A 105,114-nucleotide genomic window follows, 5' to 3' on the forward strand; every position below is an offset into this window, starting at 1 on the left:
GTACGGGAACATGGGTTTAGTGCACGTAAGGGAACAACACGGCTTGACGTGGAAGGGAATGTGAAGACACAAGAATTTTGTTGTTCCAAAGAAGGGTTTCGAGTATCAAAAGTCAATACTGTTGATCGTCAACGTGCTCATACGCCAGTCACAAGAACAGGATGTAAGGCTAGAGTCGTAGTTACAGCAACAAATACAAACGATCAGTGGGTTATAAGTAAGTCTGATCAGAAACATAATCATGCATTGTGCACATCTGCTATGACACCATTTATGCGTTCTAATAGAGTTGTAAGTAAGGCTGATATCGATGAGGCAACAACATTGAAAGAGGTCGGTGTTGGCACGTCACAAGTAATGAACTATTTAACGCAGCAGGCAGGGGGCTATCATAATGTTGGATTTACACATAAAGACCTCTACAATGCACTTCAAAGAGGTAAAACAAAAGAAATCGTCGATGGGGATGTGAATGCGCTTATTGCCTACTTTGATTATAAGAAACATGATGATCCCGGGTTTTTTATGACATACTCGGTAGACGAATCGGGGGCATTGTATAATCTTATTTGGTCGGATTCTACATCGAGATCGGATTACACATGCTTCGGTGATGTAATTGCGTTCGACACAACGTACAAAGATAATTTGTATGGTCGACCAATTATGCCTATTGTTGGTGTCAATCATCACCATAACACAATTGTGTTTGCCACTGCCATAATCGCTGACGAAACGTCTCAATCTTTCGAGTGGGTGCTACAGAATTTTTTAGAAGCCATGATGAATAAATCACCTATTTCTGTTGTAACCGATGGGGATAGGGCAATGCAGAGGGCTATCAAATCTGTTATCCCTTATGCTAAGCACAGATTATGTTCTTGGCATCTTTCTCGCAATGCACAAGCTAACATTGGTGACCCAAAGTTTACAGCAGCATTCTCAAAATGCATGGCTTCCTGGTGGACAACCAAGGAATTTGATATTCAATGGCGTTCGATTGTTTCAGAATTCAACGTCCAAAAGCATCCATGGGTGATTGAGAAGGGAAATACACGACACTTATGGGCACAAGCATATCTAACCGGTCATTTCTTTGCCAATATTCGCTCAACACAAAGGTGCGAGTCTATGAATGCTTCACTAGCTATTGCACTTAAACACAATAAGACATATTTAGATGTTGTTCGTGCAATTGAAGATGGAATTAGTAGAATGCGTATGAACGAGTTGAAAGCGGATTACTTAAGTTCCCATACGAAGCCCTTCCAGATCACAAAACTGGTCGACCTTGAAAGCCATGCCGCTGTGATTTTTACCCGCGAATCTTTTCGTGTGTTCCAAGATGAACTTATACGGGAGACATTGTACCGGATTGAGGCAGAGATTAAGTCCTTATCAGATGAATGTCAACATTATATTTTGTCAAAGTACGCAGAAAAAAATAGGAAATTTGAAATTAGTTTTGATTCTCGTACGAAAACTCTAATTTGCTCCTGCATAAAATTCGAGACCGTTGGACTTCCGTGTCGCCATCAACTTCACATTTTGAAGCAATTGGACTACACATATTTGCCCGGGACTTTGATTCAAAGTAGGTGGACTAATGATGCGAAGGCTTCTGCACCCAGCTATGTTGATTTGAATGTGTCTCCAGAAGTGATGCAAATGGCAAGGTTCGCTGCTCTACGTTCAACGTCAAGTAGGTTATGCTACATTGCATCAAAGACAGACGAGTCTTTCAAAACCGCAAGAGATGAGATGAAAAAACTAATAGAAGAATTAGAAAACTCGTTTGGTTTGAATCATTCAGTCAACCAGAGCATTGTAGTAAACAATGTTCGTGACCCTCAACGAAAACAACGCAAGCGAAAAGAAGTGCCGAAGAACAAGGTCGAGAAGAAAATTAGGCGATGTGGGTACTGCAACGGTGAGGGGCATAACAAACTAACATGTCCTCAAGTCAAGCTTAGTTTGAGTACAAGCACACAGCCTACATCAACTGATTTTTTCGAAGACGGAATAGAATGACAACGATCTCCATATAATATATCGTAAGTATCAACATGACTCCTATTATATGTACATATAAATATTTTGAATGAAGGAAGAAAAACCGCGTTACTTCAAATTACCGACACTTTTTTAAATGGTATCGACACATTTTTCTTCCAATCTGGACATAAAGTATCGACACAATATTATAAAGTGTCGATATAGGTTGTAGACCTATTCGCTCATAAAACCGGTATATTTATACCGGTTATATTACAAAATTATCTATTACATTATAAATCTGGGTTCCGATGTGTAAATATCGATACTTTTTTAAATCGTATCGACACATTTTTCTTCCAATATGGACATAAAGTACCGACACAATATTAAAAAGTGTCGATATAGGTTGTAGGCCTATTCGCGCATAAAACCGGTATATTTATACCGGTTATATTACAAAATTATCTATTACATTATAATTATGGGTTCCGATGTGTAAACTGTCGACACTTTTTTTAAATCGTATCGACACATTTTTCTTCCAATATGGACATAAAGTACCGACACAATATTAAAAAGTGTCGATATAGGTTGTAGACCTATTCGCGCATAAAACCGGTATATTTATACCGGTTATATTGCAAATTTACCTATTTTATTATAATATGTTGAAAGTGTCCATACTTTTTATAAAAAGGATCGATACTTTTTTTTAAAGATATGTAATTTATGTTTCAATATTTTTTAAGTATGTTTCATGTTTTCCACCTACAATATTAATTTAATAATTTCTTTTGCACAAAAATTAGTTGATTGTTTTGATATTTTATAAAATAATATTAAGAATTTTTAATTTAATAATAATATATACCGTAACGTAAAAAATAAATCATTAGACGCCTATAATTACTAAATTAATATCTTAAAACTCACTCAAAACATAACCTTAAATTAATGTTAAACTTATGGACACTTTTATAAAAAGGATAGATACTTACCGATAACCAAAGTTTACCGGTTACCAAATTTTTTAATAGTTTTTCATATTTTCTACCTAAAACATTATTAGTTGTCAACATAATAGGTACCGCTAAACCGAATTTATTAAATACATTTTAATGTATCCGGTAATGCTGTATATTAGTCGTATATTAACCCGCCTTTCCTGAGACTATCCCAGGTAAATTTGACGGTGGTCAATGAGCAAAAACATTAGAGAAACACATTGGGCAATGAATTTCTGTGTTTTTCTGTGAAATTGAGTTTCATTCCTACGAATAATCGCTTTGGCTTTCGATTTGGTGTTGGCCTTTCAGTCAAAACGGAAAGGACGCCAAAGCGCGACGACTCCCTTCGCCCAGCTTTCCTCGAAAAAAACCTAAACGGCCCCACATTTCTTTTTATAAAACAAAAATTATTGAGAAACTAAGTCAATCGGAGATAATTGAAAAAAAAAGAGATTTCGTTTTTTAGGTTTGTTTTTTTGTGTGTTTTGATTGTTGGGTTTTTGAGAGATGTCGTCGGAGATCGAGGTTGTTGAAGAGGCTCAACCTTTGAAGCAATCCGATGGCGTTGTAACTAATGGAAATGGATATTATGGGGGAGGGAACAACAATGGTGTTGTTGGTGGTTGCGTTGATGATGAGAGCCTGAGGAACGATGTCTACACGGCTGCTGCTTATGGGGATTTGGAGAAGCTCCAAAGGTTGGTTGAGTACGAGGGTCTTTCCCTTTCCGAGCCCGATGGCCTTGGTTACTACGCCCTGCAATGGGCTGCTTTGAATAATAGAACTGCCGTTGCACAGTACATCATCGAGGTTTTTTTCTAATCGTTTTCTTTTCCCTTCCTTTTTGTGGATATTTTGACGGATTTTTGGAATTGGCTTTATTACCAAAATTAGCAGTTTTCTTTTTGAAAATTTCAGAACTGGCTTTATTTGGTATATGGTTTTATGGGATTCATTATCTTTAAAAGGTTTACTTAATTGGGTTTTAACGGGATTTTGGGAATACATGGTTTGAGTTTTGGAAATGATTCTTGAAAGAGCTTGAATTTTAAGATTTAGTTGTGTCCTGTTGGTACTGAACTTTCACTGGATGAAATTCGGTTGAAGTGACTAGTAATTGGATTGTATTTATTTGCTAGCATGGTGGAGATATACATGCCGCAGATCACAATGGGCAGACGGCCTTGCACTGGAGTGCGGTCCGAGGTGCAATACAAGTTGCTGATATTTTACTCCAAGAGGGTGCTCGGGTGCATGCTGCTGACATCTATGGCTATCAGGTGAAATTATATGATTACCATCAATATGGATTTCCGGTTAAATGTTTAAACAAGCAACCTCTTTTTGACTTTCTTCTCCGCCTGGTGTTGGTTTTATATAGTTATATCTGCATAAGCATCATTCATTTATGAGCATTAGAAAATCAGTTATATATGGTTTCCATTATATCATATTGATATTTTGAGGCTTAAAGAAGTTATATTCTTGCTATGTAATTTAGTTTAGATTATGTTTGCTGCAGATGATATCCCTTCCAATCCTCTCCTACTTGGTTAGGGCCTCAAAGACAATTGAAGTCATATGCTTTCATTTTTATCCTGCCCTGTTAACCTATTAACTACCCCTTCCCTAACTTTTCTCCTAGTATCTTCTCAACCAGATGCAATTTTATGCAGTTGTTCTTCACTGTTGTTGCAGATACAATTCTTTTTCCCTTTGTTTGGATTTTTTCTGTCTTGAAGTCTAGAACACAAGTGTGAGTTTCTACTTATTAATTTGATGCTCAAACGTATGCTTACACTTAGTGTTTCTACAAGTTCATTGCAGGATAATAATTGATTACATGCACTTTTATGATGAGGGTAAGAAGCAAAACAACAATAATCAAAAGAAATAAGGCTGGACAAACGAGTACAGAAGATGGAACTCAAGAAAAACTTAGGGTTAAAGGAAACCTCTAGTTTTCTTTTAATTCAAAGAAAATAATAATGATAAATTTTGGCTGTAATATTTTTACAGCTTATTTATACTAGGTTACAAAGCTAATTTAATCCTAGGTCCTAGCCCTAGATCCAAAACATTAGGGAGAATTATAATCTTAATCATCCAAAATATCTTTAATATTTAATAAATCTGAAATAAATAAATAAATATTATAATAATATAAGCTCCTGCATCATTCACTTCGGCTTGGAAAACTTGACTCTGATGAGAAAACTTTCACAACTTCAACTTAAATTTCGGGATCAACTCACTGTGGCCCTTCTTGTGCAATTGAATTACTTTCAATAGCTGGTTTGCTCAACTATTTCACCAAAAATCTCCTATATTGATTACCCTTTCTTGATATCACTTCTTTAACATCCAATACATCTTCAATAACCTCAGTCTTATCTTTAGGAAGTTGTTGCATTTGATCTAAAAGTTCAGAAACATACCGATCGAAACCCTTAAAATTATACAAGATTGAAACATTAAAAATTAGGTCGATATGCAAATCTTTTATGCAACTCAATCACAAGCACTAGAGCTTATTTTCTTCAACACCTTACACCTCCCAAACTTCTCGCAAGTGAGATAAGTGTTCCTCATTGCTTTATTGTAAACCAATATGTCGTTAAAATAAAGAATAAAAGAATTCAAAAACAGCTTAAGTACCTCATTCATGACCTGCATAAAAGTGTTTGGCCCATTTGAAAAGCCAAATGACTTAACTAACCACTCATAAAGACCATCAAGAGTCTTGAATGTTGTCCTCAATTCATCCCAACCTCTCAACCTGATTTTGTGGTATTCAACTTGATTTAGTTCTAGGTTTTATGGTGGTTGTTGTAGTGTGTGTTTTATGTTTTGGTTGGGTTATGTATTCTGGTGGGTATTATTTGTATTGTACTGGTTTTGTTATAAGTATTTCATTAATAAATTTTTGAGGCACTCTTTTCCTCCTTCCAATGTCCGTCAAGCTACAGATGTAGCTTGAAGGTTATGAAGGGGTTTTTTAACGAGGCCTCCCATATTTTTATCAAAAAATTTTCAAGTGAATCTTTGAAAATACCTTAGAACCAGCCAATTGATCAAGCATATTATTCAGTCGTGGGATGGGAAACCTATATTTGATGGTGATTTGTTAATCGTACAACTATCTACACTCATCCTCCAACAACCATCCTTCTTTGGAGTAACACTAGACATGCACACGATATTGAACTTTCATGAGCCAAACCCTTGACCAACAATTCTTCTACTTGCCTTAGCATTTCAGTACATTGAACTGGTGGCATCCGATAAGTTAGCAAATTTTGTAAAGAGGCACTCGATACCAAATCAATACTTCTCATAGGTGGCAAGCCTTAGGACATATCACCTCTAACTAACTCAACGCATACTGAATTTACGATAGTTGTTTAGATCTTTCAATCTTGTCACTATTCATAATTTTACTCATCAAAGCAAGCACTAGATTTGATTCTTCACATTCAAGCTTAAATTGTTTAGTCCATAAAAATCCACAAAGTTTGCTACTTTTAGAAGTATTAGCTACTCCCTTCCACATCTTTTAAGTTAACATACTTCGAAGGATGAGGATGTCTTTATGTACGTAGTTTTAGCTTCTCTATCGCCTCTTTTGAAATAACATTTTCCATGTTATCACAATGCACTTTAGTAAGGAAAATGCTACATTGCCTCCAATCCTCTTGCTCACCTTTAGTTGATGTTGTCAACACTCTACTACGATAATATTCTCTTGTTCTTCCATCTAGGTCAAAGTCACCCTTTGTTAGGGACATGAACAAGAACTATGATTTTTTTAATCACAAGTAAAATAACAAATTCGAGAGGTTCTACCAGCCTCATGATTTTTTTTAAGGTTGTTTTTTTCGTTTTAGCACCTCGAACAACTTTAACCCCTCTTTGTGCTACAATTCTTCCTAACACATGCCTTCTTGCCCCATATCGTCAAACATGCTTTTTAGCCATTAAACCATGTTGTCATGCATCCTTTAGGTTGAATAATTAAACACGCCATCTTTTTTTTTTATAGGAATAGTAGGCCTCAATAAAACCCCCTTCTTGATTAACGGAACTTAAAAATAGTTCCTTAATCCGCGAAAGGAGGAAAAGAGTGCCCTAGGATTTCATTAACCTCAAATAATAACAAAGTAATACAAACTAATCTCCCTCAAGAGATACAAAACTAGAAAGAAACAGCCCTTAACAGAACATAATTCAATCAATACCAGCCTTAGCTAGGACATCCGCCTCTATATTGGCTGTCCTACTAACCCCACTAATAAAACCTTCAAAAACACTAAGCTTTTGAATAATGTCTTTAACAATTTGAACATAAACGACAGGACAAGAAACAACATCCTTAACCCAACCAATTGCCACCTTACTATCACTCTCAATAATCAATCTATCTTTAAACCTATGGCGAATAGATTCATAAAAATCTAAACCCTTTAGGATAGCCTTTAATTCCATTAAAGTTGGGGGCCCTGGACCAGCAAGCTCTTTGAAGGAGCCAAGAATCGTACCAGACATGTCTTTCAGAATACCATCTAAACCACTCCTCTTCAAATCACTCGAAGTAGCCGCATCCACATTAAGTTTAATAAAACCCTTTGGAGGAGGGGACCAAGAAAACATGGTTGAAATCCGATTAGAATGGGACGAGTAGGAATCCATTAGGGAAGGGTCAGCAATAAGATCATCCTTGGAAATAGTAATCCGAGTTTCCTTAGCTAGAAACCATGAAGCAAGCCTGCACCTTGCTAGAAAGAAAATTTATGCTCGATCAAGCTTCCCTCCTTCGAACACTATAAAATTCCTAGTCTTCCAAATTGTCCATAAAACAGCTCCAGGGGTAAATGACCAGATAAGAGAGTTGGTCTTCAAGTCAATCCATGCCAATAGGAATCTTTTAGCATCTGCATGAAAAACAGACTGAAAATTCCAATAGCCCAAGAATTTCATCCAAATTGGCCAAACAACCGAACATGAAAAAAATAAATGCGATGGAGACTCTTCTTCTAGATTACAAAAGGAACACAAAGTATCATTTATGCCATGAACACCTCTCTTAACCAGAGCTGCCTTCACTGTCAACTTCTTTAAGATAACTTGCCAATGAAAAGTCTCTACTCTTGGAGGCAACAGATCCCTCCAAACAATAGACTTCCAAAATTTAGCTTCCTCCGAATTGGGAGAACCCGAATAAGATAGATTGACACATGATTTAACAGTGAAAACCCCTTCTCCAGTCCCCTTCCAAAACAGTCCATCAACAGCATCAGCCGAAATAGAAAAATCAGAGATAACACCATCAAATTTGCCCATTGCTCAAATTTCCAGTCCTTCAACTCCCTTCTCAACTGAACGTTCCAAAACCAGCCCCCTGAATTGAACTCCCCAAACTGAAATAATCTTCCTGTTTTGTTCACTGCAATAGAGAATAGTCTAGGGAACAATATCATCAAAGGATGATCCATTGCCCAATTGTCTTGCCAAAACTGAATGTTCCTCCCATTGCCAATTTTATAGCTATATTTGCATCTGATACTACAACCCAACGAATCAGCTTTATAATGATTACTCACCATAGCTTTCCATATCCAAGAAAATTTAGGAGAAACTTTACTGTTGAACTGCATCAAGGAAAGGTCCAATTTATATTTGATGCAAAGCATTTCCCTCCAAACCTCCTTCCTCTCAATAGCAAACCTCCAAGCCCACTTTTCCAAAAGTGCCCTATTCACCACATTTAAATTAGGAACCCCCAAGCCTCCTTCAATTTTTGGTTTACAAACGTCGGTCCAACTTACCCAATGGATCTTCTTTTTCCCATCTCCACCACCCCTTAAAAAATTTGACATAATAGAATTTAGAGTCTTGTAAACTGAAGTTGAAACCTTGAACATTGACAAAAAGTATATAGGGAGTGAGCTTAGGACTGATTTAATTAGAACTAGCCTGCCTGCCAGTGACAGACCGGAGCCTTTCCAGCCCGCTAACCTCTTATTGAAGTTTTGAACCACTGGATCCCACAGAATGTTGGAGTTCCTGTGTGGACCTAGAGGGAGTCCCAAATATTTTGAGGGAAAAGAACCCACTGAACATCCAATCATAGCTGCCCAATCCTTAATTTCCTCTTCCTTTAAGTTCACCCCACATAATTTACACTTCTTCAAGTTCAGCTGAAGACCAGAAATAATCTCAAACACTCGAAGCACCCTCTTTACATTCAAGATCTGTTTTTTCGACGCACCACAGAACATAATAAGGTCGTTAGCAAATTGCAGATGAGTTAAATTAAAATTCCTCTCCCCTTTTCTAATGACCAAACCCGAAAAAAGCCCTCCTGAAACAACCTTAAGTATTAATAAATTCAAGAGTTCCCCAACTATATTGAACAACAATGGAGACAAGGAACAGCCCTGCCGAAGACCCTTCTCCATTGGAATTTCCTCGGTAGGAACCACGTTCACCAAAACTGAAACAGTTGCTGATGTGATACATTTTGAAATCCAACCTATTCATCTAGAACCAAAGCCCATCTCCTTCATTATTCTGAACAAAATAGGCCAGTCAAGAGTATCATATGCCTTCTTGAAATCAGCCTTAAAAACACAACCTTTTAAACCATTCTTCCTCCAAAAGTCAATCCCTTCATTGGCTATAAGAGAACAGTCCAGGATTTGCCGACCGGGGATAAAAGCGAATTGACTTGGACTGATCAAATCTAAAAAGCAGCTCCTAAGTCTTCTTGACAGACATTTAGAGAGTATCTTATACAATCCACCAACTAAGCTTATAGGTCTAAAATCGTCCAGACCACCAATGTTAGAAATATTTGGAATAAGAGTGATGAATGTGTGATTTACTCCATGTTCCCAATCCTTCCCTAAGTAAAAATTATGAAAGAATTTCATAATATCTAGCTTAAGGACCTGCCAAAACCTCTTGAAAAATCCCAGATTAAAGCCATCAGGACCCGGAGCTTTGTTACTACCACAAGACTTCACAACATCCCAAACTTCCTCCTCAGAAAACTCTTGCTCTAAGAACTGATTCTGCTCCAAAGAAATTCTGGGAAAATCCAGTTTCAAATCATCAATTTCTAACGTAGTTCGTTCATTATAAATCTTAAAAAAATACTCTTTAACCATGGCCTTAATTGCAGTTGGATCTTCAACTGTTACCCCTCTGAAATTTAGAGCAAGCAGAGCATTCCTTTTGTTCCTAACTGTAGCACAGGTATGGAAGTATTTAGTATTACGATCCCCATCTTCAATCCATTTAGATCTCGAGTATTGAAACCAAATCTGCTCCTGAATCTTGTGAAGCTTCCACAATTCTGCTCTATAATTTTTCAACTCTGTTAATACCTCACTGTCGACAACACTTTGCTTCTGTTGAATATCATCCTCTATCAACGAAATTTTCTTCTCTAACTCAGAAATCAAGGCTCCTGGATACTTATCTCTGTTTCCAGACCACTTCTTAATTGCATGTTTGGTGTTCCTCATCAGACTAAAAACGCCTGCATTCTTCTGGCTATTCTTACCACTCTGAATAGAAGAAACAACCAGATCCTCAAAACCCTCCTCATCCATCAAATAATTGAATAATCTAAACGGTTTTCTACCCCAGTCCACTCCTTTATTCTCCAAAACTATAGCATTATGATATGACAAAGGTCTTGGTAGAAAAGACTGCAAAATGCCCGGAAGCAACTCTAGAAAGTGACAATCAACCAAAAAAACGATCCAATCTTACAAAAGTGAGATTCTCTTGGTTATTACACCAAGTGAACCTACCCCCATTCATAGGGAGATCAATTAAGGCCGTATGAAGAATGAACTCATTAAAGATCTCCATTGAACTCCTACTTTGACCCCTGCCCATTTTCTCATCTTCTTGTAAATAGACATTGAAATCCCCTCCCACACAAACGGGATAATTCTGTCCACTAAGAAAACTGCTTAATTCTTAAAAAAAACCAGATTTCTCCTCCTCCACTACTGGACCGTAAACATTGATGAAACCACACCTGGAATTATTATTCCGAAATTTACCAAAAGTAGCTATAAATCTCCTGCTAATAAACTGACTCTCCAACTCAAAAACATTGTCATCCCAACAGCACAACAGGCCCTCCGCTGATCCAACTGAAGGAAATTCCAAAACTCCTTTTAGCTTATTAATTCCACTTCTCCTAAAAAAAGACCTTCCAAATTTCTCAGTCTTAGTTTCTTGTAGCCAAAGAAAAGTAGGATTAAAGCTAGTGACTAAATTCTGAACAACCCTCTTTTTTTCGTTTTCCCCCAAGCCCTTAACATTCCATGAACATATTACTAACTTTGTCATCTTCATAAAAGGAAATAGGTACAAACACAACCCTTAATCAACCAAACCTTTATTAACCCCATTCACTCCTTTCTCTAAAGCTATGATTTTTTCCAAAAAGGCTTCTCTCCCTTCCTTAAAGACACACCCAAAAGCTTGCTAACCTCCCAAGTTTCTACTGCTTCTTTCAATAGAATCGAAAAAGCTGAGGAGGATGCTGTATCAATGCTCACCTGGTCAAGGGCTTCTCGATACAGGATCCTTTTAGTTCTTCTCTTCCTTCTAATCAACAAACCAGATTTGGACCTTAAGCATTTGCCTTCTGAAAAGTAACCTTCAATCTCCCTCTCTACGCTCCCACCCCCAGATCCATTATCAAGGCGAGGAATAAGACTCCCATCATCAATGTGCCCTGCTGATAAACAAAGCTGATTTTTAGTACTGGAATCCACATCCAGCTTCCTCTGCTTAACTATGGTACCACTTGTTTCAGACGAGATGTTCAACAAATCCCCATACCAGTATCTTCTTTCCCTCGACCTGCTGTATACCCTTTTGCAACTGCTCAAACTTCTAGTTTCCAGCACATTACTATCTGTTGTGAACTTTCTTCTAGAGCGATGTAACTGCCTCCCCCTTGAGTAGAATCCTAAATTAGTTGAAACCAATTCAACCGGCCTTAAGTTTTCTTCTTTGGGCTCTATTTCTGCACTAACTGGCTTCTCTACAATTGGGCTCGTCTCCAATACATTAAACACTTCCCTGTTTTTTCCTGGTAAATGAAGGTTTTCAACCAATTCCCCAAACTTATTAATTGTAAATGCTGGCCCAGAAATGAAACCCGAAAAGTCTTTTGACCCAGACTGCCCAGAGTCTTCAGAATGGGCCTGAGATCCATCAGCCGAATAATTTTGAATTCTAATCCCCAAACCTGCATACTCACCAACTTTAAAATTCCCAACAGACATTTAATATCTTTCCTATCTAAGGAAAGTCTTGCTAGCTGTCTGTCCTCACTAGCTCCTCCAGAAACACGAAACACTCCCTGGTCAATCCAATTGTCCACTGACAGACGATTTTTCCCTGCTGCACAAGTCTCACCTTCCCCATGATCTGACAACAATCTGTCTTCATCCTTCTCAGACATACTCTCTTCAAAAAATGTCTCACCGGAATCCTCCACCGAAAAATTACTGAAAAACGAATTTGAATACTCACTAGCTGATCCAATCTTGATACTTACTTTGAATGATCTTCCATACGATCCAAGAGTAATCACCTCTGGAACATCAAAGGGACTTGCCACCTTCAATAAAATTCTTGCCATTGTGAGGTCTTCTCTTTTCCTTGTACTATCATGAATATCTACCACACTGCCCCATCTACCAGCCAACTTCTCGAAGAAAGATTCATTCTAGCATAACAAAGGAACCCCTTTTAATTCTGCCATGCAGAAGGCCATTGGGACCCTGGTTTCATTCAGTAAAGGTTCCACTCGCTCAAACCACTGTTTTAAAACCTCTTCCTTGTTGCTCCATAACTCCAATATCTCCTAATGAGATTTAAGAACTATCACACAAGAATTCCAGACATAGCCCCATCTAGCAATTTGAACATCATAGCCTTCTTTTAATAAAGCATTCCGAATGAACTCAACTTGAAAAGAGTATTTGATAATCCCTGTTAATGACCTCTTCACCCAGTTGGCATTTTCTGATGGAATATGCATCTCAAATATATTTTTCGTGACATTCCTCCTCTGGATATCCTCAGACAATAGATCATTGTTCCCCCTTCTATTCCCATTTGACAACAGAACATCCCTATAAGTTTTGTCGTCCCTTCTGCTTCTATTAATATTTTCTCTTTCTCTTGATTTTGAAGATTCTGCATTAATCTGACCAGCAACCTTGTTTGAAGAAGAAAGCACCACCCCTGACCTTGAACGTTCATCCTTAAATCTGGCAGGACTAACTGAAATCTTCCTTCCATCAATCACAACCCCATTAAACTCATCAACAGCCCTCTTCAGATCTTCCTCCCTCTTAAAATGAACAAAAGCAAAGGTGGAAAATCTGTATTTTGGATTTCTAATTTGGTTGGGAATAAAAACTCTTATAACATGACCATGGACTAAGAATAAATCCCTAAGCGTACGACGGGAAACCCTCCTACTTAGATTGTCGATAAACGCCGACCAACACTCATCAGGAACCGACTTTCCTTTCAAATTCTCTCTCTCTACGTTTCTCTCTCTCTCACTCATCATGGCACTTTGCATTTGATAAGTTTATTAAACACGTCATCTCATCCCTGATAGAATGATTTTGCCTAAATGGTTGTTAAATCATTACTCATTTCATTCAACCCAACTCAAATAGAAAGGTTGTTATATCTAGAGGTGTACTCTTTCACCTACAATCCTTTTTGCCTGAATGAGTGGAACTTCTTATATAACTCCACTGCATAATCAACGGGTAGGAATTGTTTATGCAATTTTGCCTTCATGTGTTTCCATATGGTAATTTTTGGCTTATCTTGGTGTGCATGTTCTTCATCTCTTGTCTACCATTGAAATGCAATGTCTTTCAATTTTGGTTTCACAAACAACACTTTCCTAGCCTTTACCATAGGTTTCCACTCAAAATAATTGTTCAAACTAGCTTTCCAATCCGAATAATCTTTTTCATGCATCTTATTGTGAAGTAACGATTAATTTGTCTCTTGTGCCAACCGCTACTCCAGTTCACCTCTTGTTGCTTGATTTATGGGTTCAACATCATGAAAGGTTACGGGTTCAACATCAAGAAAGGGGTTTACTTCATCTCATATATCAGATTCCTCTGTTTGACTACCTTTCGATATTTCAAACTGATTGTGGACACCTTACGGAATCTCCATTCGAGCTTTCACTAGATCTATTGCGGCCTATCATGAATTGCATGCGATAATTCCTCTGTGGCGCTTCGAATTGCAGCCAAATCCGTCTTTTGACCTTGATTTCCTCTAGGGCGGCCTCTACCGTGTCAAATCATGGCTTCAAGGCGAATCTTACTTTAAACCCTAGGTCTAATGAGGCTCTGATTACCCATATTGATGTAGGTAAGAAGAAAAATATCAATAATGAAAAGAAATAAGGTTGAACATACGAGTAGGAAAGATGTAACTAAAAAAATAGGGTTTTAAATGAAACCTTTAGTTTTGTTTTAATTCAAAGAAATAATAATGATAAGTTGTGGTCATAATATTTGTACAGCTTATTTATACTAGAGTTACAAACATAATTTAATCTTAGACTTAGAAATAAAATATAAAGGAAACTTATAATCCTAGCAATCCAAAATATCTCTAATATTTAGTAAAACTAAAATAAATGAATACTATAATATTGTAAGCTTCTGCATCAGTTTACGCTTTTACTTAAACCCCCAGATGGATGCATAAATATTTTTTTTAATTTGATGCAGGTAACACATGTTGCTACCCAATATGGTCAGACTACCTTTCTTTATCATATTGTTTGTAAATGGAATGCTGACCCTGATGTTCCTGATTATAGTGGGAGAAGTCCTTTGCACTGGTATGTAAGAATTTCATTTACCTTACTGTTATTCACTTGAATGGTCCAATATAAGTCTGCATTTTGTATTTTCTTATTTGTGAGGTTATAGCATTAGCTTCACATTTTTACCTTCAATTATCTGCCACTTCAAATTATTTTAGAACCAAATGATAATTTATTTATTTTTAGTAAAAAAATTGTCTGTTGCACATTCTGGTACCACTACTTTTGGAAGGAAACCCCATATTTCTGATAGTTTATTCGCATTCTTTTTAGTGAAAATGTTTTAAGATTTGTGTTAGTTTTTTTTCTGTGAAATCTCTTGTTGAGACCCTTACATTCAACTAGTTTGCTTAAATATTGTAATTATTTTATTCATTTGTTTCATAAAAATTGCTTGATTGTAAAATGAAGTTTATAAGAATCAGACCTGTTATGTTTATTCTAAATTCCTTGCAATGTGGATAATACTAGGGCCGCTTACAAAGGTTTTGCTGATTGCATACGTCTTCTTTTATTTCTCGACGCTGATAGAAGGCGTCAAGACAAAGAGGGTAATTTTCTTTTCTTAGATTTAAAGCGTCATTTCTAGGGAGTTTCATCTGGTTCATCTAGTATATACAATATTTACTGTGAAATGTTTAATTGCATGCATAATTTTGCTTGTCTAACCATGTTTCATCTTTTACATCAGGATGCACTCCTCTCCATTGGGCGGCTATTAAGGGTAATCTAGAAGCTTGCACAGTCTTAGTACAGGCTGGCAAGATGGAGGACTTGATGGTCACTGATAATTCTGGACTTACACCTGCACAACTTGCTTCTGAAAAAAACCACAGACAAGTTGCTTTTTTCCTTGTAGGTTCAATGGCATTTAACTTGGTTAATGATTATTCTTTGGTGAACAATTTTTTATATATATTTATTTGTTTTTGTTTTCATTATTATACAGTTCAAGCTCTTTATTTTAGAGATAACCGATGAATGCCTTAGGCTAAATAAAAAATGTTTTTTGCTTCCTATTCTGTCCTGCTTTAAGATTGTTAACTACTGATAAGAATACAAATAAAAAGCACGTGGATTCAAACATTAAATAAAAGGTTAAAAATGTATTTTTAATTTATTGGAAACATATTGAAATGGTTAAACCCTGATGTATTTGCAAATCAAATTACTTTTCCCTATGCTTATGCTGCATTCAAGTCTATGAACAAGGTTTTTTTTTTAAAAATAACTGGTATTTTTGTTGTTGGATAGACCAACCTTTTATCTTTTATAAATTCAGTAATGTCTCAAAATTTGTGAATTTACTATGAGAAATATTTAGGATAACAGTATAATTGATTTTTACTTGTCTAGTTAGTTTCTGCTTAGTAGCCGGAAATTTTTCATAAGTGTCATATTTGTCTCCTAGCTTTTATTCTATTTTAATGGTTAAGATGGTGTAATATTCTAATTACAACATCAGCTGAGTTATCTCCCCTGCTATTTATGCACCTGTTTCTGCAGGGTAATGCTAGAAGGCTGCTTGAAAAGAGATGTGATAGGAACAGCCGTCTTGGACGTCTTTCAAAATTAAGCCTTGCACCGGTTCTTTGGTTCATGATCTTGGTAATGCTGGTGACTTATACTCTATCTGTCATAACGGGTGTGTCTCTTGATCTCTTCCTGAAAGTTAATTGTGTGATACCCTCGAGAATTACCATACCTGTCTCTTTATTATCAATTTATTTGCATATTCTTTGCTGCAGCGTCAAATCTGCCAAGGCTGACAGCTGGTTTTGGCCTTCTAGCATGGATGGGTGTTTTCCTATCATCTGCTGGTTTTGTTTTGTTTTATAGGTGTAGCAGGTATACATTTCGACATGGATTTATTATTATTGTTGTTATTATTATTCAGAAAGTCGGTTAGGTCTGTGCCTCTGAATACGTCTGTATGGCCAAGCCAAGCTGTCTATTTATCAAGTTTGTTAGTCCCATTTTCCCCTTTTGGGAAAATTCAAGAGTATAGTAGCTATTAACAATTTTTTTTTTGGAATCATAATGAACGGATTTTCTTTAACATTTGATTAGTTTCCTTTTCTGTTTGCAGAAACAATTTTAAGGACGGAAATATGGCTTTGATACCTTTAATGTTTGTTTTTTCTTGCGATAGTTTCAACTATCTAGCAAATAGATCATTGATGTTTTCTCATGTTCATTTATGTTAGAAGGTGGGGAATCTTCTCTTGAAGGAGTTGGAAAGGGGTGATTTACAGTGGTAGTGAGTTATTGTAGTCTTCAGGAGAGAGCATACTGAAATGTACTCAAATATTTACAATGACAGTGTCTATGAATCTTTAACTTAATACAAGATACATTATTAAAATTGAAGTATATTTTGTCATTGTTTTTTTGTTTTCCAGTTCAAAACGGGTAGTTCTCTGTATGAGAATCAGGCTGATGTATATCATCCCTAGTTGTGCTCTTGGCAGGATCTATACTTCTGTTGCATGTATTTGCTAGTAATAAGATCTGTTGAAGAGTGTACTTATCTATATCCTTTTCAAATTTCTGTGCAGCAAGGATCCAGGTTATATCAAGATGAATGCTCTTGATCCTCAAAATATGAAAGACAACGTGCGTTGTTTTTCCTTATAAAGCCTAACTGATTTTTGTTTGATTTGTCTTAGTTTTCCTGAAGTACTATTGCCGTTGATCCCTTATTTTTCCCCCCTTCAAATTGCTATATTGTATCTTTCTTTTAAATGATTGGTGTAGTTGCTCACCATATAGCATATGTATCATGTATGTTCTGCCAGGAACTCTTATTGAAGATTGAAATAAATAATCCTATTTTGCTAGCTGGAAATTGGTCTCAGCTTTGTGCAACATGCAAGGTGCTCACCCAATCTAGCTGATATTGCATATATGTTATTTTACAATTTGTTTATTCTAATTGTTTTTCCAATTTGTTTTATAACATCAGATCGTCAGGCCTCTTCGTGCAAAACACTGCTCCACTTGTGATCGCTGTGTTGAACAATTTGACCATCATTGCCCTTGGGTATCAAATTGTATTGGCAAGGTGCTTTGTTACTGACGGGTTAAATGTTTTTTCTTTTCTTTTTATATAACTATTTAAATGTTTCATTTGTTACATTACATGTTTATAATCATGTACTCTGATTATACAATCAAATTAAGGGATTTGAATGCTTTTATACATGACTTTGCTTTTTGAAAATATAGACAAATTTGGGTGATGTGTCATTGCTTGTTGGTTACAGTTATGTTTATAGGTCAATTTCCTGTGGAAAGAAAATAATATAGAATTATTTGATGAGTAGGTTTGGTAATCTGTTGATGAACTAAATGCGGATCTTTCCTTGCAGAGAAACAAATGGGATTTTTTTCTTTTCCTTGTTTTAGAAGTTTCAGCAATGTTGATTACTGGTGGAGTGGCTATTACAAGTATGTGGTTTAATCTGTTCTAAGTTCAAACTATATTCCAATGTTAGCAAACCTTTGCACCCTGAATGTCCTGCAAATGTGTTTCGTAATGTACAGGAATCGTAACAGATCCTCTGGCTCCTCCTCAATTTTTTCCATGGGTTAACCATGCTTGTACTCATCACATCGGTGCTATATCATTTTTGATGGTGGAATTTTTCCTTTTCTTTGGTGTGGCAGCTTTAACTGTTGTACAAGCTTCTCAGGTATGACTTTAGATTTTGTGATCTGAAGTTGTATTTGTTTTTTTCGGGTCACTTTTTTATAGTTGTGACCCAAGCCATAACAGAAAATTTTGTGTGCTTCACCAATGCACTTACCCTCTTGGCTACTTTGATGAACTGCTGAGTTTTTGCGGATAAATTTGTCGCCCTAAAACAGATTAGGGCTGGTGATTTCATAAGTGCAAGTTCCAGCTACATCATCATATATCTTAGTCTCTGTTGTAGGAGTTTATTAGTGATAACTTGCATTGTAACACTTGAGGTATTGTTTAAATTGATTTACTTTCTCCATGTTAACCATATGAATTTAACCACCACCACTTATTATTACTGAATGATAGTTACAATCAAGGAACCATTAGCCAATGATAAATCTCAACCATCTGCAGTTAAGGTCTAGCCTTCATGTGATATTTTTCTTGACAACTTTTTTTGGGACTTGATCCGGACTTCTGTCTTTACCCCGGATTTGCACAGTTGTTAATGGTGCTTATGGTAGCACCTGGAAGGGTGCTTATGGTTAATGTTTGCACATATAACCCATGCATGGAACATGAATGATTTCAGAAACTTGAAGTACCAGTTTTTGGTCGGATACTCATTTCTTTCTTTTCTTGCTACAGATAGCTCGCAATATAACAACAAATGAAATGGCGAATGTAATGCGTTATAGCTACCTCAGGGGTGCTACTGGTCGGTTTAGAAACCCGTATGATCACGGATGCCGTAAGAACTGCTCAGATTTCCTGATCAATGGCTACAGTGAAGATGTGCAGATTAGTGAGGAACCAGCACAATCTGAAGGTATTGGGATGGTACAGATGGGGAGGGATTTGAGCTTGGAAAATGGTGATACACAAATTCCGGCGAATGGAAACGACCATATTGCTATTAATGTGAACTCTAGTGATGCCAATGCACATCATCACGGACACAGCCACAGCCACAACCACAACCACATTAAGGGCCACGACAATGTTCATTCTTCTCAGTGCAACCATAGTAAGCCTAGCAGCAGTCCAAAAAATGAGAGTATGCCATTGGGGTTGGGAATTGGACTTGGACTTGGACTTGGACTTGGACGTAGCCGTTCATTGGCATCATGATATTCATATATTGCCCCGTACAAGTAACACTGACATGCATTGTATTATTAGTATACGTCCTTAAGAGCTCAGCATTTTTTTTATCGAGTGGCTGTTCCTTTAATTATTTGCTTATTAATTAATTTATTTTTGTCTGATTTCCATCGTTTTTAGTAAGTTTCATGCTGGAAAGAAGGAATCTGTAATCAATTGGGGGATTAAATAAATTCAAGGTTTTCCAAATGGCAGGCAATTGGTAGAAATAGAGATCGCATTCTCATCAATGAAAAAGAAAATCTCAATTTTCATCTTATTAAGTCGTTAAAATATAGATGGTCATTTATTTATTATTCTCTCCATTCTACTAAATGTATCTTTTCAAAGTCAAAAGTTTTAAATTTTGATCATGATTATTTTAAATAATTAAATTTTATAAAATATATATTTAAAAACTATTTGATTTAAGATTTTTTAAAAAATATATATTTTTTAATAATAAATTTTAAAAAATAACGAGTCATTGTTAAAAAAATTGGATAAAAGAAGTTAACAATAGATAAATTTAATAAGACAAAGAGAGTACTTAATTAAGCTTTTGCTGAATGACCTGAAACGTAAGTAACTTATACCAAAGAAAAGGCTAAAGAAATTTTTTTCAATATATTATAGGTGAAGTTTGAAATTTTCGTTGGATTTATATTGAACATGTTTCTTGGTGCAAAAGCTATCAGTATCCTTTATTAATGATCGAGATAGTGTTTTTTTATCTGAACCATAATGTTTGCAAATAGAGTAAATTGGATTGAATGAGTGAGAGGATTGTCCCAATAATAGTATTCTACAAAATTCGATTTGAATTTTAGTCGATCAATAGATTAATTGTCCCTTGTTCCCATAGGTTGGAAGCAGCTTCCGTAAGAAATCTCTGAATTATGAAATGCCCCCCATGAGACTCAATCCTACGACTTTAAGGTTAAGTACCTTGTGCTCTACCAACTGAGCTGGATGGCAAATGTTAGCTATTAATTCAAAAGAAAGTAAACAAAGTCATAAAATGTTGGTATCATGACATCAAATCATTAAAATTATTTTAAATTAAATTAATAATTAAATTTCTGTTTTAAATCAAAAATTATTATAAAATAATATTTTATAGTACAAAATAGATGAAAAAGGGTGTGATGATATGTTTCTTTAATTAAAATTCAATTCTAAATAAGATTAAAGTCCTTCAAATTTTGAAACATATACAAAAAAAATAGTGGTGAACAGTATGTATATCATTAGTGATATATATCAGTACATATTATTTATGATAGTCATAGACTTATATCTGAAGATTATATTTTTAATGATAATTTTATATTTTATAAATTAAATATACTCTTAAATAATAATTGTTTTAGGTATGCATAGTAATAGACACCCATCCAAATTTAACAAGTAAAATAAGACGGAAGACAATAATGGTGGGTACGTATATGATATGAGTTGAAATTCTAAAATAGAAATTGTTAATATATGGTAAAAAATAATATACACTGATTATAATTAAAAATTTTGTTAAAAGCGTAATATTTTAAGTTAGACTGAATAATTTTTTAAGTTAAATAGATTATAACAAAAAATCTACATTTTCGTAACATTTTCAATTATATATCTTAAATTCGAATAATATAATCTTTGGATGGTGAAAAAAATATTATAAATTTTATAATTTTTGAATTAAATACTAGAATTATCTTTAAACTGAGCCGTCATACAACGGAATTATATGAGTAGCTTGCAATAAAGAAAACAATAATTTTGTTTTGTGCCGCCCACCGAGCCAAAAACGGTCCAGCCAAATGATAAAAGCAGAAGACAAAGTGGACCCACAATTCTGTAATCTTATACATCACCACATGTCCCAATCGATCGAAGGATTGGCCACGTGTCAACCATCAGACGGCTTCAAAATCTCCACACTCCCACCTCACTTCTACTTGTTTCGTCCCCTGTTTTCTTGCTCTTTCAGTTTCACATAGGATGGCAAAAAAAAAAATAACCTCGTCGGAAAAAATTGAATTAAACAGATTGGGTTTGGGATGATAAACGAGGACGAAAACGGAGAAAATCGAATTTTTTGAAACGGGACAGATACGAGTTTAGTAATCTCCATCTCAATTATTTAAATATTCAGTTTGATATCCGATCCGATAAATATTAAAAATAATTATATATATATATAATATTAATAAATTTAATTTAAATTAAAAAAAAATATAAAGGAGATTAGGATTTAAGAGAATTCATCTTGACCAACTCGTCACTTTCATTACGGTTGCTCTCAAGTCTTGTTTCGCCGATCTTCACCTCCCCTGTTACGCTGTTGGTGACTTCACTTCGCCGGCCGATCTTCCTTTCCCTCGCCACTTCGCCGACCGATCTTCCCCTTCCCTAGTAAACGGTTATTTAAATAACCGTTTATGCTAAACGGGATATCCATTTCCTCATAATTTTCTCTAATTACCCGATGAGATCCCGTTTAAATTTTCGTGATTTTTTAAGTAAGATGATTACAGGTTTATTAAACGAAGACGGAGACGGAAACCAATCCCCGACTCGAAACCGTCTCGCACTTCTTCCTCTTCATTTCCACAAGTGATTTCCCCTTTTCCATCCCTGACTCTCTTCATTTGTTTATTGTATCTCTGTTTTTTAAGGTATTTCTCCTTCTACTAATCTCTCTGTTCAAATATGATCTTTATTTTATATAGGACGAACATAATTTTATGTAGGGACATACTTTTAAAAGTGAAAATATATTATCAATAAAAAAATTTAATTATATGAAAATTTGAAATTTTATGAGACAATTGTTTCTATTAGCCTCGCTCGGTCCATCGATGTTCGATGCTGTGATTTTAATTTCTTAGAATCTACCCCCGATCTTTGTTTGATTCCTTAGGAAAAAAGTGATAATCTAAGTTATTTTATTTTCTAAAAACACCGTGATTCAGTTATCCTTAACGATTTTTGTTTCTTGAGGAATCCTTTTTTTATTTATTAACGTATTACGCTGATCAACTTAATTTTTACATGCCGTTGTTGTTGATGATAGAGTGGACATGTAAATGTAGTGTAAAATGTAAAATCACTTTGTGATGATCGTTTCAATATATATATGAGGGGGAGAGGGAGGGGGAGCGAGTGGGGAGAGAGAGAAAGAGAGAGAGTTATTTTTTTATGGTTTAATGAGAGAAGTTTATGCGTTATCCTTTACATGAGGTTTTGAATGTTTCTTATTGGGGTTTTCAAGTTATGAATGTTGGCTGTTTTTGGCATGCAAGTTATGAATGTTGCTTTCATGTGCTATTGTTTGATTTTGATGAATCTATGATGGTTTGTGTTTTTACCTAACGGAATTTTTAGAAGCCAATGGAAGTTTTGGCATTCACGCTGCTTGGGACGAGTACTGCTATCCTTTAATTTATATATAATAAATGCTACGTTACCCTAGTGAGAGAATGATAGTTGATGACTTTTAGTTAACGTTTTGGTTTTGCATTTTAGTTCAGTTTTAAAAGCCGACTCTGTAATGCTGTTGTTTTTTGTCCAGATGTGTTGGAAGGTTAAGCAGTATTTAGACTTCAGAGTTCGGATCATGTTTGATGGTTCTAAAATGGGGAGTAAATTGGTTTTTCTTCTTCTTTCATGACAATTATTGATAATTTATTAGACTATTAGTCTAATGGGGGGAGTGTGTTCAAGGAAGAGAGACCAACAGGTCGTTGAAGATGGAATGAGAAGAGGAGTGTCTGGAAGGTATGGTAAAAGTGGTAGTTCAAAGTGGCTTCTAACCTCTTTTTTGCGACCCAAGGCAGTACATCAGCCTGGAGTGGTCATTTGTCCATCCCTCATGGAATTATGCATTGATAAAATATGCAAAGTATGTCTATCACATTTATATTTGGCATGAGAATTCTGGTTTTTTCTTTCTCCTCTCTCTTAAATTGTATACTTTTTCTATCACAGGACATCAACCAATTTAGTTCTTTTACAATGCTGCCAAAGGATATAAGTCAACAAATTTTCGACAAGTTGGTTTTATCCCATCTCCTTACTGATGTTATACTTCAAAAGTTTCGTGATTGTGCTCTAGAGGTAAATTTTCCCTGGCTGGTTTAAAAATGGACCACCTTTAAATTTTTTTATAAGAATTTCAGGTCTCGTTAAAAAAACCCCTTCTTGATTTATGGAGCTAGTAGGGCAGCTTCTTAATCAGCGGAAAGAAAAAAAGAGTGCCTTAGGATTTTATTGAACATAAGAAATTACATAAGATACAACCTGGTAAATACCCCTAACAGAAACAGATAAACAGGAAACAACTCTAAACCACCCATAAACAGCAACACTAGTTCAGCCAATACCTTCTTTAGCTAAGACATCAGCCTCTAAAATGGCTGTCCTATTAACCCATCAAACAACACCACCTAATGCAATAAAAACCAACATTTACAACCAAAAACTAAAATAAACGCCTCTGAATACAGCTATCGAGCAATTAAGATCCAATTGAAGGAACAAGTTATAATGAAATAAACGCCTCTGAATACAGCTATCGACCACCTTTAAATTCATTTTTTCCTTTAATTACTGTCTTCCTAGAGAATGGTATTTACCTGGTTTTCAACTTGTGTTGGCAGGATGTTTGGTTGGGTGAATATCCTGGAGTACAGGATTGTTGGATGGATGTCATCTCTTCGCAAGGGACATCATTACTTTCTGTTGATCTTTCTGGTTCTGATGTGACAGATACCGGCTTGGGTCTCCTAAAAGAGTGCTTGAGTCTCCAAGCCTTAACTTTTAACAATTGTGAAAATATTTCAGAAATTGGACTGAAGCATATTAGTGGTAATTTTCTATTTCTTTCTTTATATTGATGTTACCATAGGGCAGTTCCTGGCATTTTGTTATATTATACCTTGACATAGTACTTATAAGGAATTACAAATCTTCTGTAAGTAAATGTCAACTGTTTTTCTCTTTTCATTTAGTCTGTAGTGTTTCTATAAAAAAAATAGTCTTTAGTGGATCAGTTATACTGAAAAGTTGGGGGTACTTTCTTTTTTCAAGCTTTTGTTTTTGGTATTCCGTGCTGGTTCTTATTTAATAAATTCATATTTCTTGGGAAAAAAAGGAAAAGGCCTTAAGTAAAAAGATGGCATGTTTCGAAACCGTCAACTTTAAGAATGAAGTATCTATTAAATGTCTTAACATTAGAAGAACTTCTATAGAACTGTCAAGTGACCCTTGTTACAGATATGTTATTTCTATATAAGCTATATTATGACTGTCATAATCAAATTTTATATAGTGGTGCTTTCTGTGATTAGGATATCAATTATTTATTTCTTTGGATTGGTTTCTTATTTGACATTATTTCTGTGCCGGTCTTATGCATTATGTCCCTTGACTTTTTAGGTCTAACGAATTTGACATCCTTGAGCTTTAAAAAGAGTGCGGCAATTGCGGCTGAAGGGATGTGTGCTTTTTCCAACTTAATTAACTTGGAAAAGCTGGACCTGGAGAGGTGCACAGGGATTCATGGTGGATTTGTACATATTAAAGGTCTGTTTTGAATGAATCCTTATGAGACCTTAGAAAGCTTGGGTTCTATGGAACTGTAGAACTTTCACCTTCAAAAGGAACACTTTCATGTATATTTTAATTGATATTTTTACATTACGGAGAACAACCTGAGAAAATCGAAATACACCCATATGATTTATATTATATACTGGGAAGAATGAGGGATGGGCTGGCAGATAAACTAAACCAGTATCCAATCTCATGTTGCATTAAAATATGACCATTATGTACTATATGATGGAGAGTCAACTAGTTATATGAATTACAGAAGTTTTAGTTTGAGTTCCCATGTCAGCCAGTTATTGCAACATCTTTTCCAGAAATTATTTTCTCTGAAGCTGTCATTTTTATCCTTTTTTCAGGTTTACCTAAACTTGAGTCTCTTAATATCAGATGTTGTAAATGTATTACTGATTTGGACTTGGAGGCTATTTCGGGTAATTTTGGATACTTTTTCAAGCTAACTAAGAGTGGTACAATTTTCTTTTCACAACTGTGGGTCATGCTGACCTGAATGCTCATCATTGCATGCTGTTGGTTGTGTCGCTGTGTTCGCAATTATTATTTGTTAATTCTGTTTATAATCGTGTAAGATTTAGTATGTATGATTGGCAACTCCCCAACTTGCAGAAGAGCATTAGATTCTAGATTTTTTTTTTGGTTATGGCTTTATGTTTTCTTTTATTTCAGGGCTTAATAATCTGAAGGAGCTGCAGATATCAAATAGTAACATCACTAATTCTGGGCTGTCTTATTTGAGAGGTATTTACCTACCTTTCTTTTGCATGTGGACACACACTGTCCTCCATTGTGCTATATAAAAGGATAGGACTTCTCTTTGTTTATATTCATTGTTCTTGGTTTCAGTTCCTAATACATTGAATGTAACATGATTAATACATCTTACCTTTTAGGTCATAGTCTTCAGGGTCTCCTAGTGATGGCATCTTAATCTTCTTTCCCGTACTAATAATCTATTATCATTATAAGACCAGATGACCTAAAGAATTAAACATATTATGTTATGTACTAACATTACTTTCCATGGCAGGTTTGAACAAACTTAATATGTTGAATCTGGAGGGATGTAACGTTACTGCTGCATGCTTGGATTCCATCTCAGGTATGTTCTCATTACTTACCTCCACTGATAATATACAGTACATTTTGTAGCTGTTATACATTGAACATGGATGTGCCTTCAGATATAGTGACATGTATTTCATGGGGGAAACCAGTAGGTGGACGTAATGTCTTAGAGTTGTGAGATAGGTGGATAAGGATAAACTCTCTATCATTATGCATAGAAGATCAAACTTCATCATATCACAACAAACAATGAGTTGTTAACAAGTCCATGGAGTTTGAGCAATTACCGAATTTCCTGGAATTATAATAATTTCATGTGACATGCAATCATCTCCTAAGCTTCTTCCCTGTGAAGGGATTGGGATTGTAATGTTATTCAACTAGATACCAGAGAACATATCATGTTCGGTTAATACTAAAAATTATTTATTCTATGTGCAGCTCTTATTGCTTTGGCATACTCAAATCTTGGAAGATGTGGCCTAACAGATGATGGATGCGACAAGTTTTCTGGTGATTTGTGTTTGAATTCTTTTAATCCTTTGATTCTTGAACCATTGTGTAGAACTACTACATTGCTAAGTATAGTTGGAATGTTTACAGTATTTACTTCCATTTGCAGGACTTAAGAATTTGAAGGTATTGAACCTGGCGTTTAACAATATAACAGATGCATGCTTAGTGCACCTAAAAGGTTCTCTCTCTATCTCTTTCCCACTTGCCACTCTGTTGGGGTCCTTTTGTTCAACTTGTATTGTCAGCGGACCATTTGCATTCTTTCTCTTTTTTGCCTTGAGCAACCATTAGAGGTTGTGTGAGTTAATGAAATTTTCTAGGTTGTCCCATTGAAATGCACTGTGACTTTCCATAAAATATGGCGATTGAGACTTTTCTATTGTTAAAGTTGGTTGCTGTTGATCACCCAGCCCATTTTGGTAAAACTATATTATGAAACTGTAATGATGGTGTTTGAAAATTGTATCTTATGCTTTTGATTTTGAAAATCACTATGCCATTGACTTGAGATCCCTAGATAATAGTTAATAATAGTGGACCTTCATTTAAAGATAGTTCTTTGAAAGCTTCGTTGTTAAAGTTAAAAAAATCTGAAAATAAGTTCTAACTGATTTCTGGTTCATATTATGTATGTGGTTTTGGTGACTTTGAAGCGGTATTAAGTTTGTTGATCTGGTATATATTTTCTGTCCAGGATTAACAAATTTGGAGAGCCTGAATTTAGATTCATGTAAAGTTGGGGATGAAGGTCTTGCTCATTTGACAGGTTTACATATCATGTTTCATTTCACACTAGTTGAACCATTGGAGGATCTCCCTTTGCTTTGAAGATTTTCAAGATCGAGTTTTATATTTTGATTTTATTTTCAGGCGTGTCATTCCTCAAACGTCTAGAGTTGTCCGACACTGAAGTTGGAAGCAATGGGCTACGGCACCTCTCTGGTTAACAATCTCTCTCTTATCATCTTGCACCTCTGTGACATTACTGGTTCTGAATTCTTGATATTAGCCACTAATATCATTTGAGTTCAGTGATACATATTTAAACATATCTTCCCATTAGGTGTGCTCTGATAAGTAACATTGTTTGCAAGTTCCTTTAAGATGCTTTCTTAATTGTCCTGTCCTTTTTACTGAGTTAACTAGTTCCTAATGTCATGTATTGCATGTGATTTTACGTGTACCTTTTTAAAATTCATTAAATAATGTATTTTATTTCATGTAATTAATGGAAAGTAATATTATTCTGATTGTTGAACGTAATTGCAATATATTTAACTATTTTAATAATTAAAATATGACAACAATAAAATACATCAAAGCGTAACTAAATTTTGAATGAAAATAACTGTGAAATTCGTTTTTTTTTATCAAATTTTCTGGTTACTAATTGAATGAAAATGCCTAAATGTTGAATGCTAAACATCTATTTTATATGGTCAATTTTATATTATTAGAATATCTGTAAAAGTATAACTCCAAATTGAATAATTTAAATTATAGTGAAAGTGTAATCTAAATATGGATACAAAGTGTAACTTCTGCTTTAATATTCAAAATTTAATAATAAAAGTAAAAATTCTAAAGTCAATGTTATAATAAATAATAAAGGGTATTATTTTTTCAGTTGAAAAGTTTATCCAACAATGCATTTTCACGTGTGTGTTCTTTAACACACTTGAAATGGTTATTTTATCTGGATTTCTTTGAGGTGTATTGCTCTAGTACTATTGCCTTCTGCATATAATTTGAAGCATAAATGAAAATTTTTACCTACTTTCATTTCTTTAATCCATGCATTTGTTAATTTGTTTCTGGAAGTGCATTTGTGGCTTACCCGGTGACACTGAAAGCAGGTTGAATTTATATCAGTGGATAGAATTCTTTACAGATTTTGGGGCAATCATATCTTTGTAGTGTTTGCTTTGCGATGATACTAAAAATGACCTATTTTCTGAAATATTCAGTGCATTAGAATGTGAAATACATGACGCTGACTTGATTCTGCCTTTATTAGGTTTGACTCATCTGGAGACCTTGAATCTGTCATTCACTTTAGTGACTGATAGTGGTCTAAAGAAGTTGTCTGGATTGACGTCTCTTAAGTCACTTAATTTGGATGCTCGCCAAATTACAGATGCTGGGCTTTCAGCTTTGACAAGTTAGTATTTTCACTTTTCTTTTGTACTATTCTTATTAACTTTTTGTGTCTAAGTTCGTGGCATCCTTGTGTGCTCCTATTTATGACTTTTGGAACTGGATTTTGTATCTTTTGTTGAAGCAGAAGTCTTTTTGCTGGTTTTTATGTTGTAAATGGATGTTGAGTTTTTCTCCCCCTTGATTTTTATGTTTACTAGGATGTCTACCCCCTGTTTCTTACCTTGTACTATTACAAGATAGCCATGTTTGGAGTCATGAACTTTGCTGAGCTTTCACCAATGATCGTATCCATATATGTGAAAACATCTCCTCTTTAGATAAATAGATTTTAATAAATAATAGAAGTTCAAAGGTTTTTAAACAGATCCTTTGTTATAACTTGGAAAGAATAACCAGTGACTTAAAATTCCCATGGTTTCAATTTTTCTTTTTAGTTTAAAGATGGCATATTTCTTACACCATTTCATCTATGGCTCTGGTGTATAGTTGTGCTATTATATGGAAACCAATTCAGTAGTGTTATTCACCAGTTAGGATGTTGTATCTTTCTGTGATTCATTAAGAATGTCATACCAATTATTGCTGCACAAAGATGTCTTATTGAGTTGATATATTTTTCCAAAGCCAAGTCAAAGTGGCTCCAAATTGCTGATCTCAATCTCTTCATATTGCTCTCTTCCCATCGTGGAATGATTTAAGGATGCATATAAATCCTCACTTTTCATTTTTACTTTGCCGATGCAGGTTTGACTGGACTGGTGCATCTAGATCTCTTTGGGGCTAGAATTTCAGACGGTGGAACAAATTATTTACGATGTATGCCACAAGTATAGCCATGGCTTAAGTTGTATATACCAATGGAAAGTTGCATGATCATTGTTGCCGTTAACCTATTGTTTCCTAGATGTTCTTATTTTGCTTACTTGGAAAACTTGATTGTTCTGTTTTGCTCATTGGCTCATGAGGATTAAATATAATTTGGATATACATATATAATCGAGAGAGTTTACTGGTAACTAAGAAATATAAGTTCTGTTAGTTAATGTATTGAGGTGTCAGGTGTATATCTCCAATGGTATAGAGTTCTTATGATCTCTCAATTTCATTGTAGACTTTTCTAACAGTTCTAATGTGTTCAAATATTCTTACACCTGCCATTTACATGCTAAAACAGGCTTCAAGAACCTCCAATCGTTTAAAATATGCGGAGAGGGTTTAACTGATTCTGGTGTTAAAAATATCAAAGATCTCCGCTCCTTAACGCTACTGAACCTTTCACAAAACGGCAACCTGACAAACAAATCCTTGGAGTTGATTTCAGGTATTTTTTGCTTCTTCTTCTCTGGATTTTGTGGCGTTGTTTGGTGTTGTTCTTCTTCACCACGTTTCTAGAACAAACATATGGAAACCGATACGAGATGTGTGTATACAAAGGGAGTTGTGTCTCTATTATCTGATTATCTCATCTGCCAATAGTCCCACACTCACTCGGCATTCTGGAAGAGGATCAGTAATTTGTAGCATTTTCATTGCAGTCTAGCGCTTTACGACAAGCTGGCTTGTAAATAACTAAATATGCCTAAAGTATATAGGATGAATGGCAGGTCTGAAAATTGATTAGTTGAGAGCTGATACTGCTATTAGTGGCTACTCGAATATGAAAATATTCTAGTCGTTTGCTGTGTTCCCTGATGAAATCACTGAGCTCTTCTAATGATGGATCTTGCGTTTTGTTTTGAATGCAGAATTGGCTGCATTGGTGTCGTTAAATGTTTCGAACTCCAACATAACTAATGACGGTTTGCCTTATTTAAAGCCTCTGAAGAATTTACGATCACTATCTTTGGAGTCGTGCCAGGTAACAGCCGCTGAAATCAAGAAGCTTCAGTCAACTGCCCTCCCCAGCCTCGTCACCTTTCGACCGGAATAAAAGTCTGGGGAGGAAAACTGCAACGTATGCTGTAATTGTAGATAGCTGCGCTCGGATGGGGTTAGCTTTTCTCAACTACTAAGTAAGCGTGTGTTGAGACATGAAAAGCTGCTTTTGTAATACAAGAAAAACTAGAATCATCATCAACCTAATGCACAACTGTCTTCTAAAAGTTCTTAATAAAACTGCCAAGTTTGTAAACTCAAAAGAAACTTGGCGATTCAATCTGGCAAACATATTATAAATTACTGCAATTCAATAATGAATCCAGCATGTATTTTATACTTCTTTGAGGTTGGGGGAAACTGATGAAGGTCAGAGCAGAAACCAGCAGAAAAAAAACATGAGATTCCTGCTGCTGCTGCCTGCTTCAAGTCATACCCAAACATGTATTGATAACCAATTTCTTGAAGAAGAAGAAAAAGGGAATCACACAACTTTCAGGTTGATGTTTGATGTAGAAGACAATAGCAGAAAAAAAAACCCTGCACAAGGGATGATCCTATGTTATTCATGGAAATAATTGAATACAATTTTCTGAGAATTTGGTAAGTGAGGTGAATAAACATGCAATTGATAAAATACGTTTCATTTTGAGGCATAAATGATAACACTACAAATAAGATTTTTGTTTTAAAATGAAATGTAAAGGGTGAAAATGTTTAAAAAATGAATAAAGATTAAAGTGAGTATTTAGTTCATCTTTAAGAGTTTTTCACTTTAAAATAAAACATAGGGTCAAAATACTTGAAAAAGAAAAGAAATTAAAATGAATATCTAATTAAAGGCAGTTTTTGACATTATACTTTTAGAAAATATATTTAAAGTGAAAATTCCAAGTGCATGATTTGTATTGCCGCAGATTTTGTCATTCTTGTTTTTAAGAAAGAATCAACTTACCAAACTATAATGCAGTACTGCAAATCTCAGTTCAAATAATACGAAGTTAGATATGTCTTTTGACCAACTGGTATCCTGGAAAATGCCACTCAAAAACAACATGCAACTTATGCATGCTCCAATGCATGATAAATTTTCGAAACTCGACGTCTAAGTAATGGTTCTAGTCATTCTTCCACTTTTTAGCTTCATACATCTCATTCCATGCCCGTATTATCTCGTCATTCTTAAACCCTAAGCCTGCAATTGACAAAAGATATGATCTTAAGGTTTATGCAGATGTTAGCTGATGATACAAAGTAATGAATTTCTAACTATATTTGTAACATCCGCAATACCGGGTTAGTGACCAAATTGTAAAGTTTCAGAATTTAGTGACTAAAGTATAAGAATGAAATAATTCAATGATTATTTGAATATATTATGAAGGTTATTTAGTAATTATTAAAGGAAATTAAGGGTTAAATGGTCATTTGACCAGAAAGATTTTTATATTTCTTTTTAAGGTAATATAAACGTGGGAAATTGAGAAACATCCAGAGTTCTCTTCTCCTTTCTTCTTCTTCATACGTGGGAGAGCAAGGCAAAGGTGAGAGTTTTATTAGTTGATTATTATTTGAATTTTAAGTTTGGTTTTGATTCTTTGGGTATTAAATAAGCTTAAGGAAAGCTTATATGTGATTTAAACAATAAGATAAAGGAATTATGAAGGAATATGCAATATGAGTTTTAAGATGAAATTTTGATATGATATGGTTGTTGAAGTTTTATGGATGAATTTGACTTGTCATCAATCTAATTAAGAAGTATGAAGTGTTAGAATTGGAATTAGAACACATCGAAAATTTGGTATGATTCTTGAATCTCATATGGAAGATAGGATTTTGAGGTTTAAGATGAAATAAATGAATATAGATTGGTTTAAGTATGTGTACTAGAGTTAAGAATGAAAAGGGGATGATATATGAAGTGTTTGAGAGGAAATGAAGTAATTTTCGGGTTGAAAATATGATTTCTGGGCAAGGGGAATCGGTACCCATTCAAGGGGAACCGATACCCCTTCAAACGAATAACATTTCCAGAAGGTCATTAGGGAATCGATACCCCCATAGTAGGGAACCGATTCCCCCTAAAGGAAATTGTGAATATTGGTTTAATTAGTTCGTTTAAGTTGCTAGTATCCAATTACAAGGTGTAGGTATCTAATGATTGCCTCAAAATGTATAATTATGTAGATTCAAGGCCTAAACGAGTTCCGGAATCATTGACAAGTAAGATCGATCAAGGGAAAGATAGGAGATTGGAATTGACTAGTGAGGCTAAGGTGAGTGCATATTCAATAGTATATGATGTGCGATGGGAATAAGACTTGCGATGAGTCTATTTCTTGAAGTGTTACACATGAATGCATGATTAAAGGCATGAGTTGAATATGCATGTATGTATGCTTGATTATATGGATTGATCTGTTCTTTTATGGGTTAGGTGATAAAGTATAAGTGATTACATAAGAAAGGTTATAATTATATGTGATTATCTGTATTACATTGATTGTATGTATGCATGACTAAAGATAATGACATGTTTTGTATATGCTATATGATGTATGTAAGACTTTAATATGTAATAATGGAAGAACATGAGATAAGTTATACGATAGAGTCATAAGAAATGAAATGAACATGAGAGAATAAGATAATCAAGTATAAGTTATATGATAGGGTATAAGTGATTATACGAGAAATGTTAGGAGACTCTAAGAGAATAGTATGAATTCGAAGGCATAAATAAGGATACATAAGTAATATAGGGAAGATTGATAGATTAAAGGAAACTATGGTATATGTATTATAGTGAAGAGCTACAAAGTTTTATTAAAGAGTATTTGGGAAGTCATGAGAAATGGAACTAAATAAATAGATGGTTTATGTGAGTGGAAAAGGAAAATGATATAAAATGAATGGAAATTATTTATAAGATAGCATGAGACTAATTGAACATGTAATATAAACTTTATAAAGGAGTAATTGGGTAAAATCATTATATGATACAATTATAGAGTATTACTATACAAATTATATTAAAATATGATATATGAGAATATGAGTAAGTTTATAGGATATTGATATGACATATAAGAATATTTAAATGTATGCTGATATGAAAAAGGGAATACAAAGAAATGGAGCATAAGGTAGATAATATGATATCAGTTATTATATATCTATATGATATATGTCATCAGGTAATATGAAAGGACTCTGAAAATTGATATAAGCTACGTGAAAGTGTTCTAGGTGTTTCTATATGTTATATGAAGTATATGATCTTATGTGAACAAGATATGATAAGTATGTTTACATGAATAAATGTGATTGGGTGAGAAATGATAGAAATTATATGATAACATGATATATGTGACATGTGAATTATATGGAAATGATCTACGTGTAAGTGAACTATGTGACTATGTGATAATATGAAAAGAAGCTATGTGATACGTGATATGTGAAAGTGAATTACAAGTTTATGTTAATATTTGAAATGAAATAAATGATAACGCCCATGTTATGTGTCATGAGAGCTAGGGGTATAGTTGGCATGCCAAGAGTCGAGGGTCTACGCGATCCTTCGGGACATATGTATATTCTTTGGAACATGTGTGAAGTCTTGAAAGACACATACTTGATCCCTAGTATATGTATATGATTCTTAAGGAATAATATGTGGTCCTTATGGACATTATTATATGGCACTACGGTGCAATTCTACGCGGTCCTTCGGGATATATATATATTCTGTGGAACATGTGTGAAGTCTTGAAAGACACATACTTGATCCCTAGTATATGTATATGATTCTTAAGGAATAATATGTGGTCCTTATGGACATTGTTATATGGCACTACGGTGTAATTCTACGCGGCACTTCGGTGCAATTATACGAGCTGTGGTGACAGCATTAGTGCACAACCTCTATAGACTCACATATCGATAGTTCTCACATATGTACATGGGCTAATCCAGAGATATGAATAAATATATGTTAGTGGTATGATAGATGTTATAGAAATGATATGATGTTGTGTGTATATAGTGTTTGATTGAAAAGGTTAACCATAAAAGTATGTGATTACATGATAAACTGTTAATGATGAATTATGTGTATGTATGTATTTACTGTAATTAATCTGATATGATTTTATATGATACGAATAATGCATGGAATTGGTATAACATGATAGAACAGAACATGCATGTATTGATATATGTTATAAAGTGCATTATAAATTGTTATGCCTCACTAAGTCTTCGACTTAGCGTGTGATTGTTTCACACGTAGGTTTCGAGAAGAGTAAAGAGTAATGCGGAGCAAGACATGTCAGTTTTCCTTACCAAATGTCAGATCAGAAAATATATGTACGGTTTATAGAGTGTAGTTGGCATGTAGTCTAAAGATATAAATGATATGAACTCTGATATATTTTGTAAACGTTTTGAATAATTTAAATGTTATCAAAGTTTTTAAATTACTCACTATTTTATACGAATAAATGTTTGAAAAGTCAATGTGACACTTCGGACTCGTATCCGGGTCGGATACGGGTTGGGGTGTTACAATATTACCTTCCGGTGCGATGTTATTCGAATAATGGTTCTTTACCATAACAGTTATATCTATTGGAGAAACTCCAGCACGCTCAAATTTCTCAATTGCAAGCTCCAAACATTCATGCCAGACAGGGAGCCCTAGTTTGAATTCCATGATTGAACGTTCATAAAGTATGGTACGCCATAACAGGTTTATCTGAGCACTCAAGTTGATTGCTTGCTCTGCAGCTTCATCTGTTGATATATCTTGGAATAAACCATCCGATCCCGTTTTCTTCAACTGATTTTGTTCTTTCTTCGAATCAGAAAGCTCACGCAGGCGCTGCCTTTCTAGCTCCTCGCACATCTGCATACCTCTCTCCATATTTTCCTCGGCATTGTTATAGAGGTGCAAGACCTTCTCAGAAGGCCATGTTTCCGGATCAACATTGTTTGCGATCGCGTAATGCCAATAAAGTTTTGCCTGCTCAAACTGTTGTTGCCCAAGAGCTAGATGAGCTTCATAGAAATCTGGTTTGAGTCTCAGTGCTTCCTCATATCTCTTACCAGCTTTGCTGTATTCTAAATGTGCATAATCATAGGTAGTTTTGATCTGCTCGAGTATGGATTCTCTCGAACCATCTTCGGTGACGTAGACCCTCTTCGTAGCTCGGGACAAGTGAACATTTCCCCAGTTGCACAATGCTAATGCCGTCATCTCTTGGGATTTGTCAGCTGCCATGTCAAAAAGGTCCTGGACCTTCACTTGTAACTGTGTCCAGTGCCGTATCTGGGCCTGGGCAGGGGCACCTGCCCAGAGCCCAGAATTGTTATAATGTATTATAGGGCCTCAAATATTTGAAATATTTGTTATTATGGTTTTACTTTTTTTAATATTTATTATTTTGGGCTTATTTTTTAATATTTATTATTAGGACCTATTTTCATAATTTATTTTTATAATATTTGTATAAGTGTTTAATTTTTTTCTAATATTTTTTCTAACATTTGTTATTAAAGATCTAATTTTTTTCAATACTTATTATCAGGAGTCTAATTTTTCAATATTTATTATTATGGACACACTTTTAAAATTCAATTTTTTTCTAATATTTATTTGTTGTTATGAATTTAATATTTTAATATTTTTATTGGAGGTTCAATATTTTTAATATTTGTTATTATGAAAATACTGTTAAATTTTACTTTTTTTAATATTTTTTTTTATTAGGGAGTCGTTTTTTTTCCCAATACTTACTATTATAAAGCTACCCTTAAAAATTATTTTTAACACTTATTATTATGAATAATTACTTAAATAACGATATGTAACCGCAACAATAATTGTTATGCAGACATCGTCCAAAACTGTAATATAAACAATCGTTATGTACATAATAATATATGTTATTAAAAATCCATAACTACAATACTTGCAGCGATTACAATATTATTTGTTATGTTCACAATAATGATAAACATAACACGATCGAAGACACAAATACAAATTATAATTTAAACATCTTATTAAGGCCTAACTTTTTAGTTCGTCCAGGACCACCAAAATCTAAAAAACAGACTGTGCCATGGCCTCAGAATATTGCTTTATTCCAAGTTCATGAAGATTCAAGTATGCATCTAAATCAAACCCAAGAAATCAAACCCAACATAGTTCTTGAATAGTTTAGCAAACTCAATTATCCAGTCATCGATGCAACACGAGTCTTTTCCATTTTCCATAACCTTTCTAGCCAGGGTTTCAAATCGTGTTCGCGGTTGCGTTTTCGGTTATTTCGGATTTACCGTGATTGCGGCCGTCGCGAGTAACTCGGAAGGCGGCGAAACCGCTATATCACTGTCGAAATTGCGGTCGCGGACCGTTTTTTAAAACCATGTTTCTAGCATCACCATTTTTAGCACCCTCACCTCGTTTAATCTCAACATTGTGAACTCCGTTGCGGTTAAATCTCTCGAAGAATGGATCCTGCTTGGAATCGACTTGTACAACATACAGCCTCACAGAACCCCGTGATTCTGCTGCTAGTTCAGCCAATCTCAACTCTTCATCACTGGTGATTGTGACTAAATCACCTTCTTCATCTCTGTATTTGACAAGAACAGCCCTCGAGCTAGGAAATTGATCGTGAATTACTTCCCTTAGTTGCACAAGGCTGCAATTAAGTGGCAACTGAGCCCATCTTATATCTTCACCCAAAATCAACTTCACACTCTTCTTTGGTACTTCCATTTTACTGCTGATTTTCTCCTCAACAACTTTTTTATCCTCGGCCTTCTTTTCCTCTACATTTTCATCAACCTTCTTCTCCTCAATTCGATCCACAACCTTGTCATCTTGAGCTTCACTGATCTTCTTGGTTTTCTCTTTGACAACTTTCGAAGTTTGTGATGCACTTGGTGGTTCAACACATTTATCCTCAGCCTTCTTTTCCTCTACATTTTCATCAACCTTCTTCACCTCGATTCGATCCACAACCTTGTCATCTTGAGCTTCACTGATCTTCTTCTCTTTGACAACTTTCGAAGTTCGTGATGCACTTGGTCGTTCAACATATTTATCCTCGGCCTTCTTATCTTCTACGTTTTCGTCAACCTTCACCTCAATTTGGTCCACAACCTTGTTATCTAGAGCTTCACTGATCTTCTTGTTATTGTTCTTCTTGGTTTTCTCTTTGACAACTTTTGAAGTCTGCAAAGCACTTGGCGGTTCAACGCATTCTTCAATCTCGCTGATCTTCTTCTTCATTTTGTCTTTGACAACTTTCGTAACTTTGGAAGCCATTATGAGGCTCGACGGATTCAAGATGTAACTCAACCGGTACACCTTGTTTCTCAAGTGAACTTCTTACCCTTTCTGAAATCTCTAATGCCATGGTATTACTATGCTCCATGTTAAGAACTGCATTAACATCTCTGAAAGCTAAATCCAGCTTATTCAGAGACTCGTAACACCTCGATCGCTTTACGACTGCTTTACTATACTTCGGTGTTACCTCTAGGGCCAAATTACACTCATGGATTGCCTTGGGGTACTCACTCAACCCCATCTGCATATAACATGCAGCAATATTGGTCCTAAGACGGCGTACATCTATGTGATTCTTAGGAAGTAAATTGAGGGCCTTCTCATATATCATCATTGCTCCTTCAAGGTCCCTTTTCAGAAACAGTCTGTTCCCCTCTTCCTTCAGTTCTTGACACATGGCAATGAAAACCGCCGTGTCGGAATCATACGATTTCGAACGATTGTTTTCGACTTTGTTTTGCTTCTTGTTCATTCAACCATGCTTCCCCATTGCAAACCCAGCAAAAAAGAAAATAACTTGACTCGATCTAGAAACCAACACAAACTAATCAAATGAAACAAGAAGAAGAAATCACTACCCCTGATGTTGAAATAACTTGATATACAAGTTCAACCCCAGAAGCAACCTCCCACCAAGGATGAAATTAATTCCCAAAAGACCTTAAAATACTAACTTTTGACAACTTTCACTATGAAGAAAGATTCAAAAACCAGTTCAGATACACCAGATATGAAACAAAAAGATCTTAGCCTCTTAGGCACCTAAAACCATTAAAACCCAGATTACCAAAATGGAAAATACAAAAGAGAAAATACTAAGAACTCCCAGTTCAGAGAGAAACAAAACAATCCTCAAGTTCTCAACATCAGCTAAAAAGGGAAGACCTCTCATGCACAACCAAAACTAAAGGAGGAAACTTGAAGGCAGGAGACTTATCTGGGGAAATGAATTCGAGGTGTAGGAATTTTCCTGGAAAATTCAAAAAGATAATTTTTTTAACGAGAAAATGGAATATGTGTGTGTTGCAGGGAGAGTAGGGAAGAAAAGAAAACAGATGAAATTTGTTCTTATTAGATTTTTGTTTTGTGTGTGTGTTTTTTAGAACTTCAGCTCGACTTTAATCCCATTTTCCAAGGAATTCCTTCCATGTTTCTTGTCTTTGATAAAATGGCAAAGGAAGAGATTTGTTTTGACTACTACCACCTTCATTCCTCATTACAACACCTTTCTCAGCTTCCTTAAGTTCTGCTCCTCATAATTATAAATTCTAATTTTAATTATACTCATTTAATATAAACAAATTTAAGTTATAAAATTAACGAGTATAAAATATTAACGAGTATAAAATTATCTTCGGATATGCATACCTTTGTCTAACTCATCATGTGTTAGTTCAAAATCCAAAATGTATTTTATAACGGAAAGTTGAAAGATTGATCAAAACAACTCAAAAGATATTCACGTCAAAGCGATATGAAAATATTTGAAAGATTTATGTTATATTTTCGTAAGTTATCTTCGAAAACTATCGATTCTCAAATTTTTAGAATTTTTAAATAAATAATTTTACTTACCAAAGTTTCTTATAATTTCATACTATCCGGATGCAAGCTCTCAAATCAACTATAGTATATGAAAAAATTCATTTCTAACCAGTCATATCAATCTATTAGGTCAAAATCTAAAATTTGATCACCTAATCAGAAATATATATAACTTATCAATCTACAAGTAATGGTAGTTCTTATATCAAATATCATTATACTCAGTCATTATAAATTTCATTGGCCAAGAAGAAGGGATTTTTTTTCTTATTCTTCGCCTACATTAACGACCTTCCCACCATCATTCTCACAAAACATTATCGACCATCGATTGATCCTCGACTAATCGTAATTCTTTATTTAAATTAGAAGCGATGAACTGTGAAGGTCGAACAAATTAATTTATTTCTATTAACAAATTACAACAAAGATTCTTAAAATAATAAAATTTTAATTGAATCTTTAAAGTTTGTAAACGGTAAGACGTGTGTTATTGGAAACTCAGTTCCTTTTTCCTCTTGGTTTTGTCGGAAAAGTTGGAAGAAAGATTCCCACACAAACGTGACATTCACTTTTTACTTTCTTAAATCCCAATGCCACTTTCTTTCCCAACCGTTCTAATTTATGATATTTTACTCGATACATTAATATATTCTCTCTTGATTGGATTAAATAGTTATAAAATGTGTGTACGTAATCGATAATTAAAAAAGATTACGAACAAATAATACATTATAATCACCTAGACTATTAAAAAAAGTTATTGTTATAATATTTAAGCATATATGATATATTACACGAACTAAACAATCTCAATGATTAATGAATTGTTGTTATCGCTTGAGGTATTGAGTTCGAGTACATGTTTGCAGGGGTGCATAAGCATTCATTGTCAAATGATTGTTAGTATTTCGAATAAATATTATCATATATTCACCCTAAATGATTGAAAATCTTTCGATTAAATAATTAGATTAGACCGTTGAATTAATTGTCAGTAATAAATTTTGATACCATAATTTAAATAATCTACTTATTTTTTAAAAAAATTTAAAAGTCTAAATAAAAGCTTTTAGAAATTTTGATAGATTTAATATTTTTCAAAAGAAATTAGAGGTCTAACTAAATTTTTAATACTTGAAAATTTAATAATATTTTTTAAAAATTTATGAAGAGAATTGATTAAAAATATTATTTTTAAAAAATAATAATTTTTTTTAAAAATAAATATTTTTAAACTCTTTTTTTAAAAACTAAATAATTCCGAAATCAGGGCCTTTATGGTCCGCCCCTGTAAGTGATAGTGGACAAAGGAACACGAAGCCCATCTCAGTCACATCATACCTTATCGTGACGTGGCGTGATTCCATTGCTCAATCTGCGTAGACTTGAGTCATCTTCATCTGCTGTGGCTACATCTTCTCCTTTGCAGGCACAAAACAATTCTTCAGAAAGAACCAAATATGATATTGTTTCTTAGTTTTGTAGCAGTTATATATATACTGCGCAGAAATGTCTTAGCCGATCAGATTTTCCCGTTTCAAGTGGGTAAGCCCATACTTCATATATATTCTTTCCTTTTTTTTTATGTAATTAATCTAATTATGTTTTTTTAGTTACGGGTTTTCTTTGATTCTCTTTGATTATTGCTTTCATGTGTGAAACATAGAAGTGTTGAGCTCATGAGACCTTATGATGGAACTTAAAATATCTATTACCAATGGTTTTGTTCTTTTTAGATTTATGAATATTTCCTGGATTATAAGATATGTTACTTGTTTATTGTTAATTACTGCTTGAGTGGTGAAATTAGCACCAAAGACGGAAGGAGCTTCATTAGTTTCAGGGGACGCAATATTTTATGCTAGGCGTGGCGAAAATAGATTGTCGATAGAAAATTCAAGAAAATACATAAATTATACGAGAATTTGAAATTTTGGGGACCGTCCCGCCAGCCTTCTCGATATATTCCTAATTAGTTCTATATCCGTCGGCCGTCAATGATAAGAAATGGAGTCTTTGTGGTTTTGGTATTTGATTCAATCAAGTGTTGTAATCAAATGGGGGCAACTATTTTTTGCAAATGTTTTTTAATAGAGTTACGAATAAGCAGGGGAGGAGTCAAAATATCAGCTCGAGTGGGGCAAAGTATAATTTTATACAAATCAAAGGTTAAATTGGATGTGAGCAGAGTTATGCTAAGAGCTGATTATTTTATAAAATTGGATATTATGGATCATAGCTGACATGCATGGTGAACTGCAGATAATTGGCTTATGTTCTTGTGGCTTTGTATATGTGGCTCAATGAAAGGCTATTGGAAATATAGAAGGGTGAACTTGAAAACCAAGTAAACCAGAGACTGAAAAAAAAAACCGGAAGAGAAAAAACCAGAATGCTTGGTCTTCACTTACCCCAAGCGTCATTAAAAAGAGCTATTAATTGGATGTCCCTTGTTCTCATATGTAATGGGGTAAGGAGAGGTAAGATAGTAGGCTGCCCCCAACATTAGGTTGAGAGCAGCTTCCGTATGAGACCTCCAAATTATGAAATGCCCTCTATGAGACTCGATCCCACGACCTCAAGGATAAAAACCTTGTGCTCTACCAACTGAGCTGGATGGTCATTTAAAAAAAAAAAAAGAGCTATTAATTGTTGCAACCAAATCAGTCTTTGTATGTGATGTTATCATACACAGGTTTTCCATATTACTATATTGCAACTGATTGTCTAGTACATTTTTCTTTAAAAAAAAAAGGGTTTGCATTATTGGTTCTCCTTCTTTGTGACGCTTTTCTAACTCTTTACTGATAAACAGACGACACACTTGGCGCGCCCGTGAACCAAAATACAATATTGAAATCCATTCTGAAGGCTCTCCCTACCATCCCGTAAGTAAGAGTAGAATTTAAACACTTTTTGCTTTTCAATCCTGGGTTTGATGAAATTTTAATGAAAAACCAGTTGGTAATAGATGCGAAACACAATTTTTAACAGATGTTGGATAACATTAGACTTTTTTTTTTCACCACTGCAAATTTCCTTCAGCGAGTAAAATTTATAAATGGTAAAAATGTTTTACATGTACACCTTAGTGTGAGCAGGAGTTCAAATAAACTAGTATACTTTTTATCTAGCAAAACACTTCAGCATAATGATTCATTTTATACGTTTGAATGCTTAAGAAAATTTGTATAGAAACTGGAGAGGTTGTGTTCGAACTACGAGAGGATTGGAACTTGGTACTGTTTCTAAGAAAGATGGTTATAATGGTATAAGAACAAGGAAAATCTTGTGGTGTCTTAATCTTGTCATAATTCTCCATGTGCATATAGCTTTAGTAGGCTGCTTTTCCTTTGATTTGAATTGTGAAACTATCAATTTCCATCTGGACTTGCCATTTTTGATGATCCAATATTACAATGCCTGGAACATTTTGCAGGATGATGATGATCAGGAGTCCGTTGCTATGCCGAATAAAGATGGAAAGGATTTTTTATGTTTCTTGCCTAAGGTGGAGAAAGTGAAGACCCTAAAGTCTGTTAATCAGCAGAACACTAGTAGCATGATTGTGGAGTCCGAAAAACGGGTTAAACTAAAGACGCCTGATGAACTGCTGGAAGTATACTGAAAGATCGATGCTTTATCAGAGTGAGAACATTGTTCCTACACACACTGTTTGTTTGGTGTCCCCTATATTGAATTGATAATTTAGCTATGTTTTGTGCAGCAAGAAGGTTGGTGGTCTTATGAATTTTGCTGTCAAAAGCAATTGCAACAAGTACATGTGGAAGATGATAAGGTAGATTTTTTTATTGAATTTAAGGTCCTCATATTTACGTTAGACTTGTGCTTTTTCACTAGAGTGAGAGTTCTTTCAGTGATGTATCCTTCAGTGATGTGGAATATCATTACTTGCTGAAATGAATTGCACAAAATATAACAAACATGCTCAATCAGCAGAACCTGTTATGGATACTCAACCTGTTATATACATTTTCTATGATTTTGGAATTATAGGTGGTTCAGGAATTTGTCTTGGGTGTATATGATGAAGAGGCCAGTGCTTCTTTCAACCAGAATCTCTCCGACGTCTCCACATTAAAAGATCCTCGTTCGAACGATGTGTCACAAAGGTGAGACTTTGCATGGTTTAAATTTAGGTTGCACCTAAACTTTGTCATCTTTATTATAATTACTCAAGTTTCACCTACAAAAAAAGTTCCAAGTAGTGTAAAGTACAAGATTATACTGAATTAAAAGAAGGAAAAGAAAGAAAAAGACTATATAACGATGCCATGTCTCATGCAGGTATCATGCTCATCAATAGACGAATGGAACCCTATGCGATCTTACTAATCAGCCCCGAGAAACCGAGGTATGACTATGAAGCAATGAAGTTACAGTACTATGATATGGTTTTTAGATCCGTTCTCATCTTTTTATGCTTTGTTATTTCTGTTTGTAGGTGAGATTCGTCTGCTCAGAGCCGAGAGCAATGATTAGTTCAATCACAGAGTTATCCACATGCAAATATGCACTTACTATTCAAAGCCCTATGCTATGCAAGCACCCGTAAGTCTCCCTCTCTGTGTGCTCCAAATCCTGTATTCAAAAACAGAGATAAACGCATGATTGATGCGAACTTAAGAAGTCATAATGGAAATTTAGGAGGTGTAAAATTATAAAATTTTAGGGGGTGCGAAATTTGATCATCAATAGAAAATACAAATAAAATACTAAACTATACGAAGATTTGAAATTTCCAGGAGATGCGATCCCCAGAACCCCCATCCATCCCTGTTTAGAACTATTGATGCTAGTTTCTTAGAGCCGATTGTGCCTGTTGGAAAAATCAAAGATATGGCAACATGAGAAAAAGGATTGTTGTATAATCTTCTTCTATTGTAGGTTATTCCTAGAGGAAAGACCTGTGTGGCACACCATTAACTGCAATGCCCTTCCAAAGGATTACAAGGATACCATTACCAAGGTTGAGGACACACAGATTAGTATGATCATGGACTCGGAAGATCAATCGAATAATTATGATTCAAGTGAATGAACGCCGTCGATCTTCATATATTTAAAGAGGTTAGCCTTGTCAAAGTACAATCATTGTATCAAATTAAAGGATTGCCAATACTCTATTTTCTCTTCTCTTCCTGTAACACATTCTTTGTATTTGTTCAGAATTTGCTCAGCTAATTGACAATGAATACATATAGTTTGTAGACGCAATTATTCAAACTTGAGACCTCTAGGGAGAGAACAACACTCTTTTATTATTGAAGTCGATTAATGGGTTCACTGGATATGAATCTTCTTGTGCACGAGAGTTTTCAATTTCGTTTTATCACAACTACACCGTCCAAAATAGGCAATAAGGATTAATTACATTTTCCAATAAGCTGAATTGAAGATGAAGTCACAAATCTAAATTCACTAAGATGATGTGTAGCTCTTCATATTTATATTCAAAACTAATATGCACAAAGGTTTCGTGTAGGATTTTAGGATTTTCCTCTAAAGTTCCATGTCCATGGAGTGTGAAGAGAGTTGAAGAAGGTAAAGGAAATTTTAGTGGAATTAGCTCTTCATACTGTGTCGTCGTACCAGAGTGATTGCAGGGGAGTTTCTAACGGTGATTGTGAATGATTTTATCTTCCACTTATGATTCTTCCGAACTGTAGGCTTCCTGACTAATTCTTGGATGATCAATTAATGAAATTTCAAATCATAATTGAAACATGTAGATATATGGATCACCACGAAAAATTCTATGTTTTACCCCCCATATATATATATATATATATGCTTGTGGCCTATAGCATCATTTGATAGTTTTGTACTATCGAGTTTTTTGCAAAGCTCATTTTATTATTTACTATTTTGGGTTGCAAAATATTGATCCTGGTGCAGTTATCGACATCATTAATGAGAGTTCATTCGACGTTGTTTATAGAGTAAGACTCGTGAGTAATTAGGGGGCATGTAGGTCATATTTTTTTTATATTAGAGTATGATTTTTTTATAATGTGTATCATTGAATCATGTTTTGATGTTTAAATGAATTTTAAACTTACATTTGTTATATATATAATTTTTTTATGATTTTAAATGGTTTGACAAATTTTATTTTTTTTAAAAATTTTATTGTGAGTCGTTTTGATGATCCAAAATGCGTCACTTAGATCGAACTAATTCATGTCGATATAGGGTGTTATAACGCAGACTGTTTGACGAACTATGTTCAGAACCAACACAAAACCATAGTGATTTTAAATGAATTTTCGCCCCTACTATATACGGATTCTAGTGGAGTAGTCAGTTTGAAGTTGTAGTTTATATATTTTCTTTTCCATAATTGTAAAAAGAAAACCTAAAAAATTCGAACATAAATTATAAAATAAATATAATATTTATAATTAATTAATCTCAAACAAATTGTAATATACTTGACCTGGTCAACTAAAACTTTGGAGACGCATAGTGTAAATGTATTAATTAGGATGGCTGATTCCATAACGCCAAAGTCAAGGTCTTTCTATAAAGAGCATACACACATCCACTGATCATGACAAAGGAAATTTCCACCTAAAGACTGTAAGGACGCGGAATTTTCTCACCCTAACAAAATAATAATAAGTGGAAAAATTTCTGATGTCAAATAACTTTGAGCGTGGACTCGTTTATATCACTAAACTTCTTATTTTACTATTTACAGAACTAAATTTTGATTTATATTTTAATTATGTCATTTCGTTATTAAATAACTAATGACATGGTAGCATGACTAACAGTGGATGACATGGCTATCACGCCAAAACGACATCATTTGATAAAATATTATGTTTAAGAGAATTTGAACCCTCGGACCTTTATACACAAACTTTAATATAACCACCATGTTAGTTGATAGGAAAAGTCCAATGACAAAAATGGTGGATGGGGGTCATTGATTCTATGATATTAAAGAGTGAAATTAGAAATTTTTGAAATTTTAATTTAAAACTCTATATAAATTATAAAGTTATAATTTAAAGTACTGATAAAATTTTAATAATCCTTAAAATATTACAATTTACTTTCATTTTCTCAAAAGAAAAATTCTTGACTTCGCCAATGCTCTTAGCTTTAAGGTTTATTGTTTAATATATTATAAAGTACACTTACTCCTTGTAGCTTGAAAATTAATCATTTATACCCCTAAGGTTTATTTATATTAAATTTATTTTTAATTTATTAATTTTTATTATATTCAATCATTTAATTGAGAATATGCAAATTATTCTATTATTATAATTATTATTAAATCAGGTTATAAGATACATTATATTCTATTATCAATATAAGGTAAACGTAATTTATTTTTTAAAATACCATGTTTGTTAAATATAAAGTATTCTAGTAAATAACTATACTAGTGACAGATTTAAAAATCTTTAAGATGAGTATATATATATTAATAATATAAATTTTAGTATGAAATAGACATATATAAAAATTTAAAATAAATATTATTATTAAAATAGGGGAAATTTAAATATGAAAAAAATATAATATTTTATATATTATGATAATATTTTATTCGAATTTAAATAGCTTTTTAGAACCATATATAAAACATACATATTTCTTTATATTTTTTTCATATGTGATATATATATATATTATACAGAGTCGAGGGGTTCATTTCAAACTTGAAAATGGATCATCTAATTATTAAAAATTTTGAGTTATTCAATTACAACTTGAAATCAATTCAAGTCGAAAAAATTAATTTTTTGAGTCGAATCGACTTTTGCTCACACCTGGACAGGGATTCCTATGTGTGTATAAAGGCCAAGGCTTTAGGCTTTGGTTCGTCCAAATACACGAAGGAAGCAAGTGAGAAGATGGAACCTAAACCATTGTGGATCCTGCTTACTGCACTAGTGTTTTTCAGTGGAGGGTGGTTTGGGACTGAGGGATGCTTGGAGCAGGAGAGAATCGCTCTCTTGCAACTCAAATCTAATTTCTTCAGTGATCCTTTCTCTTTGCTTGATTGGGTGGATGTGAAGGGATCGGATTGTTGCAGGTGGGAACGTGTTGAATGCAACATCACCAGTAGGCGAGTGATCGGACTTGATCTTAATTTTACACGTCAAGGGCAGGGAGATGTCCTATATGGGTATCACAATGTCGATGTCCCATATGGGTATCTCAATGTCTCTTTATTTCTTCCATTCCAGGAACTCAAGAGTCTTACTTTGTCCGGTAATCAAATTGGAGATTTTGTTGATAACCCAGGTCTGTTGCTTTTCATCTCTCTCGTCAATTCCTTTTCCTTTTGATTTTATAAATTAAGGAACTCATGAGTTAGAAGGGCTCTCTTATTTGCAGTATCTTTATCAGCTGCATTCAGCAAATTGGAAATCCTCGGCTTAAGGGGAGATAACTTCGATGGCAATATATTCTCCAGTTAGCTTTCATCTCTCAAGCCAGCTATAAAGTATGGATACGGATATAAATGCATAAAATATATAAAAATTTTAATCAAAATAAATACCCAAAATTTATTATGTTCATATTAGTAAACTTTAAGTAATATGTTATTTATACCACTGAACTTTAAGTAATATATCATTGAACTTTGATTTTCACTTCAATTATATCATTAAATTGTTAACGATTTTGTTATATGGTTGACGACTTTCATGAACGCCAACCGAAACGATATCGTTTAGATCATGTTGTTTTGATACCCAAAAGACCTAAAATGACATCGTTTTGCTGAATATTTTTTTTATGAAAATGTTCATTTATGAGACTTTGAACTCTACGCCTTCAAAATCAAAGGCTAGAGCTTAATCACTAAGCTAACTTAGACTTTTTGTTACGTTTTAATAAAAATAATATAGATATCATATACTTAAAATTATTTATAATCTACAAGAACCAACTTGCCTTATTAGTTAAAGGAATGATTTTTATCCTTAGAAGTGTCACCAAAAGGGTGTTTAAGCTTTCATTGTCAAATGGTTGAGAATCTTTAGAACATATCTTATCTTTGTAATTACTCTAGATTAATAAAAAAAATATTTATAATCTATGTTTCAAAATTAAAATATTATTTATAGTATAAGTATACTTATAAATAATATTAATATATACAAAAATATTATTTATATATTAATACAAAATACAAATATATTATAATTAATATTAATATATATAAATAATATATTTTATATACGATTTATAATAAAAACTAATTTCTTAGGAAAACCCTAAATTCCAAAAATTCATCCCTCCTTGATCCATCCCTGATGGTGAGGTATTATTTGGTTAAGTTATGGTAAATAACTTTCCTTTTCCTTCGTTTTATTTTTAATAGGATTTAAAAATGTTTCTGTCGGATAGGACTGAAGTATTTGAGAAATTTGAAGATCTTGGATTTAGGCGGCAATGGGATCAACAACCTTCTGTACATTCAATGTATATATAAATTTTATATTCTATATCCAATCAATTAGTTTGTCAAATAAATAAAAGTACGCATGATTCATCAAGTTCATTAGCAAATGATTTTGATGTGAGAAAGTTATAATAGTGAGTAGAGATAGACGCCTGATTTTATGTTAGTGTACGAGATAAAAGTAAATTTTTAATAGAAAACGCTAAAAAATTAAAATAAATGTTAAATTTGAAATTTTGAGGAGGTGATTGCCCAATTATCCCTTCTTGGTCCATCCCTGACGATGAGGTATTATTTGGTTACGTTAATGGTAAAGAGCTTTCCTTTTCCTTCGTTTTATTTTTAATAGGATTTAAAAATATTTCTGTTGGGTAGAACTGAAGTATTTGAGAAATTTAAAGATCTTGGATTTAAGCAGCAATGGAATTGGCAGCCTCCGGTACATTCAAGGTATATATAAATTTTATATTCTATATTCAATCAATTAATTTGTCAAGTAACTAAAAGTATGCATGATTCATCAAATTCATTACCAAATGGGCATGAAAGCCTTGTGACAAATAATTATTTTCTGGTATTATACAAACACATTCTCCGTGAAATCATATATCACATAAATTTTCTACTGGCGAGGAAGCACAACCAGTGATGAATTTGGAAGTGTTTGATTTGAGTATGAATTCCTTGAACAACGATGCTTTGGCACATCTTAACGGGCTTTCAGGGTTAAAGTCCTTAAGTATCAGAGAAAATAAATTGCATGGATCAATAGATATTAGAGGTATGTAAAATTTCACAGAACCAAAGAAATGTACCACATTATACATTATTTATATCCGAATATATTTTGTGATGATTACTTAAGTGGACTGACCAAAAGAGTATTTGATTGATTCGGATAGTACTCAATAATATGACAAAGCTGAAGAAGTTGGATTTGAGTAGCAATGAAATTGAGAGCCTCCAATCTTCCCATGGTATGTGATTGATATATTTTACTTTACAAAAATCTCATCAATGTTCCTTTTCTAATAAATCAACTTATCCAAATGCCTTTGTAGATGGTGAGACACAAGTGAAGTTGACCAGCTTAGAAGAACTTGATTTGAGTAACAACTTGTTCGATAACAACATATTGAAACAGATAAGTGGGCTTCCAAATCTCAAGTCTTTGAATCTAAAAATGAACCAGCTTAAAGGATCAATCGACATTAAAGGTAAAATTGTTTTCTTAAATGATCAAACTATTTTGTTATATTTTAACTCAAATTATAATTAGTAATTAAATTTTATTTTATTGTAATTCTAATGGTTGAAGATTACTTGATAATTAAGTTTATTTAATAAGTACATACTTATTTTAGATAAGAATTCCCATGGAATAATAATTATCGGTAAACAAGTATTTGACTCCATAAATAGAGAATTTATCTTAACTTTTAGAATTAAAGTAAGAGAAAATTATTTTGGAGAGATATGATCGCTTCTGTAGTCGTTGCAACTTTTGAGGTTTACGATGTAGAGATAAGTTTTGTAGGGATATTATGAGAGTGATTTGGGATACTCCGGGTTTTCGTATAGATATCATATTTTATGATACATGGGGATATCATGTATTTGTACCACTCGTGATCTCTACGTCAATAATGTATTATTGTTCTTCTTGCCCGTAGAGATAGGTAAAGTTGGACACGTTAGTTAAGTCTCACCTCTTACCTATGTCGTATTTTATGTTGATATCGTTTTAGTTAATTCTCAGCACCCAAATTTCTAACATATTTGTTGAGGCATTGCATTTAATATGTCTGGTTTAATTACATTCCATTTGTACACCTTCACAGATCTAATTGCTTTGAGCAACTTAGAGGAGCTAGATATGAGCGAAAACAAGCTGAAGTAATTTGTGCCCCTAAAGTATAAAGGTATGAATATATATATATATATATATATATACCGAAGGAGGAAGCCTTGATAATCTACTGTTTGCCATTAGATCTGTTATCATTAGTTTTATTCTCACAGAAATCGGAAGTTTGGGAAAGCTAAAAGTTGTTCATTTAGACAATGTGTTCATCGATGGACCTGCTTCGCTACAGCAACTTATGGGGATATTCTCATCTGCTAAGACCCTATTTTTAAGAGGCAATTATTTTAACGAGACTGCTTTTAGTCAAGGTATGTGATAGTTTAGTACTTGGATATATATTCCATTTAAAATATCATTTGCTTAACATGGATCAAATTACTCGTATATTTTTTAAAGATCAATTTCATGTGGCAAGCAAAGTAGAGGAATTATTGCTAGATCATTCATATCTCGACAAAAACTTTCTTCCAAGCATTGGTCTGTAATCACCATTTTTACCTCTCCATTCCAGCAACTCCACGTTGCAGCTACAAACAGCCTCCAGCAAGCCGGGACAGCAGCCCATCCATGCAGCAATTTCCAGCAGCCGCAGCAGCCCCTCCACGCAGCATTTCCAGTAGCTTCCAGTGACAGCTGCCCCTCCACGTTGAAGCTATAGGGTGAGTCACCACCATAGTTTGGTGACTCACCGAACTCCCCCTTATTACCCGGTCCATGGAAAGCTTTGTGGTGGCTATAAAAGCCACCACCGAGCATGCAAAAAAAGAAGAGGGGAATGAACGGAGCGAGCAAGAAAAGAAAAAAGGAGAGCAATCAAACAGAAAAAAAAAAAAATAGAGTGAAGATACCGAGCAACTTACCTTCGTCGGAGCATCCAAATCACCGGAAAACCACCAAAAAAACCGAAGGTAAAGATTTAGATCTACGGAGTTTGGGGTTTTTTTTAGAACAAGAGGAAGCCGGAATCGGATTTAGAAATAAAAGAGGATTTTTTGGGTAATTTTGTAAAATTCCGGCCACCGTGAACGGTGGCCGGCGACGATGACCGGCCGGTCACCGGTATTCTTCCGGTGAGGGAGCTCTAGAGAGAAGCTAGAGCTTCTCTCTCTAAGAGAGAGAAGCAAATGGAGAGAAATGATAATTTAGGCCAATTTTGGCCTATTTATACCCTTACCAAAACGACGTAGTTTTGGTGAGGGCCTCTGTGTAATTTCCCGCATGGGAAAACCATACGCATTATCCTCCTGATTTGATAGACTTATATTTTAGTCACTAAATTAAGTTTTCGAGCATTTTAATTTTGTTCCTGAATTTTATTTTATTATATTTTAGTCCTTTCCCGTAATTATGTAATTTAGGGTAAATAATATATTTAGACCCTGTAACTTTATTAATTTTTAATTCAATCCCGAATAATTAATATAAGATAAATCATACTGTTAATACTTAGTTTTTATAATATTTTAAATTAGAGCTTTTAATTTTAATATGTTATAATTAGTCCTTAATTTAATACTTTCATTTATTTTACAAGTTTTATTACCGTTTATATTTTAATAATATAATTGTATTTTAGTCGTTATTTATTTTTATATGTTTGTATATTTAATTATTATTATGTATCATATAAATATATATAATAAATAATATCTATTTGCTTATTTTTATATTTTATATTAAATAAAAATCATATTTAAAATTTTAAATTACTTTTAAGAAAAATAATCATATTTTAATATTTTTTTTATATCAAGAAATGGGCTGTCTTAAAGCACCTAGAAGTCCTTTTCTGATATTCTTAAATAAATAAATATCATATTTTTATAAATTATATATAAAATATATATTAATTTATTTAATTATTTTTAGAAAGATGTTTTTTAATATTTATTTATTTTTTAATATTAAGAAAAGAGCTGTCTTAAAGCACCTAGAAGTCCTTTTCTGATATTTCTAAATAAATAAATATTTTATTTATAAATATATTTAAATTAATATATTTCTTCATAATCATAATTTTGAAATAATAGGATTATAAATTAAATATATTTTGAATTTTTAAATTTCTAATAATAGAGACAATTTATAATTAAAAAGTACCAATTTTGGGCGTTGTAGGGGTGCTAATCCTTCCCTAAACGTAACCGACCACGAATCCCTTTTTATTATTAAAAAGAACGAATTTTTGGTTAAAACGCAGATCAATTTATCTTTTAACTGATGTTTTCTTAAAAACTCTTTTAAAAGATAATTTTTTTAGGTATTCGACCTACCTGATCCAAAAGGCCGATGGCGACTCCCAAATTATTTTCAAAACCATTTATTCACATCAATTTTCTCGCCAAATAAATATTTCGTGCCCGGACGAAAACCGGTTACGACAGCTTGGCGACTCCGCTGGGGAACTTAGTCAAACTTTAAAATCAATCGTAAATTGTCTCTATCAGTTAGAAATTAAAAATTCATATATTTAATTTTTAATTCTTTCCTTTCAAATTTTTTATTACTTATTATTATTTTATATATTATTATTACTTATTATTTTTTATATATATATATTATTATTTTTTATTTTATTTATTTATTATATTCAAGAATTAATTATTTTATTTGTTTGTTAGAGGTTTTAACATTTCTCCTCACACACAACACTTGCATAACATAAAGCTCTATAATTGAGTTTGTCCCTTTTAAGTGGGAGTGAAAGCGACGTCTTCGTGAGAATTTATTCTCCGTGTCAGACCTAGCAAGTAACTTTTGGGGTTCATATGCTCTATGTCTTCGTGAGAATTTATTCTCCGTGTTAGTCATAGAGAAATGTATCCCCTCGAATTGAACTCGATCCGTTTAAGTCTGTAATGGACTATGATCGAGGGTTTGATAGCCCAAGGGGGCATCAACAAGGACAGTTCGAGTACCTATACTCCTAGAACTGAAAACCTGCATATAATAAACCCTAGAAACTCTCCCCGATCTGAAACCATGCCGAAATTTTGTCAGTAGGTATACACAAAGGAGAAATAAACTCTAGCTTTTAATTTATTTCTTTTTCCTGAATAAATGCATGCGAACTAGAAATCATGCAGTTAGGTTAAATTTTCCAAACAAAGCATGGAACTAGAAAGCATGAGGTTAAGATTTATACATTGATATATAGTTTTTTTTAGTTGGTACTAACTATTCTATTTTTTTTTATTTTTTTTCATGTATATTACATTGCTCTAATATGTTCATATTGATTTCTTTTGTTTGCATTACATGATCATGGCATAACCAAAAGGTGTTGGCTTGAAAGACTGTTCATCATATTGGAAAGAAATCGTAAATGGACAAAAAAGTTTTATGATCAAACAAAATATGATGCGGCCAAGGAAAGACATCCTGAAGAAACTACGAGGATCGAGGGAAGTTCTGCACACAGAGAATCGGTTATATTAATACCAAAAGTAATCCATAAAGATTCTGCCAGATTGATACCAAAAGCAGTCTATGGTAAGAGTATCAGTCGGGACATTCAGAGTAATGGAGATTTTTATGAAGCTCAAGCATGTTATTTGAAGGACTTGAACGACCAAAATGAGAAATTGAGCACAGAAATGAAAACCATGCATGAAGATTTTCAGAAGATCAGTCAAACCTTTCAAAATGCTGGCCTAGGAAGTACCCCAGAAGAATGGATAACAGGGGTCACCAAGCTGAAAAAGAACTGCAACATATATGAAGATCTTATTCAAGAACTCCTTGGACAGAAAAGATCTCTTACAAGGGAAAATGAGCAACTCCGAGAAGTGACAGAAAATAAAAGAGAATGTCATGGAAGATGTTGCAGTCCAGACAAGCAATATGTCCCTTAAGTTGATAGACTAATTTGGCTTTGGATAAGTTAGGAATGAAATATATCCCTACATGTAAAGTTTTGTTTGATGTACCGAAACTTTTGCGTTCAATGAAATCTGTTCTAAGATGATCACTCTTGAGTAACACCTTTTCATACATGCATTTGTATTTTGCATTTGTACATTTTTACGTTTGTATTTACATTTACATTTTTAAATTTACATCATGCATTAAAACATATTTAATTAAATAATAATGTTTATTTATTTTCAATATCAAAGAAAAGGGCAGTCTTAATATAACTGGATGTCCTATTCTGGTATTTTAAATAATTTACATTTACATTTTTACATTTGCATATTTACATTTGGCATCTTTGCATTTGTATTGCACAATTTGTATTCTTGTTATTACATTCACATATTTACATTTACATTTGGCATCTTTGCATTTTTATGTCATAATACATTAAAACATTCATTTCATTAAAATAAGGATTTTAAACGAAGTGATCTTGGTTTTTCCTTGAAGCAAGAACGCTCAGCACGACACAAGAAAAATGTCTAAAGAAACTGAGGATATTCTATCCAAATTAAAGATAGAGCAAAAAAGAGATACAGGAAGAATTGAGGAGCAAGTACGCACAAATCGAAGCTAATTCTCAGATCGATCTACTGAACAATATGAAAGAAATGATTGAGAAGCATTTGACTGCTAGAAAGAATCTTGTTGAAAACTCCACAAATCCTCTGGGTATTACGCCTGCTCATATTCCTGAGCACACCTCTGTACGTCAGGAAATCCAATCACCAGTTCACTTCACTGTTAAGAAACAACGATATCAGGCTGGAGTTTCATTCCCTACTGACTGTCTTACTGCTTCTGGGTTAAAGCCAAATGAATTCTGTACTACTTCTAGAGAGACGGTTGAGTCATTTTATGAGTTTGACGCCAAAGAACTGAACTTGGTCCCCGACTTAATTCTCCCACCAAATTTTAAAATTCCAGATTTTGAGAAGTATAATGGGACCACATATCCTGAATATCATATCACTATGTACTGTCGTTGTATGACTGGCTATATAGAGAATGAAAAATTGTTGATCCACTGTTTCCAAGACAGTTTATCCGGGTCTGCATCCAAATGGTATAATCAGCTAAAACGTACTCAAATACGTTCTTGGAGGGATTTAGCTCAAGCTTTTTTGGGTCAATACAAGCACATGACTGATATGGCCCCTGATCGAACAATGTTGTAAAGCATGAATATGAAGTGTAATGAAAGCTTTCGACAATATTCACAATGATGGAAAGACGTTGCTTCTCAAGTACATCCACCATTGACTGAAAAAGAGTTCACTACTTTGTTCATCAGCACATTAAAATTTCCTTATGTTAATCACATGATAGGGGTTGTCCCTAATAATTTCTCTGACATCATCATAATTGGAGAAATCATCAAAATGGCTATCAAGAATGGCAAAATAAGAGGCTCTGACAATACTAAAGTCAAGAAAGAAGCTGGGGTTAATACAGTGAAGTCTTATTCAGTTAAACATGGTGCCAAATCTTATAGAGTGATCAAGAAAAGAAAAGGAATGTGCAGGGATTTCAATTTCCTCCCTTCCACTGTTCGAGTGAAAAATTGCATCAAAAAATGCTCTCAGCCAGATCAATTACTCTACAACTTGATCAATCACAATGGCCTCCAAATGAGAATTGGACCTATAAGGAAGTTCATTGGATAAATCAGACTAGAATTCCAAATTGTTCAGCTAAGGTTCCTGGTAACCTTAAGGGAAATTTCCAAGACCCTTTAGAGCAAGCAATTCAAAAATGCAAGATAAAAGAAGGGGTTAAGGTTCAATGTTCAGAAACCATTGTTGCAACAGAGACTAATGTGACCAAATCCTGCAAAGAAAATGGGAAAAGAAATCAAAAGGCTCCCATGGATGTAATTCGAGATTGGCCCATAGGTCTAAGAAGGAATGAGGCAGATATAACCCAGAAGACACCTCAGATACATGTATCAGATTTTCCGAAACCCAGTAAGGCAAAGGACAACTTAAGAAATCTGGTTAATATTACCCCAGTTATAGCTAAAATGAGCATTCAGAACCCCCTCGATAACATGAGAGCATTCATTCGGTCAGAATGATCAAAGAAAGTGATAGCCTCGCGAGTAAGAAAAACTCTGAAGGTGTTTCAAGAATCTATCTCAGACCTGTACCCTCATTTGGTTAAAGGTCACTACATTACACCAAGATTGGTGAAGGTGTCACCAAAGCCTTATGCCCATTGCTATGATCAAAATAGCTTCTGTAATTTTCACTTGGGAGTATCTGGACATTCAACATGGAATTGTTGGTCACTGTTAAAGGAAATAGAGACGCTCGTTGACAAGGGAGTCTTGACACAAGAAACGATCAAGAAATGGGGGGCAAATAAAGATAAAAATCCTGGGCTAAGTACACACCCAACATTAGAGGAGTAATGATGCATAAACAAGTGGAAGTGTTATCTACCACTGTAGTACTTTCTATTTTCAGCATCTTGTTTGAATATGTTTTTTGTTCCTTTCTCCGCCTTTTGTGTAATAAATAAATATGTGTTTCTTTTATGGTTATGAGCAAGGAGTCAAATTTTAATCTTGAGATTATTGAGTATCAAGTAGATTAAATATTCTTTTAATTTTTCAAGAGTTATAGATCTATTGGCAAGTGGTAAAATTATATCTTCAATATCACATCCAATGCCAATTACTCAAACCAAATCCTGACACTACAAAGATTCTGAAGAAATGTCTCCACCTGTTTTTACACCTACTCCAGATGTTTACCTTTTCGGGTATAGTTGATTGATGATACTACATTCCACCATATACATGACTTCAAAAGTCACACATTTGTCTTTTCGAACACAAAACCATCATAAACCAAAAGACCTCAAAAGAACCAAACTTTCAATTATCCGTGAATTTTACTGCAAGAAGAGACTAGATGAGGCATCATGGACCAACTCATTGATGATAATTTCGAGTGATTAGGGCATACTCAAAGAAGAAGGGGAAAGTGATTGATTGAAATAAATATATCATGCATTAATTACATTTTTTCATGTAAATAAAGTTAATCTTGAATATTCATCCCCCTGTGGATACCTCTTTTTACAAAGGTTTCTGTGTATGAGATGATGAACGACATTGTTTCATTTATCCTTTAATATATATATATATATATATCCTTTGTTGTCCCCATTTGAGCCTGAATAATGTTTCTTCTAATTCAACCCTAACCAAGGATCACCCTCTACATTAGGGGGCAAGGTAAAGGATATTGGCTCACAAGAATAAAGATTGTCAATACAGTTTTATTACGAAGACAAGTTTCCATGAAGTCATGAAAGTTTTGAACTACAAAGTATGTCAAATACAGAGTGCTTGAAGATCAATCCAATCAAGAATAATGGAAAACCTCCAAAATGCAAAAGGAAAAAGAGGTGCTCAAAGCAATTGAAGTATTATACTCATCCAGCAAAGAAAGAAGAAGAAGAAAAAGAAAAAAAAAAAGAAAAAGGAAAATCGAATAAAGATGGGTGATTTATTGAGCCTCAAGTTACAAGGTTGATCAAGTACAAACAAGAAGAGCAAGAAATGCTGGAGATATGAGAAAATGGAAATGAATCCAAAATTTGGCACTCTAGAGGGATCCAGTTGATGGAAAATTCCTCAGCAAGGCAGATCCAAGTCAAACAAAACAAGATTGACGGCATCAGAATGAATTGATCCTTGGTTTGATGACCCTTAAACACTTATTTGGGCCTTTTTATCCCTTTCTTTCGTAACCATAAGCCATGGCCTACGTTACGTACCTGAAAAGTCCATTCTAATCATACATGGGTTTCTAAGTAAAAGATGATATCTTTAGAATTCATTCCGCCTTCCAAGATTGATTTTTATTTGCAAAATTAGTTTTTAAAATCTTTAATGCATGATATGAAAAATGATAAAGGTGAGTTCAAGATATAAATTTTTAAATAACATCTTGAAACCAAAGGAGGATTCGAGTTGAAAACCTGAAAAGCGGCTCGAATATTGAATGGTGCAACAACGACATAAGAGACGATCTTAAGCTCTTAATAAAGCACCACATCTCAAAAACGTTCCTGAGATTCTGGAAACGAGAAGCATCTCTACAAGATGAGCATAACAACCATTTCTTCAAGTTAGTGGAAGCCCAAAGCGACATACTGAACCAACTTGAAAGAACCTACTTTACCAAAATCAACCTACACCTCAAATCAGTCAATAATTTTGACACTTGCCATAGGACTATGATTTTTGAATGATTTAAAAGTGTAGTTGATTTATTTGATATTCATTAAACTCCTTGTTTATGATTCGATTATATTGTGAACCTGAAAGGGGTAATACTTTGCAAAATTCTTTCATTCTTCAATAAAGAAAGGAGAAAAAACATTTTCAAACAGTACAATCTCAAATGAGGAAGGTCCTTAAAGCAATTATTGCTTATTCTACCTTTGTTGTAGAAAAAGAATGAACGAAGCCAGAATAATGAAGCACTTCACATTTTTGAAGGCAAGTGGTCCAAGAAGCCAGAAAGTCTGGAGAATTGAACTTGTAACACTCTCCTATGACATTATTAGCAGCTCATCAAGAAAGATCGTTTATCTCATACTGAGGGCAATAAGGATCACCAGACAGATTATTTTCTCCAACCATCAATTCATGTTCTCTAGAAGATTACATTATAGAACCATGAGCAAGTCACTACCTGCACTCTGGTTATACCGTGATGCTGGCTCAAGTCTTGATACATCATTGCTACTTCTTCTATGCCGATCACTTTCTTTGTCAAGATGATACCCATTATGTCCTTCAGAAGATTGTTGAATTTGAATTTGAGGACTTAGGGCACAGAATAAGATATTGGAACAGATTCTACACTTGTATGCTGTACAGGATTCCAAAGTTGAGATAACCAGTTTTACCATCAACTAAACCTTTCCATAGTTAAGGAAGAGTGAGATATGGCAGTGTGTATTTTGGAGCAGCAGAAGAGACAGTTGTCGTAGCAGTCATTACAAGAAAATGCACCAACAAAAATCTTCTAGTTAATCATGATGATGTTTATGCTTCCGGTAAGATTGTTACACAGGATGCTACCGACAACAAGGTCGAATCCGCCAAATCTATTCATCAATTGCTCCAACCGATCACCATTCAGTTCTTGCACCTCTGTTTTCAAAGATATACTAAGACAGTAGAAGGCGATCTTTGCAGCACTGATTCCAGCAAAAAGAAACAAGACATTGATATCACTGGGAAACATGTCTCTAAACAGATCCTTATGTATGGTTTTTAAGGAAACCTAGAAGTATTTCCACCTCATCAGGTTCAAGTGGAGCAACTTTATTCCTTCCAACCCATACTAGATTCCATTTTCAGCACTCATTAAGAACATACTTCTGGACACTCTAAGGTGGCTCATTGTCATAAGCTTCAAGAACCTTACAGATCCTTTCTGTTAATTTGGCACTTCCTGTACGTTTATAAACAGTTCAACTTTGTTTTTGGATTCCAAGAAGGCCATCATTTCTTTGTCAATGGAAAGCATCAGCACATGGAGGAAGCAGAATAAGAGAAACTCTGTTCTTAATTGGCAGATTATGAATATAGCCTATTTTCAGTGTGACAGCATGAAAATGCTTCGAATCTACAAATTCTGGCTTTACATCGAATAAGTACTGTGATATTCCAGTCCAAACTTAAATGGAACAAATGAATGTGCTCATAGCATCTTCTGGAAGTGTTCTTTGAGTTATCTGATCTGGTTTGGCAAAACCAATCATTGAATTTGGAAGATGAATGTGCTCATAGCATCTTCTGGAAGTGTTCTTTGAGTTATCTGATCTGGTTTGGCAAACCAATCATTGAATTTAGAAGATGAATTTGTTCATAACATCTTCTGGAAGTGTTCTTTGAGTTATCTAATCTGGTTGGACAGAACCAATCATTGAATTTGGAAGATGAATTTGCTCATAGTAGAAATAAAGAGACTCAATAGCATCTTCTGGAAGTGTTCTTTGAGTTATCTGATCTGATTCGGTAGGAACCCCAGAACCGATCATTGGAATTGAAAGATGAACTGCATGATCATCTTCATTAAGAAGCTTCTTTTCAAGCTTCCTCTGCTTCTTCCTTTTCCACAAATCATAGCCCAAGTTTTGCCTTTGCTTGTAATTGGGATCATTGCATAATGGCTTCCTATCTTCTACCATAAGAAGTACGTCAGTAACCTTAGCCATTTGATCAACACATATAAAATCTGTCAATTCTGCAATTGATGAATCTGAACCACATCTCTCCATGGTTATTGAAGTTTCAGCCTCTGAGAATCCCATTTTTGTCAAGTATAACAGTTTACTCTCCTCATCAGAATCAGAATTCATGATTTCCTCGATATTAGAAGAACTATCAATATATGTGAAACCATCCTGAAAGATCGCTTCATAATCAGATGAGTTGTTATCAGAACCAACATGTTGCATGGGTGCGGATTTTGATGAGCTTGTACCATTGAATATGTAGTCTTGCTACTACATCAGATTACTGTTTGCATAAATTGGTTTCTCTCCCACAGAAAAGTATATTTAAGATATGGCCTTCACTGAAAGATGATAAGCCACTGTGTCAGCCTGGAACGGATTACCAAGCTATTTTTACTACTCTGTCTGATTAAATCCCTCTATATACAGAAAATGGTCAGTTCATTCAAAAGAGGCACATATCTCAGACGTTTCTGTCAAAATGATTGATTGTTCCTTAAGTCTGTGACAACGTGAAGAGGATTCCTCCAGTTACTTGACAACACTGCTGTTTAGTGACACCATAATGAGAGCCTTCAAGATAAACAAATTTGGGGCACGAATAAATCCACAAGTACCTACAACAGTGCATTGTCAAAATTGGACCTTGTTCAGATAATGATATTCAAGTCAAACAGACATTGAGAGTGAATCAGAAGCAGAATATTGGGGCATCTCGAAAGCCCATTTCAGACAGAAATGTTTCATGTGGGACATCTTGAGGGCCCATTTCAACCAGAAATAGAATATTAGGGCATTTTGAAGGTTCACAGCAATATGAATATTTGGGCATTCTTGGAGGTTCATCTCAATAAGAAGTAACATTGAGCATACTTTTAGCATCTATATCAGCAAATGTTGAGGCATTTTAAAGGTTCCTTCAGACAGATCCATGTGGGGCATTTTGAAGGCTCAGATTAACAAGAAGCAAATGTTGGAGCATGCTGAAAGCCCATTTCAATCGGAATCAGGAATGTTGATGCATTATGCATGCTTGTATTAGCAAATGTTGGGGCATGTTGAAGGCCCATATCATCATGGGTCAAGATCATTGACTTGAACAAATATTTCCAATGAGACATAAATATATGAAGATGAAAATGGTGATACAGTGACAGTCTAGCTGACTATACATAATTGCTTCGTTCATCAGGCAGTTACATTATGATCATGTTGTTGAACAAATGTTTACTCAGCAAGTATGTTTTCAAATACCTAATCTTCTTAACCGTATGTCACATGATAGTATGTTCTTTGTTAAGCTACATTACGGTTGCATGAATAAGATGGTCCCCAGGTAGACTACTCGTTCCAAGGTTCAGTTCCTCAAGATCTCAGCTTTAAATTTGGCCTTTTGTGTGTCAGTGATAATTGAAATATTTCTTTGAGGTTCCTGGCAGTTAGTTTCAACCATACTGTTGGGATTATGAAGTTGTTTTTCACATCAGTTTTTACTTGCTTGATGACATTCTTCTGAGACTTGACTCACTTACATTACTGTTATTCCCGTTGTTACTGGGGTCATTATTGCTAGCCAGGTAGAACTGAGTTTTTATCTATTTTGGGTTTTATCATGTGTGTTTCATCCCCATCAGCAAGAATTCCACGGATATCTTTCCATACATAGCTCTTATAGTGGGTGTTTTCTAATTCCTACAACGCTCATTACAGAAGAAAACGTGATCAATATCACACTTGCCCTTGCTCGAGATGATATTAAGATCAGTTGGTATCTTTTATTCAACTCGACACTAGCATATATCGTGAATTTGACCAACTTTTTGGTTATACCAACATCTCACTTATATCCCCACTGAGTTTTGTTCTCAAGTGATCTTGTGATATCATACAAAAACTTTGAACACTAGGCAAAGAGCTTCAATAATTGAGAAATCTGAGCAGAGTCCACAGCAAAGGATGAATGCGTTGTCAAATGTTTATGTCCCACAGAAAAGGATGAATGTGTTGTCAAGTGTTTTACATCTAAGCTGAAACCACATGAGATGAAGAATATGTTATCAAATGTTTTACGAACCAGTTATTCTGATGTTGAACCAATGTTGTGATCATATGGTTTCCATTTTTGATCCAAGATGAAGTTTGTCTTCTTCAACTTCAAGATTATAAGATGAGATATGATGAAGATTTTATTCCGCAGATGGAGAGCTGAAATTTTAACCACAAGAAACTAGTTAAATATGGAGACATATTATATGGTCCAAGTTGCTTTGTTCGAGATCCAATTAGATGTGGAGACATGAAAGGAATTGGAATAAATCCTCCTTGTGATATGTTTCAAGAGTCAAATTAGAACAGGCTCTACTCTCCTAATTAATCCTTGCTGAGTCAGGCATATCTACATCTACACTCTTCAAAGATGATAGATTCTCTTTTTAAAGATGACAGATTCTCTTTTCAAAGATGAAAACTTTATGGGATTTCTACACAAGTCCAAACAAATAAAGTTGGTTTTATCCAAGACAAAATGGGGCATTAAGGTCATAATTCTGACTACGACAAGAGTTCCACGAATAAAACAATTCTTCTGAGACTTTCATAAAGCAAAGAATACATAAAGATACAAGTTGATCAGATAGTTCTTCAGAAATGCAAGCTTGATAACATAAGTTGCTACACTGATATCCAGAGTTGACCCTGGCAATAAATGATGAAGTGGAGGAAAACCGAGTTCACCATTTTGAAGTCAAATGAAAAATTGCATCAACATTCATGCATCATATTTAGACATTTGCAAAATAGGAGCATTTTCATTCATTTTATCCATGTTAAAATTTGACAGGAATTTCAAAGATTTTAGCAAAGATATGAATTCATCATTCGATGATTCAGCATTACCAGTTCGAGTTCATAATGAGAAGAACTCATCTGAAGAAAAAAGAAGAAGTTCATAATGAGAAGAACTTGTTCAACTTTTCGCTTGAATTCATCATTCGATGATTCAGCATTACCAGTTCGAGTTCATAATGAGAAGAACTCATTTGAAGAAAAAAGAAGAAGTTCATAATGAGAAGAACTTGTTCAACTTTTCGCTTGAATTCATCATTCGATGATTCAGTATTTCCAGAAAAAGTTCATAATGAGAAGAACTCATCTGAAGAAGGAAGAAGAAATTCATAATGAGAAGAATTTTTTCAACCTTTTGCTCAAATCCATCTCTTGATGGATCAGCTTTTCCAGAGAAAGTTCATAATGAGAAGAACTCATCTGAAGAATGAAGAAGAAGTTCATAATGAGAAGAACTCATCTGAAGAAAAAAGAAGAAGTTCATAATGAGAAGAACTTGTTCAACTTTTCGCTTGAATTCATCATTCGATGATTCAGTATTTCCAGAAAAAGTTCATAATGAGAAGAACTCATCTGAAGAAGGAAGAAGAAATTCATAATGAGAAGAATTTGTTCACCTTTTGCTCAAATACATCACTTGATGGATCAGCTTTTCCAGAAAAGTTCATAATGAGAAGAACTCATCTGAAGAAGGAAGAAGAAGTTCATAATGAGAAGAATTTGTTCAACCTTTTGCCTGAATTCATCACTTGATGGATTAACTTTTCCAGAGAAAGTTCATAATGAGAAAAACTCATATGAAGAAGGAAGAAGAAATTCATAATGAGAAGAGCTTGTTCAACCTTTGTTTGATGCTATCACAGAAGGAAATAGATCAGTATCAGCATTTCCAGAAGAAGTTCATAATGAGAAGAGCTTGTTCAACCTTTTGCTCAAATCCATCATCTGATGGATCAGCTTTTCCAGAAAAAGTTCATAATGAGAAGAACTCATCTGAAGAAGGAAGAAGAAATTCATAATGAGAAGAATTTGTTCAACCTTTTGCTCAAATCCATCATTCGATGGATCGCATTTCCAGAGAAAGTTCATAATGAGAAGAACTCATCTGAAGAAGGAAGAAGAAGTTCATAATGAGAAGAACTTGTTCAACTTTTTGCTTAAATTCATCATTTGATGGATCATCATTACCAGTTAGAGTTCATAATGAGAAGAACTCATTTGAAGAAGAAGAAGAAGTTCATAATGAGAAGAATTTGTTCAACTTTTCACTTGAATTCATCATTCGATGGATCAGCATTGCCAGGTCGAGTTCATAATGAGAAGAACTTATCTGAAGAATAAGAAGAAGTTCATAATGAGAAGAACTTGTTCAACTTTTCACTTGAATTCATCATTCGATGGATCAACTTTTCCAGAGAAAGTTCATAATGAGAATAACTCATCTGAAGAAGGAAGAAGAAGTTCATAATGAGAAGAACTTGTTCAACCTTTTGCTTGAATTCATCATTCGATGGATCAACATTGCCAGGTAGAGTTCATAATGAGAAGAACTCATCTGAAGAAAGAAGAAGAAGTTCATAATAAGAAGAACTTGTTAAACCTTTTGCTCGACTCTATCCCAGAAGGATAAATCAGCATCAACATTTTCAGAGAAAGTTCATAATGAGAAGAACTCATCTGAAGAAGGAAGAAGAAGTTCATAATGAGAAGAGCTTGTTCAACCTTTGTTTGATTCTATCACAGAATGAGATAGATCAGTATCAACATTTCCATAAAAAGTTCATATAAGAAGAACTCATCTGAAGAAGGAAGAGAATTGTTCAACTTTTTGCTAGATTACATCACAGAAGAAGATAAATTGTCATCCCCAGCGAAAAAGTTCATAATGAGAAGAACTCATCTGAAGAAGAAGAAGTTCGTAATGAGAAGAACTTATTCAACACTTTGCATGACTCTATCACAGAAGGAGATAGATCAGCACCAACATTGCCAGAATGAGATAAATTGTCAATCCCAGTGAAAGAATTCATAATGAGAAGAATTCATCCTAAGTGAGCAAAAAGTTCATAAGGAGAAGAACTTATAGCTCAGAAGTTTAAACATTTCAAGCTAAAATGGTGTTTTATGTCTTTGCTCCATTCCTGTTCCACAGTAACGAGCAAAGAGGGCAGCTGTAATCACCATTTTTACCTCTCCATTCCAGCAACTCCACGTTGCAGCTACAAACAGCCTCCAGCAAGCCGGGACAGCAGCCCATCCACGCAGCAATTTCCAGCAGCCGCAGCAGCCCTCCACGCAGCATTTCCAGTAGCTTCCAGTGACAGCTGCCCCTCCACGTTGAAGCTATAGGGTGAGTCACCACCATAGTTTGGTGACTCACCGAACTCCCCCTTATTACCCGGTCCATGGAAAGCTTTGTGGTGGCTATAAAAGCCACCACCGAGCATGCAAAAAAAGAAGAGGGGAATGAACGGAGCGAGCAAGAAAAGAAAAAGGAGAGCAATCAAACAGAAAAAAAAAAAATAGAGTGAAGATACCGAGCAACTTACCTTCGTCGGAGCATCCAAATCAACCGGAAAACCACCAAAAAAACCGAAGGTAAAGATTTAGATCTACGGAGTTTGCGGTTTTTTTTAGAACAAGAGGAAGCCGGAATCGGATTTAGAAATAAAAGAGGATTTTTTGGGTAATTTTGTAAAATTCCGGCCACCGTGAACGGTGGCCGGCGACGATGACCGGCCGGTCACCGGTATTCTTCCGGTGAGGGAGCTCTAGAGAGAAGCTAGAGCTTCTCTCTCTAAGAGAGAAGCAAATGGAGAGAAATGATAATTTAGGCCATTTTGGCCTATTTATACCCTTACCAAACGACGTAGTTTTGGTGAGGGCCTCTGTGTAATTTCCGCATGGGGAAAACCATACGCATTATCCTCCTGATTTGATAGATTTATTTTAGTCACTAAATTAAGTTTTCGAGCATTTTAATTTTGTTCCTGAATTTATTTTATTATATTTTAGTCCTTTCCCGTAATTATGTAATTTAGGGTAAATAATATATTTAGACCCTGTAACTTTATTAATTTTTAATTCAATCCCGAATAATTAATATAAGATCATACTGTTAATACTTAGTTTTTATAATATTTTAAATTAGAGCTTTTAATTTTAATATGTTATAATTTAGTCCTTAATTTTAATACTTTCATTTATTTTACAAGTTTTATTACCGTTTATATTTAATAATATTGTATTTTAGTCGTTATTTATTTTATATGTTTGTATATTTAATTATTATTATGTATCATATAAATATATAATAAATAATATCTATTTGCTTATTTTTATATTTATATTAAATAAAATCATATTTAAAATTTTAAATTACTTTTAAGAAAATAATCATATTTTAATATTTTTTTTATATCAAGAAATGGGCTGTCTTAAAGCACCTAGAAGTCCTTTTCTGATATTCTTAAATAAATAAATATCATATTTTTATAAATTATATAAAAATATATATTAATTTATTTAATTATTTTTAGAAAGATGTTTTTTAATATTTATTTATTTTTTAATATTAAGAAAAGAGCTGTCTTAAAGCACCTAGAAGTCCTTTTCTGATATTTCTAAATAAATAAATATTTTATTTATAAATATATTTAAATTAATATATTTCTTCATAATCATAATTTGAAATAATAGGATTATAAATTAATATATTTGAATTTTTAAATTCTAATAAGAGACAATTTATAATTAAAAAGTACCAATTTTGGGCGTTGTAGGGGTGCTAATCCTTCCCTAAACGTAACCGACCACGAATCCCTTTTTATTATTAAAAAGAACGAATTTTTGGTTAAAACGCAGATCAATTTATCTTTTAACTGATGTTTTCTTAAAAACTCTTTTAAAAGATAATTTTTTTAGGTATTCGACCTACCTGATCCAAAAGGCCGATGGCGACTCCCAAATTATTTTCAAAACCATTTATTCACATCAATTTTCTCGCCAAATAAATATTTCGTGCCCGGACGAAAACCGGTTACGACAGGTGTGTTGGCTTCTCTTAAAACTTTGTCTTTGCGGAACTGTGGCATGAATGGGACGTTACCTACCCTAGGTAAATTCATCATGAACTGATCTTGGGGAGTGACTAATGATCATATGTCTTTTATTGGAATAACTTCCATAATTCTGCTATACAGGTTGGTGTGATTTGCGGAAGCTTAAGGCACTGGTTCTTAGTCAAAATGTACTTGAAGGAGCACTACCTTCATGTATGGCCAACTTATCATCTCTTCGGATTTTGGATCTTTCCGATAATCGGTTCACCGGTGATGGAGCCTCCTCCACTCCCCTAGGCAATCTCACATTGCTTAGGTTCGTTTCTCTTTCAAGAAATCTTTCCATCTCTTTTCAAATCATTTGCCAACCACTCACACCTCAAAATACTGGGTAGTGATCAAAACAAATTCGTAAATGAGCCAACCTCCCAGACTTGGGTTCCCAAGTTTCAACTAAAAGTCTTCCGTATATGGAATTGTGAAACAAGGGAACTCCACAACGAGCTTCCCAAGTTCCTGTATTACCAAAATGACCTTGGTTTGTAATCTTTCATATAATAATCTTGGAGGAAAGTTTCCTTCTTGGTTGTTGGAGAACAATACAGGATTAGAGTTATTTGTGATACAGGGCAATTCCTTTACGGGCCCTCTGGAGCTGCCGTCTATCCCAAATCCAAAAATGTTCTCTTTTGACATATCCAACAACAATATTCATGGTGAAATCCCAACCAATATTTGTACAATATTTCCAAGGATAAGACATTGAACTTGTCTGGCAATATCCTTGAAAGTAATATTCCTCCTTGCTTGGGTAATCTCAACACTGACGCTTTTTATTTAGATTTGTCATTTAATCAGTTGTCTGGAGGAATACCAGAAGAGATAGCCAAATTTGGCTCGTTACAATTTCTTAGACTATCGAATAATCGTCTGACCGGAAAAATACCCCCTATCATCTTCAGCTTCAAATCATTGAACATGTTGTATTTAGATGGGAATAACTTTGATGGAGGAATACCTACTATTGATAGTTCAACTGTCCTTTTATCTCCTCTTTGGGCTTTGGATTTAAGTAATAACAGTTTGTCTGGTGAGCTCCCAGGATGGATATGGAATATGTCAACATTGATAACATTAGCTTATCTGATAATCAACTTAAGGGTCCCATTCCGATGGAATTGTGCCATTTGGATAACCTCGAGCTTTTGGACTTTTCACACAATAATTTTTCTGGCTCAATACCTTTTGCTTCAATTCACAACCCATCAGACGTCTCCATTTGAGCAACAATAGATTAAGTGGCACCTTGACAAGGGCATTTGTTATTAGCACGTCATTGGTGACTTTAGACCTAAGTGAAAACCACTTAACAGGTGAAATTCCTTATTGGATTGGTAACTTTTCTGCTTTGAGCATCCTCCTTCTGAAAGGCAATTATTTTACTGGAGAAATTCCCATTGAGCTATGCAAAGTGTACTCATTAAGTATCATAGATCTTTCTCACAATGAGCTTTACGGTCCAATACCTTCTTGTTTGAGTTATTTAACTCTTGAGCCAAATGAAAATAAATCTTCAGCATCAACAAATGATATCAGCGGTTTTTCTGTAGTACTTGAGGGAGCTGATTACTTTGGACTGACGGAATTTGAAATGGTCGATCTAGAAGGTTACAGGCCAGCCATTGACTTTCCGGAAACAAAGGATCTAAGGGTAGAAAGGGTGGTTTATTCAACAAAGAGAGGATCTTATACATACAAAGGAAACATTCTTGAGTATATGTCTGGGATTGATTTATCATGCAACAGATTAACTAGTGAAATCCCTCTTCAGTTCGGAAACTTGAGTGAAATCCGTTCCTTGAACTTGTCACACAACAACTTGACTGGATACATACCATCAACATTCTCAAAGCTCAAGCAAATTGAGAGTCTGGATATTTCCCACAACAACCTAATTGGAGAATCCCTATTCAATTGACAGAGTTGTACACCTTAGAAGTCTTCAATGTGTCATACAACAACTTGTCAGGAGTATTCCATCTCAGACAGCTCAATTTGGGACCTTCGATGAAAGCAGTTACGAGGCGAATCCTTTTCTCTGCGGACCTCCCCTGCACAAAAGTTGTGACAGGCCTGATTCACGCCCAACAACACCAAATCCCTCGGACGACGAAGAAGAAAGCGGTTTGATGGACATGTACGTTTTCTGGGTGACCTTTTCTGTTTCTTATGCTGTTGTGTTACTGGTTATTGCAGCCATCCTGTACATTAATCCATATTGGCGTCGAGCTTGGTTTTATTTTATTGAACGCTGCATCGAGACTTGCCGGTATTTATTGAGGACAATCTTCTGCGATTTTCCATCTTCAGAAAAAGCAAGTAGCAGCATTGTGCTTTGATGGTTTACATAGGTTTGTGTTCGTTTATTAAGCTTCTGTTTCAACTTATCTACTTTATATAGTTTTAAAATATCTTTGTTCTCTTATAATTGCTAGTATTTGTGAAAACTACATATATTGTCATGCAATTTCAACTAAAACATCGATTGCGCTTGTATATGGTGGTTTATATTCTATACATTATATTTATATGCATCAACACTTACAGATTATAAGAATAGCATTGAATTGAAACGGGCATCCAAGTATTTCTTGTTTTAAGTTTTTCTATGCTTCTAATCGGCAACTACCTCATTAACTGTTTTATACAAACTTGAATATATATATATATTATCCCAGAAAAATGCTGTCATGTTATACAAACTTGATTGATAATGATATTAAATTAGTTTTTATACATGTAAAGACCCCCCCCACACACACACCCCAAAAAAAAAGAAAGAGAAAAAGAAAGTATCAATTAAATTCATATTGACATATAAGATTTTGACTTGCATGTGAGGCCAGTATGACATTGCAATTTCGTCATTGATTACTCCTCTCAATCTCAAGAACATGCACGTTCATGCTAAAAAGATGCATCTTGCATGTCAATGTGGTAGGAAAACCCTACTTATTGGTGTGTGTTTTACTATATTTAAGTGTTAAGCCCTAATTTAAAACCTATGAGTTGATGATAAGCACATGTCCTTCTGAGTAGGAAGGGGCGAGAGATGCTAAAAGAATAACTACATTTTCTGAAAATTTTAAATTATTATAATTTAAATATCTTTTTATATTTTATATTGATAATATAATATTGTAACTCCTGAAATTCTATAATTTCATATCCCTGACATAATCCTACGCCTATCCCTCCTACCGCATCCCAATTTGTAAAGAAATTGTCAACTACAATCCCACAACCAAACTTTTCAACGAGTTTCTCATTTTTCCAACTGATCAAGTTTGGATGTAAATTCTTGTTGTTGGGTGATTGTCCAAATTCCAGATAATTCTCATATCCATATTCAAATCAAGCCCAACTTGATTCGTCAATTCATTTTTAGTCTATTTATATTGAATAGGTTAAACGATCAAATAAGAGTAACTTTTTAAGGATTGCTTAAAGAAAGAACTTAACCTTTCGCAAAGATAAAAAAAATATAAGATTTTATAATCTACAAAATATTAAACATCTAACTTTTTTAAAAATATTTTCAAATAAAGGCTCTTATTGAGCATAATAGAAAATATTAGACCCTTATTTGAATAAATTGAAAAAAATGTTAGGCTTTTATTTGACATTTTTGTAAGACTATACCCTTATTAGAACATATTCGAAAATGTTAGAATCTTGTTCGGTTGTTCTAAAAGGTTAGACTCTTATATGAAGGGTGCTAAAATATTAGACCCTATGAATATTAAACCCTATTAAAGATAAAAGGCTAAATAGGTCTTTCCCCTTGACTTTAGGGTAAAATATATATATTGGCTATATATATAAGTACCTAAAGTATATTATTTTTTCATTTAAGTACCTAAAGTATCTTTTGGTCAAAATAAGTACCTAAACTATCTTTTTTGGTCAAAATAGGTACCTAAAGTATTCAATTTTTTTTATCTAAGTTCTAAAAAAGTTGACATGTAATATTAATTAAAGATCTAGTGCCTATCATAGCGAACATTAAAAACTTCCCACTGCGATGCATACGGTACTCGAGACATTTCCATCCTCTCTTCTTCACTGCTAGGACTCATACTGGAGGATAATTTGAAGTAATAGGAAGAGGGGTAGAAATTGGCTTACAATCTTGCAAGCTGAATCGTGACAAGATCTTCTTCAAGTAATTCTTTTGTGAAAGCCAAATCTTCTATTACTTCTGTCTCGATGAATTTACATCCCTAGAATCTTGTTTGCTGGGTCCCAAGCCTCATTTCAAATTCCCTAGCTAGTTGCGCCTTCAATTCTTCAATATGATCTTGTTGGGTCCTGCAACCAACATGTCATCCACATACAACAACAATATAACAAAATTGTTATCACCAGACCTCTTGAAATAAGCGCAAGGGTCTGCATTAAGTATGTTGTATCCAAGGCACATAATGAAGGAATCAAATCTCTTATACCAACACCTCGGCCCTGCTTTAGACCGTATAGAGATTTGTTTAACCTGCAAACCAAGTTCTTCTTTTCTTCTTTTCAAAACCTTCAGGCTGGAGCATATAAATTTCTTCTTCAAGATTTCCCATGAAGAAAAGCTGTTTAACATCTAGCTGCTCTAGATGTAAATTCAATGTAGCACACATTGCCAAAACTACTCGAACTGTTGTTAGTCGAACCACAGGAGAAAATATTTCATTGAAATCAATACCTTCTTTTTGAGCATATCCTTTGACTACCAGTCTTGGACGATACCTCTAACTTGATCGTCACCATTTCGCTTGATTTGAAGACCCATTTGTTACCAATTGGGCTTCCTTCCTTGTGGTAGTGGCACAAGGTCCATGTATTATTTTTATGAAAGGCTCGATTTCTTCTTGCATCGCCATCATCCACAGTGAAGCATCTGAGCTGTTTATTGCCTCCTGGTATGTTGATGGCTCCGTCATCTGTTAAAAGGCAGTATGCAACATTTTCTTCTATAATATAATCTGAGTGTCAATTGGGATGTCTTCTCACACGATCTGATTGACGAGTTGTTGGAGCTTCAGAACTCTCTGGTTCTTGTTCATCATGTGCTGGTTCTACTTCAGAAGAATCTCCTTGTTCAACCTCTTTTTCCACATGTATCTGTGTAGTCTCTGATTTTCTGCTATCATCATCTTCTTTCTTTTTAGTTTATCTTCTACAAAGATAACATCGCTGCTGATGATCACTTTGCGGGCAGTAGGATCCCACAGCGATACCCTTGACTCCATCAATATACCCCAAGAATTTGCATTTCCTGGATTTTGGATCCAGCTTTGAGATTTCTTAGGAGTTGCACATCACGTACACAATACTTCCAAATACATGGAGATTTGAATAATCAGCTGGTTTACCAGTTCACATCTCCATTGGGTCTTCAGCTCTATTGCAGTTGATGGAGCTCGATTCACCAAATAACAGGCGGTTTGACTGCTTCTGCCCAGAATGATTTTTCTAGGCCTGCATCCCTCAACATTGCTCTGTTCTTCTAACAAGGTTATGTTCATCTGCTCTGCCACTCCATTTTGTTGAGGAGTGTTCGCCACTGTGACTGTCTTTTGATGCATTCTTTCCTGCAAAAGTCATCAAATTCTTCGCTTGTGTATCTCCTCATTATCTATTCTGAAACACTTGATCTTATTTCCACAATCAAGTTCCACCCGCGCCTTGAAGTTTTTGAAAGTTGAAAACACATATGACTTCTTCTTAATAGGGTACACCCAACATCTCCTGGAGTAGTCATCATAAATGACAAAGTATTTTGCTCCGCCTAGGGATATAACTGGTGCTTGCCATACGTCAGAGTGAACCAATTCTAGAAGCCTCTAGAATTTGATGTTGAATTTCAACCGGTGCTGCTTACTTGTTATGCAATGCTCACACAAAGTAAGTGATACATTCGTTAAGCCTGGAAGTAGCTTTTGCTCCACAAGGACTTTCATTCCTGTTCTGACATTGTCCAAGTTTCTGATGCCATAGCATTGGAGAATCTGAACTACATGAGGCAACAGAGGCTTCTGCTTCTAACAAAGTCTCCCCTTCAGCATGTATAAGTTTGCTGCTATCTTTTCGCCTTTCAGTACCACAAGCGCACCACAGAACACCTTCATGATTCATTTCCGTGTTTCAATTGCTTGCATTATTATCCAACAATCCGTAGGATAATAAATTTTTCTTCAGGCCTTTCACGTGCCGCACATCTCGAACAACTTTGATTGTTCCATCACACATCTTCAATTTGATGGTTCCCACGCCAATGATCTCTAAGGCATGATCATTGCAACTATACACAGATCCTCCTGAGACAGGTTAATGATGGAACCATTCTCTTCTTGAGGTCATGTGGTTGCGCTCCGAATCAATGAGCCATATCTGCAAATTTTTCTGCCTTCCACGGTGGTTGAAGCTTCACAGCATAGAGCATCTCCATCATCTGAAGTGTTTGCGGTATTGCCTTGTGGATTGGAGTTTTATTTAAACTCCAACAATCCTTCTTCAAGTGACCATTCTTTCCACAGTGTAGCACTTTAAATTCTTCTTGCTCCTCGACTTCGATCTACCATGTTTGTGACTGCTGCTTTGGCCATGTTCTGTTGATCTCCCTCTCGTTGTCAATGCTTCTGTTTGTTGCAGATTTACTTGTCTATCTTCCTTGTTCTTGCGCGATTTTCTTCTTGTAGACACAGCAGCAAGCGTCATCGAAGACTACTGGTGACATTATTGTTTGTCAAGTTGATGATGAGTTGATCACGAATCGATAGACTTTGAAGTAGAAGTTCAGCACGTTCTTGTTCTACTATTTTACAGCTTAAGGATGTAAGCTGAGAAAATAAAGTGTTCAGTGTGTTTAAGTGCTCCGTCACTGAAGTAGATTCTGACATCCGGAGAGTGTACAATTTTCTTCAGGAAAATTTTATTGTGCAGCGATGTGGCCTCGTATAATTTGGTGAGATGATCTCATATCTCCTTAGCTGTCTTTTTCCTTGATGCTTGACAATACTTCATCTGCTAATGCTAGATGAAAGTTTGCCATAGCATTTCTGTCCATTTCGATCCCATTTGTGTCATCTGCAAAATCCACCGGCCTTTCATTGATAGCCGCTAGACACCCGTCTTTCTCAGGATGGCCTTCATCTTTAATTTTCACAATGAGAAATTTCTCTCATTGAATTTTTCAATATCAAATTTCGTTGTCATATCTTCAATTACGGATAGCTCCCCTATTCACTATCGTGAATAGTTCTGGAACCTTCAAAGAATGAGTAATACCTTCTTACTTTCTTGTTGGAGGATCCACATTTGGTGGCAACCACAAAGATAATAAGCAGATATTACATACTCAAATCCGGCTCGGATACCAATTGTGCAGAATACGGCTATCGGATAGAGCAAAATCGCAACTGATAATTTGAGAAAATAAAAATGAAGATAAAAGAGACACAAAATTTACGTAGAATACGGCTATCGGATAGAGCAAAATCGCAACTGCTATGACTTTCAGCATTCATATCCCTGACATAAATCCTACGCCTATCCTACTTCTACCGCATCCCAATTTGTAAAGAAATTGTCAACTACAATCCCACAACCAAACTTTTCAACGAGTTTTTCATTTTTTCAACTGATCAAGTTGGATGTAAATTTCTTGTTGTTGGGTCATTGTCCAAATTCCAGATAATTCTCATATCCATATTCAAATCAAGCCCAACTTGATTCGTCAATTCATTTTTAGTCTATTTATATTGAATAGGTTAAACGATCAAATAAGAGTAACTTTTTAAGGATTGCTTAAAGAAAGAACTTAACCTTTCGCAAAGATAAAAAAAATATATAAGATTTTATAATCTACTCAAATATTAAACATCTAACTTTTTTGAAAATATTTCAAATAAAGGCTCTTATTGAGCATAATAGAAATATTAGACCCTTATTGAATAAATTGAAAAAAATGTTAGGCTTTTATTTGACGTTTTGTAAGACTATACCCTTATTAGAACATATTCGAAAATGTTAGATCTTGTTCGGTTGTTCTAAAAGATTAGACCCTTATATGAAGGGTGCTAAAATATTAGACCCTTATATGAATATTAAACCCTATTAAAGATAAAAGGCTAAATAGGTCTTTCCCTTGACTTTAGGGTAAATATATATTTTGGCTTATATTATATAAGTACCTAAAGTATATTATTTTTCATTTAAGTACCTAAAGTGTCTTTTGGTCAAAATAAGTATCTAAACTATCTTTTTTTGGTCAAAATAGGTACCTAAAGTATTCAATTTTTCATCTAAGTTCTAAAAAAGTTGACATGTATATTAATTAAAGAATACTTTAGATACTTAAATGAAAAAATTGAATATTCAGGTACTTATTTTGATAAAAAATATTTAGGCACCTATTTTGACCAAAAAGATAAGTTTAGATACTTATTTTGATCAAAAATACTTTAAGTAATTCAATGAAGAAAGTGATATACTTTAGATACTTATTTGTGAGATAAGTCAGTTTTTCTTAAAAGATTGAAATAGTTGGATATATAGTTTTTGCAATATCATGTTAGTATACCTAAATCCTCAAAGTCAACACAATGATGATGAGATTACAATATTCTGAAAATAAATAAACAAATAATGCAGCTCCCCTAAAAGACTGAAACCAGGGGCAGAGCTTTGCTTTTATCTAGCAACACCATTCCCAATAGTTCAGTGCTGACCCAAGGCCAAACCTATACTTTATTTTTATTTTATGAAACTATACTATATAGTGTCAATACAAGCTTTCGGCTCCTCAAATAGCATAAATAATTTTGCATATTAAATATTGAAAATGGTTCTTGGCTTAATGCCAAGATTAGCTTCCAACGCTTATTAGAATGATCATTTTGACCTCTATTCTTTTCTTTTTTCTTTTTATATTTTGGCTCTAATGTCTCATTTTAGGTAAAAAAGTGCCCTAACATTTGACTGTATAGTCATTTTAACTCTTATTTTTTATTCTAGAGATTTAGTCCCCACTTTTATTTTAGGATAAAAGATTTCATACTTTAAACCTTTAACTGTTTGTTAACTAATGGTTTCATCCCATGGATAGGTCTTTTGCCCTAAGATAAAATGTTATGGTCAAAGTGCTAAAAAATAATATAGGCCAAAATAACCATTTCGGTAAAGTTAGAGGGTTAATTTAGTATTATACCTTCTTGTTTTGTAAGTTTCACTACCCACCTTTGAATTGAAAATTATATATGAAAAGCAAATGCAGAGCACTAAGATTACTGATCCAAGGCATATTTGACATGGAAGATTGAAATTGGAACTGAGTTAAAAGACAACTACTTTAGCGTAATTAAGATTCAGTGCACTCTAAAGCATCAATCTGATACGCTCTACCCACCCTTCCATTTTTGATGAAGACTTGAAGAGTGCTTCTTACCTGCCTGATAATGATTTATGATGCTGACCCCATCAGCTACTCAAATTTTGATTACTTCTACTTGAGTTATGTATGTGTAAATGAATTGGATTTGAATAAATAAAATGTGTTTGTGTTATTCTTATTAAGGTGTTCATTTAGCATTTGTGAACTTATTCGTTTAACTTCATTGGTTCACAAATATTTGTTTAGCATTCACGAATAAATTCATTACACACTCTCTTTTTATGTTTTACTTGCCAGCCAAAGTAAATAGTGATATAAAAAGAAGATGAAAACAGTGTAAAACAAGTTTAAACGTCAATAAAAGAGTTTTCAAATGAATTTATGAACATAAACGAACCAAAACACATGTATTCGTATTCGTTTCTTTCGTTATTAATTAACATAAAAATTGTATTCATACGCATTTATTTAGTTTAATAAATTAATAATACGAACAGTTCACGAGATTTACATTATAATCGTTCTTTTAGTGTTTGGAGCAGTGGAGAGGATGAAGAGGGGAGGTGAAATCCTGAAAGTTGAAGAAGGCTTTGGCTAATTTGTCACTTTCTCCTCGAGTATCAGGTTTTATATACTTTATGAGTGAGCCAATACCTCTGAGAGTGTTATGTGACAAATGCAAATTGACGGAACATAGACACGTGGATGAGAGGATTAAACAGTGGTGGATTCATATTAAGATTAGGGTAAGTATTTTTTATTCTAAAATTTAATTTTTTTAATCTATTTATTTATTTTTTATTGTGACGATTGAAATTTTATTTGTGTTCCACACAAAAAAAAATGTATATTATTAATATATGTATATTTGTTTTTAAAATATTTCTAGATCTATTACTACTATCTACGAACGTATTTTTCGGACGTGGAGCATCAGTCCGGAAAGTTAGTAGGGATCCATATGCTTAGAGACTTACCGAAATTCTTACGTACCTGCCCACTAAAATAATTCCCACAAATCCCAGAAAGAAACATGGTTCAACTATTGATGATTGGCCCAGCATTTCTCAGTAGGTTATAGAATTAAATCAACTTTAATATCACCGCTTCGGTTGGTCCTTGTAGCTTTTAAGCTCCTACACTAATCTAATACTATTCACCAATTGAACTGATACCATGAAATTGTAAATGTTTCAACTAAAATTACCCAGAAATTTCAGCTTTCAAGGCGTTAGGTTTATTCAATCTTAATATAACCAATCCTGCAGATTTTTTATGTTTTGAGTTAGGAATGGTTAACTTTTTTTACAATATGCAGGCAAATTAGGTAGTCATAGCTAGGAGAAGAGCAGTTGGTAGAAAGTTATGGGCCATATTTGAGCTACCGTTCATGGGAAAAAGTCAGCCTTTATCATTAACTCATTTTTGCCAGTGCCATAAGCTTAACGCCAGTGTACACATAGCACATTTTTTACAATTGCTTTTGGATGTAATTCCTAATTGGTTACACTAGATATGGATATCAGTCCTTGGATTAGTTGCCTTATAATGATGAAACTTCCAATTAGAAGATGTGAATAATGAAATGAACAACTACCTTGTACTAAAATCAAAAGGTATTAATGTCAAAAAAATACCTCTAACGTTTGACTGATTGAAAGTTAGACATTTAAATTTTGATATTTAATCAATTAGTTTAGTGAGATAAGATACTAGATCTTTTAAATAATTTAATTAGTTGATCTAATGAGATGAGATATTAGATCTCCTACACAAGGTTAGGAGTTCAAACTTTGACATTGTCAATAGAACAAACTAAATTGGGAAGATTACCCTTATAATTGACCTTTGCAATACTCAACTCAAATTAGTTGATTAATATATTACAGTTAAAACTCTATAAATTAATAATGCCAGGACCGGAGAAATTTATTAATTTAGAGAGTTATTAATTTATCGATAAATTAATAATTATTAATTTAAAGAGTTTTTAAGTAATTATATTGTATATATCAAACAAAAAGGTAAATTAGTCTATGCCTCTTAGAATTACGTTGCAAGAGATGAGTTAAATTAATAATGAACTCCAAATATACTTGAACTTTAAAGGAAAACAAACAACTATTGAATCATATTTCAATAGAGTGTAATATATTTTTTTCATTTTCTATGAATTATTAATTTATAATTTTCTTGGGACCGAAAATTATAAAGGGATCTCACGAAAAATTATTATCTTATTATTTTATCAAGTTTTTCAATTTTTTACATTGGCTCAAGTCGGGACCGGACAAATTTATTATTTTAGAGAGTTTATTAATTTACCGAGTATTAATTTAAAGAGTTTCTACTGTAAATATTTATAGCTAAGCTATATATATAATAATTTTTTATCTAAAAAATTAATTTCATGAGATAAAATTTTCAAACCCATAAATAATTATTTAAAGCAATTATATTTTAAAATATAGAAGTTTATAAATTATAAATAAACAAACTATATGATAACAAGATCAATATTAAACTATAATTTTTTTCTTCAAAAATGCTTTTCACTAGTAAAACATGAAACTTTCAATTTTGATATTTGATTGTTATCTCTAGAGGTTTCAGGTTTAAACATCAAGAGACTGTAAAGGTGTTTGAATTTTCATTGTAAATGATTGATAATCTTTAAAATAAATACTACTTGTAATTATTTTAAGTTAATAAAAAATTACTTTTACAAAAAAAAAAATTAAAAGAAAAAGTAAAGTCGATGAAAATGCCCTTGGGAAACTCTACAATAGAAAAAAAGGTCAATACACCCACCACATTTATTTACTCTTCACCTTCCTTATCTATTTGTTATATATATATATATATATATATATATATATATATATATATATATATATATATATATATCCCCTATGAAGGTTGGACCGCCGCTCACATGAAACAGTCCAATAACACCACAAACCTTCAATCTTTTGAGCATCCTATGGTATAAGCCATGGATTGGTACTCTTGGCTATCAAAAACTGCCCTTGACCCCTCCCTTATCTACGAGTATGGCCTCTCGTTTTCCCGCAATGAGCTCCAAAGAGAGGACTTAGCATACTTCAACCATGAGTTTCTTCAGAGCATGGGCCTTTCAGTTGCCAAGCACAGGCTTGAGATTCTCAAGCTCGCCAGGAAAGAAGTTGGCGAAACCCCTAATAGCCTGTCCAAGCTCGTTTTGGCAATCACCAAAACCAGAGAGTGCTTCAACAAGTACGTCAACAAGCTGGTTCACCACGAGCATAGCGCGATTAAGCCGCTGCCGTCAGAGCCTGTTCGGTGTCGAGATCAGTGGAGAGGAGGATTGACAAAGAAGTGCAAGAGTGATAAGAGGTTAACATAGAGCAGCCGGTGCCAAGAACCAGCAGGAAGGTAGCAAAATCTGGTCCCTTGGATTATAGGGTACAAGAGAAGGTTCTTGCCCCTCCTAGGAGCTTGAAATTGTCCGGGCCTCTAGACAGGAAAATGCAGGAGAAATTGGTGTTGAATTATAGGAGTCCTGTAAAATCCGGTCCTATTGATATTGCAATGGCACAAGAGAGGTTGTTGCTCACAAATAGGAGCCCTAAACTATCAGGACCTCTTAACTATGTAAGACCCCCAACCCCAAAGATTCAGGGTGACTACAAGGAAAAGACAGGTAGAGACTATGATGATCAGACATTATGGGCAGCTACGTTTCAGGACATGAAACCCACTTGACTTGACCAGATGTCTTTATTAGTTTCGTGTGGAAGGATAAAATATGGTCATTAAATGTTGTGTCCTAATCAGAGGGATGAGCTCTATATGCCTTTATGCATGTGAATCTGGTATAAGGTTTTCTATCATCAACATGGACACCATATAGTTTATGATCTCCATTTTCAGTTCATTTGGTCCAAGAATTATATATGCTTTAAGTTGTATGGTTTTTTAGGATGTTCTTGAGTTGTAAAATCCTTAATATGGCAGGTAATTTTCATGCCCCTTGAGAAAAGTAAAATAATAATATAATGCCGAAAAATGATCATAACATATGATTGAATAGTAACTTTGGTCTCTATTCTTTTTTATAGTATTTTGCCCCTAACGTTTTATTTTGGGACAAAATGACCCCTCGTTAGATGGAAATCATTAGTTGACTAACGGTCAACGCTTGTTATTGACGTGAGATTGTCATGTTACCACTTTCGGCATGTGAAATGTGTCACATCATCACTTTCGAAATGTGAAATATGCTATATCGTCACTTTCGACACATGACACGTGTAGTGTCTGTTGAAAAGATTGGTTAATTCACACATGCACGGAAAGTGCATGAATATAATCGTCACTTTCGACACATGACACGTGTAGTGTATGTTGAAAAGATTGGTTAATTCACACATGCACGGAAAGTGCATGAATATAATGGGTCAAAAATGGGGGCATCGAAATGGTGCAATTGTTAAAAAGGGTTGTTTTTATGTTGAAAATTAGTAATGGTAAAATTGCACACTTAGTCATTGTATTTTAGGATATTTACAAGATTAGTCTTTAAGCTTCAACTATAAATACCCTAACCCATTTAGCTTCAAAATCATCCCAAATCATTATAGCTTTCTCCCAATACTAGAGAATTTAGAGAGTTTCTTGATATTTTTTTTCTCCTTTTTATCAAGAGAGAATTGTTATTGTTTTCTCCTTGTTAGATCGAGAGAAGTTGTAATTTCTATTTTCTCATAGTGAAATTCTTCTATCTTTGCCCGTGGTTTTTACCCTATAATATTTAGGGGTTTTCCACGTAAAATTTGTGTCTTCTTTATCTTCATTTTTATTTTCTCAAATTATCAGTTGCGATTTTACTCTATCCGATAGCTGTATTCCGCAACAGTGTCATCACTTTTGACACATGACAGTTTCACGTCAGTAACATGTATTGACCATTAATCAGTTAATAATTTACATCTGATCAGAGTATATTTTATCTTAAAATGAAATGTTAGAATTGAAAAGAATAGCTATCAGTGTAGTGCAGTGCAGTTACAAGTATACTATATTTCCAGCTTGCATTTGTTGCTTTCATAAACACCGTAGAGACCTATTGCCAAAGTCATTTATTAACAATAATATACAAGTTATCTATTAAAAGTCCAAAGGTTGGCAACCAACTTTGAAAATGGTTTTCAAAGTTTGGTAAATGTTTCTTTGAAAATGGTTTTCAAAGTTTGGTAAATGTTTCTTTGAAAAATATTTTTCAAAGTTTGGTAAAGTTTGGTAGATAATTGTTGAAAATAGGAATGGGTAAATTCACTTTAGTCATTGCACCGTAGGGTATTTTCAAAGATTAGTCCCTAAGTTTCAACTATAAATACCCTAGCTCATTTAGCTTCAGAACCATCCCAAAAATCCCAAATCATTTCTTTCTCCCAATACTAGAGAGTTTTCTTGTGAGTAGTGAGTGTTTTGTAAACACCTGTAAATTTTCTCTCTTAGTAAAAGATCTGCAGCAGTCCGGAGACGTAAGCAAATTGGCTGAACTCTGTTATCAATTTCGGGTATTATTTTTCCGCTTTTATTTCGTATTCTCACTAATCTGGTTATAGGGAAATTACTCGTACTCGGTTTATTTTCTAACAACTGGCATCAGAGCTTTTGGTTGTGAATTTTTTCAATTTTTTTGCGAGGTTACTATTCATTACTATTCACATGAATAGTGAATTTTGTGAATAATAAAAATTTTGTCGGCGATACGAGTTTGTCGACGGAGGTGTTCTAATACACGGTGGTTCGCAAGAATTGTCAGAAACGATCCAAACGAAACCAGATTCGAGTGGGAGCGATGGCTGCAGACGAAGGAAATGTGAAATGTGAAATTTGAAAAGTTCGATGGTGCGGACTTTGGCTTTTGGAAGATGCAGATCGAAGATTTTTTGTACCAAAAAAATATATATCAACCTCTCTCAGGAAAGCAACCAGAGGGCATGAAGAATGAAGACTGGACTCTTCTCGACAGACAAGCCCTCGGAGTTATCCGATTGACGTTATCCCGCAATGTTGCTTTCAACATTGCAAAGGAAAATACCACGGCGGGTCTTATGGCAGCTCTCTCCAGTATGTATGAGAAGCCATCAACCTCAAACAAAGTGCACTTGATGAGGCGATTATTCAATTTGCGGATGATGGAAGGGGCATCGATGGCACAACACCTAAATAAACTCAACACAATCACAACACAGTTGAGTTCAGTGGAAATTGAATTCGATGATGAAGTTCGAGCTTTAATTCTCTTATCATCTCTACTAGACAGGTGGAATGCTACTGTTACAACAGTTAGCAGCTCGTCGGGAAATAGTAAATTGAAATTCGACGATGTTCGGGATCTGGTACTGAGCGAAGAAATTCGACGGAGAGAATCGGGTGAAGCATCAACCTCCTCAGCCTTACACACAGAGTCCAGAGGGAGAACTTCAGAAAGAAATTCAAATCGTGGCAGATCGAAATCCAGAAGGGGCAAATCAAGAACAGGAAAGAAAGATTTTACCTGTTATAATTGTGGCAAGAAATGTCGCTTTAAAAGAGATTGTCGAGCACTGAAGAAAGATACCAGTGCACAGGAACCTGCCAATATGACAGAGGAGACAGGTGATGCCATGATTCTAAGCGTCAACACTCCGATTGAATCATGAATCTTGGATTCAGAGGCATCTTTCCACTCCACCCCATGCCGAGAAATCATGGAGAACTATGTCAGTGGTGATTTTGGGAATGTTCATCTAGCCGATGATGAAACCTTGAAGATCGTCGGAAAAGGAGACATCCGATTAAAGTTACCAAACCAGACCACCTGGACGCTGAAAGGAGTGAGACATATTCCTAGCCTCAAAAGAAATTTGATTTCTGTAGGACAGCTTGATGGTGAAGGATTTAGCACAACCTTTTCAGGCTGTGAATAGAATATTACTAAAGGAGCACTCGTCATTGCTCGTGGTAAGAAAATTGGTACTCTCTATATAACCTCAAATTTAGAGAATATCATTGCAGTAGCAGATGTTGATGGAAAATCAAACCTATGACACCAAAGGCTTGGCCATATGAGCGAGAAAGGGATGAAGACACTTTTGTCAAAGGGGAAGTTTCCGGATCTAAAGAATGTAGATGTCGGACTATGCGAGAATTGCATCTTTGGCAAAAAAAAAAGAAAGTCAGCTTTGCAAAGATTGGTAAGATACCCAAGGCTGAAAAGTTAGAGTTGGTTCATACTGATGTATGGGGACCATCTCCAATTCCATCTCTTGCAGGCTCATTATATTATGTCACCTTCATCGATGATTCTACAAGGAAGGTGTGGGTTTATTTTCTGAAGAAGAAATCAGAAGTCTTTGATACCTTCAGAAAATTGAAGGCCATGGTGGAAAATGAGACTGGCCTGAAAGTCAAGCGGTTGAGGTTTGATAATGGAGGAGAGTACAAAAATCGTAGATTCAGAGATTTCTGCTCAAATAATGGGATCAAGATGGAGACAACAGTTCACATGATACCGCAGCAGAATGGCGTAGCAGAGCGCATGAACAAAACTCTGAATGAACGTGCCAGAAGCATGAGGATACATGCCGGATTGCCCAAATTTCTATGGGCTGAAGCTATCAACACTGCAGCTTACTTGATCAACCGTGGGCCCTCAGTTCATTTGGATGACAGAATACCAGAGGAAGTTTGGAGCAAGAAAGAAATAAACCTTTCACACTTAAGAGTGTTTGGTTGTATTTCTTATGTACACATAAACTCTGTTGAAAGAAGTAAACTTGATGCCAAGTCCAACAAATGTGCCTTTGTTGGTTATGGTGGTGATGAGTTCGGCTACCGATTTTGGGACTATGAAAATTGGAAGATCATCAGAAGTAGATATGTCATTTTCAATGAGAATGTGATGTACAAAGACATGTTAACTGTAGAATCAAGCAGCTCCAATACCAAAGCTGAAACAAAGGAATTTGTTGAGTTCGAGGAGATTTCTGAAAATGATGTTCAGATCAGTCCTGAAGCAGTTCAAGAAGAACCAGGCACACTGGAACTAAGACGCTCCTCCAGAATTCATAAACCAACCCAACGTTATTCTCCTTCTTTGCAATACTTGTTGATGACTGACAATGGTGAACCAGAGTGCTATGATGAAACAATACAGGTGGAGGATTCAGTCAAGTGGGAGTCTTCAATGAAAGATGAGATGGACTCGCTTATGTCAAATCAGACGTGGGAATTAGCTGAATTACCACCAGAAAAGAAAGCGCTCCACAACAAGTGGATTTACAGGATCAAGGAATAGCACGATGGGAGCAAACGCTACAAAGCAAGATTGGTTGTCAAAGGTTTTCAGCAAAAGGAAGGTATTGACTACAATGAAATTTTCTCTCTAGTTGTAAAACTGTCTACAATCAGACTGGTGTTGAAAATTGTAGCTGCAGAAAATTTACATCTTGAGCAGTTAGATGTAAAGACAGCTTTCCTTCATGGTGATTTGGAGGAAGAAATATATATGAGGCAGCCAGAAGGCTTCATAGAGGCAGGCAAGAAAAACCTGGTATGCAGGTTAAAGAAGAGCTTGTATGGTTTAAAACAAGCTCCTAGACAGTGGTACAAGAAGTTCGATAGCTTCATGGGTAGCAGTGGTTTTACCAGATGCCAAGCAGATCATTGTTGCTACATCAAGAGGTTCGACAATAGCTTCATTATTTTATTGTTGTACGTTGATGACATGCTCGTTGCAGGCTCAAACATGCAAGAGATTATACACTTGAAGCAAAAATTGTCGAAGCAGTTTGCTATGAAGGATCTGGGTGCTGCAAACAGATTCTTGGGATGAGGATCAAGAGAGACACAAAGTCGGGGACTTTGATGTTATCACAGGTTGAGTACATCAACAAAGTACTCTCCAGGTTCAACATGCAAGATGCTAAACCAGTAAGTACACCTTTAGGTGTTCATTTTAGACTCTCCAAAGAACAGTCACCAAAGATGGAGGAAGAACGTGCACACATGGTAAAGGTGTCGTATGCCTCAACAATTGGAAGTCTGATGTATGACATGGTATGTACCAGACCAGATATTACTCATGCAGTGGGAGCTGTTAGCAGGTACATGAATAATCCGGGCAAGGTACACTGGAAAGCAGTCAAATGGATCCTCAGATATATGCGAGGTACCACAAACAAAGCACTTTGTTTCAAAGGTAGATATACGATATTGACAGGCTATGTAGATGCTGACTTAGACGGAAATATTGATATCAGAATGAGCACTACAGGGTATGTCTATACTCTAGGAGGAACTGCAGTGAGTTGGGTTTCTCAACTACAGAAGATAGTTGCTCTCTCCACAACTGAAGCAAAATATGTCGTTGTTACGGAAGCTAGCAAGGAAATGGTTTGGCTCCAAAGTTTCTTGGAAGAGTTAGGCAAGAAACAAGAAAACAATGTCTTGTATTGCGACAGTCAAAGTGTTATCCATCTAGCAAAGAATCCGTCTTTTCATTCCAGGACAAAGCACATACAATTGCGATATCATTTTATCCGGTCTCTTCTGCAAGGTGAGATTTTGAAACTTGAAAAGATCAGTGGAGCTCAAAATCCAGCAGACATGTTGACAAAGACGGTGACCACGGACAAACTGAAGTTGTGTTCAGCTTCAGTTGGCATGCAAGAGTGACAAGACTAGAAATGCTGCTGCATCGATCGAGGTGTGAAGACAGATTAAAATCAGTCTTCAAGTGGGAGATTGTTAAAAGTCCAAAGGTTGGCAACCAACTTTGAAAATGGTTTTCAAAGTTTGGTAAATGTTTCTTTGAAAATGGTTTTCAAAGTTTGGTAAATGTTTCTTTGAAAAATGTTTTTCAAAGTTTGGTAAAGTTTGGTAGATGTTTGTTGAAAATAGGAATGGGTAAATTCACTTTAGTCATTGCACTGTAGGGTATTTTCAAAGATTAGTCTCTAAGTTTCAACTATAAATACCCTAGCTCATTTAGCTTCAGAACCATCCCAAAAATCCCAAATAATTTCTTTCTCCCAATACTAGAGAGTTTTCTTGTGAGTAGTGAGTGTTTTGTAAACACCTGTAAATTTTCTCTCTTAGTAAAATATCTGTTGCAGTCCGGAGACGTAAGCAAATTGGCTGAACTCCGTTATCAATTTCGGGTATTATTTTTCCGCTTTTATTTCGCATTCTCACTAATCTAGTTATAGGGAAATTACTCGTACTCGGTTTATTTCCTAACATTATCAACCGCTCATCCATGCAATTCTACACACATTTTCTAGCATGTATGTGTTTATGAAGCACAAACTTGCTAATGTAGAAATAATTAGCCTAAGAACCTCGAGCTTAGCTTAATTAATTAGTTCATGCAATTACTATTGAGATTAATAAGTTTAGGTTTGAATTGTAGTATCGGTAATTTTATTATGCAATATCAACACAAAATAAAATATGTGTAAAAGATAATTTAGCGTGATTCAATCTTATCTACCTCAATAGATGAGAAGAAGAATGAGAATTTACTATAAATGTGGAAATCACAAAAGATACATATTTGTGTTCTAAAACTCAGTATCTATTCCAAAATTTGGTGTATATCACAAATCACTCTATCATTCTACAAAATTATATCTTCAATACAAACCCAAAAGTTACAATGGCTGTAAAATGATTATCTCTCCAAAATAGTTCTCCTTCATAATTCTAAAGAATAAAATCCGTTCTCTACTTATAAAATCAAATACTTGATCACTAAGAATCATTATTCTATAATAATTCTTACCTATATAAACTTAATCCTTAAATAATCTTCGATCAATAAAATTATAATAAAATTCAATTTAATTCCTAATTAAATTTGTAGTCAATATCTAACAACAATACGCATTTTAAAAGGTACTGCAAAAGTAGTCTTAGATCGATGCATTTGGTAAGCAAGCCCATATTCTCTTAAAATGATGCTTGTTATGAGCCCACACCATAGAGACTTGCAAGGTCAAATAAAGTGAGCCTAAAACAGTTTGGGGCACTGCATGAAACACTTCCTCTTTCCAGATCAAGTGCATGCTGTTTTAAATTTCAATTTTTTTTTCAATTAAATTAATTATTTTACTGTTGTTATCTAATTTGAAATTTTTTTTGTCTATTTTATTTAAAAATTGTGGTATTAACATGTGTTTGTCCACTCTTAAAAATATTTTTAGATCCGCTATACAAAAATATATCATTTGGAAGCTATGAAGTTTAAGCCATAAGTTAGACCTGTCCTACAAAAAATTGGTATGCAGTAGTTTAGAACTGAAAAACAAAATTTATTTGCAGATAAGGTCATTATCCTCGCAATTAAACATTTTTCAGTCCTAGAGTCGTTAGCATGTCGAGCACCTATAATTCCCACGAACACATCCTGTGTATGATCACCAACCCTCGCGTGTAGTCTCATTTGATGACTAACTAATCATGTCATCACTTCTTAAGACGTCCAATCAATATCAATATCACGATAACTCTCGATCAATATTTATCCAAAACATTTTAAATAACCACACAACATATAGCAAAGACACATATTCTATTTGTCACCACAAAAACTAGACCAATACTACTAAAATTACCACAACCACCACCATCTTCAACTGCTAATCATTTACCAATCAACAATAACCAATCATTTATATAATATAATAGCATCACATAGAGGATACAGAATGATATTTACTTGTTGGCCGTTGCATTCGAAAATCTTATATGCCAATTCATATATACAATCATAATGAATGGATTGAGAGCAAGTAGGTAGAAACAATCGTCTGTTTAAATAATTTAAATTTTTATATATTTTAGAATTTTTTAGGTTTTCTATTGAAATTTTATATTTTCTCTTTTAAAATTTTATAAATTTATATTTCTTTAAAATTTTATAAAAATACAAATTTATAAAATTCACCTCTAACATAGAATAATATGCGTGTCCAAAATCACCTCCACCGTCTATCACAATTGAGATTAGGGAGATAACAATCCCAATTCCCAAAACTCAATAAAATCAAAACAAATACACAATTAAACAAAGATAACCAATCCTCAACGTCTCAAACAATACAACATTATCTTTTTCCTTTTTGTCAACACTAGAGTCTCAACTTTATCCATTTTCAATCGTAATCAAAGATATAAACAATGGGTTGAATTCCTTAAACTCCACTTGCCAACTCATAGTCTACACATCATCTTTTGTTTTTGTAAGCAGCAGCCATAGCATACAACACTTTAAAAGGAAAAACTGCCGAAGCTCCATTAATCCATTCTTATCCTATCAAGAAAGAAAGATGGAACAAACAAACCGAAACAGTCATCAAACATCCCACGAAGTCGGTTCATGCACATGGGGCTTGTCATTTGTCATCACCTCCAAACTAGAATGAAAACAAAACAAGGAAAATACCCCGGGAAGTCCAAATATATAATGTCTATCGAGACTAGTTCCGACAAATTTATCTAATTTATTAGAACTAAATTCATAGTGACTTGATTATATCCATCTACCATATCAGCTTACAATGATCGTTATAATGTTACGGTTGATACATACACTACGAGCTCCTATATAACAAGACAACATTTGATATCGACCAACGAATTAAAAACATTTGGTGGTACGGTGCATGCATCGCAGGGAAATTTGATCTCTCTTTTTGGCTTTGGGTGAGAAGATAATGTAAATGAAATCACTAGGGAAAAGGTTGATGTGATTAATGAATGACAGGTCCCATGTGGCTTCTACCCCTTCACATCTAGAAACCAATTCTTGTATCAAATAAATATGTTGCTTTATTTATTATATAGTTTTTTTAATTTATTAGATGTGATTTTTTTATATCAATGTCATCATTGAATTTTAATTTAAATACTTATTATGTATTTATTTAATAATGCACTTTATCATTTATTTAAATTTTTTTAATTATCTGATACAATTATAAGATAATATGTATTTAAAAAAATTAATCAATTAATGACATTCACATCTTTCTGACTTAGTTGCTCAAATTTAAAATTTTTAAAAAAAACAAATTTCTTTTTTACTATTAATACCATCTAAAAAAATTGACAAATCCTAAAATATTGGCGGTATCGTCACTTCAAAAACCTTATCTTAATTTCTAGGCTATAATGCCAAAGTTGGTGACAATGGGACCTCGACTTTTGGTGAAATAAGTTGTATCTAATTTCACAAATGCTTTTTAATGTATATTCCACTTTTTCTAAGCTTATGTCGATAGGGTTGAATAAAGGAGTTAAAATATAAAAATTACATTAAACTATTGTACTAAACAATTTATAAGTTTATAAATAATTGTTATTTAAATTAAATCAAATTCTGAACTTATTTTAATAGTGAAAAAAATGATTTTTAAAGATTCAGATTTGAACAATTTTGTCTACAGGGTGTATGTACGTTATCAATAATTTAAAAAATTATAAACATATATTATCTTGTAATCAATCCAGACTATTAAAAAAATTAAATTAATTTTTTATGATATAAAAAGATATATTTTGTATTATAAATAAAGAAAATTATTTTAAAATAATAGCTTGAATATTGTTTTTATTTAATTAAAATTTAAGTTTTTTAAAAAAATATTTATTAAAGTATTTAATTTTTTACTGAAAATATAAAACACCCCATAAAAACAAAGTAATGTTGAAAATCAATTCAAAAAATAATCTAAAATTAATATAAACCATTTTAATTGCAAATTAGACAGGACTTAGGAGGTATCAGGTATGAGATAATGTAATTTATTACATATTTAATAAACCAAGTTTGATCCCAATACACTAGGGGATGCAACCTCTTAGTTATCAATTTTTTATTTATATAAATCACTAATTTTATTTAAAATATAAAATATAATAAATTATAATAAATATTTACAATTATAATCATATATTAAGTTTATAATCAGGATAATTTCTTATAATCATTAAAACAAAACTAATAACTTAAAATCACATAATGACAATATAAGGAAATATTAAAATGTAACTAAGAAAACTAGAATAAAGATAGATACAAACATATCTGATCATATCGGCAAACGAACCACAAAAATATATTAAGCTACTAAAAGACCAACAACAAAACGCAAATCAAACCCGAGCGACGTAAAAAATTATCCTAAAACATATACCAAATATACAAATCCAATATGAGGGTCCAAAGCAGAGAATATCATAATGTAACATATAAGTGTCATCTTGATAAGTAATGACGATGTCTAATCAACTCTTAGAAAAAAGATAAGTGAACACAGTGGCCAAATAACCAAAAAACATATAAAAAAGCATACGAAAACGTGACATGACATGAAGGTAGATGAAAATTTGTGATATAGGTAGACTTATTAAAAATAAAAAATAAAAATAAATAACGATATAATATAAAAATAAAAAGATAATAAAAAATACCGACGATCGACAATCAATATTAAAATTGATGTCATCGCCGATCAATAAACACAAAAAAATAAATAACTTATCAATAAGAAAAAACTAGAAGCTTTCTCCCATTAGTAATCACTTGTTTTAAATGTAAAACAAAAAGCCATAATTAATTAATTGCTAAACTTGGTTGTTAAGTCACCGTGGCGGAATTCCTTTTAGTTTTATTTCCTTTAATTTAATTAAATTAATTTTTTGGTAAAATACACAAATGATCACTAATTTTTAGGTACATTTTCGTTTTCTCCATTAAAATTTCAAAAGTAACAAATTGGTCATTGAATTATTGATTTATAACAAATTGATCACATTGACCATCGTTACTGTATATGACCGAATGTTGATATGACGTATTAACTGACTGACCTGGATTAAGTTTGGTGCCACGCTGGAGAGCCATTTGTCCCAATCAATCCCCTCTTTATAAACCAAATTCTTAACCATGCAATCTTACCATTGACTCGCTTTTCTTCACGTTGACCGACTTGGCCACCTCTTCGAGTCTCGATATCATACTGCCCGCCCCATGACAGATCCGACAGTGGAGTCCATCATCCGGAACCTCAAAACTTTAAGGTTAATGTGGACCCTAAAAGCTTTCTGATGCCATTCATGGCTAAGCTATCTAAATATGGTTTATTTAAAAAAACAAACAAATTGATGGTGAGTTTCAAGCCTTGCGCTACTAGGGAGGAGAAAAAAAAGAATATGAAGGAGACGACCTTGAGCCTTGAAGAGCTTTTTAGCGACGTCAACATCGACGTCGCAGGGAGCTTGATTCTCGAGACTGTGCTGCCCTAGAATGGTCAAAGAAAGGCCCACAACAATGATACCAGCAAAACTAATATTCAGTAAGCATTATTCATGGATAAATCAAGGTCGGCTAATCGGTACAATGTACAAGTTGTCGATGAAGGTTGGGATCCTCCACTATTTTTATGGAGAAACTACGAGAACAAGTCGGGGAACGACTTGAAACTTGAATTCTATGATCAAGGTATTGGACCTCAAAGAAACATTGATGTTATGAAATCTTACAATTGACAGTACTCAAAATAATGGTACAAGGACCTCGAATCCCATTATTTTTTAACAATATCGAATTTATTTCTTTTCATTTAAAGATTTTCAGTAGAACTAAGACGATAATGTGATTGTTAAGAAACGTGTATAATAGAAAATATACACAATAAATAAAATGCTTGCATTCATATCAGCTGGCATACTACATTTATAAGAGTGGTTTAGCTCACCACTAACCACCACTAACCATCTAACAAACTAACTGACTTAGCTAACAGACTAATCACCTCTACACGTATGTGCTGCATTGACAGCAGCCTAACATTCCTCCTGCTCTTCATTTTCTCCTCTTTGACAATAATCTAACATTCTCTCTACTTTTCCTTTTTGATGAAAAGATGAACACTAGAACCGGAAGTGTCGATGCTTCCTCCCGTTCACTTGAATCGGAAGTGCCGATGCTTTCTTTCGTTCGATTTGAATCGGAAGTGCTGATGCTTCCCTCCGTTCGATTTGAATCGGAAGTGCCGATGCTTCCCTCCGTTCGACTTGAATCGGAAGTGCCGATGCTTCCCTCCGTTCGATTTGAATCGGAAGTGCCGATGCTTTCCTCCGTTCGACTTGAATCGGAAGTGCCGATGCTTACCTCCGTTCGACTTGAATCAATGCAAACTTTTGATGTGAATGAACATTCAACAAAAAAATTCTAAAAAAAAAAACTATTCTATAACAACAATGTTTCGCAGCTTAACTACCAACAATTCTTCATCCTCCCTGCACGTAAACCTTCTGCTTCATATTGCTTGGAGCAAGGGCAGTGATCTCCTTGCTCATACGGTCTGCAATACCAGGGAACATAGTTGAACCACCACTAAGAACAATGTTACCATAGAGATCCTTCCTGATATCTACATCACACTTCATGATAGAGTTGTAGGTAGGTTCATGGATTCCAGCTGCTTCCATCCCTATGGAAGATGGTTGGAAGAGGACTTCAGGAAAACAGAATCTCTTAGCTCTGATAGTAATGACTTGTCCATCAGCTTTGAGGGTATACTCAAAAGCACTGTTCATTAGCCCACCTTTGCATCCAGAATCACATGAACCTTTCTCTTCTGGATCACACTCATGATCGCAGTCGATTAGCTTTTGTTCGCTGAGGCTCACAAGTTTTCCGGTTGCCAAAAAGTTGGCACCTTCCAAGGCTCCTGTTGTACTAAAAGACCAGCATGATCTGTATGAACCCTGGTTTTTTACGGATGAAACAACTCCTTTTTCTCTCCAGTCGAAATCTTCAGGCAAATTATCAGTAGGCAAAATCGGTGCCTCGGTCGCATCTTTAGGCAATCTCAATCTCCTTAATCCCAAATACGCCTTCCTGAACTCTCCCGGAGTCAAATCGGAGAATTGAGTCACCCCGTGAATCGCAGATGGGTCAAGCTTCTGATGACGTGCCGCTCGTCTCAGGTTATACTGGAAAACCTTGAACCTGTAATCGTGCTCCTCCTGAGACACGTACGATTTCTTGAACCGCTTCTTGAACAGAGAGAAGCGATGCTCCGCTGTCAGCAGCGGTGGCTCGGCTCCATCGTGACCATACGTTACTTGCTCGATCAAAGGATCAACTTGGAATCCCCCCGCTGTAGTACGACCACTGGCATACAAGGAAAGAATAGCCTGGATGGCAACGTACATGGAAGGTACATTGAAGATCTCAAACATAAACTGCTGCTCGAGATGGAAATGCAGTCACAATAGAGCCAACAGACTCCATGCAGCGGAAGAACAACAAGGTCAGGACCGTTTGGCGATTGATACCATGTTACGAAACGTGTATAATAGAAAATATACACAATAAAGAAAATGCTTGCATTCATATCAGCTGGCATACTACATTTATAAGAGTGGTTTAGCTCACCACTAACCACCTAACAAACTAACTGACTTAGCTAACAGACTAACCACCTCTACACGTATGTGCTGCATTGACAGCAGCCTAACATTCCTCCTGCTCTTCCTTTTCTCCTCTTTGACAATAATCTAACAGTGATACTTTGCAATCTAGCCCTTGTAAAATTTGATGTCACTTGAGCTCAGCTCCCACTGAAAGTGCAGATAATTTTACTGTAGTTAGTCGATCAACTTTGGCAAGAATGATTTCCATTTAAAGTTATTATACATTACCATATTTTATGCAGATGTAGAAATGGAAGAAGCCCCATCCGTTGAAGATTATGGCAAGAAAAGCAAGAAATTGAAACATAAAGATCCTCAGTTGCGGCTAAATGGAGATGCTTTAGAGGATGCTAAATCGGAGAAGAAAATGAAAAAAGAGAAAAGAAAGAAGAGCAAGAGCATGATCTCGCAGTGGAGAAGACAAATGCCGAGCAAGACGAAACAACCAAGAAGAAGAAAAAGAAGAGCAAAGATGAAGGAGCTGCTGTAAGTGAAACTAGAAAGAAAAAGAAAAGACGGAGCTAGGACAACAGCCCTGACAACAGCAGCCATAGTCTATACGAACCGAAGAAAACAAGTTTGATGTTGTAGAAAGCAAAATAAAAGATGAAGAAAGAAAAAATAAGAGAGTAGAGTCAAATAACCAGTCAAAGAGTGTCCTGCATGATCAAATGATGCTAGATCGGGATCCACGTGAGTATTCTGTCACTGCATCTGTTAATTAGCGGTTGATCAATTTATTATAAATCGATAATCTTAATGATCAATTTATTACTTCTAAATATTAAGTATGAAAAATAAAAACATACTCAAACATTAATGACCATTTTTATAGTTTACTCTTAAATTTTCTTCTGAATCTTGTTGTCCGTTAAAAACACTGTTTTGCTTTCTTATTACCGCATTACCTTTCAATTTATACTCTTGAGGCATCAATTAATTATACTTTTCTCTTAGATTCCATTTAAGGGTAAAAAAAATAGAATTAAAAATATTAACTTTAATCTTTGTTACTATTAAGGTATAGACTAATCATTTTTTATTGTAACTAACTGTTTATACTCCCTTTTAAGATATTTGTTGTAGCAAACTTTGCTCTTTAAATAATAAAATTTAACTTATCCAAAAAATAAAAAGAAAAAAGAAAAACGATCACGGAAAAAGAAAAGAAGTGCAACCGAATAGAATGAAGTGGTGTTCGGAGACAAAATTAACTGGAAGAAATATAACTTATAACGAATCGCTGTGAAGAATCTGGAATGGATTTTTAGATTTGATTAGTGATTTCAAGAGATTTTATATATAGTTTTTAGTCCAAAAGCTCTTCAAATTTGCCATTGGCTGCAATATGACTGTATTTACACCAACAAACTATATGATAATTTTGTTTCTCGGATTCTACGGTTTCGGTCACCCGGAGTATACTTGAATCCTCCGTCCAGATCTCCAACCTCTTCGCCGGAATCTGATTCGCCATCAACCGCGGCGTCGAGCCGAACCTCGATCTCAAATCGCCGGAAAATCTAGGAAACTCGACCTATAAACTTTAAGAGAGAGCAGATACCGCTTACGAAATCTTCATAATTCCTAGGCTTTTGCCATCACGGACAGCCGGCTAGGCCTAGGATGGAAAGCAGAACGACGACGTTGCTGGTGAGAGGAAGGTCTAATCAAAGCCGACAAAGCTCTCCTAACAATATCTCCTTCGACGCCACCGATTCTCACCAACGAGTTCGTCATCGCAGATCTACGCGCGTTAAGCCGATTGCTCGGCGCGCATCCTGATACGGAGTGCGAGTTATTGACGTTCTTGTGAAGACTGCAACGGAACGATCCCGGATGCGTTGTAGGCGAACACATGCAAGTCTGCTTCAGCTGATTGCTCTGTAAATTCCTTAACGCATCAGAGTTTCTACGAACGGTGGCTATCGAACGGTTCGGAGAGGTAGGACGGTTATCGAGTGGGAATCGAACGTACGGAGATGAAGAAGATTTATTGCAGAGATTGACACGTGGTGGATAAATAGATCTATGTTGATTGAAGAAAGTCGAGGACCGTGAAGAGAAGCTTGAAATCGAAGGCGTAAACCGTCCAGACGGAGAGTTAGAACGGAGAATCTGGCCGCCGGATCTTCTAGAAGAAGCCGCCATTTTTAACAAAGGTGTTGCAGACTTGCAGAGAGGAAAGTTTTGGAAGGGAGAAAAAGATACGATTTTTTGGTTTTGATTTTCTAGCCGTGTCTGGCTGTTTAGTAAGGCAAAACTAGCTTTACTCGAGCCACGTATTTATAGGGTAAGGCCTTAAGGGAGAGGAATTAGGGGTTATAAATTTGGGTAAATTACAATACTGCTTTGTTGAGCCCTTAATTATTAATAGTTACAAAATAATCTCATTATAAGACACTAATTGATTAAGTTCGATTATTAAAAATTATAAAATTATCATCTGATTATTCATATATTACAAACTCATCCTTATTTGTTAAAAGATTAATGGTCGTCTACACTAGACCTAATCTGCTAATTAGAAATAATAAAATCATATTTTAATGATATAAACAAAGAGTCAATCTATAAAATACAACTCAAACGATTCTGAGATCAGATTTTATTTATATCTCAGTCAACGTGTTAACATCTAGATTATATGACCACCAATTTTTATATGAAAAAAGACAAGTTTAAAACATACAAGTAGTCGGATGACCATTTATAACCATTAATAGTGTGGGTTCAACAAAGCAACACCTTATAGTTAAGAGATTATTTTGTAACTTTTAATAATTTAAGAACTCAACAAAGTAGCATCATATAGTCAGGGACTATTTGTGTACTTTAACCTATAAATTTTGACAGTATTTTTAAAACTCGGGATTTCAAATTTGTGGTTTTGACGGATTTGCCCTAATTTTTTTTTTTGAACTTTTTATTCCTCTTTCATTATTATTGGTCATGGCTTAGAGGTCCTTTGTTCTTTTCATTTTCCCCATTCATGATGTTTTTCCTTTCCCAAAAATAAGAAATGTCTGTTAATGTATTATTTATAGGATTGATAAATTATTAACAGAAAAAATTGTCTGTCAATATAACATTACTTAATATATTTTTAAGAATATTATTTAATTTGTTAAATAGAAAGGTAAGATTTTAGTGATAAAAAAATAAATAATATATTAATTTTTTTAGATTTTATTTTTTAGAATGTTTAATTTAATATTATTTATAATATTTTTATTTATTTTAATTAAAAACAATAGGTATTAATATCTATTAAAAAAATAAAGATACAAGACAAAGGAATTAAACCTAAATTTCCTGGGTAAACTACGCATTTAGTCACTCAACTATCACTTTGGTTATGTTTTGGTCACTCGAATTTTTTTGATTGGTTTGGGGTGATTACAAAGTAATATTTGTTAGAATCTCTACCATTTGACAAAGAATGCTCAAGCACCCCTGCAGATGTTGTGCTTAAACTTGAGACATCTTGAGATAACAATCACCCCTTTAAACACTAAGGTCGTTTAATTTGTGTAATTATTTTTTAAAAATCATCATTAACGTTACGTTTTGGTCACCCGTCGTTAAAAAATTAACAAAATTACTGACATGGTATTTTTATTTTTTTCAATGATGATATGATATTATATTATTGTGACGCATCATCATCACCGTTAATTTTTCAATGACGGAGGACTAAAATGAAATCAAAACGTAACGTTATTGCTTAATTTAGAAACAAATAGTTGAATGGCAAAAACAGAATTAAAGTGATAGTTGGATGATTAAATATGTAGTTTACCCTAAGAAAAATTAAATATTCAATTGATTCATTTCCTACTCGGAAGATTCTCCAACTTTTTCGTTTTCCACAAAAGCTACACTGAATGACACGAAACGTCATCGCGGTGCGTTGGAATCAAATTAAACACAAGGAAGGGTGGCTTGAAAAAGTCAGTGTCAAACCGTTCCATTAAAACGTTACGTTCATCTTATAAGCAATTAATTAATAATAACTCCCTTTCAATTTTTTTTAGTATATAACACAAATCAATCAATTTTAATTGTTAAAAAATTTATTGTTATTCTTTAAAATTTTATATTTAAGCACCACGCATTTAAGGATATGTATGTTTATTATAAAAAATTATAAATTTTTAAACAAATATTCCTTTATATGTACTCTAAATTTATATAAAAAAAATCAGTATATATTTGAAGCCTGCAAAAACGTGTTAGGCACCCTGTTTGATTTTAGAATATTTGATTCTTAGTAGTTCACTTAATAATTACATCCTTGAATTTTTAATTTTTAATAATTTTATCTTTCATGACACTTTTTTTTAATATTTTTTTTTGACATATTTTCGGTTTTCTTTATCAATTATTGGTCATTCTTTTTGTTTTATCTTTTTCGTAAGATTAAATTTAACGACACATCAACTGATTAAAATGATGTTTACTTGTTATCCTGATAATCTTTCTTGCTTTGGATTGAGATACGCAGTTACGTTCGTGGATAGTTTTCTCACGTCACTCAACTCTTATTTGCCACACACTAATCTTTCCTCTTAATTGAATTCTTTTTTTTTTTGGTAAACTGTACCTATTATTAATTTTCACTATAATCACTGATTTTTTTATTTTTGTCAATCATACCACTAAACTATTTAAATGATGTCAATCAAGTAACTTGCCATTAACATTTAATGAAAGTGTTGATATGACAGTTAACAAAATTGGTGTAAGTATACATTCGATCTTCCATACTTAACAACTAATTAATGATAATATTTTTATTTTATTTTTGCAAATCACTCTTTCTATAATTTAGAGAGATGTTGATGTTAATTTGTGGGAAACCATCAAACTATTGGATAATGAAATTATAATTTGATACGTATCATGGTTCCTTACTGCCTAAGAAGAAGTATGAAAAAATTAAATCGAAGGGGGCCCAAAGGAAAATGCAACTTTTGGCTTACATATTTATAAGAAATTGCGTTGTACTCGGTGCATGTGTATTAGACACTCCTTTGATCTTGAGGAAATTGCAACATTTATGTGTCCGAAAAAGAGCATCCTTTGCCTTAGGGGCTTTTCTAACTGATGGTCCCATTCTTCACAAAATCTGTCATTTAGCTTTCGTTTATATTAATTCAATTTAGAGATTACATGTAGAATCAATTAGGTTGATGGGCCAATAGGATTGTATTTGTGATTAACGGTTCATCTTTTATAATTTAGATGGAGGATCATAGTAGATGGTAGATTAGTTGTTGATCGGTGTTGAAGCGTTTTATCTCTACGAGGAGATAGAGAAGAAAAGAATTAAGGTGAGACAATTTTTTTGAGCTCGCATCATGTCTTTTGGTCATGCTTGAGAGGTTTTATAGTGATTCTTAGAGTATATGTCTATCGTAAAGTCATAATAACTACATGTACACTAGAAGACTAAGTGGATACAATCAAGTGGCGGTAGATTTAACTTTAGTTGATCACGTGGGTTTGTTAGAGGTTACATTAACTAGTCGTAATTTCTTAAGGGATGTTATATATTCGAAGTTCTTCTTTCGGAGATGTTCTTATTTACATCTCCCGGAGTTCCCTTGATGTCAGAGAGTAAGAAGTACTTTAGGATCCTCCGGCGACTATGAGGCGCAAGAATAGTATGTGGAGAACATTTAGAGGAAATTAACATTTGTTTCCCGTAGTGGAGAGAATATTTATGTCACAAAAGTGGCTTAGATTTAAAACTTAACCATTGAACCATTACAAAGATTAAATAGAATCAAATTGAATTCTAAACAAAGGGTACAATTCTTCTGACCATACATTTCACAACACTATTGGAAATTTTGGGCAGCGTTTTCCTTTCACGTTGGCTATATAATAGGATTGAAGAACTAGAATCGAAAGATTTTACCCACTCAAAGCTGTTGGGGGTATTCCCCCTTCTTTTATCATTTTTCCTAATTAAGAAAGAAAACAAGAAAATTACATTAGTCGTTCTCAAACAATGACAGAATCAAATGAACAATTGAAAGCTTTAACTTCTTCCTAAGTTTTTGGTTTAATGATATTTACGTTTCTCTAGGTTTAAATGTTAGCTAAATTAGGTATTGTCCCTTAAATTTTAAGATTAAATAATTAGTTGATCCCTATTTTATAATATCTAATCCTTTTTATATTTGATTCTCTCTATCAAGATCAATAAAAGTTTTAAAGTAGAAGGGCTCCACTTCTTCCAATTTCTTTTCGTAGTAGTTGATATATAGATATATAAAAGAAATAGAAAGGCTCATGGCAATGCCATACAGTTGTGGGAAATGACAGATTTCTGAAAAATCTAAAGGAATCAAAGAAATTAAAAGGGAAAGGAGACAATATAATTGGTTCAAGTGGTAAGTATTTTGGTATTGTTTAAATAGGTCTGAAGTTTAAGGTCTTGTGTATGCAAAAAATCTTTGTTGGAAGATTCATCCATTAAAGTTAGATGTACGACACAGATTGATCCGGATTAATCAAGATAAAGCCCTAAGAAACCAGGGAGGACAATAAAAAAACTCTCATTAACACAAGCTTATGAAGCCTTCCATTTTCGCTATTAAATTGACACCTACAACAAGTGGGAAAGTTCAACTCGAATTTGAAATTTCCCATTAAAAGGATTGTCCAATTGAGGAAGAAAACTATGAAAATGAAAGATAAAAAATGTACAAAGACTTTTATTCATAGTTATTAATAAAATTATTTGTATCACACCTCATCAAATCATGACCTTCAATTTAATTGTTTCTTAGATTTTTAAACCTCCTAATGTTATCCCTAAACTATAACTATCATTTTAAATTAGCCCTCAAACTTTTGAAGATTCTAGTTTCATCCTTAAACTACGACATTCATTATAAATTAGTCCCTAAACTTTTTAAACATTTCAGTTTCATCCCAAGCTATACATATATACTAATCATATCCCTTGTTAATGAAATCGTTAGGTCAAGTTAAATTAATATATATTTGAAAAAAAATTAACATATTAATTTATTAATGAGGCCACTCGATAAATTATTAATAAAAATAGTATAATAGAAATATTGGATTTAATTTCTTTTTCCCCAAGGAGTGGAAAACCAACGGTTTTGATGTATTCTGGTTGATTAGAGTAGTGTTCTGTGGGCCAGAAGTCAACGTTTTTTTGACACCCAAACATTAAAATATCAAGGTCTTATTTTTTTTAATGTTGAATCAGAATTTAAAATGAGTGTAGCGAGAATATATATATATATATATATATATATATATATATATATATATATATATATATTAAAATAAGGTAGATCAGATTACTTTTATAAGATGGGTAAACTACGATGGATATGCATTATTTATTTTGTTAAATTTTTCATTTTTTAATTATGGTATTAAAGTTTGGTTTTAACTTTAATTTTATCATTAGATTGTCTAAATTAAGACGATGCGACGACATAGATAAAATGATATCGTTTTGTGGGGACTATTGATACTTAAAACGATATCTTTTTGTTACGGTTATTGTTATCTAAAATAACATCGTTTTAGGCACTGAACTTTTGGGATATCATTTATACCATTAAACTTTTAATTTTTCTTATTATAGTATTAAAGTTTGGTTTTAACTACAATTATGTCACTAGACCGTTAAAATCAAAATAATATGATGACATGGATAGAATGATATCGTTTTGTTGTCACTATTGATACCTAAACAACATCGTTTTAGACACTGAACTTTAGAAATATATCAATTTTGTCACTAAACGTTTAAACAAATCTATTTTTTTATACTACTACTTTTCGATCACTGATGACCAATCACCTCCTGTCACTTGCTGTCTTTCGTGAAAAGATAGGTATCAAAACGTTAGTATTTCATTCCTATTTCTTCTTCTAAGATTAACTTTCCTTGAACCCACTCAAAATCTATAAAAAAAAAAATCCTTTCCTAATCATGCAAACTTTTACTACTAATTTTAGCTTTTTTTCTTTTAAAAAATATATAAAACAAAGTAGAAAGAACAATAAAAGGAATGAACATCATTTCTGAATCACCAATATACATAAGCACAAATACTCCAATCTTGTGTCAGTTTGCCTGTAATTTCGATAACTTTGGCTTATTGATATATAGAAACCCTTAATATCTTCATGTTTTCACTGCCATGCATGCATTTACATATATACCATTCCCTCCTATACGTACCAAAGGCCAAATTCTTGCAAGTAAACCCACAATATATATCATTAGGAAACTGCAACACCAAACCCATCTCTGTTTCCATTCAATAAACAAAACCTGGAAGGCTTGGGCTGGAAATTTCTCCTCCTTTGCATGCCATGGTGGCTTGATGATTTGCAGCATGAGGGCCTTGATGGAATTAGCTTTGGCAACCATGGCTATTTTGCAGTGACTCGGTGACACATGATCGGCCGTGGTCCGACCTGCAGGCGAGGTGTTGAGGTTCCTGTGCAGGCTGCATCGGAAGGACCCAGGGTGTGAGGTAGGGGAGCATGGGCATCGACGGGGTTGTGAGTTGGAGTTAGATGATGAGGCCATGGGTTCAAAGAACTTTTGAGCAATCCCGGGGGAGAAATGGAATATTAATATTGATTGCTTCGCTTCTTTCTGTGGGTAACCTTTTCGTAGTTAGAGAATATTGCGATTTCATAGCTTTGAAAAATCTTTATATATATATAATTAACATATCTTTGATTGGCAGTTTGGGTGACTGTTAAGTGCATACATGTGGATCGAGTTGGGTTCATACTAAGAGAATTTAGTTTTCCATTGGTATAATGTCATCAATGTTTATAAGTATGGATGAATCGAGCAGGAACGAGTGAGGGTGATCGTCCCTTTAAAAAATTTAATTTTTATATATTTTGGATATTTTTTATTATTTGTTTTTTGAAATTTTGTTTTTTCCTCCCATTAAAATTTGATAAGTATGTCGCGCCTTAAAATTTTATAAGGTTTTATTAAATAGTTGTTTTAGCTCATATTTCTTTTTAGTATTTTGACCTCTAATGTTTCATTTTGAGATAAAAATATACCTATGTAAATGTAAATCGTTAATCAACAAAAAAGTTAATGCTTGGAAATCAAGATTTTTTTTTGCCTTAAAATAAAATATTAGAGCCAAAATGTTCTAAAAGAAATAGGGTTTAAAGTGACTATTTAATCAAACATTAAGGTCTTTTTTTACTCAAAATGAAATGTTAAATCTAAAATACAACAAAAAAAATCAAAGAGATTATTTAATTAAACGTTAAAGACATTTTTTGATATTATATTTTTTTTCTTATTGTTACATTAAATTCCAGCTATAACAACAGTTTGATCTAATTGGATTCTAAAAGAAAAAGGGAGAATAATACTTCTAGAATTTCTATGATAGACACCTAATTTTATGGTGAAAATCAACTTTTTAAAATTTTAAGAAAAAACAAAATTATAAAATTTTAAAGAAAAAATAAATTCTTAATAAAAAAATATAAAATATATGATAAATTTTAAGAAAATCGACTCCTCCAACCGTCCCTTCGGTATATCCCTGCCTATGAATAGACTTGAGCTGGATTGCTAACAAGGGCGGTTACGGGTTACTTTCTTTCACTTTCATTCGTCGCTTCTGAAACTGCCCAATTCTCATTTAGATGCTTAAAGTCCATAGAGCAATGAATATTACGACAGTTGAAGGCTCTTTCGGTAATTGGATTTGATCGAGTAAAAGGATTGTGCCTTGAACCTTTCACTTCTGTTCTTAAGCCTAATCAATGGATTAATTTTT

The 105,114-nt window shown here is 34.0% G+C and overlaps 6 protein-coding genes and 3 pseudogenes across 7 annotated transcripts; 6 read left to right on the forward strand and 3 right to left on the reverse strand.

The window, feature by feature from the left end:
• The first annotated feature begins 3,184 nt into the window (after positions 1 to 3,184).
• On the forward strand, positions 3,185 to 19,864 carry LOC120150465 (protein S-acyltransferase 24-like). Its single transcript, XM_039163157.1, has 13 exons — positions 3,185 to 3,815; positions 4,145 to 4,285; positions 14,822 to 14,934; positions 15,391 to 15,470; positions 15,611 to 15,774; positions 16,426 to 16,564; positions 16,668 to 16,767; positions 17,478 to 17,535; positions 17,718 to 17,795; positions 17,885 to 17,983; positions 18,291 to 18,369; positions 18,466 to 18,614; positions 19,256 to 19,864. Exons 1-13 carry the CDS (start codon positions 3,513 to 3,515, stop codon positions 19,736 to 19,738), a joined length of 1,986 nt encoding a protein of 661 aa, XP_039019088.1. The 5' UTR covers positions 3,185 to 3,512; the 3' UTR covers positions 19,739 to 19,864.
• Positions 19,865 to 22,368: 2,504 nt separating this feature from the next.
• LOC120150318 (F-box/LRR-repeat protein 14-like) lies at positions 22,369 to 31,048 on the forward strand. Of its 2 annotated transcripts, XM_039163012.1 has the most exons (16): positions 22,369 to 22,422; positions 23,319 to 23,648; positions 23,735 to 23,863; positions 24,406 to 24,613; positions 25,184 to 25,330; positions 25,714 to 25,788; positions 26,042 to 26,113; positions 26,403 to 26,474; positions 26,882 to 26,953; positions 27,063 to 27,134; positions 27,651 to 27,722; positions 27,827 to 27,898; positions 28,974 to 29,117; positions 29,861 to 29,932; positions 30,291 to 30,437; positions 30,862 to 31,048. In XM_039163012.1, exons 2-16 carry the CDS (start codon positions 23,451 to 23,453, stop codon positions 31,044 to 31,046), a joined length of 1,737 nt encoding a protein of 578 aa, XP_039018943.1. In that variant the 5' UTR covers positions 22,369 to 22,422; positions 23,319 to 23,450; the 3' UTR covers positions 31,047 to 31,048. The 2 variants fall into 2 exon arrangements, with proteins under 2 accessions (XP_039018943.1, XP_039018942.1); XM_039163011.1 differs by lacking the exons at positions 25,184 to 25,330; positions 30,862 to 31,048 and having other exon boundaries at positions 30,291 to 30,511.
• Positions 31,049 to 32,109: 1,061 nt separating this feature from the next.
• Positions 32,110 to 38,832, reverse strand: LOC120150519 (annotated as a pseudogene).
• Positions 38,833 to 41,368: 2,536 nt separating this feature from the next.
• On the forward strand, positions 41,369 to 45,140 carry LOC120150320 (annotated as a pseudogene).
• A 2,653-nt stretch (positions 45,141 to 47,793) lies between these two features.
• Positions 47,794 to 48,416, forward strand: LOC120150319 (receptor-like protein 56). The gene is made up of 2 exons (XM_039163013.1): positions 47,794 to 48,197; positions 48,291 to 48,416. Exons 1-2 carry the CDS (start codon positions 47,804 to 47,806, stop codon positions 48,371 to 48,373), a joined length of 477 nt encoding a protein of 158 aa, XP_039018944.1. The 5' UTR covers positions 47,794 to 47,803; the 3' UTR covers positions 48,374 to 48,416.
• A 7,345-nt stretch (positions 48,417 to 55,761) lies between these two features.
• Positions 55,762 to 70,755, forward strand: LOC120150520 (receptor-like protein kinase 7). Its single transcript, XM_039163203.1, has 6 exons — positions 55,762 to 55,975; positions 66,465 to 66,578; positions 68,464 to 68,638; positions 68,928 to 68,982; positions 69,076 to 69,412; positions 69,549 to 70,755. Exons 1-6 carry the CDS (start codon positions 55,762 to 55,764, stop codon positions 70,298 to 70,300), a joined length of 1,647 nt encoding a protein of 548 aa, XP_039019134.1. The 3' UTR covers positions 70,301 to 70,755.
• A 9,940-nt stretch (positions 70,756 to 80,695) lies between these two features.
• On the forward strand, positions 80,696 to 81,798 carry LOC120150223 (annotated as a pseudogene).
• A 12,295-nt stretch (positions 81,799 to 94,093) lies between these two features.
• LOC120150521 (cysteine protease RD19A-like) lies at positions 94,094 to 95,023 on the reverse strand. The gene has a single exon (XM_039163205.1). The coding sequence runs from the start codon at positions 95,021 to 95,023 to the stop codon at positions 94,094 to 94,096; it is 930 nt and encodes a 309-aa protein (XP_039019136.1).
• Positions 95,024 to 96,539: 1,516 nt separating this feature from the next.
• On the reverse strand, positions 96,540 to 97,544 carry LOC120150367. The gene has a single exon (XM_039163057.1). It carries the CDS (start codon positions 97,433 to 97,435, stop codon positions 96,872 to 96,874), a length of 564 nt encoding a protein of 187 aa, XP_039018988.1. The 5' UTR covers positions 97,436 to 97,544; the 3' UTR covers positions 96,540 to 96,871.
• Between the last annotated feature and the right edge of the window lie 7,570 nt (positions 97,545 to 105,114).

This window comes from Hibiscus syriacus, unplaced genomic scaffold, assembly GCF_006381635.1.
Source record: "Hibiscus syriacus cultivar Baekdansim isolate YM2019G1 unplaced genomic scaffold, ASM638163v2 tig00111022_pilon, whole genome shotgun sequence".
Classification (NCBI taxonomy): Eukaryota; Viridiplantae; Streptophyta; class Magnoliopsida; order Malvales; family Malvaceae; genus Hibiscus; species Hibiscus syriacus.

What these genes read in the sequence shown, in the direction of transcription:
- LOC120150319 (XM_039163013.1), top strand. Translation starts at nt 47,804, where the DNA reads ATGGAACCTAAACCATTGTGGATCCTGCTTACTGCACTAGTGTTTTTC. An exon ending in AGATTTTGTTGATAACCCAG is followed by an intron (nt 48,198 to 48,290) that starts GTCTGTTGCTTT and finishes TCTTATTTGCAG; the next exon opens with TATCTTTATCAGCTGCATTC.
- LOC120150367 (XM_039163057.1), bottom strand. Translation starts at nt 97,435, where the DNA reads ATGGCGGCTTCTTCTAGAAGATCCGGCGGCCAGATTCTCCGTTCTAAC.
- LOC120150465 (XM_039163157.1), top strand. Translation starts at nt 3,513, where the DNA reads ATGTCGTCGGAGATCGAGGTTGTTGAAGAGGCTCAACCTTTGAAGCAA. An exon ending in TTGTTTTATAGGTGTAGCAG is followed by an intron (nt 16,768 to 17,477) that starts GTATACATTTCG and finishes ATTTCTGTGCAG; the next exon opens with CAAGGATCCAGGTTATATCA. An exon ending in AGCTTTGTGCAACATGCAAG is followed by an intron (nt 17,796 to 17,884) that starts GTGCTCACCCAA and finishes TTATAACATCAG; the next exon opens with ATCGTCAGGCCTCTTCGTGC.
- LOC120150520 (XM_039163203.1), top strand. Translation starts at nt 55,762, where the DNA reads ATGATTGAGAAGCATTTGACTGCTAGAAAGAATCTTGTTGAAAACTCC. An exon ending in GTTAAAGCCAAATGAATTCT is followed by an intron (nt 55,976 to 66,464) that starts GTACTACTTCTA and finishes TCTCCATTCCAG; the next exon opens with CAACTCCACGTTGCAGCTAC. An exon ending in ACGGGCCCTCTGGAGCTGCC is followed by an intron (nt 68,983 to 69,075) that starts GTCTATCCCAAA and finishes AATATTTCCAAG; the next exon opens with GATAAGACATTGAACTTGTC.
- LOC120150318 (XM_039163012.1), top strand. Translation starts at nt 23,451, where the DNA reads ATGGGGGGAGTGTGTTCAAGGAAGAGAGACCAACAGGTCGTTGAAGAT. An exon ending in TGGACTGAAGCATATTAGTG is followed by an intron (nt 24,614 to 25,183) that starts GTAATTTTCTAT and finishes TTGACTTTTTAG; the next exon opens with GTCTAACGAATTTGACATCC. An exon ending in TGGGCTACGGCACCTCTCTG is followed by an intron (nt 27,899 to 28,973) that starts GTTAACAATCTC and finishes TGCCTTTATTAG; the next exon opens with GTTTGACTCATCTGGAGACC.
- LOC120150521 (XM_039163205.1), bottom strand. Translation starts at nt 95,023, where the DNA reads ATGTACGTTGCCATCCAGGCTATTCTTTCCTTGTATGCCAGTGGTCGT.